Source organism: Vicugna pacos, chromosome 32 (genome assembly GCF_048564905.1).
Source record: "Vicugna pacos chromosome 32, VicPac4, whole genome shotgun sequence".
NCBI lineage: Eukaryota > Metazoa > Chordata > Mammalia > Artiodactyla > Camelidae > Vicugna > Vicugna pacos.
In genome coordinates, this window is record NC_133018.1 from 9,845,282 (window position 1) to 9,956,156 (window position 110,875).

Below are 110,875 nucleotides of genomic sequence, written 5' to 3' on the forward strand. Positions count from 1 at the left end.
AGTCCTTCAGCCCTTGGCTCCCTAACCCAGTGATAAGCTCCCCAGCTGGCTTTTCTGATCACTGCCAAAGAGGAAGTGAACCCCTGTTGCTCCCCCCAGGAGCTGGCCTTCTCCAGGGTCCACTGCCCCAGCCCACGGCGGATGCCCAGCTCCCACCAGCGCCCCCATCAAAGCACCCTGAACACATCTTCCTGGGTGTCACCCTTGTTCTAGAGGGTCAGGGGGAAGGAGGAGGCATTCCTACACTTCTCCCTGGCTCTGTCCCCATGACCCTGCTGCCTGTCCCGCCCCCTCTTGCCTTGCCCCAATCTCTCCTCTGAAGAAATGCCCTGAAGGATTTACTCAGCCATTATCCGTGCACCGAACATTTATTGAGGATCTATGCTGTTCCCGGCCCCGGCGCTGGGCGGGGGGAGATGTCCATGAAAGATAGATGCCATCCTGAAACGTGGCCATAGGGGAAGTCGAGGGAGGGCAGGATGGGGGTAACTCTGGCACCAGATGGAAGCTCTCCTCCCCAAAATGCCCCCTTCCTGGGGGGTGATCATGGCAACCAAAAGAGAATGGTGGTGGGGGTGGGGGCAGGGAACTCTGAGTCTTCCTGGGTTGGGGGAGGGGGAGGACAGGGGTGGGAGGCCATCGGAAGGAGGCCATCAGAGGGATTCCAGAACAGACAGGAGACAGAGAGGTGGAGGGGCATCTCCACTCTCCACTGGAGGTTCTGTTTGCCAGTCTCACTTGGATTCCTGGACTTCGGCTGCTCTCAGGCCTGTGGAGGGCGGCCAGGGTTCCTGTCCTAAAGATCCCCACCTCCAGGGGGATTGGGGTAGGAGGGGAACATGGAGCCCAGGCGGCTAAGGGAGGAAGCTGCGGAGGGTGAGGTCATCCCCCTCGCGGTCCTCCCCAGTCTCCGCCTTCAGGTCCTGGCTCTTGGCCTTGGACAGGCCCCCATTGGCCGTGGCAGTGGGCCCCTCGGCCCCCTCAGGCAGCAGGGACGAGATGCAGACCATCTCGGTAGGGGAGTAGTTGCGCACAGGGTATGTGTGGTTCTTGCGGGAGAGGCGGATGGCCAGCACCACGGTGCACACGAGGAAGATGGTGGCCACCAGGGCCAGGATGAGGATGGCCAGCAGGCACTGCTTCACTGGGTTGTGGTCCAGCAGGCCCTCTGTGGGACTGGGGCTCACAGTTGGTGCTCTGGACAGAGACTTTACGACTATGTGTTCTGTGGTCAGGGCCTCAGTGGAAGTGGATTCTGTGGACAGGGCCTCCGTGGACTGGGCCTCCGTGGCTGCAGGTTCTGTGGTCGGTGTCATCGTACTTGCCGGCCCCGTGGACAGAGCCTCGGTGGCTGCAGGTTCTGTGGTCAGTGTCATCGTACTTGCCGGCCCCGTGGACAGAGCCTCGGTGGCTGCAGGTTCTGTGGTCAGTGCCACTGTACTTGCCGGCCCCGTGGACAGAGCCTCGGTGGCTGCAGGTTCTGTGGTCGGTGCCACTGTACTTGCCAGCCCTGTGGTCAGAGCCTCAGTGGCTGCAGGTTCTGTGGTCGGTGTCATCGTACTTGCCGGCCCTGTGGTCAGAGCCTCAGTGGCTGCAGGTTCTGTGGTCAGGGCCACCGTACTTGCCAGCCCCGTGGACAGAGCCTCAGTGGCTGCAGGTTCTGTGGTCAGGGCCACCGTACTTGCCAGCCCCATGGACAGAGCCTCAGTGGCTGCAGGTTCTGTGGTTGGTGCCAATGTGCCTGCAGGCCCTGTGGACAGGGCCTGCACTGTGGCCAACTCTGTGGATGGCACTCCTTCTGTGGATGGACCCTCTGTGATGGGAGGGGTTACAGTGAGGGGTTCTGTGTGATGAGGGCCCAGTGTGATGAGAATTCCCTGCGTGGCCAGTTCTGTGCTCAGAATCCCAGTGGCTGCCCCACGTGCATACAGGACACCAGAGTCCCTTGTGGCCACCCCCAGAGTGGCAGACTCAGATGTTTCAGGCCCTGCAAAATCTCTCTGTCCTGATGTTCCCGTCACATTCAGAAGCTTGAGGCTCAGGGATGGGTCCTCAGTGCTGTTTTCAAGCATTCCTGGAATGTCTGTGCCATATGAATAATAGTCAGACTCGTCGTCGTCCCACGCGATCTGTGCGTGGGTGATTAGCTGGAGGCTGCGCCCAGGGCCCAGCGGGGTCAGCAGCAGGAGGAGTTGCAGAAACATGGCACCTGGAGGGGGACATGGACAGAGCGACATCAGGACGGCTGCACCCCTGCGCCTGCCAAGCACCCTCGACCGTGACCCTGGATGGCCACACTGGGAGCACATCTGGTCCAGGGTACCCTCCTGACCCAGTACGTGCCCAGTGCACAGTGGACCCTCAGCAAACAGCAGCTAATATTACTTATCAATATCACGGAATCCATCGGGGTGGGGGTGGGGCTTCAACTCCCTCTATATAGCGTGTAGAAACTATATTTGCCTCCTTATCCTTTCTGATTAAAACCTTTCATTTGTGGGCGAGACCATCTACTGGAATGTAGAAGGAAAATGTTAGATCGTCTCATTGTATTAACTTTCATGTCATTTCTTCTTAATTTCTACTGTTGTATATGTGTATAATATGCCATGAGAACAGTGGCACCTGTAGACAAGTCATAAACAGATGGATCTACATATATTATCCACCAGTGAGGTCCACGAGCAAGAGTTGGGAGGCTGCAGGGCCACAGGATAAAGCTGTTCATTGGGACCTTCGAGGCCTCTTAGAGCCGAGGCTGAGTCCTCCCTCCACGTCCCTCTGTTGCACTTTCCCCATCTTTGCTCCCACCCCACACAGCCCCAGCCTGTCCCCCAGATTCTCGGTTCTCTAATCCTTTCTTGGTTTTTCCGCTTGGTCCAGTTCCCTTTGGCTGGGTCCCTGCTTGCCCCATGGGGATGACAGCACCTATCTTGAGGCTCCTGTGAGGATAAAATGAGGTGATACCCTTAGCACTCTGCTCCCACCTCAAGCGCCAACAAAGAGCAGCGATGCTGGTTCTTTCAGCAAATCTATCCCGTAAGTCCTCAAGGGCCCAGAGCCATCAACCACACTATTTGGGGCCAGGAGAAAACTCAAATCTTTTCTGAACAGCCCTGCCCTCAGCAAGCTGACAGTCATCTCGTTTGCCTGTGGGTAGGGAGGGCCACTGTCCAGCCTCATATTACCTCTCAGCCTCCCAACCAGGAGGCCAGAAAGGGCAGTGCCTCTCCCTTTGCTGGTCCATTTCTTCTTGGCCTTGCGAACATTCGTGCCTTCTGGTTTTCTCTCTCTCTTTACACTCCACACCCCCCCGACCCCACCCTGGCACTGGCTGGTGTTTGTGGAATTCGAAACCTTGCATCTGAGAATCATGTGGTAGACAATGGCCGTGTTCTGAGGCAGGATTCGGGTATTCCTGGATTCCCAGGACATAGATCCCTTCGGTATGCAATTCCAGGCACAGTGTCTGGGGCAGAGCCTGGATAATCTCCTGTACCTTCCCTTGTATTTCATGTAATTAGGAGCAGAGGGCAGTTGCCCATCATCCCTTGACTGACTATAAATAACCCCCTCACAGACCCCTCAGCTTCCAAACTCAATCTAACCTTTCACATGTTAGCTAGAATTATGTTGGTTTCTGAAATGCCAGTCTGATCGTATCTAAAAACACTCTCTTAAACCAAACTTTTTATTTGCACCAGATCCATCCAGCTCTCACAGTTATTCTCATTTTACAGAGGAGGGATGAAGCTCAGAAAGGTGGAGCAACTTGCCCAAAGACACACAGCTGCTGAATGGCGGAGATGGGATTCAAAGCCAGTGAGGACTCAGGAAGGCTTTGCAGAGAGACCTGACCTAGCTGAGGGGGCAGAAGGAGGAAAGGCTTAGAAGAGAGCTTCACTTGCTGGGTTTGTGGCTGTGGTTGGGGAGAGCAAGGGCAGAGTAAGAGTAAGGAGGACCCAGAAGTCCACATCACCCAGAAAGTTCAGCCCCCTCTGCTATGTGGGGCACAGGGTGGAGAGCACAGATTGTGGGGGCTAACAAAAGGATGTTCAAGTCCCAGCTCTGTCCCTTACAAGTGGGATGACCTTGACCCAGATCTTTGCCTTTCAGAGCCTCTGTTTTCTCATCTGTAAAATGGGAACAACAAATAGCACCTATCTCATAGGGCTGTGGGGAGAATGTAACGAGATGATGGATTCAAAAGTTCCAGGCTCACAGTAGGTGCTTAATAAATGTGTCACACACACACGCACGCACACATACAAACACACTCTGTCTCTGAACCTGCCTTCGGAAGGCAGACCTGTGCACAGGGGATGGTGTTCCTACTTGGGGGAACCTTGGCCCCACTTTCCTAGGGGTGGTAAATTTAGGAAGAAGTCACCAGCTCAGGGAACTATTGCATAATTGTGAAAGGACTCACACCCGCCACCCCAGCTTGGGCAGTTCTCGGTTTTTGGAAGGCAGATCCCTCAGCCACTTTCTGGAAGTAGAGAGGGAGGAACAGAAACAGAAGACCCAGTGCACCAGTTCCTGGGTCTGGGAGGCATCTGGGCGAGTCAGGGGCTGGCTTTCTGCTGCTGGAAGGCTGGGAAGGTACTGTGGAGGGGGCCAGGTTGTGTTCCCCCAGGTGGGCCCTCCCCCTGCACCCATCCCCATGGTCCCCTGCACACAGAGGCAGCCTGGGGTGGAGGAGAGACCACTTAGCTGCTGCGTAACCCAAGCGGGTCCCTTCACCTTCTCTGAGCCTCAGTTTCCTCATCTGTGAAATGGGCCATACTGTCTCAAAGATGAGACCGGATGCAGATGCTGCAGGGAAGGTCCCTGAGCCTGGCATCCAGCAGGAGGCTGTGGACAGAGAAGAGGAGAGGGAGGTCTCTGACTCACCGAGAGACTACAGAGATGGTGAGCTCCCAACCTTCCCCATGGGCGGTTAGGAAAGCTGCAGGGACCTGTGTGAGAACAGAGACCTCCCTGCCTTTTTGGGAGATGATAACAGAGTCCACTGGAAAAGCCCAGATCTCCCTGCCTGGGCCTGTCTAGGGCGACCAGCTCAGCCTGGACAGCCAGTGTCAGCACAGGAAATCCTCATCCCCATCAGTCTCAGGCAATCCAGGTGCCTGGTGCCTGTGGTATCATGGGGCTTCGAGGGGAAGGGACCAGGGACCCAGCAGCCTCTAGCCAGGCTGCGGCTCGGCAGGCATCAGCCCACATGACAGGGCTCGTGGCTCCAAGGAGCCAGACAGGTAACAAGGAGCACAGCGGAGGGCGAGCGCTGGGTGGGGCAGGTAGATTACAACTTTAATGTCTGCTGCAAGAAACGTGTTGCACCGCAACGAATGATGCATTATAGAGCCCCTGCTGGGGGTGGATTGTTTCATTATCTCTCCATCGTAGGGGAAGGACTGCTTCGTCTCCACTCCAGCACTGGCTGGGACGGTTCCGTTATACTGATGAGGGAAGCAAGGCTCAGAGAGGTGAAGTCATCCTCCGGGCCCCGCCTTTCACCTCCTCCCTCCTCCAGGAAAAGAGTTACCACAGCAGTGGAGCGGGTGGGGCTGAGAAGGAGGGGCCTAACCGAGCAGGTTAGCATTTCCTGTCTGTCACCACAAACCCGGGCAGAGGTGTGAGCAGCCCGAGGCCACACCCCAGCTCCGCAGACGGTGCGGTGGCGGCTGCCCCCGGGATGCAGAGGAAGGATGCCCAGGGAAGATTCCACAAAGCTTGGGACCTCCCATTCGGAACCTGGAATCTCAGGAGTCCCATTGTGCAAGAGCTTAGAATCAGGATCCGAAAGACTGAGAATCTCAGGGTGGGGCTTGGACAGCCTCCAGAGAGGGGAAGGCTCCAAGTCGATGAGCAGATCCATCGGAGGCCCAGATGTCCTCCCAGATCCCAGTGCAGGTCTGAGTCCTGGTGGACTGGACATGGAACCGAGCAGGACCCTGTGCGGCCTTCCCCGGACAGACCTCTCCCCTGACACCCTCTGCTGTAGCTCCTCCCTCTCTGAAGTACGCAGATAACGGTAGCACATTTCCTGAGTTGCTTTCCAGATGCTAAAACCCCGACCAGATGCAAGAAAGATGGGCAATGTTAACCCCTGTGGCATTGCCCTGGGTAACTTACCATCAACCAATCAAAGAATTGTGCACAAGCTGATCACAGGCCCTGGGATGCCCCTGGCTCAACCAGCCGTTAAAAATGCTTTGCTGAAATTCACCAGGGAGTTCGGGCCTTTTGAGCACCAGCTGCCCCGGACTCCTCGTCCGGTGCCTGAAAATACAGGCCGCACTTTCCTCCACCACCACGCCGTGTCGGTAGACCGGCTTTACTGTGCACGGGCGAGGGGACCGAAAGAGACAGGCCCTGCCTCCCCAACTCAGGATCAAATCCAGTATCAAACCAGATCCAGTCCCAGCTCTGTCGCTTACCAGCTGGGTGACCTTGGGCAACTGAATACACCTCTCTGAGCCACCGGTTCCTGGCCTAGAACACAAGACCCTAGTAGTGCCCACCCTTCCTGGGGTTGTTGAGGGTTGAAGTGAGCTGGTCCAGGTTGCGTGTTCAGCACATAGGAAGCGCTCGGTAAAAGCCAGCTGTTGTCACTGTCATTCTGCACGTCCCTGAAAAATTGCCAACCCTGGGACAGCTTTGATACCCCTCTGGCCTTGTTGGTCAGAGAGAGCCGGGGCTGGGAGAAACCAAGCCCTGGGCACTACACACAGCCTGGGCCTCCCCTGGTTTGGGAATCACGTGTCTCAAGTGTAGACAACGTGCTGGGCACAGTTCTAAGAGCTACGCATGAGGTTCTAGCTCACTCGGGCCCCACAACCTCCTCGTATTAATCCCACGCGAAAGATGGAGAAACTGAAGCTCTCTTGGCACTGGGAGTTACACAGCCGGTAAGAGATGGAGCAGGAACCTGAACTTGGGTGGTCTGGCTCCAGCACCCACCTCACAGTCACAGCTCTCTATCACCAGTGAACAAGGCCAGGCCATTCTCTGGAGCCAGAGCAAACACTGCCTCCTCCAGGAAGCCTTCCCAGATTGCCCAGGCATGATTAGCTGCTCCAGTTGTTTAAACCTTTTTTTTTTTTAAGGTGTTTATGTTCTAAACATTCATTTCCTTCCATGAAGACTAAAAGGACAGAAACCACAGAGGTCTTGTGGCTCACGCAACACGTCCGGGGCTGAGCAGACAGTCAGGCACTTAGTGGGTGTCGTGATATTGGTCCACTGAGGCGCAGGCACTGTGGCTGTCCCATGGCCGCCACCAGACCACACGCTTTTGGAGGGCAGAGTCTCCACTGGATCCTCGGCCCCCACAGGCCTGCTATCCTGGGGGACTCATTATAGGCCTGTCTCAGGAGTGGACACACGAGCGAGGCAGGGCAGCCGGCACATGACCACACAGCACGCGCCGTCTGCAGGCTCCCGGCCTCACATTTGTCATCCTGTGCTTCCCAGCCTCTTCTCATCAGGTACCCCAGACCCATCAAGGAGCCTGTTCAGACTTTACTCTCCTATTTACCACCCGCCCCATGAAATTGTAACACTGCGGATAATCCGTGTTTAATGTTCTGTGACCCTTTTACACGGACACAAACCATAGTGACATCTAAGTTGTTTTGTTTTGTTTTGTTTTGTTTGCCTCTCCTTCTGAAAAATACCCAGCTCTCACTTATCCTACCTGACGTTGCTGGCCTGGTACAGAGGAGGTGAGGTGCTCTCACATACGCATTCATGGAGCCTCGTACCTGGTTTTAGTTTCACAACTGATGGTTTTCTGAGGATACCTGCATAGACAGACAGATGGACCAGCATACACGCGCGCGCGCGCGCACAGATGTACCCCGGCCATCCTGTAACAGAGAACAGGCCTGACTCTGTCCTGACTCTATGACTCGGCTCTGTCGTCTGGGCTCGGTCCTGCTGGCTCTGCACCTTTGTCAAAGAATGTCGCCTAGAGCCTGAAATACACACAATGCCCTTTCTCAAGGCTCTGCCTCCAGGCTAGACCTTTAAAGGTGCAACACTTCTCCATCCATAGAGACAGAAAATGGTGCAGGACAGAAAGTAACACTGGTCTTGTTGGAGGTTTATAGGAACGTGGTGACCAGACCAACGCAGACAGCTGAGAGAACAAAGGATTTGGCACCAAGAAGTTTGCAACGACCAGCCACACCCCCTCCCCTTTCAGTGTAAAACTCTGAGTTCTAACTCGGATAAGATGGGTCTTTGGGACAACAGTGGGCCATCTTCATAGTCTGCTGGCTCTCTGAATCAAGTCACTATTCCTTGCCGCAACACCTCATCTTTCCCTTGTCCTGAGGCGAGCAGTGTGACCTATAAAATCCTACTTCCTTCCAGCCAGAGGCCACCCCCGCCGTCTCCCTGCTCCAGCTCAGAAAGGCGACAGAGGGACCGAGGCCTGAGGTCTCTGTGGGTTCCACGAGGGTCCTGTGGCCAGATGGGACCACCGCAATCCAGGCCCGGCCACCTCCCAGCCGTGCCGCCAGGGGCAGCTGCTTCTCCCCTCTGAGTCTTGGTTTTCTCATCTGTAAAAAGGGGTTGCAGGGTTCCTGGATGATTCCCCAGCCTTCTGAAGGCTCAAGTTCCCAGGGGGCGCTCAGCCTGGCCCCCCCAGAGCCTTCTGCTGTTTCAGTCTCCCTGTCTGCCCTCCAAGCCTGGTGAAGGAGTGTCTGCCCTTAGGGTGTGGCCTGCCCGGGCCCAGGGAAACACCTTCTGAGAAAAGAGAATTTCAGGTGACAGGAGCCCGTCCTGGTCCTTGCCTATGGCGGTGCATGTGTGCATGCGTGCGTGTGGGTGTGTGTGTGGGTGTAGGTGTGAATAGTGGCACTGCTTTAGCCACTGGCCCCTCACCATTCTCCTTTACACCCCTAAAGCACCCCAGATACAACTTAATAAGAGTATCCTAATTACTATTAATATTATTTCCTCTTTTGCTAGCAATAGTATATTTTAATAATTTGCTATGGACAAGTGTCACTCTCCATCTCCTAAAAATGTGGGGAAAAAAGTAGCTTTGGAAATGACAGACTTCTGGATTCACAGCCTGAGCAAATCCCTTCACCTCTCTGGGCCTTGGTTTCCCACCCATGAAAGAAGGGAGTAGGGTGATTTTGAGGGAAACACTGCTGATTTCTCCAGTTTTTTAAATTCAGAGTAATCCCCGAGCCGGCAGCCGCTGGCCAGCCTGACAGGAAGGGCGGGATGGAAGCTGAAGGAAGCAGGATGCGGAAGAGGCAGTGGATAAGGCCACAAACTCCAGGCAGACCCCATCCCGAGAGCCCAGAGCCTTGGGGTGCCCTTTCTAGAAGCTGCAGCTCAGGTCCTGCCCAGGGGCTGCCCCCAGCCTGCCTTCGGCTGTCAGGCAGGCCCCCTGGTCCCTTGAGACTCCTCCACTCCGACCCAGCCACTCCCTTCGGTTTTGCAAGCTTGTACTCACCGTGTTCAGCAGAGCATGCGACAGCTGCCCCGCGGGCCCAGGAAAAGCACTCCTCTGCTTTAGCGACAGTGACCCAGCCTGGGCAGCACCCGTGCCCTGGGCTCAGACTGCATCAACCCCCAACTGCTGTGTGTCAAAGAAGGAAGCGAGAATGTGGTTACTCAGACAGGGCCACGTGATAGGCCACACCGCCTTGTTTGTGACAGCTTCGGGGACAACATTGATCAAGACTGGGTGGGTAGTGAGAGACAGAGTCCCGCAGAGCCTAAGGTCACTCTTGAGTTCCTATAACCACAAGAACACCTAGAACCACATGGATGCTCTCTGGGGAGGGGGGGTTGAGGGGCCCAAGCCTGGAAAGACCACAGCATTACTGCGCGGGGACAGAGAGTCGGGGTGAGAGGGGACCCCACCCTGGAAGGGATGGAGTGACCAGATGCGAAGGAGGAGGGTTCTTGATTCTTGGCCAAGAAGGAAGTGGCTGGGGGGTGGGATGGGGGTCACAAAACACAGACCTTCATGAGCTTTGCAAATCCAATGGAGCAACTCTTTTGTGATCCAAACAATTTCTCTAGGGTGCACAAGTGATCCTTTTCGCTGCCATCCAGAACCCTCTCTGCGGAGGCAGACTTCAAATTCCACGAGGGCGAGTCCTGCTTGTCTTATTTCTCCCTCCTAATCAGCTCATTTAGCCGACTCTGACCCCCCAGCTCTGAGATTCTAAGGCAGGTAATTCCTGTAGCTCCTCACCTGGTGGGGAAGCCAGCAAGTAAAGTAAACACATAAAAAGAACAATAGGATAGAGCCCGGGAGGGGCCCCTAACCCTGGGCCCTGGGTTGGGGAGGGAGCTGTCAGGAGACTCTGCCACGGGAAAGTGGTACTTCAGAAGAGCAGGGTGGGCAGGGCAGCAGGAAGACATCCCGGGGACAAGGCGAGAGGCCTGGCCGTGCACAGATTCTCCATGAATTCAAGGGGCATCTCCCAGGATCTGGCCTGTGGCTTTGCCCAAGGTGGGGCTCAGGACACAGGCAAATAGAGATTCACATCCTGCCGTGCACACAGGTTGTTTAAAACTGAAATCAGAGCCCCAGCGGGTGTTCACATGACAGCACCTGGAAGCTGCAGCTGGAAGGGGCCCCTAGCTCATCCAGTCTGTACACAAAGGGACACTGAAGCCCCCAGAGAGGAAGAGAGACTCAGAGCTTCCCACTCCTCCCCAGCAGGTGTGGGGATAGCCAGCCCTCAGGGCCAGTGGGGCGGGGAAGAGGGCCACTCCCCATCAGAATCATTCCAGATAAGTTGCTTCTAGCCTGGGGTCACAAGCACATTAAATGAAGGGCTGTCCCTCTGCTAGGATCTGTCCCGGTGAGCACCCTGGAACCCAGCTCACCCTGAACCAGAGCCCATCACCAGCCCACAGGTGTGAGGCTGACACAGGTGAAGATGCAGAGGACGAGGGTAGAGGGCTTGGCCAGGGGTTAGGGACCTGTGTGACCCTGGGGCACCTTCCCTGATCCAGGCCTTGGTCCTCTACCTGTAGAACAGGAAGTCTCCAAAGATGGAAGGTTCTCCAAAAACTGAGGAGGATGTTGGTGGTCAAGTCAGAGAGACACAGGGTGCCATCGCCCACCTGTCGGGGTGGGGAGGGGAGCAGCCCTGACTTTGCAGCAGGAAAGACCCAGTGAGAGTCCAGCTCAATTTACACCGAGGGCGACCTAGAATCCTGGCCTGCGTGGGACAGGCCTTCCTGGGATGCTGAACACTTCAGGACTAAAACTGGGTCAGCTCTGGGTAAACCGGCATGAGTTGGTCGCCCTCCAGTGGAGACCAGCCCCTTCCAGGTCATAGGGCCAGGCGAGCTGGTTATTTGTTCAATTCTGAATGGGGTTTTGGAGGCTGTGAGCCTCAACTGCAGCCCTGGGATAAGGGTACCGGCCAGGGGGGTTCGGAGCAAGCAGAAGCAGAGCCCCGCATCCCCCAGATGCCTCTTTTCCTCCCTGGCCCCGATGCAGCCACAAGCTGCTTCTCAGGAGACGGGTGCAGCCTGGGAAAAAGGTAATTCTGCCACAGACCCACCTCCGGCCCCGGCCCCTTATATCTCTGCCGGAGCAGTGCCCTGGGGGTGGGGGACAACTCACAAGACCAGGGACCTGATAAGTGACCTTTTACAACCTATGTGACCTTAGGCAAGTCACTTCTTCGGAGCCTCAGTTTCCCTGCCTGCAAAGCCTTGCGATACAAACACTTAACATCTCCTTGGGCTCTGCTAGGCGCCAGACCCCCACATCTATCAGCTCCTGGGCTCAGAGCAGCCTGTGTGGAGGGGAGGACGCTGGCGCTCAGGGAACTATATTCAAAATCTTGTAGTAGCTTGCGGTGAAAAAGAATAGGAAAACAAATACATGTTGTGTTCCTATATGACTGAAGCACTGTGCTGTACACCAGAAGTTGACACAACATTATAAACTGACTATACTTCAATAAAAATATATTTTTATAAAAAAAAGGAATAAAGACTCAAATCTCCAACATGGCCGGCAATGCCCTCACTCCCTCCTCTCCCTTTCCAGCCTCATCTCATTCTCATGCCCCCTGGTTTTCTGCTTCAGCTCCTTCTTATGTTTCCTCCCGATACAGGGCCTTTGGATGTGTGGTTCCGTCAGCCCCAGGGTAGCCCCTCCTCACTCTTCCGACCCAGTTCATATGCCACTTCCTCAGGAAAAGCCCGCCCTGACCACCCTGCCCCGTTCTGTGATCTCAGAACACTGTGCTCTTCTCCAACGCGCATGTGATTATCTGATAAAAGCCTAGTTCCCTGGAAGCTGCCGGAGAACACCACGTCTGTTTCGTTCACAGTGCCATCTCTTGGGCCAAGCACAAGCTGGCTCATAGGAATAAAAACTTCTAATGTTTATCAGGTGCTTCTTTGTGCCAGGCCACGTCCTAGGCTCTTGTTATATACGAATCTGTCTAATCAACACAGTTGCCCCAAGAGGTACGTACTATTCATATTCCCATTTTATAGATGAAAAAAATCAAGGCCCGGAGAAACTAAGTAACTTGCCTAAGGTCACACAGCTAGTAAGTGGCAGAGCGAGGGTTAAAACACAGGCTGTCTGATGACAGAGCTTGCATTCAACCACAGCATATATTTGTTGAATAAATGTAAGTTATCCCAGCTTCTCTTGGCTGGCCCTGTCTGCTCCGATTGGTCCCAGCGGATGCCATGCTCGCCACCACTCTCCAACTCCACGTGCGTGGCTGCGGTGTAGAGCGGGAGTTGCAATCAGCAAAGCCAAAGGTGTTCATTTCCTCCCTGTATCCGAGTCCAGTGGTGGGCTAGCCCAGAAACCAAACCCTATTTACGGGCCTTTTGGGGAAAATGTGGTCCTGGGTTTTCACTAAAGCCTGTTACAGCTGGGCAGCCCCATCTTAAAGTGAATGGCGAGGCTCCTTGGGCTCCAACGAAATAAAGGTTTGATATCCAGACCTCTTTGACCTGCTTGTGCACGGACACTCCTATGTGATCGTCTGTGAGCCGAATGCAGTCTCCTTTCCATCAGCGATGGAGGCAGTGCTAGCAGCCACCACGTGGTGGGGCTCACACAGCCGCACGGTGGGCACCGGGTCCCAGCCACCTCACCACTGCTTGTTAAGCTCTGCTGTGCGCGAAACCTATTTGGTTACGCTTGCTTCCTTAGTTGTTTCTGGGTGGGGAGTGGGGTGGGAACTGTTCTTATGAGGTGGGAAGTCCCATGAAAAAGACCAGCAGGACCCCAAGGCAGGGCCACTACTCTCTTGCCGGCACCATCCAGTTCCCTGGCGCAGTGGCATTATCTCACTTTTTAAACTCTGAAATGGCTTATTCTTCTAGGAAAGCGAAACTTACCCCTAAGATTCTATTGGTTCCCTGAGCTAACTCCTGATTGGTCCATTTGTAGTGCTTTATTTGCATGGAGCTCACTCCTGATTGGTCCATTTTGATCACTCCTGATTGGTCCATTTCTACAAAGCTTGTTCCTAATTAGTCACCTTTGTTTACCTTATTTGCATATGATGTTACAAAATGTTGCAAAGTCTAGACTGATATCCTGTAAAAGCCTGTGTAAACCTGCAGGCGGGGTCCAGAGCTTGGAGTGTTAACGCCTCTGGGCCGGCTGGCTTAATAAATAAACCTGAGTTCTCCAACCCTCCGAGTACTGCTTGGTCTCTTGCCTGGATCCAGGTTGCTGTCACAACTGAGCTGTAACACAATTTGCTGCAACACTTAGGACACTTACTACCAAAGAGACAAAGAGAGGAAGCATAAGGTGGCCAAAGCCAAGTTTTGACCTGGTATTTACCAGGCATAAGCTGGTCAGGTATTGAGGAAAATGATGAAAGAGAGGAAGAGAAGAAGGGAAGGGAAGGGGAGGGGAGGGGAGGGGAGGGATGCTTGTGAAATTCTGGAAATACGTGGATGGGCAAGGGCTATAGCTGACAGACGGAGCGTGGCTGAGACATGAGCATCTCTATAATCTGCTGGGGACTCACTGTGGCCCCTCCCCAACTAGGTGTCCACTTCCTGTGTGACCCTCTGCCCATTCCCCTGAAAATGGGAAAAACTGCAGGAAATTGGGGGTGACGCCTCCCTCCCAAAGTGTGACTGTTATGCCTCCTAGGAAGCTGGGGCTCAGGAAGGGCCCTGGTGGGTCTGAGCCCAGGTCTGTCAGACCGCAAAGCCTGTGGCTTCCTGTCTAACAAACAGGAGTCCAGCTGAGGGTGTAGCTGGTTCTACAAGGCAGTGGGGTTTTTAAATTTACCTGCCACAGGGCCTCTTCAAAAGAAAGCAAAGATCTCAGAAAACAGAGAATAGAGATAATCTAACAAAAGGACCAGCCCTGGAGAGGAGGAGGGGGGAACCACACACAAATGTCTGTCCTCCCCTTTCCCCTCCTCACCCCCCACATCCTCTCTGCTCCAGGAAGGCCTCACAGGCTGCCGCTTGCCGATTTGAGTATCTGGAGGGAAAATGACCACTGTGGGGCCCGCCAGACCCGGGACATCCTTCCCCTTCTCAAACAGGAACAGAACTTTGGGGAGTTCACATTCAGCCCCCAGTTCTAGGGTGGGAACCTACCAAGGGAGCCGTTCCTCTGGAGCCAACAAGGGCTCCTCCGGGCTGACTGGGTCAGCTTAGGCTGGACCACAATCTGGGCAGGAGCTGGTCCCAGACCTGGAAGGCCGGATGACAATCCAATCTAGAAAGGTGCTCCAGACTCCGTGATTTTCCCAAGGGGCGTAGCTGCTGAAGGAATCAGTGCCTCCGATGGGCCACTCCAAGCACCGGGCCTGGGCTTGGCCCTGAAGGTACACAGGTAGAGAATTCCGGACCTTGGACCGCAAGGGGCTCTGATAGCAGAGACAGAGCTGCACAAGGAAGGAGTCTTGGCTGCAGAGAAACTCAACTCAAACCGGCTTTGGTGGCTATCGGATTCCTGGGGAATCTTGTGGAATTAAAGTCGGAAATGCAGCTGGATCTCAGGCACAGCCTTAGGGAGCAGATGGCAACCCAGGGCTCTTTCTCCATCACTGTGCACCTGCCCTGCCTACTTGCTCCCTGCATCCCCAAATCCCAGGCCTTGTAAAGGGAAATTCAGATCTGATGCCACTGAAGGTGGTTCCAGGGGGCTCGTTGGCCCAGCCTGGGGTGGACTGTGGCCATGGGAAGGTCATAATCTTAAAGCAAAGCACTGTTGCAGATGATCCAGTAGGTACTCGCATCCCAGAAAATGGCTATATTTTCAGTTCACTCATTCGACAAATATTTATGAACACAATTATGCCAGACCCTAGGGATACCATAGCCAACTTCTGGTCCTGTTCTCATTCAATTTGGGGGAGACAGAAACTCAATGAGTTGGCAGATCTGGTGAAAATAGGTGTTGTGAGCCCTGCAGATATTTGGGGTCAGGGGTTCGGGGAGGATGGGTGGGCCAGAGGGAACAGCACATGTGAAAGCTCAGAGATATGGGGTCTTGTGACAAGGGGACGTCAGGAGAGGTCAGGAAGGTGATGGGGCCAGCCTTGACCTATAGTGAGGATCTTAGCTTTTATTCTTAGTGGGATGAAAAGCCATGGCGGGTTTTGAGCCTAAATACAGGGATCAACAAACTTTCTCTTAGAGGACCAGACTGTAACTATTCTAGGTTTTGTGGCCATGGGGTCTCACCTCTGACCACTCACCTCTGGAGGTGCAGAGCGAGAGCAGCTATGGATGCTGCTTAAATAAACGAGCATGGCTGTGTTCCAGGAAAATCTATGGACAGTAAAACTTGAATTTTATGTTATTTTCACTTGTCACTGTTCTTTGAGGGTTTTCTCCAACCATTTAAAAATGAAAACTCTTCTTAGCTTGGGGGTTGTACAGAAACTTCCAGAGGGTTGGATTCGGCCTGTGGGCCTTAGTTTGCCCACCCCTGCCTTAATACCTGAAAAGGTTACTCTGGCTGCTATGCTGAGAACAGATGAAAACAGAGGACAACAGGAAGCTTGGTTTGGAAGACGTGATAGTTAACTTTTACAGTCAACTTGACTGCACCATGGGGTACCTAGGTATTTGGCCAAGTATTATTCTGAATGTGTCTGTGAGGGTGTTTCTGGGTGAGATTAACATTTGAATTGGTGGACTGAGGAAAGCAGATTGCCCTCCCCCATGTGGGTGGGCCTCACCCAATCAGTTGAAGACCAGAGGAGTTAGTAATCTGGCTGCTTCTGAGCATTGGGTTTTTTTTGTTTTGTTTTTTTGGGGCTGCCTTTAGACTGAAACTGAAACACTGGTCCTCCTGGGTGTCCAGTTTGCTGACTGGGGATAATGGGACATGGCTTCCATAATTGTTACGAGCCTGTTCCTCACACTGACTCTCTCACTACATATGTGCACACATCTTATCAGTTCCGTTTTCCTGGAGAAGACAATACAGAAGCTCTGTCCACATCAGAGATGACGGAGGAATGAACTGGCAGGGTTACTGTGGCAGTATGAGAAGTAGCTGGAATACGGATGGATTTCAAAGCCGTGACTTGAGTGGCTGAGAGCCCGCTTATGGGAGAGGAATCAGGTGGGGGTGGGAGCAGCGACAAGTCAAGGGGGCGCCCACATGGGAGGCTGAAGAGCTGGACCCGAGAGGGGAACCACCTGTGTCTCCCTCAGAGATCTTGACAGATTCTGTTCTAGGAAACATCACTTTGGAAACAAAAAAGGGAAGAGGCGGGCAGAGGTGGAGGAACCAGCTACAAGACTGTTCAAACCATGGTCTGGTCGCTCTACAAGGAGGAGGGGCTTCTGGCAGGTGCCCAGGTGCTCACTTGGGAATCTCTACTTTGCAATCTTTTGTGACATTTTAATCCATTGCCCTAGTAGAAACTGGCCAGGGTGGTAAAAACTCACTGGTCATTCTGGGAACTGTAGCTGAGGGTGGCAGCTTGTTAACCATGAGGTGCTTTGTGTGATTTCTACAACCCAGATACCATCTTGGCACGGAAATGAACCTGCAACTTCCTGTTATCCCTGGGGCAACTTCCCAGTTCTCAGACCTCGCCCCAAAGCTTGGATTTTTGCTGCTGAAACCCTGAGGGGTGATTTCACAGCCCAGCACCTTTACTGGCTGGACCATTTGGTCATTTGCTCCACTGCAATTCCCCCCAGGTCCCTTAACATCTCACTGTGAAAATATGAATTCACCCAGCAAGCACCGAGATGAATGGAATGGGGGTGGGGGAAGGAGGTCACAGATGAGGGCTGAGCAGACCGCAGGGCTATGATGAAGGCGAGGGCTGCCCTGCCCCTCAGCCTCGGCAGCTCCCTTCACACTGGGATGACGTATCTGCATCACCTGGACCAGCTGGCTGTGAAGGTGGGGAAGTCATTTTATTTGTACTTGAAGCCTGGCGCACGCAGCACCTGACACCAGGCGGGCTCCTCACTCTTCCCGTTTCAGGCCCCGTGACTGCCCGTCTCTTTCGACCCAGAATTTTCCCTACACCCGCAACCATCTGTTGGGCCTCCGTCTGAATCATTTCTCCCCAGTGCAGCTCCAAACCCACCACGTCATCCTTTCCAAAAATACTCAGTCTTTCAGATCAGTGTGAGGAAGCCTCCATTAAAAAAAAATTTAAAAACCTCAGCACCTAGCGGTTTGGGTAACAGATCTGTCCACTTGCTTTTTAACTGCCTCCCAGCCTCCGGAGTTGAGCGCTTTAATGGATTAACTTCTGGTCCTCTGGCCCCGGCCCCCCAGGCAATGGGACTAAAACTGCTCTCCCGCCACAGGAGCTGGGTTCCTCACCCAAACGCTCCCCACCCCATTCATGAACTCAGGCTCCGAAAATCAGCTTTCTCACCCAGTTTCGTTTCTACGCAATAACATCAAACTACACTCCATCTCAGAGATCCCACCCGCCTCTCTCAACTCACCCTGCCCAACACTGCAACCCTTCTCCCAAACTTGGCAGCCACCTAACCCGTATCTTTGGATCTAGAGAAATTTCTTCGGCCACTTCTCATCCCGCCTTTTCCAGACACTTGCACCAAGCACACTATGACTAGCGTCTCCTAGCAAACTCCTTCTGTTTCCAAGTTGGTGTTACACCGCTTGCTGGTGGACTGAATTCCTGGGGGTAGGATGAGGAATGCTACCATCTGCGCCTCAAGACTCTCTGGGACTTAAAATTGGACACACCCCACCCAGGAGGTGATACCACCCACACTGAAATAGAGGCAGCAGCTGAGACTGAGGTTAAGCATATTAAAATGTACTATCCCGTATCACTTTTGGCTGAAAATATATTTCCCTGTTTCCATGGCCTTCATTTTTTGGACATACTGAATACGTAATTGGACTTTTACGTAGCCAACCTACCTATTCCCTTATGATTCATTCCATTGCTTTGGGATTTAAACTCTTTTCCCCAGTCTGAATTAGAGATAAAAAAGGGCTTATTTTTTTCTGCTAAATTTGAAAACTGAAGTTTCCTTTGACTACTGGCTCCATTAAGCACAAGCACTGGTGTCGCTGGGAGGCGCTAAGGAGCTCCTGTCTCCAGAGCTACTTAATGTCATCCCGCCACTTCCTTCCCCACCGCCGATTATGATGCCTGCTTTAATGCAGTATCAATTTATCACTCATCCATCAAGTTTAGTTAAGTTCTTCCTGGGAATAAAGACATTTACAGGAAGGTTAGACATTCAGAAAAATCCAATTAATTAAACATTACCCACGACTGCTACCTCCACATAGCAACATCTGTGGCCTTTATCTTACATGTAAATATACATTGTATAAGCATATATCCCTATTCTGGGGTGGCTGATAATTAACCAGCCCTGCTGGGCTAATTGTTAACCTTCTAATTCCCAAATATGCCTCCCACTAGCGTCCTTAGGCCAAAATTCCTGGAGGTGAAAATCCTGAGCTAAAAGGTAAGAATGTTGAAATCTTCTGATATACCTTGCCACCCTGCCCTCTGCAAGGGGAACCGGTTTGCATACACTCCCTTCTGTGGTGCAGGAAAGGACCTCTTTTTTAATTTAAAAAAGAAAAAGTGGAGGGATGGGTATAGCTCAGTGGTAGAGCATGTGCTTAGCATGCATGAGGTCCTGGGTTCAACTCCCAGTACCTCTGTTAAAAGAAAAACAACACAACAAACAAAATCAGCCAATGGATATGTACGGAAAATGTGCAACATGGCAGCAGCATGCGGATCACGTATGGGAGTGAACAGACCAAATAAATCACTTTTAACATTAAAAAAAGGAAAAAGGAAGACAGGGCCCTGCGCAGCTGCCCGTGTGCAGGAGGAAAAGGTGTGTGTCCCGATGCTGGCCTCAGGACACATGGAGGTGCTGACAGAAAGAAAAGGACCAGAGTTAACAGGGTCTTAAGAGGCAACAGACATTCTTTTGGACAAACACCACCAAGTCCAGCGAGGAAGTAGCCTTCCCTCTCCAGGGCCTGGCCGGCCGCTTGGGGCTAACACAGTGATCTCAGGTCTCCTGGCAAAGCAGCCAGGCGGCAGAGGTGAGAAAACCAGTCAGTCGAAAACACCCCAGGGCCACGCACCCGCCCCCTGACCTGCGGTGCTGAGGGGCTGCCCTGCACAGGGCATCTGCCAACTTCCACTTCCTGCAGACTCGGGCAGGCTGACTGTGAACCCAGCCGCCGGGCTGCTCAGACCCCAGCAACTTCAGGAGAGGGTATCTGAGGACGGGAAGCTCTGGGCTGACTACTTGTCATTACAAACACTTAGAGAAACCGAGTGGAGGGAAGTTCTCGGCTGTAATCTCTGAAATGTCATGGGACGAGGTTTCAGTGCAAAGAGGGAAGCTGAGAGAGGACCATGAAATTCAGATGACCCCAGAAACCTTCTGCTGGAATAAAAATTTCAGCCAAGCCAAGAGAACTGTGCTCCTACTGAAGAAAGAGATGCTTTCCAAGGCCCCAAGTCCCAGGCCATCAGCTCGTCATAGGAAACACGGTGGCCGCGCAGGGAGGACTCCGTGTGTGGCCGGGCTGAACTCTATGGAAGTCTTGTCCCTCCTTCAAAATGAGGGGAGGGACTCATCAAGACGAGGCCACCTGCCCCAGATCCATCCCTGGCGAAGACTGGAGGCAGGGCAGACCCCCCTCCCACGAGTGCCCCCGCCTCCGTACTTACTCCCGGGGGTCAGAGAGGCCGTACTGGGCCGAGGGGTGCCGCCCAGCCAGCCAAGGTGTGAAATAAACACAGACACTATTTTGTAATCAATGATTTTTTTTTTATCTTTGAAAAATGGAAGCAAGTGTTTTGACAGAACACGACGGCTGCTCTATAAGAGCCGATCTAGGAGTAATTCGCTGGTTCTCCTCCGGGATAGCACGGCTTAAAAAAAAAAAATACAAAACAGGAACGATAATCCACAGAGCGCCAACTCTGCGCCTGGCGGGGCACCCGTTCATTAAATAAGCCCTAAGCCCACACTAAGATCAGGGAAGCTCTCCCTTGACCACCCCTTGTCTCTGAACCACAATCCCTCTGGTGTTTTACCACCATCAACAACAATTTTGTTTACTTAATTAACTGGCTATCAGAACCTTAAAATATTTCTGAATCTTAAAAATGAAGGTCCTCAGCAGATTTACGTTGATAAAGAAATACATACACATTTGAATATAAATCACTGTAATTACTGTTTTCTTTACATCTCATTATCCACTTTAATATTTAAAACACACAGACACACACACACACACACAAAACCACACATTCAGACACCCTGAAACTGTGGAGATGGCAATCCCAGGATTGGTTAAGAACACGGTACCTTTTGTACGTGGACGTCACCCCCAGTGCACCCAGCCCACCCACCGTCACCACACTCAGCCTCATCCTGGCTCCCGCACACAGTCGCGCCCAGCCAGGCCCGACCCGTCCCCACACCAGCACAAGCGTGTGCAAGCGTCCCTGCCATGGTCCCAATGGCACGACATGATTCCCATCCTGTTAGACACTCAGCCCTTCCAAAGCAGAGGCTCCCTTAGCTCTGGTTTCTCGAGCATGCACTGTGAGGAAATGGATATGGAGAGAAGTTCTAGCTGACCCGGGAGTGGGACAGGCCGTCGGGGCTCAGTGTTGAGCCCCAGTCCAGGGAGCCACTGTGCTTGGACCCAGCACGGTGCAGCTGCGGGGCGAGTGGGTGGGTTTGTGTGGAGGCCACACAGGGACAAGCTGCACCACGAAAGCCACAGCAGACATCTGCCCTCCTGGTCCTGCCTCCTTCTCGACCCTTCTCCGCAGACTCAGCATTCAGTAGCACCCGCTGGCCTCGTTTAAGCAGAATGCAGCTAGAACTGAAAGGCAGGAGGAGGGAGGGACGGCCAGGGGGAGCCCTGAGAGATGGGGCTGCGCACTGAGGGGAGGGAAGGAAGGGCGGGAGCTCCAGCGGTGCAGGGGTGGGGGTAGGGGTGGGGGTAGGGGTGGGGTTCTGCCCCCAGCACAGCTCGGGGACAGTGCAGGTACAGCACGGGATACGCTGGAAAGCAGAGGGGCCAACGCTCCCCTCCAAGCCCTAGTCCGCAGCCCCCCAGTTACTCGGGGGCCAGGCAAGCTGCTGAAACGGACAAGAAGGCACACTCCAAGCACGGGTGGCTTCTTGTCCTGGGCACCCCTGTCAAGTATTGACCAAAACCTGAAACATGACCTTAAAGTGATGAATGCCATAGATTCTACGTGTGTAACAAAACCGCAGAGAAACACATGCTAGTTTAGGTTAGATTATAATCATCTGAAGCACAGGATAAACCAAGAGGCAAAATTCCATTCTGGTACAACCACCCAATTTCTAGAAAAGAGAAAGGAAACAATTCGATGTGAGCTTTTTTTGATCAGAAGACTCAACGAAAGGAGAGAGGTGGTGACACAAATCCACGTGATTTTTCAAGTCTTCCTTTTGCGCAGTCATTTCGATGACCAGGTTTGTGCTGCAAAGAAGCCCGCACGACATGGCGACTGCTCTGATTGTTCTCAGATGAATGTTTATACAAAATAATATCTTATCTTCATTTAGTTTATAAACATACACAGTGCTGTCCCTTTCAAATTAAGGAAAAAAAACTCCACGCACAAATACTGCAAAGTAGCAAAATACAAAGGGGAAAAAAAGCTACTTTTGGTTTTGGCAACGTTAAAAAAAAAAGAAATATAAAAAAGCAATGTGGCATTGGTCCCTGTTTGTTTGGGAAAAAAAAAGGTACTCGGGCAGGACACTGCATCAGGATCGACTGGTTTTCTAAAATTCAGAATATCTGGGATTTCCAAAGTAGCACTTTTGTCTTTTAAAGTTTCGATAAGTCACAGAACACTTAAAACATCAAAAAAGCTTTCTGGTAAAAAGCTCAGCTTTTAAATCACATTTTGTTTCTGCAAATTTGGGAGACGAATTGAGTCTTACTGGAATGTGGCCTATGGCTGGCAGCCAGCCTGAACGGCAGTGCCTCCCTCTCGCCCTCCCTGGGACCACACCGACCACCAGCCAGCGCCGTCCTGCTCCCCTGGGGCGGGGGCGCACCTTCAGGCTGCTATCTTCGCCATCTGTTGTTCTAACTTGGAAATGCGCTCGTCTTGATTGCAGATTGTGTCTTTTATGGATTTGATCTCTTTTAAAATCTCATCCAACTTGGCTTCATTTTGCTGAGGAAACAAACAAAGGGGAGGGGGGGGAAGAGGGTGACTAAAAAGCAGCAGAGCTCAGCCCAGGTACGAGGTGTGAGTTTGACTTTCGAGTCTGGAAGCGGCAACAGGTGGGGCCCTATACCAACACCACGTGTGCGGGCCCGCCCACCTGACACCGGAGCAGAGCGGCCGGGCACCAGGCGCCGCTTCTGGCCCCGCGCCTGTGCACTTGCCTGGACAGGGACGCCCGGGATACAATTGAGCTGCAGGAGAAGACTGGCTCCTGCAGGGCCGCCCAGCCCACAGCCCCATCACCTCCATCCGGAGTCACCTCTATGACCAGGGTGAGGGCTACAGCGTTCTTATCGGCTCCTAGAGAGGGTCCTTCTTGGGAGCCAAGTCCCTAGCCCTGTCTGCTCCTCTAAAGAGCCTGAGCTTCTCCCTCCAGGAGCTGATTCATCCACAAACGTCGCAGCCCCCAAGGTCATGGTGCCTCACACGGCTTCCACAGTCATGGCGAAAACACCAGCTCCTGAGGGCACAGTGCCTTTTCTTTCCACTCCCTCCTCATTCACAGACCCCTGGCCCCCAAACTCCACTCTACAGTCTGCCGATGCTCCTCCCCTGTCTTCCCTGTCTTGACCCCACTTTCCCAGCAGCTGCTCCCTCCTGTGGCCACACGGGTTTTCAATGTCAGCCCCTGGTCTCCTTCAAGCCACGGAAAGAATTCTTGCCAAGATGCCCAAGATCATCTCACCACCCCCGCCTCTTAACAGAGGTGCTGGGGATGGAACCCAGGACCTCGAGCACGCCATGTACACGCTCTACCACTGAACTGTACCTGCCCCAGATCATTTGTGCCGCCAGGTCCCACTCACTGCCAGCTCCTTATGCTGCTCGAACACTCAGCAACTTCTAAAGCTTCTCCTTCCCAAGGCCTCCTCTTCCCAGTACCTGGGACCCCATGCCCTCATGTTTCGTTTCTACCCAAATCAGAGATGGGTGTAAACAGTTTGGGGAAAGATAGTTAAAAAAAAAAAAAAACCCCAAGAGGCTCCTGTTCACTCTCGGAGAGGGTGACAGACTGACTTCTATCCTGGTCATCATAAAAAACAGAGCCAACGGGGCCAAAGTCATAAATGCTGCGTGACAGGGAGGCTTCCGTAAATAGTGCCTGTTACCACTGACTGAACCCTGTCTGTCCAGTTGGGACAGTGCTCGTAGACGCCTGGGCTGGAAGGCGCTTCCAAGAGGACCAGGCCCAGGGCACCCTGGGGTCCTGCGGCCCTTACCACGCCGGCCGCGTCTGCGGTTTTCTTGGGGGCAGTGATCAGGTCACACTTCTTGTTTGCCGTGGGCTTGCTGTCCAGAATGTTCTTCTTGACCACCTTGAGATCCCTGTTTTTGCCTGGAATATACCCGTGCTTCAAGGAGATGAGGATGGGGTCTGCGTTCCTCCCCTCGAACCACTCCTCGGCCTCCAGTGCTGCCTCGGGCCCCGCCGTGTCAGGGTACAGGTCATCTTGGAAAAGGTCAGACTGCACGAGACATTGTGGAGAAACCCTCAGGTAAGGAAGGAGAAAGCCTCAGGTTTTAACATCTTTTTTAAACATGGACGCCTAGAAAACCGGGCGCTTACCTTCCTGGGGACAGTCATGATAATAGGCTCACACTTTCTCTCATGGAGCTTGAAGAATCTTCAAGGGAGAAAAAAGGCAAAGTTGCATTAAGTGAAACAGGAGGTCAAGCAACAGGCTTGACGACGACCACTCCTGGGCGCACTGCGTTCCCCGGGGCCTCACCCCACGCACCCTGGACAGTGCGCAGAGCTCAGCGCTCCCACGTCACAGATGAGAAGACGAAAGCCCAGAGTAGCTACGCCAGGAAATGGCAGATGGGAGACAGGAACCAGGAGTGGAGGTCTCTGCGTTACAGTGACAGTCAAATTCCAGTTATCTGGGGGCAGATCAACTGTGGGGAGACGATGACCGACAAGGATGCGCTGGTGAGAAAATCACCAAGTCAACAGCCAGGAGACGACAGACACCCACGCATCAGCTCGCATCTGCGGCCCGGGGGCCAGGCCTTCTGCCAATCTGAGCTGGCTGAACATTTGTCAGTATAAAGAGGATTTTAAAAAGGAAACGAAAACAATGCTATGAATTAAATGTTGGCATCTAAGCAAACCACATCATGCATTAACACTCGAGAAAAAGTTGCAATTATCCAAAACATGGAAACACAAAGCACAAAACCCTGCAGTTGGCAGAGTGGTGGAGAGACTGGCCCACCAGGCCTGGGTGCGTGCCCACCTCACCCAGCCCGGGTTCCTCATCCACGGGTGGGTAAAACCAGCCTCCACCTCACAGCGTGGTCAGGAGCAGGAGACGTGGTCCCAGCCGCGTGGTCAGCGCAGTGCCCAACACGTGACGCGGCTACGGAAACACTGAGTTAACAGGGAGCGCCCTGAAGGCCTGCTTCCATTCGGTGCCCGCAGGGGGCTGGTTCACAGACACAGAGGCGCGTGGAGGCGCAAGTCCCTTGTATAATAAAGTGGCCCGGCATTTTAGACTCTAAATCACCTCTGGGTTACCTACAATGCCCAGGTATGACGTAAATGCCACGTGAACAGCGGCACATACCACGTAAGTAGTTTCCCATGAGCTGCAAATTCAAGTTCTGCTTTTTGGAACCTTCTGGAATTTTTATTTCTGAATTATTTTCAATCCCATGGAGGGATTGAAAGGGCCAACTTCAGTCTTTTAAACTTTTAGATGACAGTAGAACAAACGTGTTCCCAAATACTTAATGTTATTTTTAAGTTCAGGTTCCGTCTCTTCTGAACCACATTTTGATTAGCTTGATTTAAACCACAGTTTACAATCACCGGGGACAGCTTTCCTTCTTTATTTCAGCCATAGAGCTGACTGTATTTTTCAAGAAAAATCCCTGGAGTGATTAATATAAAAAAGGGCTCATAAAAATGTCTTATATACTTATTTTTAAAGATGTAAAGTGTCAATGATTTGCGTGACCAGCACAGCATATTTAGACAAATGTCCATATAAATGTAGTGTTGTAAGAATGTGTGGTGTGACTTTTATGCCTGACTACGTAATACTAAGTTATTCTGTTGTATAAAATGGCCAGCAGTCAGCAAATCTCACTGATTATCTTTTGCTGACTAGTACTGAGAAAAAAACCTGCTCCTTAGGAAGGTCACTGGCATTACACAACATAAATTTTTTAAAATTCCAGAGCAGTACGGAGAGGAAGAAGTTCTATAACCCGGCTTGGCGCCCTCAGTCAGGCTAACCTATCACCCACCACAGAGCTTTGCTCCTCTAGTTTTGGATCCGTGGGGTCCACAGCCCAGTTTGGAACCTGGCTGGTCCCTACACAGGGCAGGAAACCCATTCCTCATTTCCCTCCCAGGGCCAGGCTCACCCCTGGCTGCCTCCCTGGGGACACTGGCCACAGCTGCAGCCTGAAGACAAGAGATGAAGGTTTCACTACTTAAATCAGAGTGTGATACACCCCAGCTAAGCCACTTAAACTGCTGCATTTCAAGTTTATAATCTGAAGAACGGGGAGGGCGAAGTTGGATTGAATGGTTTTGAATGGTTCCTTCCTGCTCTAAAATTCCACATTTCTAAGAACAGGCAGGAAAGGAGAGAGGAATTCTACACCTCGACTGCGCGCTCACAGGGAGAGCCACGTGGGGAACTCGCGCGGGGACAGCAACCTGAACACTTTACACACCAACTCTTTACCTGGCGATCTCGCACTTGTTAACGTCAAGCCCCCTCTTGGGCATGTACCCCATCCCTCTCTGAGGCTCCTTGCTGCTGAAGGTGTTGAGGTAGTGGACGTATGGGGATTCATCCGTGATCTCAAAATAGCGAATGCTGCTGTCGCCCTACGAGAAGTCGGAGACAAGTTAGTGTTTAACGTGCATCGGAACACCCAGCTTGGGTGGGGGTCTCTCCCCTCTTGCATAAGCCCGGGACTGACTGGGACTCCATCACGTGACTGAGCTCTTCTTCCCCCAAGAGACTGGCTGAAAGCACACGACGATCTCTCTTCCTGGCGGAGCAAGTCCTCACTTAGGAAATGCGAGCACCCCCCCCTTTTTTAAACCATATTTTTTGTTTTTATTTTAATTCTATTTTATAAATATATTTTTATTGAAGTACAGTCAGTTACAACGTGTCTATCTCTGCTGCACAGCACCATATCCCAGTCATGCATGTACATACATATATTTGTTTTATTATTTTTTTCTATTAAAGGTTATTACAAGATATTGAACATAGTTCCCTGTGCTATACAGATGAAACTTTCTTTTAAATCTATTTTTATATACAATGGCTAACACATGTAAATCTCAAAGTCCTGAATTTATCCCCTCCCTCCCCCTTTCCCCAGTAACCATGATTGTTTACTAAGTCTGCAAGTCTGGTTCTGTTCTGTAGATGAGTTCATAATGTCGCTTTTCTTTTTAGTCTTTTTAGATACCACATATGAGCGATATCATATGGTATTTTTCTTTCTCACACCTTTTAAAAACAGCACCGTATGCCTCTTCCTGAAGGCCCTGATTTTACTACACTGGGTCTCAACAACCGAGTCAGAGTCAGGGCAGAAAGATTAGCACCCCTGCCCAACAACTGCTCCACAACTCAGCTTTAACCAACCAACCAACAAAACAAAAGCCCAGGAGGACCTAGAGGGCAATCGCTGATTTCAGCATCCCTTCACTGGCGCACAGCAGTGTTCACAGACCTGAGGACACTCACCCGGACTATCAGATGATAAGAAGTAAGATCTTTCTAATTAGGAAACATTAGTTTCAGCAAGTACCCTTTAACTCCAGACAGTAACGCCATCCCACTGCAATGTGTCCAGTTCTGTGATAATTTTGCTTAGAATGGTCAGAGTTTTTTTTGAAGACCTGCAGCATACACTAGTCCCTCTTGAGAATAAATAACCACCACACAGTTTCAGGACCCTAAACAACGAAGGGAGTCCTGCCCGGCAGAGGGGAGAGGTACGCGTGTAAGAAGAAGTGACAAGCAGCGAGGCGGGCCTCTGCCCGAACAGCCCTCTCCTTTCTCATCACTTCCATGTGTTCAGTGATGTAACCATCTAATCCAGCGAAGAGAAGCTAATCACACACTATTTGTATCTACATGCTCACAATAACCTTCCACCCAGTGCCTAACATCTGGGTAAGGATGCAGTCTGTGGCAGCTGTTAACATCTCAAGTGAAATAATGTTCAAGGAAACAGATAAGATCTCAGTTTCTCAGAAGCTGACCGATAAAAATGTCAGGCAGGCCTGCAGTTCGCTCCAGCAGCTTGAACAGAAGTGAAGCAGCCGCCGCTTCACCCAGCAAGGGACTAACAGGTTTGGGGAAGGGAACACATACGCACGACAGCTCCAGTGTTACTCATGCATTTATTTCAACCACAAACATTCTAAGGAAGATTGAGCCTACAAAAGAATCAGGAATACTGGAGTCACCACCTCCTAAAATGAAGGAATAGCACATAATAAAGCTACCACCCCTGCGGCCAGGCAGAGGTCATCAGGCAGGAGGAGGGTTTTCGGAGCTCAGTGCGGGGCCTTCCTATATTAACTGTCACCTTCTACACTTGGGTCTGACCACATGACCTCAAGGCCTGGGCCTGAGCAGTGGGCTCCAGGAAGGAGAACCTCTGGGGGGTCTCTGAGGCCCTCAAGAGCTCGGACCCACGAAGCACTGTTCTCTACACAACTGCCCACTGACTAAGTCTCTGAAGGATAAACTCTTCTTACAGGATTACATTTAATATCAAACAGCAAAATTACTGCTTACCTTCCCACATAAGTAAATGATACTGGTGTCGGGGTCATAGAAAGGCAGCAACACCCCATTGCTAGTGTCCATTTCATGAAGAGCAATTGGTTCCTCCATATTTTTCTGAAAAGGAAAAAAAATATATACATATACAAACACACACACATTTTTAAAAGATAAACTTTTTAAGAGCATACATTCTTTCTTTCCTAATTAAGTTAGCTACTTCCCTGAAATAATGAAAGTTTAGACAATGCACGTATAATGCCCATACATGTAATTGCCAATAGGAGCACTAAATGGAATCCAACTCCCTTGGAAACCGTGTTGGTCTGACATGATTACCGCACACATCAGCGTGCATCCACAACAAAGACGAGAAGCCCTTTTCCTCTGTGACTACTTGCTTTTTTTGAAGTACTTTTTTTTATTATTAAAAAATAAACTTATGGTCTTTACAAAGTTAAAAGGTACAAGGAAAAAAAACAGAAAAATCCTCCCATACCCCATAATCCCACAGCCCAGTGGGTGGCAGAAACAATGACCACTTCGGCCTATTTCCTTCCAACACACAGACGCACAGACTGGGGTCATGGCGTACCTGCAGCTCAGCACGTTTTTCCCACTTGTGCTGTTAGGAACACTTTCCCAAGCAGGACTTTTTTGACTTAGACATCAGATCATGTTCTTACAAAATATTTTAACTAAGTTTAGAACTTTATTTCCCAAGTATAAAACACTGGATTCTTCATGCATTCTTTCTAAAAAACACAGTCAACACAGACTCTTTGGGAGTCTCAAGAATGCATTTTTAAGATACAGTTAGCAGTTAGTCTCCAGTGAGGATGAGAATTTCACATCCAATTTAAGACAAGCGGGAGGTCAGCAACCGACAGGAAGAATCCTAGGATCCACTGACCAACCCAAAGCCCGGCTCAGCAGCGGGAGTGCGCAGGCCTGCAGGCTTGCACGGCGGGGGCGAGGCTGGGGACGGGCTGGGGAGGGCCGTACCGGATTCCAGAGGGCCAGCTGCCGCTCGCTCATGCGGCTGAAACCAGTGGTGAAGACGTTGCCGTCGGCCAGAAAGATGGCTCTCATGGGACGTGCTCCTTCATGCGCTCTCTCCTTCTCCTGGGGAGAGAGCAGACGGGCACCTCACACACATGCAGACTGAAGAAGGAAAAATGGGTGGGAGGGTGGGGGCTCAGACAGTGAACCCAACCACACCCCACATGCAATTCACATCAAAGGGGTGTGCTCACGTGCGTGTGTCCGTATTAACCACCTCCCCTTCCTGAAGGAGGACAAAACACAGTGACGCGAAGCCCTCTGGCCAAGTTCCCTCGGCGGGTTGCCAAGCAAGAGCGCCAGGATTAGACTGAAAAGCCTCGGTCCTTCCCCACACCCTGCTGCCAACCCAAGTCCATGCACCGCAAAATAAAACACACAAAAAGGCTCTGCCAAATGTCCGTTTCTCGAGAGGATAATAACCTGAAGGGTGGACCCACCCCGCAGCTTCTTGTCACTTCACAGGATACAAAGCGTAGCCTGGCACACCCCTTCCTTAACCTCGTCTGTTCAGTGGGACTGCACTAGCCCCGCCCTTGGAAGTTTCTAGAGGAGAAAGCATGCTGCATGAGGCCAGACAAGTCCCCAGCGCTCGGTAAGCACTAGCCACGACTGTAGCCCGACTCTTGAGAAGTAACACGGGCAAAGAGTCGTGTCTCAGAGAAGGACAATCACAGGGGCACAGAGTGGGCGGAAGTGAGGCATCTCTGGATCCAACACAGGCCATTTCAACCAGACTCAGGTGCCAAATGTTCACCTTTTGTCATTCTCCTGAGGCCTAGCTCAGGGGGCAGAGCTAGCACGCAGCACTACCCAGAGACCAGGCTGTGTCCTGTGAGGCCCTTTAACGACCGACTGGGGAACAGGGCAGGGAATCAACCTGCCAGCCTTTAGCCCTCAGCCAGCTGGCGGCAGACCGTGTGGGGAGCTGCTCTAGGCCCCCAAGTTCTTGAGGACTCTAGCATGCTGACAGAAACTTTGTTTCTTTGTGAAAAAGGGTCACCAGGAAGAGAGGGAAGGCGCAGGGGAAAGCTGGGAAAGGTGCAACTCTGCAGAGAAGGGGGGCTGGACGAGCCTTTTCTGATTCTCGGTCTGGCGCTGGCACACAGCAAGGGTCCGCCGACCAGGAGTGCAGCCTCCCCACCTGCCCTGAAAAGCAGGCGTTCTCGCTCACTGAAGCGCGCCCAACACCGGGGCTTTCGTCCGGAGAATACGTACAGCGACGATCTCTTGTTTCCGGGGATCAATCACTCTGACTTTCTTGTCCTTGGAAGCTGTGCAAATCAGGCTGCCGTTCCGGTTCCAGCTCACGTTGTAGATCATGTCCGAGTGCATGTCGTCCAGGTTTATAAGGGCTTCCCCCGTCCCCACGTTCCAGATGATGATGGCATTGTCACAACCTGAAAGCAAGCAAAACCACACCCCTGGGAGATGAGAAACACCTGAACAGCAGTACGTTTGTGAAAACCAAAAGTGCAGTGAGGCTAAATACACGTGTATTGAAACGAAGATGTGAACTGAACAAAGTCCTACTTACTGGGAGTTAAAAACTGCAGTGACCAAGAAAAAAAAAATTTGTATAAAAGAAAGATGTTCAAGGAAAAACACAGCTTAAGTTTGGGTTCACATGAAACAAACAAAAACACCAGCGACACAAAAAACAGAGAACTACAAGAAAATCGAATCCTTTTTTTTTTAAGACCTAACTGGGATGGTGGACCCTGAGTGATTATAAGTTTCCTTTTCTAGTAAAACAAGCATCAAAATTAATACAGCTCATTTCTTCCCCAGAGGATCTAAAAATAAAGGGTTTAAATAACTGTTTCAGATGCTCAAGAAAAAGGGTGGATAGGTTATTCCGATCACTGATGCTGTAAGACACGGTCATGGATGAACGCATGTAAATTACAGTAAGTGAAGGGAACCCAAGGGCTGGCCTAGCCACCTGCTCACAGCAGATCTTATCTTTAAAGGGGGAGAAAAATAGGCCAAGACTGGCCTGATTTGAGAAGCCCAAACTGTAATCAAGAAGGCACGTGAACTCAGAAACTGATCCCCGAAGAGGCCACAAGGTCGACCCAGCCACAGCCCCTCAGCTCGCCAACTCCACCCTCCCTTCCTGAGTTGGCCCCAAGTGCCGCCGGCCCCTTTCAAAACAGGCACCATTTGCTGCTTCTGGAACAGGAGATCAAGGATGAAGCAAAATAAGGGCTGGACCCTCCTGAAGGGGGATTCCTATCCATAAGCTAGTTGTGCAAGCACTTAGGAAAATTAGCCATTAACAGCCAGGACACCCAAGTGACCTAAGGGGCAGAGGGAGGAAATGGGTGAGAGAACTGCACAACAGTATGAAGAGCTGGGGCTGAGCTCTGGGATGGAGATGCGGCCCTTCCTCTGCCTCGTTCATCACAGGCAAGCAGGTAACTTTCAGCCACTGTGCATGGATCATACAGTCTTAAAAAAAAATGCACGGCGCTGCAATCAGGCATTCCCCTTTGCTTGTAAAAGGGAGACTGGGGCTCGGTCCGTGGCTGACGGCCAAGTCTGACCTCAAGGAGGCGCCACGCCAGCAGGGCGTCCCCATCACGGAATTCCACCCTTGGAACTGTTCTCTCGTCTCAGCAGACTGAGGGTCTGAGTAGAACACGGGAAGGGTTCCTAGTTATAGTCAACTGTGATTTAAAAAAAAGAATCCTACTTTTTTTTTTTTCCAGAAAAGTAGCCCTTGGTTTCAATAGGTACCGGGCATTAGATTTTCAGCTTAATGCCCTGTATCATAAATACCTTTCATTCCCAGTTAAAAACTGAACTGCTCCCTTCCTTTTTACTGGTGAGGAGAACGATCTGTAAAATTTTACCATTAACACTAGCACTGCTTTTTTTATAAGCCAATTTTATTACGGTATAGTTTGCACAGAATACAATGCTCCCATTTAAAGTATATACTCGTTAAGTTTTGACAAACGTGTATATTCATGTGAGCAACCATCACATTCAAGATCTAGAACATTTTCATCACCCCACAAAGCTCCCTCCTGTTCTCTGTATTGCTTATTCTATAAGAGAAGATAAATTCTCAAATTTTAGACAAAGAAAAAGATTTCGGTAAGATGACACTTGGAAACCACGAGTGGGAAACCAGTAGCAACACTAAGGTTAGGTCACAAGCATTCACTGCAGTGCTGTTTAACAGTGAAAAGTCAGAAACAACCTCAGTGTCCCAAAAGAGGGGACTAATTAAATAAACGGAGGTACCCAAACAATGGACTATTAATGGAGTCATTAAAAAGATCATAGGACATTTAATAGCACATGAAAAGGACCACAGTGTGCCATTAAGTGCAGAAAGCAGGTCATGGGTAAAGTGTCTAAACCCATCTTTGTGTGTAAAATCATTTCTGAGCACAGAAATACCTCCTGGAAAGAAGCAATGAAACGGTAATGATGACGCTCCCTCCGGGTGGTGGAATTATAAGTGATTCTTACTTTCTTGCTTTTGTTTATATATAGTCTCTGTAATATAAATGGACTATGTGTATAAGGAGACACATGAAAGTATTTTTCAAACGGATATTTGATTCACAGGATCACCCCAGAGCTGGCAGCAACACCAGAGCTGGAACCCAGGCTCCTGGCTCCCACTCGGGCTCCGTCTACCTCAGGGACAAGACCAGCTGTGGTCCGTGGAGGCCCTGGCGGGAACCACGAGCCTGCTGACCTTTCCGGCAAGCAAGTGTCTGTGCATTTTCCTAAGCAGGACGTCCACAGCTTCCACGGAACCACCCGAGTGGCCGCTACGCTCACACGGGCTGGGGGTTCCCAATCTCAGCGCCCACCACGGATCCCTAATGATCTGCTTCAAAGCAGTGAGTGCACAGTCACAGCGCGGTGGCTACTCCCTCCACAGAGGGCTGGGAAGGTGAGGGCGAGGGGAAAGGATGGGCCTGCTCGGCTCCTACCTGCGCTGAGAAGCACGTTGCGGGCCGTCGGGTGCCAGGCCACGATGCCAACTCTCTTTGAGTGGCCTTCTAAAATGACCACGGGCTCGGTCAGGGAAAGGGTGAGTCCATTCTCTGGGATCTGCCACACCTGTTGGGAAAGGAAGAAAGACGATCCAGATGAAAGAGATGGGCTTTCGTCACCACAGTCACCGTGGCCACCCAGTTTGGAGCCTTTGCTCTGCACAGATGGAACACACGATGCCTTGGGTAAAAGGCAGATGTGGTGAAACGCATACAGTTGTTTTTCAAACATAACAGGATATCAAAGTTCAGAATATCCATAAGGGCTACAAAATGTTACCTCTCTGCTTTTATTTAATATTAGTGGAGATTTCACTTTAAATTCCCTGTTAAGCTCAAAACTCTCCAGTTAGAAGCATGCAAAAAATTGAAAGGAAGATGCAAAACAATCGAAGCACCTGTGAAGAGAAGCGTTGGGATGAAGCCTGCAGCAAAGCCTGTTCGCCCACTAAAGGTTCTTGGGGTATGGTGCAGTTTTTCAAACATATTTTCTGTAATTTTACATTTGGGAAATGAAAAGATACCTAATAGTTTTGTAACAAGTACTATAGAAAACTTACGAAAGAGAAAAACTAATTGGACCTCATCAAAATTAAAATTTTTCATGTTTCAAAGGACACTATCAAGGAAGTGACAATCAACAACCCACAAATGAGAGAAAATAACATGGAAGTCATCTGTGTGATAAGGAACTTTTATCTAGAATATGTAAAGAACACTTACAACTCAACAATAAAAGGAAAAGAACCCAGTTTTTTAAATGGGCAAGGAATCTAAACAGATATTCCTTCAAGGAAGATATGTAAATGGTAAAAACGCACATAAAACGATGCTCAACATTATTCGTCATCAGGGAAATGCAAATCAAAACCACAATAAAACAGCACTTCACACCCACTAAAAGTTTGGAATCAAAGACATGTAAAGAATTCAGAGCCCTCACGCACTGCTGCTGGGAATGTAAAATGGTGCAGCCACCGTGGGAATCAGTTTGGAAGTTCCTCAAATGACCAAACACAGAGTCACCATATGACCCAGCAATTCCACTCGTAGGCGTCTACCCAAGAGAACCAAAAACATATGTCCACACAAAAACTTGTGCGCAAATTTTATAGCAGCAATATTCATAATAGCCGAAAGGTGGGAACCACCCAAATGTCCGGCAACCAATAAACGGATAAACAAAATGTGATACACAAAGGAGCATCTGACCACAGAAAGGAGTGAAGTACTGACACATGGACAGGATGGATGGAGCCTGAAGATGTAAGGTTAAGGAAAAGAAACCAGCGATGAAAGTCCACAGAGTGTAGGATTCCGTATGTATGAGATGTCCAGAAAGGAAAATACAGACACAGTAGATTGATGGTTCTTAGTGCTTGGTGGTGGGGAGGGGAATGACAGCTGAAGAATATGGGGTTCTTTTTTGAGGTAGTGAAAACACTCAAGATCACGAACTGTACACTTTAATGAGTCAAGTGTATGTGCATTTTATCTCAGCAAGGCTTTAAAACCAGAAATTAAGTAATATTTAAGTCTGTGAAAGGGCTAAAATTTAAAACAATTATCTCATTCTATATGAAGATTAAACAAGCACATTTTCTACCAAAAAAGATTTTATGAGACTAGTTCATAACAAATTTACAGCTGGCCAGTGAAAAAGTCATGCTCAACACTGGAACAAGTGAGAGATGGAATTTTCCTTTGTTGGGGACTTTTAAGGAGGAGACAAACAACTGCCTGTTTCGATCACTTAGTGGCAGGCAGGGATCTGGATCAGCGGGGTGGTTAAGGTTCAGCTCAGTTCTCTTGTCCTGCAAAAAATGAAACAAAAAGTCTGCCATTCTAAAATGGGGAACAGTCATGAATTAAGTGGTCAATTATAACCCTGTCTTTCAAGGGTCTTAGGTTAGGACATCACCTAATTCCCCCTGAATTTCATCACTCAGCACATTTTAAACAAGGCAGATGCAAACAAGCACGGAAGGCAGGAGGGAGCCCACCTGGCCGCTCCCTACCCCCCACCCAGACCACAGCCTCCACCCAACAGAGCAGACTCTGACCCGGGCCCCTCTTCTGGGACTCTGGGCACCTGTCACCCTTCATTATCGTGTTTGCTCCATCCTGCTATGCACTGTTTTTATTCAAGGGTTTATGATCAGTAAAACAGCTCGAAATTGAACCTGGCTCTCTGAATGTAAAGCAGGGCTGAAATTTGAACTGAAGTAACAGACAACAACTGCTGATTTGCTCAAAGCAGAGAAGTCAGCAGAGAAACAATTATGACATGGGATTTTGGTGACTCAACAGGAAATGCGTTTTGCAAGATGAATTCTGACCCACGCTTAGAACCAAAACAGTGGTAATACCAGCTGCCAGCTCCAGGTGGCACTGTGACCACAGGCTGCCGGGCCTCCTACCGGGATCCTAAAACCTTCAGTGCCTGACGGACCACAATTAAACAGTGCGCTTTCTATGTTCTAAATCCCCAATGAGGCGTGAAATGATGGAGGCTTTGGTCTTAGATCCAAGGGCAAAGCAGAGCTCACGACAGGACTTCAACTTTTCCTTCCTCTAGCTGCTCCCTCCACCTTTTCCTTGGATGGCGAGATCTTAACGATGGGGCAAAACGTTTATTGTGTAATTTTTAAAATAAGGAAACTCTGTCCCTTCTTTCTCTCACTTTCAGCAGATTCAATGGCTCCCTCAACGAGGCTTGCGCACTTCACCAGGCCCTCACCCACATCGCCGCCCTGCTCACTCAGTCGCGCAGCACTTCCCTTGCGGGGCCACTGTACCGCAGGCCGGTGCCGGGCGACGGGGAAGAGCGACAGCACAGGCCCCGCTCTGGAGCGGCGACGGTCTACAGAAAGCAGGGTCAGCTGTGAGACAGCAAAGACAAGCAGATGCCTGGAGCAGGAGCTCTGGAGCCAAACGGATCCTGGTTCAAATCCCGCCCGGGCCCCTCGCTGTAATGGACCGAGGCAAACAGCTCACATCACCGCACAGGGAAGCAGCAGTACTGTACTTCCCAGAGCTGCTGTGAGGGTTAAGCGAGTTGAGAAGGTCCCAGAACAGTGCGTTGCACAGTCAGTGCCCCCAAAACGCAGAGACAGTACAGTGCAGTGAAGAACGCGGCTCTGGCCCTAGAGCAGACTTCAACTCCTGATTCTGCCTGTATCAGCGGTACTGACTTCGGGGGCAGTCACTTAAGCTATCCAAGCTTTGACTTCCCTAGTCTATCAAATGGGAACAATAATGACCCTGCCCTCCCGCGGCTTGTTTTGAGACCAACATGGGAACAAGAATAGGGAGCACTTAGAGTAATGCCTGACATGAGGGAGGCTCTGGTAAGTGTCAGCAATGGTCACTACCTGTCCTCTTCACCAGGATGCCACACAGGCTACGTCACCAACGCAATGCTTGTATAAGCTGAGTGCCGAGTGAAAATTAAGTGTCACAAGGTTACCTTCTTGCTACCCAAGTTTGGTGGGTCCAGGAAGACCTCCCGAGGAGATGCCCTCTAAGGGTGAAGAGGAGTGAGGTGACAGGTGGAAGTGGGGAAGGAAGGAAGCGGAGAAGGAAGGAATTCAAGTATCGAGTTTCCAAATAAAAAGCACAGGTGCAGAGAGCCATTTTCTAAAGAGCAGATGCTCCAAAGAGGCTGGCTGAGGGGCTGACAGGGAAAAGGCCCCCGGGTGACAAAGATAACATGGATTTCCAGCAGGAGGAGACAGTGATGGGAAATGTCCGTGCAAGGAAATGAGAAGACAGCAGCGCTCACGCCTCTGCTGGGAAGCGGCTGGCGGGCTGTGCAGAGAGCCGACACGTCTGTCAGTCTTTCCCACGCCGTGCGGACACATCTCCGCAGGGCTCTCCGCTGCTCCGGCCACCTACCAGTCTGGACTGAAGAGGGCTTGCCTCCTGCAGGGCAGGGACAACAAAGGGCAGGAGTCTCATTCGGGACCCGCTCAGTTTTCTCGTGCATAACCTGGTACGCAGCCTGGGGTGGCAGATTGGATGCTGGCCTGGATGTCAGGAGACACGGGCTCCTGCCAGGGCTAGGACACTGACTGGCCACGTCAGCCTTAAGGAGGGACTTGACTTCTGGGAGCCTCAGTTTCCCTGATACTGGGGACAGCAGCGCTCTGCTTCCTCGGGGGTGACTGGAAAGGCCAAACGAGCTGAAACATTCTGCATGGCGAAGCGCTACCCGAACATGAAATATGGCAAACACGGAGACCTCTGACAGCACTGTCACTCACTCCTGGGCCCGTGTTTCCTGAGAGGTAAAACGAGACGGACTCCTGCCTCGCTGGGTTGCTGCTGCTGATGAAACGCAACCAGCAGGTACACGCTTCAGACAGTGGTTGGCAAAAAAAAAAGAAAAAAACAGATCTACTCTATGTTCATGATTATTTTTATTGCTGTAACTGTGCCCCACTGTGACCCCAACACAGATTTTTAAGTCTGAACATCAGGATTTTGTGGAATGAAATTAATTTGTCTTCCGTTAATTCAGCCCTATATTCACGTCCAGGACACGACACACGTGAAGGCTCTGGCTAGTGCCCGGGCCAGTCAGTGCGGGGGAGGTCGGCCCCGATCTCTAGGCTGGTCGGTTAGCTTTCTTCTGTTCCATGGCTGCGGCAAGTCCTCTAACACCAATCAGCTTTTTCAAAAACACACGCGGTGAGAGGAGAGAAGAGAAGGCGGCCAGCACGCTCTGCGGCGCCTGCCTGGGTGCCCGGCCCAGCGGGGACCTCCCGCTCTCCCCGCGGCTGTGGCTGTTTCCTTTCCTTTTCTTTTTTGAATAATACCGTGTATTCCTGACATGTTCTACGTGGACAACACATTACTGTGGTAATGTTTTCTTTTGTATTGAGAGAAAGGAAAAAAAAACACAATCAGTCCCAAGAGCTTCCAGATGAAAAAGGGAATCAATACGAGTGAAAACCCAACATGGTTCTGGAAAAAAACCATTTTAGTCACAAGTTCAAGAACTACTACATGACTGGCATCCTCTCCCCATGTGAAATTCTGAGTATGGAAAAAGAACAGCTCAAGAGAACTGTTCTAATAAAAACGTGGAGGAAATTAAGAAACGTGCGTTTCTCTCAAAGAGTAATTTTTAACTGCATTTGTTTGATGGTTTTATTTCCCAAACGCAGCGCAAATTTAAAGCAAACCCAAAGTGTTCCAGACACTGCTTCCCTATTTTAATCACCCATCATGAACTTGCTACTGGGCCAGGCACTAGAGTTACAGCTATAAAAAGGGCTATTCCTCCCAAAGGCCATATTTTTTAAATGCTAAGGAAACCAATTCCAACTAGAGAAAGAAGGAGGTGATGCTCTGAAGGGACAGGAAGAAGTGGAGATTCTACAGCAGCTGCAGAGCAGCACAACCCCTTCCAGAAGCCACTGATCCAACCACCCCAAAGGGTAGGAGGCAGAGTCGGGGCAGCCCTAAATGCACCATGATGCCGAGAACAACACTGGTCTTGAGAAGTCAGGACCTGGGAGCCGGGTTCCAATGTGCCCAGGTTACAATGACTGCTGGCAAATGGCCCAGAGGCAAACTGTACAGAAAGGAAATAACTGGAAGTCCTGCGGAATGACTGGTGACAGGAGCCCCGAGGAATGCACTCTCATCTCCAACTACACCACCTCCCTGTTTATTCCAAGGCAAAAACCGCACTAGGAAAATTCACAATAGAAGCAGAAGTGGGTAAAGGGGGTCTGATCTTGTTGATTTCCACAGGAGTGTAACACTGATTTGGGAGAGGGGAAAGTGTCTATTTAAACTTAACCATTTGGGACCAGTCAGAACATCTAGGTGAAGACAAATAAGAACGCTCTGCCTGCAAGATCTTTCCCTCTCCCAGACTCTGGAAGAACCAATTATGTAACCCCACTTGTCTGAATTGGCCTTTTTTTTTTTTTTTTTTTTTTGCATTTGTGTTTGGTTACTACCCTGCAGAGAAGGGACAGTGTTTAATCCACATCATTCTCTAAACTCACCTTGGCTGTTCTTTGCACCATTCAAAGCACTGTTATTTTCTTGGAGCTACAATTACAATTTTCCCAAGTGAAATACTCAACGGCTACAATGTCTTAAACTCTCTATGAGAAGATATTGTTAGAGAAAAGAACTCACAGTACCAAAAACCTGGAAAACCTAGGAGCAGAGAATAGTCTTGGGAAGAGGGTTTATATCATTGCTATCTGCTGGTATAAAAACATCACTTCAAAAAGTAATACACCAAAGGCAAACTATGCCATTACAATTTACTTTTAGGCTGCTTAAGGGAGCCACCTCTGAGAGACGGAGGGATGTACCACAAGGCTGGCCATCCTTCTCTAAATCTGCGGTCAACATGACATCACTGCCATGCAATCGATGCTCACAAGACTAACAAAGTACAGCTTAAATGCGGAAGACTTAATGGAATTATAGTAGAAATACGAAAGCAGTTTTTAAAATCGATTTAATCCTTTTACAGTTCATTGGGTAAACTGGTTGTATTGCATTTTTTTCTACTGGATTATTTGCTAAATGTATTCTTACTATTATGAATCCACGATAGTTATACATCAAAACTCACTGCAAAAAAAAAAAAACTCATTACACATTTATACCTTCCTTGATTCTCTCGATTGGCTTCATTATTGATTTATTTATTTACTTATTTGCTTATTTATTTTTAAACTGAGGCTGAGAGCATGTGAGCGACCTGCAGGTGCTCAGAACTCCAGTCCTGGGCTTCTCCCAGCGCCCTCCCTCTCTCAGAGCTGCACCTTGGTGCGCTCTCTGCACTTCCAGCTCAGGGGCTACTACCAAGAGCTTATGCTTAGGAAACTACACAGAACTTTTCTGTGCTTTTAAAAAAATAATAATAAATGGTGCCGTTTGAAACCATTCAATCTATCGGATGGTGTTCTTTCACCTTCAGGAGAACAAAGAGGAAAATGAGGTATTAAGAAGCAGATGGGGCAGTTAAAATTTCTTTTCAATTGCTGAGTTACTAACGTTTCTTGTCATTCCCCCAACAATGATAACAAATGACTGGAGGGCCATTAAGTGATTAAAATATCAGTGCCACACTTAAGAGCTTTAAAAAAAAAGTAGGAGGAAAATTGATCCCAAGGCATTATTTAATTTACAAAATGTTCACTCTGGCAACACCAGTAAAGGGGCGATGTTAAAGGATTCTGGGAAGACAGTGGTGTCAGTGGCAGCACAAGTCTGGGATCTTCCCAAGCCCCTTCATAAAAGCACAGAGCAGGCAGATAACAAAACAAAATCACAGGGACAATATTTATAGAAAACTAAGTGACAGCCCAAACGCAAGTGGGCGGAGGAGAACCACTGCCAGCCCCTGACCTGTGTGTTACTGGCTTCTGCGTGGAAAAAACCAGGGGGCAGCAATGGGGCGCCCCACAGGCCTGATAAGGGCAGGCCAAAATGAGCTCACGGTGGAACCCGGAGGGGCTCTGCCTCCTCCAACAGCACTTGAGAACAGGGACCTGAAATAAAAAGTCCTGAAGGGGCTGCAGCAATCCAGACCCCCGTGCTCTAGAAGCCAACCAGAGGACTCCCTTCTGAGACAGGCCCACATGGAGCGGAAATTCCCAGAAACGGAATCACATCTAAGCGGGGCAGAAATAGGATGGACAAAGGAATCAGAAAGGCCAAAGAAAAGCAGGTCAGGAAGTCTCGGGGAGGAAGCCACCGCGCTCTGAACACTACCTGACAACGACAGAAGAGGGAGCTCTGCCAGGTCAGAACCAAGCTGCCTTTCAAGAGCTCAGGAAAACGACCCACAAATAAAAATATGCGAGAGGGAAAAAGAAAATTAAGGTTCCAAAATTACTATGAGAAAAAAAGGATAAGAATAAGGTACAGAATAGCATCCCTACAGATAATACAATAGTGCTAAAAACAGCTCCAAAAAAAGATAAAAACTACCATACACATTCCAAAGCAAGAGAAAAGACATTATTAAGAAAACAATACAAGTCAGGAAACACTACAAATCAGAACCTGAAAAACTCAAAAGTAAGGTGCCATGAGCTCCAGTCTTGTCAAAGGGATAAAGTCTGAATCTAACCACACTCCGGGATCCTGCTGCCAACTTGCAGGGAATCCAGAGGCTGGGGATGCTGGGGGAGCTGGACCACTAGGGTGCAGGCAGCAAAATCTGCACTGCTGGAAGCTACAGGTCAAAGGTCAGGCTTTTCCTCAACAAGAAAATGGAAGGATGGAGGAAGAACCTGTAGATTAGGAGAGACGTAGAAGATATATCAAGTTTTTACAACTTGAAAGACTAAGCTACAGCATCTAGAGATACACACTTGTGTGTGTGTGTGTGTGTGTGTGTGTCTGTGTGTCTGTGTGTGTGTGATTAAAACCATAAAGAAACAGCAAGGAAGAATAACTGGTCCTTGCAGAGGGAAGGGGGCTTGTGACTGGGATGGGGCTCAGGGAAAGTCTGAGAAGGCTGGGAAAGTTCCATTTCTTGACCTGGGTGGTGGTTACAGAATGTTCACTTTGTAATAAATCCCTTAACTCAATTCACTGAACAGTTTGTTTAGTGAGTTTTTTTAAAAAGGGCAACACGACCAACAGTGCTGGAGATGGAGAAAGGGATCAAACCTGCTTCTTCAAGAGAGGTTAAGACTCTTAGTTCAAGATTTTGGCATCGGGTCTAAATACTGTTCCTTTCTTCTTGCAAAATGTGTCTGCAGCCATTAAAATGATCAAGCTAGCAAGGCATGTTAAACGGAACAATTCCTTTTAACAGCAGCATGTTTCTTTAATATGCGTTGGCTGCCAAAATCATGAGATCACAGGAGGAGTTATCCTCAGCCAAAAGTCCACGAGGAAAAATGGGTAAATGTTTAAATGGCACAGTTCAAGAATTAGTTTGTGTTTGTATAAAATAATTTTAATTAATAAAGCCTTCCAAACAATGTTTCTTAGTCTGGTTTGGTGCACAGGAAAGGAAGAGGGAAGGAAATGAAAGCAGCGCGGTTCACCTCCAAGCCATCCACCTGGCGTGGGAGACCGGCTGCCGGTCCTACCGGGGGCTACACCTTCCCTCACTCACCACAGCACTTGCTCCAGCTCCCCGGGCCGTGCTCACACCTAGCCTTTCCAACAGATGCTGGGCCAGGATTACAAACTGATCCAAACCCACAGTTACCTTTTCAGGCTGAGAAGAACATAATCGAGAACAAGAAGCTTTACAGTAACAAGGACCCCACACCCTGGTTTCGTACATAACCTCCTTTTGGAATCTAAACTAGGGAATGGAAAGAACTCACTTTAAAAACGTTTCAAGTTGGCTGTCTGTAGATCTACATAAAAAGGACCTTCTTATCCAAGGTCCACTAGACATCAGCTTGGAAATAAGCACTTTTGCAAAAACTCTCTGCTATCTCTCCGTATCTGTTTCATAACCCATTTACACGTATAATCTCTGGCCTCATATTTCACTGTAACATAGAATTCATGCTAGCGATTTTTTCTCTCCTTTTTGAGGGGGAGGGAGGTCATGTGGTCCAATGACTTTCACAGAATTCCTGGGAAGTCATTTTACTTTCCTGAAAATCCTCCCACCAAGAAGATGTGCCAACTGTTAACAAGGATGTGCGTGCACACACACTCACACAGAAGAAGAAAAAAGACATTAGGGTCTCACTTCTTGACAGAAGGGCTTGCAGATGGCTTACCTGTAGTTGAATTTTAGTGTACTAAATTCTTTCCTAAGCCAATGGACATTCAAAACTACCGACTGTCTGCATTTCGAGTCCCCCCCACACACACACACTCTGAAAGCAGCAGGTGAGCCCCAGTAGCTTACCATCACCGTGCAGTCCTCGGATCCGCTGGCGATGACCTGATCGTTATGTGGGCACCAGTCTATGTCCAGCACTGGTCCTGTGTGGCCGCATACTGTCGGGTAGGATTTGTCAATTCGACCAGTCTGAAAGGAGAGGGAGAGGGGGAGGGGGGAGGGAGAGGCGGAGAGGGGGGGGGGAGAGAGAGAGAGAGAGAGAGAGACCGTTATGTAACATCAGCACCACAGAGTTGGTTTGTTCTCTCAGACCCATTTCTCCTTCATCACTGCTACCCCAAACTCCCCACAATATACATATGATGATGTTCACATCAGTCAACATCAACCAGTAACAACTGCCAACCTGCCACTACCGAGGACCCTCCCCAGATGAAGGATCTAAATTTCCAGAACTACAAAGATTTTATCTTATCAACGGCATTAACAGACATAGCAAAAGAGAATACCAGAGTCTTTTAATCAAAATACAATTCTAAAGATACCCAAACTGTAGGTTATAGCTGTGTTTTTACCATTTAAAATGAATGCATTTTGGTATTACTCAAAATGTAAAATATAACCTTTTATATAATAGGCTAATACCCTTGAATACAGAGAAAAGACAAGTTACCTACAGAGAGAGTAATGAGACTCACTGCGAGCAGGCTTAAAGCAAGCTCAGAAACAAAGACATGGGAAAGCACCCGGGAAATGCTAAGAAAAACAATCAACTGTGTGTTCCATACCCAGATAAACTATCATGTAAGACAGAAAGAGTCAATCAGAGTTCAGAGGTTTCAGGGTCTTCTCTAGAAAAAGGCAGAAAAACTGACTAGTTTTAGACTTTATGTCTTGTAAGTATGTTAAAATTAAGGGTAAACACTGAAAGGAAAGAGAATATATAACTTCCAAAGTGTATAGAGTGGGAGGGAGTTACTGGAATTAAAAAAGCTCATTCAATCCAAGAGAAAGAGGAAATAAAAAGAAAAAAGCATGAAAACTAGAAGGCATAAAATAAGATGGTAGAAATAAAACCAACCATAAATCATGAATTGTGGTAAATATGAATGACTTAAACTCCCCAGCTAAAAGAGTGTCTCAAATCAGATTAAAACCAGCTACAAGACACATTTTAAAAAATAAGAAAACAAAAGACAACTAAAGGAGGGAGGGGATATATAAATATCTACCAGGTCACTCTACTAGAACAAACAGATTTTGAGGTGAGATGCATTATTAAAGATTACATTTCAACACTTAAAGAAGTGATTCAAGGGGAAGCCAAAGTCACCAGGAACTTTAACTCCTCTAACTACATAACAATGAAAGCGGAAACTGACAGAACTCTAAGGAGAAAATGACAAAACCATATCTTAAGAGATTTTAATAAAGATTTAAGAGATCAGACAAAAATCAGTATGAATAAAGACGACTTTAACAGAAGTAACACGCTTGATCTAGTGAATATAGACAAACTTGTAGCCAACATTTTAAAACACATTTCTTTCCCAAGCACACATTAAACATTTATTTTTTAAAATGGTCAATTAAGACACCTCAAAGCAAATCTCAAAAGCTACCAAGGAATCAATTTCCTGTAGAGCATGATCTGAGTACAACGCAATACAGTTAAAAATTAATACAAAAAAAAAACCCCAAAATATATCCAATGCATCTGAAAAAATTTTAATTTACTAAATTCACAGAGAAAATTATAATGGCCAATAGAAAAAAAGTTATTAACTGATCAGTAAATTCATGCCATAGCAAAACTTGTGGGATATATCTAAAAGAAATCTTAAAATTCCAGATGAAATAAGCAATCTCCTAGGAAAAAAATAAATGCATCAAAACTTTTTCAATAAATAGAAAGCCTAAAGAGACCAGTAACCATAAAATAACCAGTAGTGTAACTCCACGCATCACCCCCAGCCCCCCCGCAAATCAATCAATCACTAAATAACAGAAATAATAGGCCCAGGTGGTTTTATTGAGTTTTACCAAACATTCAAGTTAGAAATCAACCCAAACCAACATTCCCGGAGAACAGAGATGCTTCTGACCTCATTGCATAAGTAATGTACCACCCTGATATGAAAGATAGTATAAGGAAGAGAAACTGCAGCCCACGTGACTTATAAATATTGATGAAAATTCCACTCAAAAGAAGGAAAAATAAAAAGTAAACCAATGTTAGCAGTGTGGGCTGTTCTCAAAAGAGTAAAGTAGTGGGGAGGGAATAGCTCAGTAGCAGAGCATGTGCTTAGCATGCATAAGGTCCTGGGTTCAATCCCCAGCACCTCTATTAAAAAATAAATTAAGTTAATAAACCTAATTACCTTTCCCCATCTAACAAACAAAAAAACCCAAAAAACAGACAAACAAAAAAATAAAGTGAAAAGACAAGGTACAGACTGGGAAAAGTACATGTATGTGTATATGTGTGCATATGTATATTTAAAACATATACCTGACAAAATCAACAACTTGGCAGAACAATGGGCAAATGATATGAGCAGGGGATCCAGAGGGAAGGAAGCCTGAAAAGCCAACAGGTATATGCAAAGTACTCATTCTCACTGGTAACTGGGATAACCAGGAAACTGCAAATTGAAACAATTAGGTAACACTGGACACCTATTTAAATTGGCAACAATTTAGAAGCCCTAAATACAAGTGCTGGCAAAGATGCGGGGAGAGAGGAACTCATAAAAACTGCTCGCAGGAGAATATCCTGCTATGGTTTCTCTTGAGAGCAATGTGGAAACAACTGGAGCTGGAGATGCCCGCCCCTCGGCAATACCAGTTCTAGATGGTCTGCGTCAGAGAGACGCTCCCGTATTTTGCACAAGAAGGGTATTCACTGCAGCACTGTTGGGAACAGTGAAAAAAGCAGAACCAATTTAACTGTCTTTGGTTATAAACATCACTTACATAAAAGTTTAACCCACACAAAATAATAGGCTATGTTATAGGTATGCACACATGTAATAAAAGTACAAACACAGGATAACACGCCGGCTTTTAGGAAATGATTACTTCTGGGGAAGGAGAAAAGATGGAAAGGAAAACGGTATTCTAGCTACATCTGTTATGCTTCCCTGTTTTTCAAAAAGGGGAGATATGAAACAAACATGGCAAAATATTAACATCTGTTTAATCTTGTGGGTGAGTGAGTACATGATGACTGTCCTATTATTTTATTTGTTTGACTTGTTTCCTATTTTTAAAAAATAATTAAAGTATAATGAAGTTGAGAAACACACCAATATATTGTTATTAATTTTACATTAAAAAAAATCTTTGGAGAAGGGTATAGCTCAGGGTCAGACTGCGTGCTTCGTATGCATGGGTTCAATCCCCAGGACCTCCATTAAATAAATAAACAAATAAAATTTGAAAACAAGAAATAAATAAATAAACCTAATCCCACCCCCCCCCAAAAGACCTTACTCCCAAGGAAAAAATTTTTCCATCTGAATTGTTTTATTTTATCTCAAGGTCTTTTCATTCTTAGGTTCTCCCCCAGAGAACCCCATTTGGCATTCTCGATGGCAAAGTATATACAGTCACTGACCTCTGAACATCCAAAGACACCAAAAAAATTTTTTTTCCAATCTGGGCTAAGAAGAGCTTTTGCTCAGGTATAAAGAAATTTGAGGGGAATCTGAAAGTACATTAATACTAGATGTTCTTAATTATACTGAAAAGCTTACTAAATGATTTTCCTTTTTTAGGTTAAAATTACACAGCCCTGGCCAAAAATTAATAGCTATTCAGCAGTACTCTCAGCCAAGTAGGATGTTTGAGAATAGTAACAAGCATTTCTGCCATTCTCAATTCAGCCCAACTAGTCTATAGAATACAAGTACTAAGAGCCCAACATTTTCATGGGAACCTGAATGTCATTTAAAGGACAACTGCCATTTATTTCCCTCCTTTCTATCAAAAACAAATAATTAGTAACAAAAATAGCTAACGCTTTTAGAGTCCTTATGTTACATGCTAACAACTGTATGAAGATCTTTTATCTGCATTATCACAACTACCTTTATGACACAGCAACAATATTATCCCCTCCTCTAATTAAAGAAATAGGAACAGAGAAAGCCAAGAGGCAAACAAAAACAAACTAAAGAAGCAGATCTAAAACATTACTGACAATCCTAATAGATTTCTACAGGGAAAGAAAATTTCTACAATGCCATGGAAGCACTGCTGAAATTATTGGCAGCTGGTCATCAGAAACACAAAGTTCACCAAAAAAAAATGATACCCTGCAAACAGCTGCTTCCTCTAGTTTTAACATCATCATAAATCCTTACAGCAAATAAAACAGGGGAAGTAGCACCATATTGCAGACCAACAGAAAGGGAATCGACTAAACGCCTGATAGTGACAAAGGAACAAACAGAAGAAAGTGTGAGAAAAACTGCCGTTGTAAACGTGCACTGACGGTTTTTCATGCAGGGTGTTCACAACAATAGTCAACTACCAGCTGCCTTGATTACAAGGGTGTGTACCTCCAAATATGTTCCTACCCATAACAAAATCTAACCAAAAGCACAACAACATATTTCACCCAATCAGTATGCGTTTTTAACAGGGCGGATCTGGGCAATTATAAACGGCTGAGAGCTCAAGTCCATGGAAACTGAAGGAAACCATACGATAATGGCCTTATATGGTAAAGATGAGGGCGCATCACTTTTGAAAGTCATTTTGCGCTGGGATCTAATGAGAATGCATTTCTCATTCATAATCATGACACATCCTCATTTATCATCCAGTGAATAAACCAAGGAATCCATGTCTAATTCGCTCAAGTGTGAAGCACCATTCAGAAAGACAGCCACTGCGAGTCACGGTGACTACGCAGCTTACCTGCGTCTCTAAGCAGCAAACTTACGTGAATGCTGACACAGGAAGGAAGGCTGACGAGACCGAACACCAGCTTTTACGTATCTTCTTTAGAGTGATTTAAGAACTACCCATTGATTTCCCAAGGCTTAAATATAGAATAATTTCATTTACTAACAAATCAGTCCACTGTCGCGTTGAGGACGCATCCCCTCAGTTACTAGACTACTACTTTGCTAGCATGGAATTGGAAGTTCAGCTGAGAATAGTCAGTCAGACATTAGACTTCCTGCTTTAAATAATTATTTAAAGTTATTGATTACTTACTAGTTATCCCAATCACATGACATAGAAGAGCTTTAACTGTACCTCTCTAGCTAAAACTCCAAGTGATGGGAATTATCAGCAAGTCAACTCAAGTGATGAAATGGCCAACACCAAGGTCCCAAAGGCCCTGGCCCAGACTCCAGTCCTTACGCCCGTCGGACCGGAGTGAAACAGGGCAGGGCACCAGCTTCCTTACGCACTATTGTCTAAAAGTTCTGCTGGCCTGCCAGAGGCCCAGCAACATGGGTTCCAGGGAAGTTCCAGCCTCCAAAGTATGTGTACAGCTGGCACGTGGGAGAGGGAGGTGTGACGACACAGTTTCCATGTGGCAGGCCAAGCTGAGGCGACGGCCCTGACACATTCCAGCCAGCAACCGTCACGGTGGCAGAAAGCCACCTAGACACCAGCACTGTCATTTACTTTGGGTTTGGGGAGAGTCCTCAAAAATTTCAAAGCGGCCAAAAGACTTAGCAGAGCTCCTGCAGACTGATGCTGGAACTAAACTCAGAGTTAGGCAGTACTTTTCCTCCTAGAAGCTTTTGGAGTAAGGGGGTGTAATAAATAAATAAATAAATAAATAAATAAATAAATAAATAAATAAATAAAAATTTAAGCATCAGTAAATACATATTTTTGTATAACTGCTCTAAGAAGGAATGTTCATAATTTTAAATAAGTTTGCAAAAGCATTCCTCCTCAGGCATACAAAATTCAATGTGACTCTAACGAAATAATATTTCCAGTTTTAAGGGTATTTCTCACTAATTTCAATGGGAAACCACAACTGCTTCCACTTACATCTAATAGTGGATCTTATTTATTTGCCATATTGCTTTACAAAAAAGAATTCGTATTTAAGAAGTGAACTCATCTTACATGCTGAGAACAGTACTGCACAATCAAAGAAATTCTAAATATATACAGATAGACATGTATAGAAATCTCCTCACAAATGTTTCTATAAGGGAGTTTCACTCTGGGATGTATTTTTATTTTATTTGTTTGTTTTCACTGAAGTATAGTCAGTTATAATGTGTCCATTTCTGTGGTACAGTATAATGTCCCAGTCATTCATATATATATATACACACACACACACATACATACATACATATATATTTGTTTTCATATTCTTTTTCATTAAAGATTATTGTAAGATATTGAATACAGTTCCCTGTGCTATACAGAAGAAATTTGTTTTTCATCCATTTTTATATAGTAGTTAATATCTGCAAATCTCAAACTCCCAAATTTATCCTTACCACCCCTATTCCCCTGGTAACCATAACATTGTTTACTATGTCTGTGAGTGTGTTTCTGTTTTGTAGATGAGTTCATTAGTGTCTTCTTTTTCCTTTTTTAAGATTCCACATATAAGTGATATCATATGGTATTTTTCTTTCTCTTTCTGGCTTACTTCACTTAGAATGACATTCTCCAGGAGCATCCATGTTGCTGCAAATGGCATTATGTTGTCGGTTTTTATGGCTGAGTAGTATTCCATTGTATAAATATACCACATCTTCTTTATCCAGTCATCTTTCGATGGACATTTAGGTTGCTTCTTTGTCTTGGCTATTGTATATACTGCTGCTATGAACACAGGGGTACATGTATCTTTTTGAATTAGAGTTTGTTCCAGATATATGCTCAGGAGTGGGGTTGCTAGAACATATGGTAAGTCTATTTTTAGTTTTTTGAGGAATCTCAATACTGTGTTCCATAATGGCTGGACCAGACTACCTTCCCACCAGCAGTGTAGGAGGGTTCCCTTTTCTCCACACCCTCTCCAGCATTTACGGGATGTGTTTTTCAAGGAGCTCATGGTGTATTTGTGGGTGTACCCGCAGACATTTTCACACTCCCACACTCTCAAAATACGACGGTGGGATGCTTCCAATGTGACCTACACATTGTATAAAAGATCATCCGAATGGTTATTCTTAACGGAAGTCCGAGCCCTCACGCGATACTTGTTTGATCTACACATTAGCCCGCTCAGTATTAGGCTGAAGAGGCTACCAAACTGGTGCTGAGCAGGAACAGTCTAATGATTACCAGTGTCTTCCAAAAGTAAAATTTGGTTAAAGCCATGTTAACACTTACCTGGCAGGCTTTCTCCTCCCGACTAACATATGATTCCACAAAGTTCAAACTCCCAAGGTGTCAAAAAGTGACACCCATTCATTTCATCAGCCAAAATCATACATTTTCGTTTAAGATGCTCAAGGTATCCCACACACAATCTCTTTCTAGTGTACACTCTGGAGTTCAATCACATACTCGTAAACTGTTCCGGGAGCTGCGTTCTGCTGCCTAGGCCGTTTCCCTTAGCTAGTCCAGCACAGGCAGCTCCCAGAACTTTTCTCCAAACTTCTAATCTGTAGTCGTCTCATTATCTAGTCACCTTATAATCCACTATTATAACCTATGATTATTATCCAGAATGGCTACACCACCCTTAGATGTAAGGCCCAAACCGCCCCCACCCCATCCTGACTCAAGGAACAAAGATTTTCCAGACTGTTCATGCCTACTTTCTATTCAGACACATTTTCATTGTAGGAAAAAATGCTGATCAAAATCACCTTATGTGCCCAAAGCTCAACAACTTATCATACTGTCCCTACATTAAAAGATCTTTTCAAAGGCATGGATAATAATTTATTACTGGCCTGAAAATTCTTGAACTCTCAGCAAGAAGAATGGGTAAGTCAAACACGTGCTTGGAAGCAAAGGAAAAGTTTGCAGCCCAGGCATAAGGGCTCCATTCACATTGTGCAGAGTTCAAAGGAGCCCGAAAAGGATATCTATTGAAGTGGGTTTTCCTTTTTTCCCCCAACTTCCTTTTTCTTGGAACAGTATTATTTATGTGGATACATGTTCTGTTGAAATCTCTGAAGGCCCTGTTCCTCCATGGGGAGGAGCTATCGTGACTCCTGCAGCAGACCAGAAGACTGATGCACACAATACAGGACCTGTTGACAGGCCCGTCACTAACAGTGACAGCTCGTGACCCAAGAATAAAACATTCTGAGGAGGTTTTACTTTAAGGGAACCAGAAACGCCACCCTTGAGGGTAAGAGGAGGGGCCCTGGAACAGGACATACAGATTGAGTTACCTGGGCCTGTAAAGCAGGCTAGCAACCAAAGCTGCCAGGCAGAGGCAGTGTGGCTGTGCAGGGCCCTGAGCTGCCCGCGAGCGAAAGGGAACAGTCTTTATGGGCACAAGAGAAAATACCAAGCCAACCATTTCGGCATCACAGTTCCTCTCTAAAAGCTGGATTTAATATTGAATAGACCATTTAAAAAGTCCATTAAGAACTTGAAAAAAGCTACTATAAAACTATGAGTATTTTATTATCAGAAAGCAAAAAAGTGGAAGAGTTGGCATTCCCTTATTCAATCATGCCTAAATATGCAACAGCGAATGGAGAGGTTCTATTTCCTAACTTCCTGACTTAACAAAACGTTTACAAAGCAAAAACCTCATCATTGCAGACAAGTAATTCCACATGATCCCTCTGGTCTGAGAACAAACAAAAACTAGGAACCTAAGATGAGGTAGAACCTAGTCAAAATAAAATTCTGCTTGAAGGGAAAAGCTGGAAAGCAAAAGAACTATCGATGCAAATGCAAATACAGGAAATTAAAACAAAGCATTCAGTACCCAAATCAGAAAGGAGAGTGACTGGCAGCCTAGCCCCTTGCACTGAGGGTCATCTCCAGTGACACTGGAGACGCTGCCCATGGGACCCACCATGAATGACAGGGAGCTCCAAGGCTACCCCTTCCAATCTCAGCTCTGCACTGCTCTACCCACAGGCCTCAGAACCAAAACCCACCCTCCCTGCAGTGGGGATGAAAAACAGAAAAATATTACAAGTCTGTTTTTTGTTGTTGTGTTGTTAGGTTAATGCCTTGGGATGCATGGCTGAGGCAGCTCACACCTTGCAATGGCTATAAACAAGCAGGAGGACCAGTGCAGAGACCCAATTCAGTAGCCCGTATCACTTACCCAGGACTTAAAAGCTCAGCCAGAAAGGAAACCCAAGTCCCTGCTCCTCTGAGCAAGCCAACACGTGCTCTATCACTTGTCCTCCTGGCTCTGCCTTCCCTGGACTCAGCCCAGGCCCCACCCCTAACTAGTAAGGTACTCAACCTGGCGAGAGCAGAACGTTTACTACTTATGGTTATAAACAGGCTCCTGGACAAACTAGGGCAGCAGAAATTCGTCCACTGAAGCTTGAGTCTATTTTACAGTAACTAGTACTCAGAAACCTGCTCTTCGCCGCTTCCCCCACTTGGGGTGTCAACGTGTTTATACACAGAGGGCTTTTGCCAGCAGTACCTGCCTGTGTGCTCAGCTTGGACTCACGCTCCAGAAAACCAGGAAAGAGTTAAACGTTCTTTGCACTTGACTCAGTGGCTTCCCTTCAGCACACACTCCCAGACCCCACCATTCTCTGAGCCGCCGTGCAGCCAATCAAAGCAGAGGAAGGAAATTATCCTGGCCGGCTGACAGCCCCAGAGCTCTGATGGCCATATATGGTAAAAACCACTGTCAGAGCCCTGTCAGGCCTGCGGGCCGGCTGCTGTGGACACATCAGTGAACTGCAGCAGCGGGAGAGGCCGGCCAAGGAAACGCACAAAGGACAGGCTGCCTGCTCATCTCCAGGGGCGGGGGAGGGGAGGCGGGGGAGGGCGAGGGCGGGGGGGGGGGTGGGGGGAGCCGTCATCTGCCAGGGCACACTCTGAGTCACAGCCTCTCACTGTAATCAAAAATAGCCCCAGGGTACATTGTGAGGTTCCTTCTGCCGGGACTTTGTGCTCCATTGTTAACTAGGGGTGAGTGAGGAGGGTGACCCCCTCCCCAGCCCACCCCTAGTAAGACTGGGGAAAACAGTCTGGGGAGAAAATGAAAAGGCCCTTCTGTGGCACTTCATGTGGTAATGAGGCCGAGCAGTGCTCGTGGGGCTGGCAGCTCAGCTCGTGACATAATTTGGGAGTCATTGTTCTGCACCTGGTGCCCTCCCCTGCATCCTCCACCATCGCTCCCCTGCCTCCCAGCCTTTCACGGCCCATACAATGGACAGCAAAGGTGCCTGGGCAGCAGACAGCATCTATTTCAGGAGGGAGGGAATGGGCGTCCCAGGGCACTCCGGGACACTGGCACTGAATAAAAGCCGCTGCCCAGCACCCCAAAGTTACCCTGCGCTAAACATCCACATCTGTACCAAGGCTACTGGCCTTGACACCCTTGCCCAAAATGGGGCAGCACTATCTGTGGGAAGGGAAACCGCCTGTCAGCAGCGTACAGTAAGGGGGAGGCGCAGCCAATGCAGCTCCGGCAGGTGCTGGCAGTGCCTGGGGGTTGGAGAAAAGCACGGTCGGGAGGCTGCCATTCCTTCTGAACGAGCCCGCGAGAGAAGGCCCATCTGCAGAGCCAGCCACTCACAGGAGGCCCCAGCGTCGTGAGCCGCTGAGCCTCCATCCTTCTCGCTGTCTCCTCACAAGGCGCGGCGGGGACCAAGGACTTTCCGAACCTTAAAGACAATTCGCCAAGCTGCCAGAATCAGAGCCTGGACAAGCCAGTGTTTTTGTTATTAAGCCTTCTAATCCCAGAGAAAGAATGCGAAGGATTAAGTGTCAGTTAGACCACAGTTTCGATTAAAAAAACAAAAAACAAAAAACTTTTACACTCAGGGAAAAAATATTAATCAAAAATATACACATACAAATCAAATAAAGACTCAGAGGCCTAGGTTCTAATCCACGAAGGACCCCACAGCTCTGGGCGACCACTCAGTCCACTCCTGTGACTGGAGAACAAGGCTCCGACAGCAAACCCCCACCTGCAAAAACCGACACCGTTTATGAAGGGGACCCTCCAAGCACATTCTGATGTCACTGTGGAGTCTCATTTTTACGAATATGACACAAAGTGACTGCCTTTTCCTGACAATGAAACAGCAGAAAGGTTATGTGGATCCAGTTTTAACAATAATCCTAAAGAGCAGTGCTTATCCTGTTCTTCTCCATATAACGGTGAAGGAAAACACCAATTCTGCACTATTTACCTCTGGAGGTGAAGGAAAAAAAAGAGCCAAGAAGTATGTGTCTCTTCTACCAAAAAGCTGTCCTTCAGCTCCTCCTAGTCCCCGTCCAGCCACACATTTCGTTTCTCCAACACCAAATGAGCCCTTTCCAAGACCCAGAGGTCCAGGGGTCGGGAGGCGGCGTGGCTCCCACCACATCCTGCGCCCTCCTGGGAACAGAGCCCCTCTTCTAACCCATCAATTTAGTGAGCCGGCTGGGCTCCTCCTCTGCTTTTCACCCCTGGCTCCTACATGCCGGAGAAACCCAACTTCCTATAGAACCTTCTCCCCAGTGTCTTCCTTGACATGAGCCTCCGTTAGAACCCATCTCTCATCGCTGTGCCAGGACAGCTTAGCAGACAAAACTCCCTATTGAGGAGATCAAGGTCAACTGTTAGCAAAGCTTTTAAAGAGGAAGACCCCAAACACAGCTCCTGGCACAGAGCAGGCGCTCAAACGTCTTAAGATGTAAATGAATGGATAGGATTTTTTAAAGTACTGTTTTAGATTTCACTTCAGCAACAATTAGCCCTTTATATGTGCTCTGGTAATATTACTGATGATACTTCTCAAAAATAATCTTTACATGTAATAAATTCACTGTAAAATATTTTGAGTAAAGTACAGGTAATTAATCATAAAGAAGAAAATAAAAATCACTTTGGTCCCAACATCAACGTTAAGATTCCAGACTTTCCCTCAAAAATCAATAACATAATCTGAAGTTACATAGACGACCGTGACTCTAATCTTGTAACACATTTTTAGGTTGTATGACAGTATCACAGAACACAGGATAACCAAACCCTGCCGTACAACGTAACTTTCTCTTGCTACTATACTGAATCTTCGATTATTCACTTAAGATTTATTAAAGAATGTTATATATCTACATGTATTTATCTATTTATATAAAAAAAAATTTTTTTAAGGAGAGGGGAAAGGGTGCTTAAAAGAACCCAAAGGCCTTTTAGGTTACAATTTAGGTTAGAATCAGGTTTGAATTATTTATTTATGCATTGTGTGATCTAGCATTACAAATCAGGCACTATAATCTGAGAATACAGTGGACCCTAGAACAACACAGGTTTGAACTAAGTGCAAATTTCTTCCAATAAACAAGCAGTACAGGGTCGGAGGCTGGTTGAATCCAAGGACGCAGAACCACGGATACAGAGGACCAACTGTAAACTTACACATGGATTGTTGATTGCGTGGGGGTCTGCGCCCCTAACCCCTGTGTCTTTCAAAGGTCAACTGTACATGTTTTAGTTATCAACTGCTGCTTCATAAGTCACCCCACAACTTAGCTACCTAAAACAATAAACATTTCTTATCTCACTCAGTCTCTGTGGGTCAGAAGATCAAGAGCAGCTTATCTGGGTGGTTCTGGCAAGTCAGGGTGTCAGCCAGGACCGCAGGATTCCCCTTCAAGACAGCACACTCACGCGGTCGGTAAGTTCCTGCTAACTACTGGAGCATGGACCCCATGGACCTCTCCACAGAGCTGTCCTCACAACATGGAGGCTCCAAATAGAAACAAAGTGGAAGCCAATATGCTTTTATGACCAAGTCTCAGAAGCCACACTTCATCATTTCCTCCATATTAGTGGTTACACAGGTCAGCCCTAGTTAATGTGGGAGGGAACCACACAACGGCATGAATACAAGGAGGTGAGAACCACAGGAGGCTGTCTTGGAGGCTGCCACCCTAAGAGCAAGGCAAGATTTTGCAGAACCTTAATCAAGGGCTACCATACAAACAGCCATCCAGTTTGCACCCTCCATTCAAGTGAATGTCAAGAGATCAAAAGCATGTAATTCCAACCACTCTGCCTTGATCTGTTACACAGATAAGAAAATAACTATATCACAATGTGATCATGCAGCCTGTGCTACTGGAGGCATGAGACAAGCAGCTAAAGGGAATCCAAAGGATGACTTCCACTGTCTTAACGAATGAGAGGTAAAATCTAAGCTGGACACTGAACAGTAAGAAGCAGCACTTAGAATACTGACTGAAATGAATCAAGATTTCTTTCTCAATAAATATGACCAAAAAACACTCTCAACCTGAGTTCTGGCAGCTACTGTATGTGATGAATTAATTTCCCATGCATCTAGAAGGCATAACTATGTCCCCCTCCTTAAGAGAACTAAGAAGATATTCACTGACATGATTTTCTGTAGTGCTGAACGCTTTCACAAAACCCTAGTTGAGAAAGCAAAATGAGTTGAAAGGATAGTTCACAGACATAAATAAAGCAAGATCCCAAACATTCCCACACACAGTATCCAAAATCTAAGTGAGAAATATAATTGTGCATGAGAAGGCACTGCACAGCTACACCAAGAAGGAGAGGGGACAGTGACCCAAAAGGGTAGGAGAGACCTGGCCACACCTGCCCCGTCATGGCCCAGAGCACAGCTGCTCTCCATGGTAATTACCAGGAAGATGAAATTAGCCATCACTCCAGTACTCCCAAGTAAGAGCACTCAAGGGAGGAAGGGAGAAAGAGATTAAGGAAGACAGGGGCCCTCCAATTTCCACCCCAAGTGAGTGTTAAGAGCTCAAGTGCACAGAATTCTAACCAATCCCCTGAACCCTTGAACCCAGGGCCACTGTGATCTGAGGTTTCAGCACATCCAGGCAGGCACGCGCATGCGCCCACCCACAGATGCTGCCCTTGGTACGCGCCTCCGTGGTCCACAGCGGGGCTGGGAATGCTCAGCCCCACACCACGAGCATGGCTCCTGCACAGGTGACGCTTGTTCGTGCCTGCGTGGTGGAGGGCACGGGGGCTGAGACCTGCGTGCCCGTGACAAGGTACCTTGTTTGGTTGTAGGGGGAAACACTTACAGCCAAAACCACAAAGCCAATTTCTGCTAGGCAAGACTGCAATTATTCATCCTCCAAAAGACCAAAGAATAAGAAAATGTACTAAGCCACACCTTGAAAAGTCATGACAGAGCGGAGTGTCCTGGCTTGTGGGAGCGTTACAAAAGAACTCCTGAATCAGGTGTGCTAATCTCAGTCGCCCGACCTCGGGGCTCAGCACTTTCCCTATTCCTCTTCCAGTGACACCCCATTTTCTCTAACAGAACCTCCAAAACAGAACCCTCATAATCCATATGCTTAAATAAACATATACCCATCCCTAAGCCTACCTCTTGCTGTGTACGTGTTCTAATGCGTTTGTCTCTACTACTCTTTCCATTTTTAAGTCCTGGAAGACAGAGACCATGACTCTCCCAGAATCTAACCACAAGCCTCATGAGGTTGCAGTAAATCCTATTTACTGCTAGCGCTAACTAGCTTTGAAGAGAAATTCATGGAAGGCCATGTTTCAAATGGGAGCCTTGCAGAAAAAGTCACAATATATTTTAAAATCAATACACACATATGTACTATAGCACAGGGAAATATATTCAATATCTTGTAGTAACTTATGGTGAAAAAGAATATGAAAACAAATATATGTATGTTCCTATATGACTGAAACACTGTGCTGTACACCAAAAATTGACACAACATTGTAAACTGTATTTCAAAAAAAAACAAAAACACACATATTCAATATTAATACGTACAGAAAACCCCCAAAGCATCGCCAAAACCAACCTGGCTGACTAAAACCAGGAAAAGAAGGTGGGGCGGTGGGAGGGAACATTACCAGAAGTCTCTGAGATAGTTATTAAACACCATACCCATCTCCTAAAGTTCACGTTTAGAGAAATCCCGGACTGCTATCAACACACACAGACGCCGAAGACATACCTAGAGCATCACTTTCTGCAGTCTTCATTTCCAGCATCACTTCATGTTTTATGTGGGAATTTGGTTCTTTGCTTTTTAAAAAAATATTTTATTTATTAATTATTGTATTAATTATTTTATTTTGGTGGGGGGTAGTAATTAGGTTTATTTATTTTTAGAGGAGGTTCTGGGGATTGAACTCAGGACCCCATGCTTGCTAAGCATGCACTCTACCACTTGAGCTATCCCCTCCCTCGGTTCTTCTTTGCTTTTAAACAGAAGCAGCACCTCATTATAAAACAATTTCATAACTGCCAAGACACTGAAGTTGTAGGACCTCTTCTCCGGGGCAAAGTCCTGTATTAGGATTACTGGGTTCACTAGGTACTCAGGGCCCCTGACATATTTCTCAAGGCTGCACTTCTAACGGGGAGACGAAGTACCAGCAAGCTTCCGGGGATTAGGAGAGTGAGCACAGCGAAAACGAGACGCGGTGCCCCTGGAAGGCAGAGATGCTGGCACCCAGCAGACACTCAGCTCACAGACAATCAAACCAACCGATTCCATGTGAACCATCAACGAACAATGAAGACTTTGTGTTGTATAAACAGTGAGATAGCATCTGTAAAAACGTAAAACTTACGATCCTTATTCAAATATTCATTATTATACCAAAGTTATAAGGAAAGAGGTATCAAGAGGGCAGTCAGCCCTATAAAGCAGGAAGAAATGTAGGTTTCCTGACAACATGGAACACAGTTCTATTTTCCAGCAGCCTAGGTAGTCAAGGGACAGGGCCTTAGGAAGAAAAGAAAACAGGGGTGCATCCTGACACTCCAGGGTACCTAGCTAGGCGCTGCCACCACAGCGGATGCCACAGGAGCTCAGGAGACACAGAACTGTCTACAGGGGCCACAGACCACTTTGCTAGGCTCAGCCTTGGCGGAAACGCAGCCACAAGTAAAAAGGCATCTACTTCCCAAAGTTACGTGCTGGCACCAGGGAGGGGGAAAAGGGAACAACAGTGTTTCCTTTGCTGAGTTTTGGGTTGCACTAGAAATCATGCTGAAACTGAGAACCACAGGAGAGGCAAGGTACTTCTGAGATCACCTAGAATTGCCAAGGCAGAAAATCACTTTTATATGCAGCCCCTCATGTTACAGACGGAGAAACAGAAGAGCAGGACAGAGTGACACATTCAGGTCCCACCACAAGCCAGTGACCCAATCAGGACTGAATCCCCGGCTCCCAGACCTGTGTTCTTTCCTCGCCACCACACTAACCCTAAGAGCTCAACACACACACTTTAATACCCGAAAATCCCACAGAGTAAGGGTGAAACTGTCAATTATAAAAGTCAATAACCCCAAGTACTGACCTTATTTCCAATGGCTGCCACTGGGCTGATGTCACTGTCACCTCCTCCAACAAAAATTAACATTCAAGGAACAAAGCCACACAGAATGAATTATAAGCCTGGGAGAGACCCTGCAGGCTCCTCCGAAAACCAACACTTTGTTCAAACATGATAATTTCTAAAGCAACTTATCCTGTCCTAATTCCTACACAGCTAATTAAAGAACAAAACACCAAATCTACGTCTTAGCTGTAGGCCACTTAATGCAAGGGGAAACCAAAGCATAAGATCCAGTTAGCTCAGTGGTAGAGCACATGCTTAGCATGCACGAGGTCCTGGGTTCAATCCCCAGTACCTGCAGTAAAAGAAAAAAAAAGGATCCAATTAGCTTAGGAACTGCATACAGGTCTCCCTGAAATGGTATAAATGGAACTCTGTTTCCCTGGTTTCTAAAAGTAAAAAAGGACTCACAGGGCCTTTTGTGGATGTGGAGCCTTTGGAAGAGAACTGTCTGAAATCAGAAGATTAGCCATTCGGCAGTTTATTTTGGGTTTCTTAATTGGCTTGATCCATTTTTTTGAAGCAAAAAAATGCCTTAAATTTATCCCTCTTTAACTCCGAAAGAGATAATGGTGCTTCCGTGCCCGATCCTGGCTGACAAGCTGAGGCATCTTCTCAGCTGGCCACCATGAAACCCACCACTGTAAAGTCCAGTTTCCAGTGCTCCAAGCTCTTGCTGAACAAATCAACCAAAAAGTCGTGGAGACCAAATGCAACTGGCCTTAAATTCAAACCGCCCACTCCAAAACCAGGTATGTAGAGCTAGAACAGTGTAATGTGTTATTTGCCACTAAACAGCAATTTTCTCCAGAAAAATAAAAGTATCTGACTAGAAATTTTAATTTCAATGTAGTGAAAAGTTCCTCATTTAAAATATAATCAACAACTGTGCCATAGGCGGGTACATTTGGAAACACATATTAAGTTCATTACCCAAAGGCATCCACTTCCTATTTCTGTCGTGAGATGGTCCTATTGTGTAATATCACATCAGTTCAGCCACTGACGTACAAATCTGATGTTCAAAGAAAACAAGTCAGTCACGAGCATCTGAGAGAGTGAAAAGTTTAAGAGAACTGGAAGTTTTCACAAGGAAAAAACACCAAAATACAATGGGAAACAGTACCTTGACAGAAATCCACATTACTGTAACCACTTTGAGAATCACATGGTCCATTATGATGAGACATGCCTAACACGCACGGCGAGAACTCGGGAAGACCCACCGTTCTCAGCAGAGTGGAAACAGCTGTAACGTGACCCAACACTGCATCCTTGTCGGCACCGGGCCCTCATCACTTGGGCTCAGGACTCACTCAACTTATTTTCCTCCTAAACACTAACTAGAAAGTGACTCGTTCCAGTCTCTCTCTCGTCAGTGTTCCCTACCCCACCACCACTATTATTTGCAATTCTGGGCTTTCCTGTTAAAGCTACTGCAGGTTTTCATCTACCATTTTCAAGAACGGTCAGAAAAATCACAAATCTCTTATCTTCTCCCCCACACTGGAGAGGGTCTTTCTGGAAGGATCAAGTCAGGAGAAGGGAGAACTAGGAAGCCCACCAAGGCTGAAGGTCACACAGAAACACTTTCAGTAAAGATCCTTTTATTTCCATTGCTTAACACAGCTTAGATCCTAGGCTGAAACTTGCTACTGCCCAGACTTGAAATCTGCATTGTTTGGGGACATTCTCTTGAGCTCTCATCCCATTTACCATTCAAAAACAGACACAAAGAAAAACAAAAAGTCTCAGTCCTCATGACTTCACAGACAAAAGAGATCATCTTATAATCTTTTACATTTCCGCTCATTAAAAAATATAACTGTTTTTAAAAGTATGCTTTTTGGAAAAACATTTATGAAAAGTGGGTGACTACTAGCCAAATCATAAAATTCCTGAGCCTGCCCATGTGCACAGCATCATTAAAAGACTCTTTTTCATCCATAGAGGGCACGCCCAGAACAGAGTTCACCATTCTGTTTAATGATTCTCTGTCAGAAAGAGACGGATGCGGTTAGTAAAGCATGTGGAACTTAACTTCAATTACATCAGTCTAATGGTCCCAGCAATCACACAATTCTCGGTGAACTATCAATCTCCAAAATCAATTTATCATGGAACAAGCAGCGATTACCGGGGGGTGTTCCACAGGATGGAAAGTCAGATGACTCACCTTGTGTAAAGGGAGCACAAGGAACGCTCCTCCCCCGCTCGCTTCTATGATTATGGCAACAAATCTGGGGTTGACAGCGCAGAAGGAACTGTCCCAGGTCACTCGAGAAACCCGGATGTCGTCGTAACACTGGTCGTTTTTCACCGCTTGTCCAAATACATGCCGGAACTTGCTCTGTCGTACCACTCGCCTCATTGTGTCTGTGGATGAACAAAAATTATGTTGAACTCATGCACAGAGGGGAAAGTTTTACTTTTACAAACAAAACGCTCCAAGCAGAAGAAAGCAGAATGGTATGGCATCCTGTCTGCTCGCCTAAAAAATAGCCAAATGGCAAATCCGAATTTCCTTTAGCAGCACATACCCAGAGAAAGCTGCAAAACGTGTCAGAGAGGGAATGACAAAGAAATGAAAAATTCCTAATTTAAGATCCAGAAACAGTGCATCCGTTTTAATTTCAAAAGATAAAGGTAAAGAATGAAGGAAAAGTAGTCGGGTGGAAATGGAAAAATAATCCACTCTGACCCTCCCCTTTTATAGATAAGAAAACTCCAAAATGAAGTTATTTGCTGGATCTGAAGCTGAAGAAACCACCCCCTCCCCAAACATGACACAGTGGCTTTCTTCTCCGTCTGCCAAGGTAATTTTTCCGTTCTTGAGCATTTTCCCCAGACATCAGCACTCTGGTGTCTGAGAATGGTGCCTGCTCACGAGGGTTTCCACCAGACCAACTCTGTGCAGTGGAGAATTCAACACAAGCAAACCACCCTTGTCTTCGAGAGCCTTCCAACATGGGCAGGATGATCAGAGCAACTCGGAACCAAACCCCCAGAGCTGACTGCTACTAGGAGGCTCACTAAAGGGAGCCCATGGGTCAAAAGTCAGGTCTTGGAAAAGAGTAACAGAAATTTTAGACACTAAGAGCGAGGGGCTAGGGAAGCAGCTGTGCCAGTGAGCCGGGCCTGAGAAAGGCCTGGAGTGATCATGGCGCTAGCAGTGACACAGAGGAAAAGGAAAACTCAGGGAGGGGAACAAAACTGGGATGAGTTTTCATGTCAGAAGTGATCACTCACCACAGCCGCTTCCCAAGCAAACCAGAAGACCTAGAGGACAGGAAGTGACACCAAGCTAGTGGTTCCTGGGCTTTGTCAGGGGTCGTCCCTGACCCCAAACTCCACTAGGTTGCCCACCAGACATGCGCACTGACAGCGTCAGGCTTTAGGCTCAGCAGGCCCCACATGACTGCGGCTTCCCCGGCTGCACCGCGATGCGATTCTCCCGTCTGCTAACGCAGGACACACTGTTCATGCTAGTGAGGACAGAAGGCACCCAAAAACACAGGAGGAAACAGAACACGGTCAAACCTTCACAACTCAGCTGAAAATCAGTCCCCTGATCCCCAAGGATAGAAGAGAGCTTACACCTGTCCTATCAGGCCAAGCAGGTGACACGTGTCAGGCTGCTGCTAATTCCTTCCCTCGAACTCTCTTCTTTGTGGCTCTGGCCCACTGCTAAGTGCAGAAGGAGAGAAGTCAGTTTTGCCAGCACCTCCTCCTACCCTTGTGAGGCATGTGCAAAAGTGGCCTCTCTCCAAGCCTAGGGCATGTGGCTGCGCCGAGGCTACAAAGCCTCGGCGGGCAGGTGAGGACGTGTGTTCCTCAGCCCGCGGCTGCCGGCCCTCTCCAGCTGACCACCGGGACCAGACACAGAGGACTCGGGAGAGGAGATGGCAAACAATTCGCTTCCCCTTGGCCAAGTTCCCTCATCTGTGAAACAGCTGAACACAGCTCAAGCTGGAGGAGATGAGACAGCTTCCATGAGGTGATGAAAACCAAAAGAAAAGCACATCCACACAACAGCCAGCGCACCACCGGCTGGTCTCAGGATCCACCTCCCTACCCGGCCATCTGTACGAGTCAGCAGAGACTGGAATCCCCGCCATCACCTTCCAGCAAGCATTTCAGAAGTCAGTTAACACAGAAGAACGGAGAACTGCACCATCTGTCCAAGAGTTAATACCCTTCATACATGAAGTTCTTAAGAGTCCAAACATGAAAATCCCAATAGGAAATTACACTGAGGACATGAAGAGGTAATTTACAAAAGAAACAGAAATGGCACTGACCTCTACTCCTTCCTGAAGTCCTAATAAAATGACAGTAAAGGAATAAAAGCAGGTATAAACACCAAAGGACAAGAGAAAGGACACTGGAAAGGAGCCCACAAGAGAGCAAACGTGACAATGAAACCGCAGAAGATGGGAGGCTGTCGTGCACGTGTAACTGACTGACGTGGGGGTTCCTCCATTCAGCTGAGTCTCGGGAGGGGAGGCTCACAAAAGGACGCCAGGCCCACTGTAAAACCGCAGAGCACTCAGAAAGGAAGCTGTGTCTCCAAAGACAGGGATATGGGAGAAGGGCTGCAGAGAAAACTGTCTAAAAGCCTAATCAGGGGCAGCCAGACACCCAGCCCCGCCCCTCTAGTGCTGCACAATCTGAGGCCCGCCCCCCACTTGCCCCAGGAGGCCACGCAGCAGGCCCTGGACGGGACACCAGCACGGGTGAGCACAGGTACGAGCAGGTGCCACACTGACAACCTGGTTCTGTACGGTGGCGCCTCCAGCCCCTCGTTCCGGGGGCTCCCAGGACACTGGCTGCCAGGCCAAGACAGCACCTGCCCCACCCTGGGAGGGAGGTCAGCCCTCACGGCCCTCAGCCAGCCCCCCAGCGCACACAGGCACCATCAGGTCAGCCTTTTGTGTGTGTGCTCACTATTCAATGAGAATGGATATTTGAGGAAGTCTCTATCTTGAAAAATCAAGACTTTTTTTTTCCTCTTCACCCAAATAGACTAGAATACCATATAATCTCACCAATAATGTGAACATTAATATAAATAAGTACTTTTGCACGTCTTCATTGATAGCTATCACACAAATCTGCTGGCTGGCTCACACACTAAAATACCTTTCAAAGTCACTTCCCTGTTGTACGTAGTGACATATGCTAAACCTGCTTCCACCCTAACTACACGAAGTCAGTGATATACAGGTTCTTTTGCTACAACCACGGAGTACACTGTTAGCTACGGAGCAGAGAGAGAGAAAAGCCAGGGCTCGCAGTGCTGTGCTGACTGGGCCAGGCCATTCAAATTCAAGGCCAAACCTGATCTGGGCTCTGCTGTCCACACGTGGCACGGCTACTTCTCCACACAATAGAGAAAAGCAACTAAGAGTCACACAGCCTTGTGAGTGAGGAGCACAGTGTACCATTGACTTCTAGGCCATGGTTCACCAGGGCGAGTCACTGACTTCTTAAGTGTCAGGTTCTCTATCTGGAAATGGGTACAATACATATAAATTTGAAGAGATCACTAAACGAGGACCTGCTGATGGGACTGTAGCCAATCATTTTGTTAAAGTACCCTGGATGGTCAGAAACAACTAACTGCACAATAAATGCCAGCTGTTGTTAGCATCCTAGTACTTGACATAAGGTAATCCGGATTCAAATCCCAGCTCTGCCACTAACCTTCCTGAGCCTCAGTTTCCTCATCTATAAGATGAAGGTAATGATATCTATAATAAGAATTAAAGACATCACCTGACAAAGCCCAGGTCCAGATGCCCTCAATGCTGAAGTCTACCAAATATTTAAAAAATGAATATGAATTCTTAACAAATTCTTACAAAAAAGGGAATGTTTCCAAACAAATTTTATGAGACCAGTATTACTATGATACCAAGATCAAACAAACACAGCACAAGAAACCCAGACTAGTATCTTTTATGAATATAGATGCAAAAGTCCTCAACAAAATTCTGGCAGACCAAATTTAGCAACATATGAAGAGGATCATATATCATGACCAAGTGGGACTTACTCCACAATGCAAGGTTGGTTTGACATCGGCTGAAAACCAATTAATGTAACATACATCAATCAAACAAAAATCAAAAATCACACAACCATCTCACAGAAAAAGTATATGACGAAATCCAACACTCTTTCAGGATAAAAACACTTAACAAACTAGGAATAGAAAGCAACCTCTTCAAACTGATTTTTAAAGCAATATTCAGTGGTGAAAGATGCTTTCTCCCTGACACTGGGTATCAGACAAGGGTGTCTACTCTTGCCATTTCTATTCATCAATGTACTACCAATTCTAGCCAGGACAATCAGACAAAAAAAAGAAAAAGTATTTACACTGGAGAGGAAGAAGTAAAACTATCTCTGAACGCAGATGACTTGACTTACACATAGAAAATTCTAAGGAATTCACTAAAAATCTTTTAGCACTGATAAGCAAGTTGAACAGGGTTCCAGGATAAGAGACCAATATATAAGAATCAACTGTATTTCTGTACACTCATAACAAACTATCTGAAACTGACATTAAGAAGACAATTCCACTTACAATGGCATCAAAAAGAATAAAAAACTTAGGAACGAACCTAAGCAAGAAGGTGAAAGACATGTATACTAAAAACTTCAAAACATTGCTGAAAGAAATTAAAGAAGACACAATTAACACACTGATTGCTCATGGTGGATCGGTTGTTTCCTGCAGGGACCAAATTCACACTTCACTGCAATGTAATACACTAACAATATATGTGCTTATACTTAACCTGTTTGTTTTTCCAGTATAATTGGAATTGTTGAAAAATATTCTTTTCTTATTTTCAATTTTCAAACTCTTTACAGTTTTATTTCTTCTTGGGATGTCATTATTCTACATGGAATAAATTTGGAATAAATTCTGCATAACTGGATGAAGGAAAGCATCACCCATATCTGGGTGAGGAGACCCCTGAGGAAACACAATTGTCACCCAGATTTGGGTGATGTGGCGATCAATGTGTTAAACAGACATCCCATGTTCATGGATCAAAAAGCTTAAAATGAAGATGGCAATACTGCCCAAATTGAGGTCCAGAGTTAATGCAATTCCTATCAGAATCCCAGATAACTTTGTAGAAACTGACAAACTGATTCTAAAATTCATATGCAATTGCAAGGGACCCCAAAATAGGCAAAATAACCTTGAAAAAATAACAAATTAGGAAGATTCATACTCTTGGTTGCAAAACTTACTACAAGGCAATGGAAATCAAGAAAGTGAGGTGTCAGAACAAGGACAGACATATAAATCAATGGACTAGAACTGAAAGTCCAGATATAAATTCATACATCTTTAGTCAAGTGATTTTTGACAAGGGTACCAAAACTATTCAAGGGGAGGAAAAAAGAGTCTTTTCAACAAATGGTGCAGGGACCACAGGATAGCCACATACAAAAGAAGCTGTACCCGAACCTCACATCATATAAGATAATTAACTCAAAATGGATCAAAGACTAAAACTCTTAGAAGAAAACACAGAAGTAAATCTTCATGACTTTGGATCTGGCAAAGAATTCTTAGATATGACACCAAAAGCACAAGCAACAAAATGAAAAGTATATACATATATACATTGAACTTCATCAAAATTACAAACCCTTGTACAGATTCAAAAGTTACCAGCAAGAAAGTGAAAAGACAACCCACAGAATGGGACAAAATTTTTGCAAAACATGTATCTGGTTTCCTGTAACTCCTATAACTCCAAATTCCAAAGAACTCCTATCACTCAATAATAAAAAGACAAATAATCCAATTTAAAAATGAGCAAAGGACTTGAAAAGGTATCTTTCCAAAACAGATATACAAATGCCCAATAAGCACATGAAAACATGCTGGACATCTTTAGTCACTGGAGAAATGTAAATCCAAATCACAATGAAATACCCACTAGGATGGCTAGAATCAGGCCAGAGAATAACAAGTGTTGGCAAGGATGCAGAGAAATCAGAACCCTCATACACTGGTAGTGGGAATGTAAAATGGTGTAGCTGCTCTGGAACACAGTCTGGCAGTTCTGAAATGATTAAACATAGAGTTATGACATGACCCAGAAATTCCACAACTGGGAATATACCCAAAAGAACTGAAAACAGGTATTCAAACAAATACACGAATTTTCATAGTAGCAGCATATTCACAATAGCCAAAGGGTGAAACCAACCCATATGTTGGATATCTATTGGATGAATGGAAAAACAGAATGTGATATATCCACAAAGTGGAATATTATTTGTCAATAAAAAGGAATACTTACTAATATGTGCTACAACTTGGATGAACCTTGAAAATACTACGCTAAGTGAAAGAAGCAAATTACAAAAGTACATATTATGATTCCCATTCATATGAAAGTCTAGAATAGGCAAATCTATAGACACAAAGTAAATTAGTGGTTGCTTGTGAGGGGGTGGGGGTGCAGGGGGATAGGACATTACAGCTTAAGAGTATAGCTTTTCTCTTTGAAGTGATGAAAATATTCTCCAGTTGTGGTGACAGTTGCATGTATCTGTGAATATACTAAAAACCATTGAACTGTACACTTTAAGTAGGTGAGTTGTATGGCATATGAATTATATCTCAATAAAACTGCTTCTTTAACAAGTGCCTAGCATAGAATCTGAAGCACAGTAAGCACTGCTAATAAATTTATGCCAGCAATTATCATCTAAGAGCCCACTAATAGGTTTCCCCACCCAAAGGGAAGACTCAAATCAATTTCCTACTGATTATGAGCCAAAAGCATAATTTTCCGGTTTATGAACTAGTGTCAGTTATCAAGGAACCTTTACAAAGTCTTATGCTGTCCCACCTCAGCATGGTATGTACTAAACTTCAATTTCCAAAAAAACCCAAACAAACAAAAAAACTATCTCAAACAGAAAAATCTCCTCTCAAGAAAGATGCCTGCATTATCAAATGGTATCAGTGTTTCACCAATTTTTTTTAATGTTCAGTGATAAATTTCCAAATTGTCATTTCATCAAACTTAGTTCTTTTATTCAATATCTTCAACCAAATTACATGCCCCCCAAAACTAAAGCATTTTGTGAAGAAATTTAATGTTCAGTTATATTAAAAAAGAATAAATGAAGAAATCCTGAACTAATACACAGCCAGAAGTCCAAGGAAATACTACTTCAAACGTCTTGTCTGAGTTCAACCTTGGAAGAAGTGGTCTGCTCATTAGGTCTTTCAAGCACCAGTTCTTAAAACTGCATGGCCTTTTCTTTGCAATTATCACAGTAATAAAGGACCCTCGTGGTCATAGGAGGGAGACAATGTAGCGATAAATCATTTACTAGGCAAACCAAAGAAATATTTACAAATTTCAAAATAAACTTACATTAGATAGAAGAAAATGCAACGTGGTTTTTAATTTCCACAAAATGTTGGGAATTACAAACCTTATCCAAGGCCTTAAAATACGCAATTTATCATTCCATCCGTATTTCCAGTAAGACTGGGACTATTCTAGAATGGTTTTCATTGTAATAAAAGCTGATATATCTTTGAAAGACAACGTGAGAGCAGGTTGAGTGTAGACCCAATCATGAAACGCTCTCTGGGATTTGGTGAAACTTCTATTTTAGAAACATTGACACACGTGTCCTCTGCCCAAATTTCCAGGTGACACTGAAGGCCAAGCATAAGGATTAAGAGTTGAGTCTTGATTGTCCAGCAGCCATCATAGTAAATTTCTCTGAAGTTTCTTTTTTATAGTCAATATGCTGTAAATTATATCCCCGGGACTATTTATCTTGTAACTGGAAGCTTGTACTTTTTGACTCCTTCACCCATTTCACCCTCCCCCCAAGCCACCATCTCCGGCAACCACCAATCTGTGCTGTTTCCCGGAGTTTGGGCCTTGTTTTGCTTTGGTTTTGTTTTCTTTTTTGAAGATTCAACATGTAAGTGACAAATAGTGTTTGTCTTTCTCTGACTTAGCATAATGCCCTCAAGATCCATCCATGTTGTCACAAATGGCAGGATTTTCCTTTTTATGGCTAGATAATAGTCCACTGTACCACATTTTCTTATCCATTTATCTGCTGATGGACACATAGGTTGTTTCCACTATCTTGGCTACTATAAATAATACTGCAGTGAACATGGGGGGAGCAGATATCTTTACAAGATAGTGATTTAGGTTCATTTGGATAAATACTCACAAGAGGAATTTCTGGATCATATGGTAGTCCTATTTTTAATTTTTTAAGGAACATCCATACTATTTTCCATAGTGGTTGCACCAATGTACATTCTCATGTTAATTTCTAATTAGCATATAAAATATTCCTGCTTTTAGCTTCAAATAAAGAAAATCTAAAAGCTGACTACCAATACGCACAATATTCAACAGCTCATCTAAGGCATCAAAAAAAAAAAGATTAAAATTTTCTTTATAGGTAAACACCTTAACCAAGAACAAGCTATAAAAATAACATCTACCTCTATGGTTTAAGACTTATTTTATAAGCGTCACAGGAAAGTTTGGTAAACATCATTCACAGAATAAAACTTTCCTCTTACACTCAGTTGATAACTCTCAACCTGTAAGAGAGTGTAAAGGCATGCTTCTCGTGGTACTGGCTACTAAGTCATACGTAGAAAATGTATTTCACAGGCCATACAAGAAATGGGCACTAGGAGGAAAAAAATGTAGACAAGGCGGGTTGTTTCTAATACTGTAACAGCATCAAATAAAACACATTCAAAACACCTGAGTAAATGTTACTACATTTTCTCTATTCTACTTTCATCAATCTCATAAATAATGACCGCAATTTTGACATTTTCCTGTTTATTGAGAAGTTATCTGTTTAAAGATTCCAGCAGATGCACTTCTATGGTTCATATGAAAGGAAACACATCCTGCTCAGAACACATACAGGAAAACCCGTACGAGCAGCACAGTCCTGCTTGGCACATGTGCTGAGACCATTCCGAGGCGTCAGTCACCCAAGCGCTCAGCTGGCTGAGAACGCGCCCTCACCAGCAGCAACCGCAGGAAGACTCCAGAATGTCCCAACGGGGAAAGAACACGTTCCCTCTGAGTTGCTGTTTTTACAGCAGACACTTTCATTTCTGGATATGAGACGGCTGAGCTCTTCTAAATTTTCTTAAACAAAACCCACCAGTGACACTTTAATAAAAGTTCACCTGACCAATCATTGTCACTGTATCCAATTCCTTAACAAATTCTTCTATGAGACACTCAAGAAAATATATGCCTAATTCACCTACTTCAGTAGAAATTACTTTAAAAAGAAAGGAAAAAAGACCACATGCAACAGTGTGCTTTACCTAAAGCACAAGTGTGGCAGCAGACACACAACAGGCGTGGTCCACAGCAGCGGTGGCTGAGCGGTCTGCTCTCCACTGATGACACTGAGGTGTTGGAAATTCTTTTTTTTTTTAGCAAAACTGCTGACCACTTAAAACAGCTGACTGTAAGTATGGAACGGTCTTCAGGTTGGTTCAATTTATCATGACACCAAGAATGGGGAAAATAAAGGGGGAAAAGTCACACTGTTTTATAGCCTTCCAAACACTTTCACCCCATTACCCTCCCCAGGAATCAGGTAAAACGCCGAGAATCAGGCATACTATCTAAAAATGCATTTTGTTTCAATTCAAGAACCCATTATCAGTTTGGTTTCTAAACGTTTCTTGAAACGAAAACCAAGACCTACCAAGAGGCGTCCAGGCTGGGTCCTCACAGGAGCCCACAATGGGAAGGGCCATCAGATCCAGGCCTTTCATCTTCAGCCCAGAGACACTGTGTGACTCACCCAAAGATAAAGGACTTTGGAGAGAGAGATGATGACCTCGGACCACAAAGTACAGGGCAGTTAAACTTCTCACCCCATGAACTTTCATACTTTTCCAGAGATAAACTGCCCATCACACAGCCAATCTGCCTTCCCACGTCAGCCATGGATGCCTCCCAAAGCTCTTTCCAGGGCTGCTGCCTCCTCTTCTCACCCTTCCCCTGGCCTGTTGGTGCCATTTTTAAATATGCAGCTGCACTTGGCTCACACTTGATAAAATAAAGAAACGGGGAGGGGAGGGTATAGCTCAGTGGTAGAGTGCATGCCTAGCATGCACAAGGTCCTGGGTTCAATCCCCAGGACCTCCATTAAAAATAAACAAATAAATAAACCTGATTACTTCCCCCCACCTAATAAATAAATAAATAAATAAATAAATATAAAAATTGAAAAAAATTTTTAAAAATTACAGAAACGGGCTGTGAGCATTCAAATATCCTGAGACAAACAACAGAGCAAAGGAAACAAATCTTTGCCTCTAACTGGAAACCCTTGGGCTTCAGCCAGAGGACTGTGTGCTACACTGTCCAAGAGAAGAGACCGACAGGACACACGTAAGCAGCTGGAAACCTACAAATCAAGAACAATGTCTAAAAGGTGACATACAATGAACGGCAATATACTTTCTAAAGCTTTCTAAGAAAAGAACACCTGCTTTTACACTGTACAGTTTGGTACTCCTTTTAGGAACTTGCTACAAAGAGAGGTGGGTGACACTTAATGTCCCCATAAGCACTCACAGATGCTTTGTAGTGGACTGTGCGGCGAGGAAAATGTCTGGTAAAGATGCAGTCTGACAAGCAGTGAAACAAGCTCTGTACATAAACCAAATCACCACCACATACACTTTAAACACCTTACAATTGTGTCTGTCAGTTATACTCACCAAGGCTGCAATAAAAAAAAAATGAAATGAACATGACATGAACAGCAAAACAGCAACAAAGATCCTAAATACAAAACCCCCAAATCCTCAAATTAAGTCTCTCACACTTTTATAAAGAGAGACCCTTTACCAAGTAAAAGGTGCCCTGACAGGGCCTGTAACTCCCTTAAAGTAAATAAGAATGCCATGACATAAACTTCAGTTACTAAAACATGAGATTTTTAGGGGTCATCTCGAGCTCTTCAATGGCAAAATTCTTTTTATTATGTTATCAAAGTAAGAGCAGATTCTCCCCAAGATCAAGTGCAAGGATGACACGTTTACAGTCCCTTGTTGCTCCCAATTTTCTGCTTATCACCAGCACCTTTATAAACACACCCACTCGACCCACCCCTGGAGCTTTGAAAAAGCACTGCTGAAGAAACTACCGTGGCAGAGAGCAGCAGGCACCGCCTGCCCAGAGCTCACCGTGGAACCAAAAGTCACCCGAGCCGGCAGGCGGCTCCCTAAAGTGCCGCACGGGAGACACAGACGCTCAACTCCGCCTCGCTCTTCCAAGAGCCAAATTAATCCCAAGAGTTCTCATCCCAAATGCAGAACTTTTACAGACACGACTGACCCGGCAATCTCACTAAAAAATAAATGATGAATGTGTTTCAAAATACTCTTTCTATACTGATGGCCTACTTTTCTTATCAACAACTGGAGGAAAAGCACACAGTATATGACTGTTCAAACTCGCTAAGTCGGTTTCCACCACTTAGGCAGATGGAGTTTCTCTTGAAATAAAATTTTAATAATTCTCTGGCAATGCGCTGGGAAACGAAATTACTGGACGCCCAGATCTTTTCATGTCTTTTTAAAAGGCATTTTTAAGAAGACCCTCATAAGGCTAGACACAGGCAAAACAAGCCATCTCAAAAAACAAAGTAATCACCCTCAATGGAAAAATTTCAGTCTTTGCGTTTTAATACCCTATATCCTGGGCAAGCAGTGTTTAAATAAACATACTGCTGACGGTGTTTCAAGGGGAGGTAGAGTAGGAATACCTCTGGCTTGGATATAAGACACCAGCTTATCCTGACAGTCACCTAACCACTAAATCATTTTGGTCCTATGGTTGTTTGTTTCTTCATCTATAAAATGGGAAAACTAAAATCAATTATTTCTTGGGTCATATTATTAATTTAAATGATTATTAAATGTATTCATCTAAAGCCTACAAATCTGTACAAAAATGTTTCTTTCACCAGGATCCAGTCCACATCCCAAAAAGCACACACAATTCAAGACGCACACATGCTCAACTGTGAATGCTGAGTAGGTCTTTAATCCCATTCATTCATCGTTCATTTATTCAACAACTATTTATTGAGTTTTGACCATGCACCTGGCTTGATGCTAAGACACTGCAGATGCAACGGTGAGCTGGGAGATGCCCTGGCTCTCGTGGAGCTTACAGTCTCTCCAGGAGGAGACACCACAATCAGATATTCACACACGTGTTACTGTGCTGCAGGGACCAAGGCTGGGATGCAGAAGTACACAGGGGCAGGGAGTCAATAACCAGGGAGAAGAACCACCTCTTGGGAGCAGCTCCCAAGAGCCTTCTCTTTACAAGTATGGTGTCTGAAAAGGTGACCTCGGACCACAAAAACATGAGAGAAATATTTAAATTACTTATTGTGCCTTTTCAGATTAATAACTGGATCTGCAGCTTTAAAAATTAAGGTAGTGTGCTCAGAGAGCCAGACAGCCCAGAGTGTGAAGGTAAACATATTGAATATGCTATCTGAAAATGAAACAAACACTGTTTAAAATAAAACTCTCCCTATGTTTTCAGAATTTTCAGATATCCTGTAGACACAGGGAAGTATACAGGCACACAGAGCTCCAAGATGCTGCAGGGTCGGTTCCAGACCACTGCCGGAAAGTAAATAATCAAAATGAAGTGGCTCACACGAATTTTTTGGTTTCCCAGTGCATACAAAAGTTATGTTTACACTATATAGAAGTCTATTAAGTGTGCAACAGCATTATGCCTAAAAAAAGTATATATCTTATTTCAAAAAATATTTTATTGCTAAAAAGAAAAAGTCAACAACCATCTGAATTTCAGTGAGCCGTGCTCTTTTGCTGGTGGAGGGCCCCGCCTCGATGGCGGTGGCTGCTGACTGATCAGGGTGGTGGCTGCTGAAGGCTGGGGTGGCTGTGGCAATTTCTTTTTTTTTTTTTCTTCCCCCTCCCACCCTGTGGCAATTTCTTAAAATAAGACAACAACAAACTGCCATATAGATTGACTCTTCCTTTCATGAAAGATTTCTCTGTAGCACGCAGTGATAGCATTTTACCCACAGTGGAACTTCTTTTAAAATTGGAGTCGATCCTCTCAAGCCCTGGTGTGGCTTTATCCATGAAATTATGTGATAGTCTAAATCCTCTGTCGTCACTTCAACCATCTTCACAGCATCTTCACTAGTAGATTCCACCTCAAGAGACCACCTTCTTTGCTCACCCATAAGAAGCAGCTCCTCATCCGTTCAAGTTCTACCATGAGACGGCAGCTGTTCAGTCACACCTTCAGGCTCCAGCTCTAATTCTATCTCTTGCTATTTCCATCACATCTGCAGTCACTCCCTCCCCTAAAGTCATCCCTGACGGCTGGAATTAACTTCTTCCAAACTCCTGTTAAAAGTTAATATTCTGACCTCTTCCCATGAATCATGAGCGGTCTTAGTGGCATCTAGAATGGTGAATTCTGCCCAGAAGGTCTTTAACGGACTTTGCCCAGACCCGTCAGAGGAATCACCATCTAAGTCAGCTACCGCCTTACAGAATGGATTTCTTAAGTAATAAGACTTGAAGGTTGAAACTACTTGCTGCGGAAAGGATGTTGTGTTAGCAGGCATGAAAACACCATGAATGTCAGCGGACGCTGCCATCGGAGCTCTAAAGCGACCAGGTGCATTATCAACAAGTGGTGTTATTTTGAAAGGAATCTTTCCTCCTGAGCAGTAGGTCTCAACAGTGGGCTTTAAACGTTCAGTAAACCACATTGTAAACAGACGTGCTGTCATCCAGGCTCTGTGGGTCCATTTACAGAGCACAGGCAGAGTGAATTTAGCATAATTCTTAATGGCTCCAGGATCTTCAAAATGATAAGTGAGCACTGGCTTCAACTTTAAGTCACCAGCTGCATTAGTCCCCAACAAGAGAGTCAGCCTGTCCTTGGAGGCTTTGAAGCCAGGCATTGACTTCTATCAAAGCCCTAGATGGCATCTTCTTCCAACATCAGGCTGTTTCATCTACGCAGAAGATCTGTCCCCTAGTGCAGCGGCACCTTCCTGAGTGATGTGAGCTGGACCTTCTGGACGACTTGCTGCGGCCTCTACACCCACACTGGCTGTTCCACCTCGCACTTTCATGTTACGGAGACACCTCTGTTTTCCTTCAACCTCATAAACCAACCTCTGCTGGCTTCAAACTTTTCTTCTGCAGCTTCCTCACCTCTCTCAGCCTTCATGGAATGAGAGAGAGTTGGGCCTGGCTCTGGATCAGGCTCTGGCTTAAGGGAATGCTGGGGCTGGCCTGATCTTCTCTCCAGACCACTCCAAATTTCTCCATCTCAGCATTAAGGCTGCACTGCTTTCTTATCATCCGTGTGTTCACTGGAGGAGCACTTTTAACTTCCTTCAAGAACTTTCCCTTTGCCTTCACAAGTTGGCTAACTGGCCCAAGAAGCCTAGCTTTCAGCCTGTCTCAGTTTTCAACATGCCTTCCTCATTACGCTTAATCATTTCTAGCTTTTGATTTAAAATGAGATACATAAGACTCTTCCTTTCACTTGAACACTTAGAGAAGTCATTGCAGGGTTGTTAATTGGCCTAATTTCAATACTATTGTGTCCCAGGGAGGAGGGAGGCCCGAGGAGAGGGAGAGTGAGAGGGGAATGGCCTGACGGCGGAGCAGTCAGGAAACACATACTGGTTAAGTTCATCATCTTCTATGGGTGTGGGGAGCAGTCAGGAAACACATACTGTTTAATTAAGTTCATCATCTTCTATGGGTGTAGCTCGTGACGCCCCAAAACAACTGCAATGGTAACATCAAAGATCACTGATCACTGTACCAAATATAATGGAAAAGCTGGGAATATTGTGAGAATTACCAAAATATGACAGACAAGACATGAGCAAATTTTGGAAAAAAAGGCACTGACAGACCTGCTGGACTTGCAGGGTTGCCACAAACCTTCCATTCGTGAAAAAAACCAAACAAACCAACATCTGTGAAGCACAGTAAAATGAGGCACGCCGGTACCTCTTGAAATCTTACTGCCACTTCAGACAAATCATTCTGACCCTTTTTGGTAAAATTACAAACTATTTCCTTATCAATACACCTCTCTTCTAAAGGGAGGGGGGACAAAAAACAGAGTATCAATACCTACAACAGAGCACAAGAAAATGTAAGAATGTAACATCACTGGGGAGAATGGACTTACTACCAAATAAACACTTCACCTCCACTTGACACCTTCCAAAGGTCTCAGCTCTTTAGGAGGAAAATGCCACACCTCTTTTCACCAAAAAAAAATGAAAATACCTCTGGCAAAGTGGAGACAAAGCCCACTTTCACGAGGAAAACACTTGGACTAAGTATTTTGGGAGTGACTTCTCTATTCCTAGAAGCTTTTACCAACCTTAGCTGGTAAAACTGAAACCCTAACCACCCCCAATCCATTTTCCTTCCAAACTGCATGAAGATTTGAAAAAATCAATCCTGAATCCTTTATGTTAAATTAACTGGACTGCATAATAGCAACTAAAAGAGAAATTCCATGTCTCAAATGAAAGCAAGAAGAATTCTTTTTTAAGCATTCTGGGTAGAAGGCTAGCACAAAGATCAGGGGGCTTCCTACCCCTAACAGTACTCTTCTAAAACACTACATTTATAGCAAACAAACTACATTTACGGTTTGTAGTAATCTCTAAAAACCTCCAGAAATAACACAAAAACACAACTACAGAACAATTCTTTTTTTTTTTTGTGATCACATATTACTAATATATATATATAAACCAAAGCCTACTGATTTTCAAATTTTAATATTGCACAAATGAACTCTGAAATGATTCAACAGTTGAAATGGTGCCCAATTGGCCCTATCTTAACATACTCAGCTCTGGTCAATTTCTCAAGGCAAATGAATCCAAGCACAGTACATCCTTGGAGATCCAGGAACCACTAAAATGAGCTGAGACCTGCCCTGTGATTCCCCTGGGGCTGGGCCTGGAGCCCCTCAGGATCCACTATGTGTGCACACTTTACAGTCCACTAAAGGGTAAGAAACTCGAGCAGGGAGAAAGAGAGGAAAGGGAAACTCAGTTTTTTTCAGTGGCTGCCCTAACTTTAAGTCCTCATCTTCATACAAATGAGGGTTCTCAAATTTTTGACAGAAATTCTCAAATTGAAGGCATACTTCCATGAAGCTGTTACTTCATGGATTCTTTCTAAAGTCAAAGTTGCTAACCAGCCCACAAAGCAAAGCCCTAAGAACTCCACGCTACCAATATTTTCAATTTATTCAAGAAGTTAGTTAAGGAAATTTGCAATAAAGTACTGATATGTGATGTCACCCTGTTTTTCATCAGAATTCATGCTTTAAGCAACCAGAACTCCAAAATTTTGCTTTACAGATTCATGTTTCAATAAATGTGTGTATGCTAACACATTGATTTAAATGATAATGATGGTAGCTTATTGTAAGATAATTTAATAAGAAAATGTTTACAATCAGCAGTCCTACACCTGTAGGAAATTTCCTCTATTCCTTTCATCTTCTAGGAAAATAAAAAGTCTAACAATCACTATCATGAGTGTGTCATGTAAAACTGGAATTCAGTTATCCAGCTGACATCTATGGAGCATCTGCTGTGCGCCAGGCAGAGTGCTGGAAAACGAAGGCACAGAAAAGCTCAGACTGTCTCTGCCTTCAAGAAACGTGGAATATAGTGGCACTAGTAGTGTTCACGTTCACAATCTGGGAAAGGATCATTCCATACTTGCATTAATTTTAAAAATCTCTACTCATTTAACCCAAAATGTAACTAATATTAGCACAGAAATCCAACACCATTAGCAACACCCACGATTTCACTTTCATCTACCTTTATAACTCCACATCGAAACTACATTTACATCTTACTCAAATGCATCACGTAACGCATGTTCTGTTACGGTGACTGTCCACAACCTGGGCCATCTCTCCCACCCATTTCACACTCCTCTTCCCCAACTATACCTGCTCTGAGTCAGTCTGGTGCTATTTCATAATCCCCAGTCAGGGCCTCAACCCTGTGTACCACAGACGCTGACTCTCCAATGCCCTGGCCTCTCAACTCCCACGGAACTCAATCCCCACACAGAGAATCCAGCATCAAGAATTATATATTTGAGGGCTAGAGGAAGCTTATAACATATTTTTTTAAACTACTGCACATTTTTAAAGTAAAACAAAACGTCAAGCCTTGATAAATGAGGACCTACTGTGCAGTACAGGGAACTATATATTCAACATCTTGTAATAACCGATAATAGAAAAAAATCTGAAAAAGAATATATATGTACATAAGCATGTATAACTGAATCACTCTGCACACTTGAAACAACACTGTAAATCAACTATACTTCTTTTTTTTTAAATGAAGCCCACCATTAACACTTTGTGAGTAAGACTTTTTCTAACTGCACTGAAAAAAGCAAGTCCCTAATCCTTAAGACACTTAGCATCAAAAAGTTTGACTGAGACATTCTTGGAAACCAGATAATCCAAACCCTTCAAAGAGGCGGTAACAAAAAGGAAAGATAAATGATTTCCCCCTGTTCAAGGAAAGGAGCTTTTTGGTAAGAGTTTATAAGGGAACAGAAATACACATGGAGACCAGCACAGAGCTAGGGCATACAAGCTGCCCCAGCTTACACCCATCACCCTGCCCTGATTACTTCTCAAAGGTCACAGAAACCAAGTCACTGCTAAAACCTGGGGCCCTTTTAAGCCACGGTTCCCAAAAGAGACCATGAATATTTTCAAAACAGCCAAGCATGGAGAGGGTACAGCTCAGTAGCAGAGCCTGTGCTCAGTATGCACAAGGTCCTGGGTTCAATCCGCAGTAACTCTATTAAAAAACAAACAAATAAATAACCTAATACCACCCCCAAAAAAAATTTTAAAAAATGAAGAAAGAAAAGAAAACAGCCGAGCAGATTCACTGTTTCACAGATAACAGGAAGAACCTTTCTAAAGCAGCGAGGCTCCTTCCCCATTCCAGGTACCAGGGCTGGCCTCCTATCTTTCCTCTTCCCTCAACTTTCCCCCTGAAACCTTGTTACACTGACAGCATGCCAAAATTTCAGAGAGGTGATGCTTATCAATAAGGAACCGCCTTTGTACAATTATTAATACTGTGCGTCTGAAAGGGGTAAGACATGAGTGAAATAAGATGCTACAAATGAAGCCCACTGCCAGCCTAGCGCTGAACAGCAGCGGTGTAGCAGTAACCGTGGCTGTCCAGGAGCACGTTAGTAGAAACAAGTTTGAACCATCTGCTTGGTGACTACCATTTAAGGGAGATCAGCTTAACCAGGGGAGTGGAAGCTTCCAGTTAAGAGAGGAGGATGAACTTGGAAGGCTGCTGTGGCCAGAGGCTGCTTGGTGCCACGCAGCCTGCACAGACAGGCATCTGGGGCGGAGCACGGTTCCTTCTTTCTCACATGACTCCCAGCTCCCAAGATCCAGGACTTGGCTAGTATCATTAACAGTTTAAAAAGCTGTGCAGTGAATTAAACAGATTTCTTCAGTCTAGGCTGGGAACTTACCCACCACTGTAACACTAAATCTATACCCACAATGCCTTCTGAGTTCCAAGTAACTGAGATTTTGGAACACAAGCCAGTCCTGGGGTGGGGACTGAATGTACACATTGCCTCCAAAACAGAAGCTGCATCTGGGCTCTCAACCATTCACTTTTAGAGAACCATGTGACTCACAACTGTCCTTTGCAGGGAAGATGTATCATTTGTTCCACTTGACAATGTAATCCCAGCCTAGTGCCTGCAAGACATCTCCATACTGCGTAAGATCAGGGAAGTCTCAGGGTTAAAAAAAAAAAAAAAAAAAAGACTTCCAACTTCTCTTTTCCTCTGTGACACTGTAAAGCAACAGTGGTTCCTATCAGAGACAGCGCCTAAGGGACAGTTACTCTATTTCTAAAACAGACAACTTGCATCTTATTAAATCACCCAAAGAGCTGTGGCCAGCACTTGTTGGCTCTGGCCTCTTGCTTGCTTGCCAAGAAAAACTAGGATGACAATGTTAAGCTAAAGACACCACTAACCGCAAAATTAATTCACCATCTAGCTTGTAAAGTGACTAGTCTCCTAATAAATCCTTCTGCTTAAGGGAGATGATAGCTCAAGCTTACATGTGTTTCTCAGTAACTGCTCAGGCAGCATTTGAATTTTTATATTCATAAATCAGCCTCAATTCTTTAAGTTCCCAAGAATGAAAGGAATTAGAGCCTTTAACTAGAAAAGAATGCTTGACCATTATGAAAAGGAATTTAAGTATCTTTCATATGAAGTAAGCAAATAATGGCAAGTAAACATTTGTCCTTCAGTGGGGGAGCTTGTGAATTTTGCCAAGAAACCCGGCAATGTCAAGGATGGAAAATACACCCTCAAAGGCTTCACTCTCCCAACACTTCCTTTCCCACGTGTTTTCGGCCTCTCACAAAGCTGGAAAGCTACGGCTTTGTTCATCCAGAATGAAGATTTCTGCAGCTGTCAGAACACGGGGACACACCTCCAAGTGCACAATGAGAGAAAAGGGCTCTTACACCAAACTGCCATGTGCCCAGATTCCCAGTGGATCTTGGCTCCCCAGAGACAAAATGACCACACTGTGAAGTAACAGCCAACCCCTGCTAATCCTAGCGGTGTTCATTACGCCCATCTGTAGTTCCAGCACTGGACATGTGTCGCCCCTGTCAAAATTAGTGTTTTCACATACAGATGGCCTGACGCTGCTGACCTTTGCAATACTAATTGGCCTCCGAAACATCTGAGATAAATCCTTATGATGACTGCATACTAATGGTCAGCTTATAGGATCGAAGCAGAAAGGGATCAATAAAATACAAGGAACTTTACACTAAAACTAGGAAATCTAATCCACTGAAGACTTATCCAAGAGTCCGTGTATTTTCAAGTTTCCCAAAACTGCATAAAAAAAAAAAAAAAACCCTGAAAATCTGGACCCAGCTTCAGTTTAACATATGCACAATCTGAAGATGTGAGGTGGTGGGGGGAACACTGGTATTAACCACCAACTGCGATGATGAACTGAAAGGATAAACAGTGAGTAGGCTCTGCTGTAAATCTGGCGAAAGACCATGGTGGAAGCTTAGGAGGGAACCGCTGCATTGGGTCAAGGACTGAAAATCAGGGAAAGCACATCAGGCTCATACTGTCCAAAAACAAACAAACAAACAAAAAACCAAAACCCACACTACAGTATAAATCCACACCACCAACTTAAAAATGAATTCAACTACTACCCATGGAAGGAGGTGGGGGGCAGGGGAAGGCACAGTCAAGTTCCTGATTTGGGGCAAGTCCCTCAAGCGCTGTGACCACAGTCCCCTCGTCTGTAAGAGGAGGACTAAACCAGTCCGCTGGTTTATTTTCCGCTCCAGCTGTGATTCAAAGTCACAAGGAGCCGGAGCCCAGGCAGCTGGACCCACCAAGGGCCACAGCGGATCCTCACCCGCAGTCAGGACGGAGCACCTCTGGCACCGAGAACTAATCTCTCAGCTCCCAACATCATCTATTCTTAAAAAGGCGGGGATACTGGTGCTACAAGTGTGGTCCGTTATTAGTAAATTTTCAAAAAGAAATGTAGATAATTGCATGACCCAAGATCATGCATACTGTGAAATTACCACCCTCAGACATACAAAACACAAGCCTTCCTACTCCCATGTACAGTCCAGCTTCCCTGCTTCAGTCCGATCCTGTGCATTAACTGGATTTCTCTTTACTCTGGCAAACAAGAGGAACGATTTTTGTTATTTATGTAAGATACAAATGACAGGCCTAACCTAACTTCCCAGGAAACTACGAGGCTCTTTTTCCACCCAGACTATTATGCTTCGGCACAACGCTGCCACTCCCACCACACCCCATCCCAGGAGCCCCTCACACAGCAGCAGTTGCCTTCCAAACTCCCAAAAGATCAATCTTTTGCCATGGACTAAGCTGTTTCCCCTAAAATAGACAGACAGAAAGACAGAATATAAGCATAAGCCCTGAAGAAGAGAAGCTTGTCTGAACAGACATCTCCAGTTCATCTGGACAGCCTCATGTCTAACACCACCTTCCTATCCTAAAATTAGACCCTTTTTTCCTCTCTAATGATTCAACTTTGATTCAAACTCTAAATGGTGAGGTAGGAGTGGGCATCCACACAGTAACAGCTTAACATCAGAAATAAAATGTGTTAAACTTACTCTATTTGATTCTCCCCAGTTCCATTCATTAACAGGCATACATTTAAGAGTGAAGACAGAGGGGGAGGGAAATAGCTCAGTGGCAGAGTGCACGCTTGGCATGTTCAGGGTCCTGGGTTCCATTTAAAAAAAAAAAAAGAGTGACAACGGAGGGAACACAAATGTACTCAGTGTCCACTCAAACCCGAGCAAGATACCATGAGGATCTCCATGTTATACAAGAGGAAACTGAGGCTCAGGGAGGTGGCGTAATCGACAAAGCCACAGCTGTTAAAAAGGGAGCCAAGGGTGAAACCCAGCTCGGTCTGGCTCTAAAGGCCTGCACCCTTCACTGCCTCAGTCTCTCAAAAGACCAAACTCTTAGAGCAAGAAACTACATCAGGCACAGGCAGCTCTCACTGAGCCTAATGACACAAAGAAGAAACCTGAAATTCATTTTTCTTCTTAACTACCTTGCCACAATCCAACCACTTCAGTGAACACAAAAAAAGGAAGTACCCCAAATGGCCAACTGGTTTCTTCCAATTCTCAGACGATGCTAAGCGGAGTATTTACAAGTATTAATCAGATGCTTGGAGAGAAGCAAGAGCATGAACAAAAGAATGGGAAGGAAGGAAGCATGCACTCTTAACACCCGGTTTATACCCACCACCTCGAGTGCACAAGGGTAGTTCCAGCGATGACTGACTGAGCACCGTCAGGGCTGGCCCGATGCATTTGGTGTGGCTAAATCACACCAAACCAAATGTGTTCCCTGGCCATCTGCCCTGCTGAGAAGGCCATGCGCCAGTCATCACTGTTTATTAGGGGGGAAAGAACCTGGATGATAATGTTCTGCCCTTAGGAAAATGTTTCAAACTCACGGATTACATCTGAGCAATTTTTAAGGGCTGGACTTCGGTGTCAGAAAGAGAGAAAAATCACCCCTGTACTTCATGTTATTTTAACACAGGCAGCACAGGTGTAAAGACTAACCAGAGAAACCCACTGACCTCAGGATCTTTCTAGTTAACTTCAATAAACAAGCCTTCATTCAGCAAATATCCAGTAGGCTCTGTGAGCAAGAGAATCTCTGCCTGCCTTCCATGTGAATTTCCCTCTCACATTCTGCCTTCTATGGGAAGGTGCCTTTCGGGCAGTAAGCGCCAATTCAGACGCAGCTCCCTGCAGCAGAGAGGAGGGATGAATGCACGAGGGCAGGGGCAACGTGTGCCAGCGAGGATGAGGAAGGTTTCATGGAGGATCCCAAAGGACACGTGGGATTCACCAGGTGGAAAGAAAGCGGGGTAGGAAGCACATCACAAGAAGATCTGAAGACTGGAAGTTTCAGGCCGTGGCAAAGGATGAAAACATAGGAGGAGGAGCAGTGCAAGATGAGGGAGGCTGAAATCAGAGTCGTCCTGATCCACAACCACATTAAGAAGTCTGAACTTAAGCCACAGCCCATGAGGTGGGAGACCACCAGAGGATTCAAACAGAGAATAACTCGCTCCCTGATGAACCTTTTCTGATCTAGACCTAATTCAAATTCTTCCCTAATCCTTCCACATTTGGCTTTTAATTTATACAATCAAAATATTGATGACGATGTGAATTAAGGTCTAAATAATTTCTAACTCATCATCAATTCTGGCTCCGTTACACATAAACTGGACTTCACCGAAATTAAAACTTTTGTACTTCAAAGGATACCATCAGCAAAGTGAAAAGACAACTCACAGAGATGGAGGAAATTTTTGCAAATCATCTGAGAAGGCACTTGTATTCAGAATATATAAATAACTCACAACAGAAAGATAACCCAACTTAAAAATGAGTAAAGCATCTAAACAGAGATTTCTCCAAAGAAAACAGACAAATGTCCACTGATCACTTGAGAAGATGCTGGACATCACTGGCCATCAGGGAAATGCAAATCAAAACCACAATGAGATACCACTTCACACACACTAGGATGGATAGAATCAAAAAGTCAGAGAATAACAAGTGTTGGCAAGGATGTAGAGAAACTGAAACCTTTATACACTGCCGGTGGGACTGTAAAATGGTGCAGCTGCTTTGGAAAGTCTGGCAGTTCCTCTAACAGTTAAACACAGAGTAACCAATATGACCTAGCAATTCCCAAGGAAAACATATCCACACAAAAACTTGGACACAAATGTTCATAACAGCATTATTCATAATAGCCAAAAAGGAGAAACACCCAAATGCCCATCAGCTGACGAATGGATAAACAAAATGTGGTCTATTCATACAATGGAGTATTTTTTTCAACCATTAAAATAAGAATGAAGTACTAATACATGCTACAACATAGACAAACCTTGAAAACATTACGAGTAATGAAAGACAGACACAAAAGACCACATACTGTATGATACCATTGAAATGTCCAAAACTGGGAAATCAGCAGAGACAAAAAGTAGATTAGTGGTTGCCTAGGGCAGGGGCAGGAGAACTGGGGATGGAGGGATGGCTGTTAATAGGCATGGGGTTTCTTTTGCAGCTGATGAAAATGTTCTAAAATTGTGGTGATGACTGCTCAACTCTGTGAACATAATAAAAATCACTGAATTCTACACTTTAAATGAATGAATTGTACGGTATGTGAATTATATCTCAATAAAGTGGTTATAAAACAAAAAGATTCCATTATGTGCTACTGAAATACAAAATAAGCTCTCAAAAGGAGCACAGAATCTTGTTCACTCATTTTAAAGGATCTGAACTAGGGCAATGAAAACCCAGAGAGATTCTATTACTTAACATTCTAGGTACTAGGTCATAGTGAAATATTCATGAGGATTTCCACGTTTTAATAGAGAAAAGGCATCTTTCGTTTAAAAAGACATACTCACAAGTGTCAGAAAAGAGTTTTCATAACTCAGGAATAGGATAACACAGGGAAGTTATCAAAAGGAAAACATGGATTCATATCCTGCATATGAAAGTGACACCCAAATTTATTACTGTTCCACCTCTGAAAAAGAAGTCAAAGGCAAAACAGCCTAGTTAGTATCACGCTTCTAAAGCACTGTTTGTGACAAATCAAAGTATGAAGAAATCATCTGCCATCTTACAGAACTGAATTTGCATATCCCCAGTGACATAACTAAGAACTGATCATTTATCCTTTTGAACATCCCATTTCATAGGCCGTAAAGTGACTCTCCCTGTGGTCAGAGTGAACCTCAAAAGTGATAGATGTGTTAAACATAAAACTTGAATCAAAAAATATCCAAGAATCTTAAAAGTGCTATTTGTCATGGGTGAAGAGAGTAAGAAAGTACAAACCTCCAGTTATTAAATAAATATGTCATGGGAAGTAAGGAAAGCATGGTGACGATAATCAATAATCATATAGCGCACGTTTGAAAGTTGTCAAGAAGGGGGAGGGTATAGCTCAGTGGTAGAGTGCATGCTTAGCATGCACAAGGTCCTGGATTCAACGCCCAGTACCTCCATCAAAGAACTAAGTAAGTAAACCTAATTATCTCCCCCCTGCAAAAAAAAAAAAAAGTTGCCAAGAGACTAAATCTTAAAAGTTCTCACCTTAAAGAAAAAAATTGTAACTTTGTATGGTGACGGATGGTAACTAGATTGATTGTGGGGATCATTTCACAGTATATACAAATATCAAATTATTATGTTATGTACCTGAAACTAATATAATGTTACATGTCAATTATACCTCGATTCAAAAATAATACTAATAAAGTAGCACACACAGAAAGTCCTATTTGTCAATCCTGAATCTAATGCCAAATTATATATAAAGTAGTAGACATAACTGGTGATTAATACAATCTGCAGGCAAAGTAACAAATGATCATGAAAAATTCAATACTGTGTGCAGTAATAGCTTATTGGTATGTGTCTATTAGAATCCATCAGGCTTTAACGTACCTTCCACAAATAATCAAAAACAGACAAGGCATCTTCTGGGTTCATCAATCCTCAGTACACATGACTAAGACCCACAACAGAACACTGCACTAAGGCCTAAATTACAACACAATTCCCAGGTTTATTTCACTCTCCCCCACTATTTATTTATACAACCTCTCAGACGCAATAGGCTTCATATCCAAACATTTCGACTCTGAAATGTACCTCCCAAGCCAAAAAAAATTTAGTTTCCTTAGTTTTCTGATATATAAAGAATCAAGTCCAAAATAGACTTTTTCCCATTTCTTCAGTTTTATAGGAGCGAGTGAAGTAATAAACAGGTTTCTATTTGCCTTCACAACTGAACAGACGGTACAAAGCAACTGCTCATACTTAAATTATGTTTCTGTCTATTCTAGCAGGCCCTGGTGTCAGTAGAGTTCTGCCAGATAAAGACAATGAAACGCATTATTATATAGAGTGACGGAGAGCCCTGCAAGTCCTGTTTTAGAACGTAATCCCAGGCAGGAAGGCTGCGGTGAGAGGGCCTAATATTTTGTGATAACTATTTCCAAAAGTAAATACATTCGCCACCCAGGACCAGTTTACAAACACGCACGACGTTCAATTCTGTTTAAATTCTTACAGGAAAGAAAGGCCTTTGTATCTCGCTATCCTGGGGGAGACGAGCAACTTGCAATTTGCTCTCACACTGAATCCCACATTTGCAACATGTAGAGCAAGGACTTCAGACACCGCAAAACAAGGACAGCCTACATTAAGGCCAAATATAGGATGTGATTCTAAACCACGATGCAGTAAAGCCTACGTTTCCTTTTCCAGCGATCAAAACCCTTTGAACACTCCCAAAAAAGGACGGCAGGGCCAGCGCCTCCCTCCCAAGAGGAAGCCCCTTTCTTCTCGGCTCTCCCCGCAGCCTGCCACTTCCCTCAACACATTCAAATCTTTTGAGGGATGGAGAGCTGGTGTGTGCGCGCCTGTGTGGACAGGCGGGAGGGCTCGGTTCCTGCATTTCCACCCTCCATATCTGATCTCATCCTCAGTCATTTAGGCGCAGCGGAGCCCCACCTGCACCTCGCTCCTTTCGACTGCGTCCCTCGCCAGCTGCTCCGCTACTGGGGAGCGTATCTCTGATGAATCCCCCAGTTCACGCTGACGCTCCAGGCCCCCGACTCTGCAGCGTGCCGGCCTCGTTCTTCCTCTCCCAAACCCTCGACCCCCGCCCCGCCAGTCCCAGCCCTCCGCTCCCAATGCCGGGCTCATCCTCCTCCCAAGACACCCCCACCCATAGCCTCCAGCTCTAGCCCTGCCCCGCCCTTCCCGACCCCTAGCCCAGCTCTTTAGGGCCCAGAGCCGGCTTCGCACCCCAAAACAGGCAACCCCCAGGCCAGGCCGCCGCCCTCGCCACCCGCCCCCACCAAGCAGGGCCCAGCTCGCCCCAGACCCACGTGAGCCCGGCCCCTGACCACCCCCCACCCACTCGCTCCCCAGGGCAGCTCAAGCCCCTCCCCCAGGCCAGGCGCCCTCGGGCTCTGCTCCCTGAGCCTCTAGAAGCCCCTCCCCACCCCGGACCCCACCCAACCAGGCGGATCCCCGACCCCCGAAAACCTTCCCCGGGCAGCCCGCCCCCACTCGGCTCCTCACCCTGAAAGGAGGGCTCCGGCCCCTACAAGTCTCCCCTGGGCAGCCTCCTCCCACAGGGACCCGGGTTCACTCTCGCCAGGCCAAGCGGTTCGGTCCTCAACTCCCCTTTCCCACCGTATCCCAAGCCTCCGGCAGCAGCCCCGACCCCTGCACCCTGCACAGCGGCCAGGGCGGCCCCCCTCCCAGCTCAAGGATCCGCGCCCCGCGTGCCTGTGTCCCCTCCACCCGGCCCTACCCCACGCCCTGCCGGCTCCTGTCAGCAGGCGCCGGCACATGCGGAGAGGGCAAGTCCGTCCGCCCGCCCGGCTCGCTCCCCAGCGGCCCCGCCCGGCGCGCGCTGCTCACCAGGGCCGAGGTGCCTGAGGCGCCGCCGCCGCCGAAGTCCCCGCCGCAAAGCCCGGCGAACCTTCCAACCGCTACCGCCTCCCGCCTGGCACTGAGAGCCGCGCGGGGGAGGGGCGCGGACAGCCGCCGCCACCCCTGCCGCCGCACGCAGGCCCCGCCCCCGCGCCGCGCCGCGCCCAACCGGGGCCGCGGGGATGCGGCGCGCCCCGCCCACTTCCGGGAGGGGAAGCCCGCTTCCCACCCTGCGTTCCACGCCTCAATCTCCCTAGCGCCTCCTCTGGTCGCGCTGAGGGATGCAGGTGGACCTCGGGGAAAGGCGGTGCCCAAGCGCACGCACCGCCTACTAGTCATGTGAGAGGCCGGAGGGCCACGGCCCACAGGCGCCTCCGAGCCACACCCACTGCTCCTCCAAGCCGGGAGTGGCGTCCTTAGAGCTCCGCCCACTGACCTGCTTGGCTCTGCGGGGCCACATCCTCTGGCTTCTCAAAAATTCCCCCAGAGTCCCTTCAACCTGGAACATCAGTTCCTCTGAACCCCGCCCACAGCCCCATCCAAACCCTTCACCAGCCTCCCGGCTCCCTAAGCTCAGCTCCCCTCCCATTACTTCAGAACTGGCCCTTTGGCGTCACAAACCCTGCCCCAACTTCTAGAAGCCCCGCCTAGGGGGCCAGCAACCCTATTCGCTGCGTTGCCAGCCCCGCCCGGTGTCATCTAACCGCTTTAAAACTCCAAGCCCCGCCCAGAATTCTCGAATCCCCGCCTCTGGCTCCCGAAGCTCCGCCTCTGCTCCCTTTACACCCTCCCACTACCACTTCTGTGGACTCCGGAGGCTAAGATCCTCCTTCCACTATACATTGTCACCTTGCTAGCACAAGGTGGCGGCCCCTGGGCTGGGCCACACCCACATATCCCCCACCACTACGCAGGAGGGCTGTCTTGGCCCCATTTCGCAGATGACGAAAGGAAGGATACAGAGTCCTTCCCTTCCTTTTCCTGGCCAGAGACCCTCACTTAATAACTGGGCGGCCCAGTCCTAAAAGTCCAGGATTGAGTCTGTCTCTGCTGCTGTCGGACTGCATGTCCTGGGGCAGTTCCCTTCATCTCTCTAGACCTGAATTTCCTGATCTGTAGGGTGATGTTGTCCTCTTTATAGCTAGAGATTCTTTCTCAAATACCAAGCACTGAAATGCCAAGGTTTGGGAAACTGGGCCTGATGAACTGAATTACCAAAGCAGACTTGCTGATGGACTAGGGCTATTTACCTCCTAAAGCAAGGCATCTTTGCAATTCACAGCGGGAATTTTTCATTGTAAACATCAGCCTCAGAAATATGTGTTATGTAAATCAAGGTCCACCTGAACCAAAACAGCTATCACAGCAAATTTTACTCCTCTCAAACCTCCATTTCTTTATTAGAAAAATAGGGATATCAGCAGACCCACCTTGGGAAGGAGTCCATGAACTCGCGGTGAGTAATGCACTGAGCAGAGTGCCTGATTTGGCATAAGCTCTCAGCAAATGGTACCTACCTGTTGCTGCTACTGCTGTATCTCCATAGGATGGAGAGTTGAGTTTCACTTTGCTTTCTTTCGAGCAGCCACTGCTAAGAGGAGGGACTGAAGGCCCTTTTTGCAGCCAGACTTTGCCACTCACTTCATTTAAGTGAGATAAATGTGATGAGGGACCTAGGGCAGCGCCAGGAATTTGGTGATGTACAAAAAAATAATAATAATAATAATAAAGAAGATTGGCTATGATGATTCCTCTCTTTAATGAAATAAGGGCATTGACTGCAGTGAGTTCTGAGTGGTTTGGGGATAATTAAGGTTGACAAAGTGCTTTGAGATGGAGCCGGGAACCAAGCTGGTCTACTCTTGGGAAATAGATTACTGCTAACATTTTCCACTGCTTATCGATGCTAGGTGCTGGGTGCTCTAAGCGCAAAGTCTCCTGAAATCCCCTGGAGAATCCTATGGTCATAAAAACAATTCTTAATCCCTGTCTAGAAAAGTGAATAAAATGAGAAGTTAAATTACTTGCCCAGGACCATACAGCTTGAACCAGGAGGAGCTAATGATAAAACCCACATCCCTCTAACAGCAGACTCTACACTCTTAGCCAGCTAGTCATTACAGGAAACACTAAAATGTCTCTCTGGAAAAAATAAATAAATAAAAATAAATAAAATGTCTCTCTGGCAGCTTGACAGAATAGAAAAAAAAGACTTTGAATTCTGACAGACTTGGTTTTAAATTCAGGCTCCACTTCTTACCCATTGTGTGACCTTGGGCAAGTCACTTCCCCTCTCTGATCTCTACTCTTCTCCACTATACAATGCAGTTCATCTAAATGCTTACTTGAGAGAGTGGTTTTGAAGATTTAGGAGTTTAGATTCAATGAGTTAAGGAAGGGCAAAGCACCCAGCACTGTGTCTGGGATACAGTAGGTACTGAATGCATGTTTTATGGTTACTGGGGAGGGGGGGGAGTGGGAAGGGATAAATTGGGAATTTGACATTTGCAAATATTAACTAGTATATATAAAATAGATTTTAAAAAATTTCTTCTGTATAGAACAGGGAACTATATTCAATATCTTGTAGTAACCTATAATGAAAATACGAAAACGATTATGTATATGTATGACTGAAACATTATGCTGCACACCAAAACTGACACATTGTAACTAACTATACTTCAGTAAACAACAACAAGGAAAGAAAACATGTTGATTTCCATCTCTCAGTTCTTTAAATGGTAAAATTAGAAGAAAAGCTTCCGAGGACACCAATTCTACCCACCACCCTCCGGAGATGTCACCACCATACAGCAGCCATGGAATACACTGAGGAACACCCCAAGGCCTTTGCCTTCCAGTTTTACCCCTAGGGTGGGGGAGGTGATCCTTGCACAGAAAGCATCTGAAGCCAGAGCAATGCCACCTCACCAGCCCACCCCACACCTGCCCCAAATGTGGTCATCATCAGAGAGCTGCTACACACAGAAGCAGCCGGAAACTTGTACAGCTCCTTGCTGGGAGAAACCCCTCATCATCCCACTGCTGTTGAATCCACAGCAACCCCACCAAGAGCCCGAAGGAAACCTTGGTTCTGTCCAAGCTGGCCCTAAATGGAGAGATTCAGGTCCAGGTAAGACGCTGGATTTGAGAGTCTTTTCCTGCTCTCAAAAGCTGGTGATTTCTGAAGTAGCCTTAAAACTCAGATGTGAAATGAAGAGGAATTTAATGATCAGGAAAAGGAAGAGTGATTCCATATCCCACATAATATACAAGCCAGCTCATGAATGAATAAGAAAGCATCGTGGGACCTGCATTTGGAAGCTCCTGAGCAAATCATGTTTTAGCTTCTCTGAGTAGCAAATGGAGACCTTAGTCTTAGGTTGCCAAGGCAACACGGAAGCAGAGTGGATTAGCCCCGTGGAAGCCTTAACAAATGACAATATTAATTAAATGAGAGACAGGAAGTAATCTCAGATTCCTGGCGTAATCTCAGTAGGCAAGACCTCTGATGGAGAAACAGAAGAGGACAAAGCTCAAGGAATATTCAGATTCACCTGACACTGATTAATCTTGATTCTCACTGCTTTTGAGTGCTTCTTTCTGCAAAATAGGAACTCGAAAAGATTGGTTGGCTACAGACTGGACGCCTTTTTTTGTTTAATCAAATGTTTGATTTTGAGATAACTGTAGGTTCAGACGCAAAAATAAGAAATTATACAAAGAGTGCTTGTGTATCCTTGTCCAGTTTCCCCCAAAGGTAACAGCTTGCAAAACTGTAGTGCAATATCACACCCTGGATATTGGTATCTTGACACAGTCTAGACAGAACATTTCCATCACCACAAGGACTCCTCACATTGCCCTTTTATAGCCATACCCACTTCCCTCTTGCCCCCATCCCCTCCTAAACCTCAGGCAACTACTCATCTGTTCTCAATTTCTGTAATTTTGTCATTTCAAGAATGAAAAATGAAATCATATAGTGTGCAACCTTTGGGGATTGGCTTTTTTCACTCAGTGTAAATCTCTGGAGATGCATCCAGGTTGGTAAATGTTTGTTTCTTTCTTTTTTGTTGTTGTTATCTTTTCATTTTTCTTTTGTTCCTCATGATTGTTAAGTAGTATTCCATAGAGACAGCAGAGTTAGTTTAACCCTTCACTCACTGAAGGACATCTGGGTTGTTTCCAGTTTGGGGCAGTTTAGTATGAATAAAACATCTGTGAATGTTGTACACATTCATGTACAGGTTTTTGTGTGAACATAAGTCCTCATTTTTCTACGAAAAATGCCCAGGGATACAATTGCTCAATCATATGATACAGGCAGACCTCAGCGATATTGTGGGTTCAGTTCCAGACCACCATCACCACCACAACAAAGAAAATACCGCAATAAGATGAGTCACGTGAACTTTTGGGTTTCCCAGTGCATATAAAATTATGTTTACACTGTACTATAGTCTGTTAAATGTGCAATAATAGCATTATGTCTAAAAAACAATGTGCATACCTTAATTTAAAAATACTTTATTGCTAAAAAATGCTAAGCATATCTGAGCCTTCAACAACTAACAATCTTTTTGCAATAGTCACATCAAAGATCGCTGATCACAGATCACCATAACAAAGACAATGAAATGCTTGAAATACTGCAAGAATTACCAAAAAGTGACACAGAGACATGAAGTGAACAAATGCTATTGGAAGAATGTCACCAGAGACTTGCTCAATGCAAGGTTGCCACAAACCTTCAGTTTGTAAAAACTGCAATAAAGTGAAGCACAAGAAAATGAAGTATGGCTGTAGTTGTATGATGAGTATTTTAAACAACCGCCAAACTCTTCTCCAAAGTGACCACACAGCGTGTTTCATCCCCACCCACCAGCAATCTATAAGGGATCCAGTTTCTCCACATCTTCACCAGCATTTGGTGGTGTGCCTATTTTTAATTTTAGCCTTTCTGATAGGCATATAGTGATACATCACCGTGGTTTTAATTTGCATTTCCCTACTGGCTAAGGATGTTACAAATCTTTTCATGTGTATATTTGCGATCTGTATATCTCTTCATGTCTTCTGCCATTTTTTAATGACTGTTTTTTTATTGTCGTGTGTGTGTGTGTGTACACACACACACTACAAGCTAGTCCTTTGCTGAATATGTTTTTTGCAAATATTTTCTCCTAGTCTGTAGCTGTTATTTTTTTTAATCCTCTTAATAGAATCTTTCACACAAAAAAAATGTTTTCAATTTTGATGAAGTCCAATTTATCACTGTTTCCTTTTTAGGAAATCATAGTTTTGGTATTAGATCTAAGAAGTCTTTACATATAACCCAAAGATTTTCTCCTATGCTTTTACTAAAAGTTTTATAGTTTAACATTTCACATCTAAGTCTGGGATCCACGCTGAATTAATTTTTGTTTGAAGTTTGAGACTTTAGGTTGAGGTGCATTTATTTGTCTGCAATTGCTCCAGTATCATTTATTGAAAAGGCTCTCTTTTCTCCATTGAATTAATTTCATATTTTTGTCAAAAATTAGTTGGGTAGATTTATGTGGGTCTACTTCTGGGTTCTCTATCCCATTGCATTGATCTATATATCTACCTTCTGCCATTACCATGCACTTGCGATTACTATAGCTATATACAAAAATTTGGAATTGGGTAGAATGTTTCTTCCACTTTATTTTTCTTTTTAAAAGTCGTTTTAGCTGTTCTAGCTTCTTTGCCTTTCCACAAAGATTATTTTAAAATTTTGTGGAAAATTTTAAAATAATCTTATCTGTATCTGCAAAAAAATCTTCCTAGGATTTTGTAGGAACTGTGTTAAACCTGAATATCAGTTTGGGTGGAAATGCCAGCTTTATTATGCTGTTTTCCAATCCATGAACATCTTGTATCTGTTTAGATCTTCTCTGAAAGATTCTTTTTGATTTCCGTGCTATGTAGTTACAGTATACAAGTCCTGTACATGTTTTGTTAGATATACACCTAAGTAATTTTTTTAGCAATTGTAAATAGCATTATATTTTTAGATTTTGGTGTCCATGAATTCATTGCTAGTATGTTTGCTTGTTTGTCTGTTTATCTTGTATCCTGCAACTCTGCTGAACCTACTTATTAGTTCTAAGAGGTGTTTTACAGAGTCATTGGGATTTATGTGAACAATCAGGTCATCTGTAAATAAGGATCATTTTCTTTCTTTCTTTCTGATCTGTATTCCTTTTATTTCCTTTTCTTGCCTTATGGCACTGGCTAGAACCTCCAGCATTGTATTTATTAAGTAGTGAGAGCAAACATCCTCGCCTTGTTCCCCACCTAATGGTGGGGAAGCATCCAGTCTTTCATCATTAACGATAATGTGACAGATTTTTTTGTGGATGCCCCTGATCAGGTTGTGGACGTTCCCATTTATCCCTTTATTTTTCTATTTTTCCTTTATTTTTCTATTTATTTCCTATTTTTTAAGAATTTTTATCATGAATGCATGTTGTATATTGTTAAATACTTTTTTCTACATCAATGATATGATCGTATGAACATGGTGAATTATACTGATTGATTTTTTAATTCTGAGCCAGCTTTGCATCCTTGGCATAAAACCCTCGAGGTCATGACGTATAATTCTTTTTATATATTGAATTCTATTTGCTAATGCATCATTAAACATTTTTGCTTCTAAATTAATAGGGATAGTGGTCTGTAGTTTTCCCTTTTTTGTACTGTCTTTCTCCAGTTGTGATATCAAAGTAAGGAGTTGGGATGTGTTTTCTCCTCTTCTATTTTCTGGGATAGACTGTATGGATTGCTGTTAATTCTTTAAATGTTTAGTAGGCTTGTCCAGTGAAACCATCTAGAACTAGAGATTTCTTTCTAGGGAATTTCAAATTCAATTTCTTTAATAGTTAAATGGGTATTCATCTTTTCCATATTGAGTTTTAATAGTTTGTATTTTTTTAAGGATTGGTCCGTTTCACTTAAATTGACAAATATATGCATGTAGAGTTTTTTTGTAGAATTTTCTGATGTCTACGGAGTCTTTAGTGATAGCTCCTGTTTCATTCCTCATACGGTAATTTGTACCTTATTTTTTCTTTCCCTTTTTTTGTTAGTCAGTCTTAGAGATTTGTCAACTGTACTGACCTTTTCAATTAACTGCTCTTTGTTTCATTGATTTTCTCTATTGTTTTCCTGATTTCAGTTTCATTAATTTGTGTTCTTATCTTTATTATTTCCTTCTTTCTGTTTGTCTTGGGTTTATTTTGCTCTTCTTGTTCTAGGTTCTCAAAGTGGGAGCTTAGATTACTAATGTGAGACTTTTCTTCTTTTCTAATATACGCATTTTAGTGCTATAAATTTTCCTCTTGGCATGGCTTTAGCTTTGTGCCACAAATTTTGATGTTACATTGTCATTTTCATTCAGTGCAATGTATTTTTAAATTTCCCTTGCGATGTCCTCTTTGTTTTATGGTCCAAGAAATAGTCTACCTTGGCATATGTTCCGTGGGCAGTTGAAAAGAACGTGTATTCCATTGTTGTTCAGCGGAGTGTTCTGTAAATGATGCTCAGATCCTGTTGGTTGATGGCATCTTTGTTGATTTTCTGCCAAGTTGTTCTTCCAGTCGTCGAGTGAGGAATGTTGAAATCTTAAACTGTAATGATGGATTTGTCTGTTTCTCCTTTCAGTTCTATCAGTTTTTGCTTCACATATTCTGCAGCCCTGTTGTTCAGTGTATGTATGTTTAGGCTTGTTAGGTCTTCTTGGTGGGTTGCCCTTTTATCATTTTAGAATGTGTCTCTCTGGTAATTTTTTTTGCTCTGAAATCTACTTTATCTAATATTAACATAACCACTCCTCCATTTTTTTGCTTAATGTTTCCATGATACATCTTTTCCCCTCCCTTCTACTTTCAACTTGCTTATATCAGCATATTTGAAGTACTTCCTATAGATTGCATATACTTAGTTCATATTTTTTAATGCACTCTGCCAATCTCTTGTCTTTTAATTGGTGTATTTAGACCACTTACATTTAGGGTAATTATTGATATGTTCGAGCTTCAGTCTGACATTTTGTTTTGTGCTTGTTCTCTTTTTCCTTTTTCTGTTTTCTTTTTCCTGCTTTCTTGTGGGTTACTGGAACTTTTTATTTAGAGTTCCATTTTGATTTATCTGCAGTGTTTTTGACTGTATCTCTTTGCACAGCTCTTCTAGTGGTTGCTCTAAGTACTGCATTACAAATACAGACTAGATAAGCCTATCTATCTGTATCTATTGGCATCTATGGCTATTGTCACAGTCTACTGGTGTCATCATTTTACCAGTTCAAGAGAAGCTTATAAACAAAAATGTCCCTTTTGTTTACAATATAATTGTCTTAAAAGATTTCCTCTGTATACATTTAGAACCATATCAGACACTGTTACCATTTTTGCTTCAGGCATCAATCATTCCCATGTATCCTCTTCTGACAGCATAAGAATATATTGGCAGACAGGGGTGAAAGTCCTGACTCTCTATTATGCCTCCTCTGACCCCACCGTAGAGGACGGAGACAGGGGCTTGTCATTTCCGTCAGGTGGGGGTGGAAATCCAGACTCCTCCTATGGTCTCCACTGACACCAACAAGGGGAGGGTCTCATGACCACGTGATGGAGATGTAAGTCCCTGCTCCCTAACTCAGCCTTCTCTGACACCACCTATTGGTGTTCTGGGAGCATCCATGAGAAAAATGCAAGTCGCATGCTTGGCTTAGAGCCTGGCATGTGCTGGAGGCTGAGTCCATGCATGACAGCCATGCTGGATTGAGCTGATGGGAGAAGCCCTGATGTAATGACTGGCCCTGCCCCTCCCTGGCCCTGAGATCTTGAACAAGTCACGTTACCTCCCTGTGCTTCAGTTTCCTCAGCTCTCAGCAGGGAGAAATAATACTAACCTATGATTATGTTTGTCAGAGTTACCTGCCACACAGCTTTACTACAAACAAACACTATGATGGAGCTTGACCTTATTAAGCACTTACTGCTTACCAGGCCCAGTGTTACCAACTTGACAGGCACTAACTCAAGGAATCCTCACACTAAGCTGATGAAAAATAATACGGCTTTTTAAAATCCCCCTTTTACAGAGAAGGAAACAAACATTTGTTACATAGCAAGTGCTAACTGATACAAACTCAAAAGACCACAGAAGAGGTATTCTGCTTCGGCTCAGTAATTCCATTCTCAGAGATTTATCCTAAGGCAACAGTCCTGGTCACATGCAAAGATACAATCAATTCTCATTATTCACTGTAGCTATAGCGTATAAAGTCACCACGAACACTGAATTAACAAATACTGAATCATGGCTCCTAGAGGAAGCACAGGGTTAGGTTCCTGCAGGCCTGTGGTCACATTTTCATCAACCAATTAATATATAACCTGGTTTTGTGTGTGTTTCTGTTTAAAGACACTTTATTTAATATATACATTGATGACATATATATATATATATAAAAACATAAATATATATATTTGATTCATTAACACTGAATGCATAGCCAATAGCACTATAACTCATGTCTGAATGAAGCTAATCTAACACATACATTTTCTCCATACGGCCTTCCTGGGCTTAGGAACCCTAGACAGCACTTTATCACTATACCTGGGGGCCATGTGAAGTAGCAAAAGCATGCCAGAACACACAAATGCTAAAAATGTGGCACTCAACATACCATGAAAGGATACTTGTTCACAGTACGAGTTCAAATAAGAAGCTAGAGCATCGTCCTGTTCAACCCCAGCTGGCAATGTATGCACTGGGTGACTCAAATTTGTTACCGCTCTGTGCATAAGCACGCCCACAAATGACTACAAAGGGACTGCAAAAATGGCTCTGGAGGGTCACAAATAAATTTTAAAGATGAATTGAATTTGCAAATACGGTGTCCATGAAAAATGAGGATCCACTGTATATGTGGAAAGATGTTTAGCACACCCCCATTTGCTAGGGAAACAGACCCTAGATGGAAACAATGAGAGGAAATGGGTCAAAACATTCCATGGCAGGAACTGGACAGAATGCCCTGAATGAGGGATCTGATCAGAAAAACAGAGTGGAGTAGGCACTGGGGAGAATGCACAGCAGCCAAAAGTCACTTCCCGGAGCCCAGCCATGGCCGTCTCCTTTCTTGGGGTCTGTGGTCTCCAGTCTCCACATGTCCTGGTAACAGCTGGACAACATGAACCATGGCGTGTGGACACATCCTTTTCCCCTTGTGAAGCCTGACTATTCCCAGGCCACCGGGAGCCACAGGAGGTTTTTAAGCAGGAAAAAGAAAATAATTTTATAGAAGACTATTTGGTGCTTAACAATATGTAGAAATGTTCCGGATGTGCTGGGAGATGAAAAAGGCAGGTTGGAAAACAGCATGTCCCAGTTTTATAAAACACATGGGTACACACACACTGTAATTGAAATTATCTCTGAGTGACAGGATTCTAGTTATGGGTGAGTTTCCTTTTTACACTTCCTGTGCTGTATTTTCTACTTCTTTTGCAAAGGGCATGCAACAGTATAAAATTTGGGGGGGAAATTATCTTTTTGAAAGGGGGAGAAGGCATTCTATAAATTCAAAGTGTTCGATCCAGACCCCAGCACCTTTCACAAACTCAGCAGAACCACAGCTGGAAGAATGACCAGACAGACAACGCTCCTGTGAAGATTTTTCAAAATTTAAACATGGATCTTGGCACACAAAGTGCTCACTCATCCACATAAACCTCATTACTGAGGTAATAAACCTTGCAGCTCTGCCATCCACAGTAGCGCGGGCTGCAGCTGCCAAAGCTGAACTGGGCCCGCGCTGCCCTGGCAAATCAGATGCTCCAGCCTCACAGGGAAAGGGGAGCATCGTTCATGAGAAACAACAGTAAAGGCTTAGAACCAGGGGGGGCAATTTTGCTCCCCACCTCCCTGCAAGAAGACATCTGCCAATGTCTGGAGACATTTTTGGTTGTCACAACTAAGAAGGTGCTACTGGCATCTAGTGTGTAGACCACGGATGTTGCTTAATATCCTGCAAAACCCAGGCCAACCTCCATCCCATCCCACACCAAAAGAGGCTTAGGCCCCAGGAGTCAACTGAGAAACCCTGGCTCAGGTATAAGGAGTCTTCTTAAGTCTCAGTGGGTGAAGGGCTTCACAGGAAAGAGCTTATTTCATCCTCACAGCCATCCTAGGAGATATGGCCTATTACACGCCCATTTTACAAAAGCGGGAACTGAGGCTTTGTAGGGGGAAGGAACTTCAGATGACATAACCAGATCTTGCAGAATCAAGAATCACATCACAAGGGGAGAGTAGAGCTCAGAGTTCATGCTTAGCATGCATGAGGCCCTGGGTTCAATCCCCAGGACCTCCATTAAAAATAAACAAATTAACCTAATTATACCCCCCGTCAAAAAAAAAAGAATCACATGGCATTTCTGACTTTAGAACCTGCTGTCTCCTACCCCCTGCACACAAATTGCTGAGTTATTTTTGTTTGATTTTTATTGAAATATACATTTTTTTTGGTAGCGGGAGGTAATTATATTTATTTATTTTAATGGAGGTACTGGGAATTGAACCCAGAACCTCGTGCATGCTAGGCATGCGCCCTACCACTGAGCAATATCCTCCACCCCTTATTGAAGTATATTTGATTTACAATGTTGTGTTAGTTTCTGGTGTACAACATAGTGATTCAGTTATACATATATTTATATATACACGTATATATATTCTTTTTCATTATAGTTGATTACTACTATTTGGGATTTTTTTTTTTTAATTATGGAAACTTTCAGATAGAAACTAAAGAAATCACTCGCCCAGCCCCCATGCTCCCACTGTCCAGGGCCAGGGCCGCAGGTGGAACTTCAAGGACACCGCGCTCTCCTGCAGAATCAGGAACCCCCGAACGTGCCGACAGAAACCACACCAGACTGGGGACTTCAAGGCCACCAGAGTCCCTCAGTCAGGTGGTTTGGAGTTTGTTCACTTTCCCTTTTACAGGTTTTGATCGCAGCCTCCATCAGCGGCTGCCTTTTCCAGCAGACGAGTTGAGTGTCAGATCATCTGCTGTCTCCTCAAGGAAGTGCACCTCCTCTTCTGAGAGGCGAGAAAATGGCTTTTCCCAAAGGGAAACTGAGCTGGGAGAACGGATGCTCTGAAACACAGACGCTCCCGCCACCCAAATTGCTAGTAGCAGGAAGGAGCTATGTGTGACGTGGGCGTCTAAGTAGCTCTCCCTCCGCGTCTGCGGGATGCAAAAATTCTTCCGGGAATAGGTGGCCATAGCTTTTATTCAAACAAATGCTTTCTGGTTTCTACTTTGTGCCAGGCAGCAATAGTCCGCAGGATTCTTGCAGATGAGGCCAGACCTTCAAGGTGGGTTGGGAGAAACTGGGTTTGTAATCCAGATAGAGGCTTTTATGAGTCCCTAGTTATGTTTGAACTGAATGAACTTGCTCTTTAAGGTCCCAACTACATAAATGGATTGCAGGATGGTTTCTCCAAAATCCACACATAGCCCTGAAAATCCAAGGGAAAGAACTTGTTAAAGCATTTGTTACACTGTATTGCAATTATGTGCTTTCCTGATCATCTTTACTGGCAGAAACAGCTACCATATATGATAGGCTTCCTCTGTGCTGAGTATCCACATGCACACGTTGCCTTATTTAATCTGCACAACAACCCAGCAAGGTACAATGATTAGACCTATTCTACAGATGGAGAAACTGAGGCTTAGAGCAGAGCAAGTCTTTGATCCATAGCACACAATTGGGATTCATATATGAGTCTGTCTTCATTTCTCCAGTGAAGACACAGAGATGGCCAACGGGCACATGAAAAGATGCTCAATATCGCTAGTTATCAGAGAAATGCAAATCAAAACTACCATGAGGTATCACCTCACACTGGTCAGAATGGCCATCATCAAAAAGTCTACAAATGATAAATGCTGGAGAGGCTGTGGAGAAAAGGGAACCCTCCTGCCCTGTTGGTGGGAATGTGATTTAGCACAGCCACTATGGAAAATAGTATGGAGATTCCTTAAGAAACTAAAAATAGAGTTACCCTATGATCCAGCAATCCCACTCCTGAGCATATATCCAGAGAAAACTCTAATTTGAAAAGATAAATGCACCCCAATGTTCATATCAGCACTATATCCAATAGCCAAGACATGGAAGGAGCTTAAATGTCCACTGACAGATGACTGGATAAAGAAGATATGTTTTATATATATACAGTGGAATACTACTCAGCCATAAAAAAGAATCAAATAACACCATTTGAAGCAATATGGATGGACCTAGAGATTATCATAGTACATGAAATAAGCCAGAAAGAGAAAGAAAAATACCATATGATATCACTTACATGCAGAATCTAAAAAAAATGACACAAATGAACTTATTACAAAACAGAAACAAAAAGACACAAATGAACTTATTTTATAAAACAGAAACAGACTCACAGACATAGAAAATAAACTTACTGTTACGAGGCCAGGGGCAAAGGGATGAGAAGGGATAAACTGGGAGTTCAAAATTTGCAGATACTAACTACTGTATATAAAATAGGTAAACAACAAGTTTCTTCTGTACAGCACAGGGAACTATATTCAGTATCTTGTAGTAATCTACAATGAAAACAAATGTATGTATGTATATATATATAAGTAAACATTATGGTGTACACCAGAAACTGACACAAAATTGTAAACTGACTATATTAAAAAAAACCAAACAAAACCCAAAAAACAAAAAAACAGAAACAGACTCACAGACATGGAAAACAAACTTACGGTTACTAAAAGGGGAAGGTGGGGAGGGATAAATTAGGAGTTTGGATTATCAGGTACAAACTATTATATACAAAAGAGATAAACAACAAGGTCCTACTGTATAGCACAGGGAACTATATTCACTAGCTTATAATAACCTATAATGAAAAAGAAGATGAAAAATAATGTATATAAATGTTTAACAGAACACTATGTTGAACACGAGAAACTAACACACCATTAAAAATCAACTAAACTTCAATTTGAAAAAAATGAGTCTGCCTTATTTTGTGATGTGGGCTCATTCAAGGCACTGTGGGACCCTTCACTACTGACAGTAATAAAGTCAGCAGTTGTGAACACATGTCGTGCTCTGGTTTCAGTACTAATTATTTCATAGGCATAGCTCATTTAATCCTCAAACTATTGCAAATAGATGGACACTGTTATTATCTCCTCCTTTTAATAGAGGAAACTGATGTTCAGAGAGGTGCAGAAACTTGTCCAAGGTCACACAGCTTGTAGACAGGACAGCTGGGATCTGAACGCAGTACTAACTCCATCTATGGGCTTGTTACTCCATGTGCTGCCTCCATGAACAACTTCGAGCACCAAAACCATGATTTACAGTCCTTTGAATTTTCTCAACAGTGTCTGAAATGCTAAATAAATATTTACCGAACATATTAATAATTGAAGGAACAGAGCCCTTTGGTATTTCTCCAAGTGCCCATGCAGGTTCCCCAGGTCTGGGTGTCACGTAGGGGATCTTTTGAGCACATGAGCCAGAGAAATAGAAGATGACCTGTTCATGACAACCGTTACTCTGGTTGTACGGCCTCTGATAAAACATTCCTTTGAAAGCCAGATATTTTTGCTTACATTCCTTAAAAAGCTTTTGAGAATCCAGAGAAAGAAAGAAGCAATGAGTTGACAAAAGACTGGGCTTTTTCTGCTGCCCGGCTCGGACTACGAGCTGGTTTTGCTGGGCACAGAAACAAGCTGTGAACATCTCTCCCTGGAACGGCTCACGGCCACAAATCAAAAACCAATCTGCATGTGGGACCAGCGTGGAAAGGGCTGTTGGTCACATACGGGGCTTGCCAAATACACTCTGCATCCCCAGGGCTGATAGGAACTCCTATCAAGAGGTCATTTTAGACCATCAGGTCAGTTACATGTCAAAGGAAGCACTGACCATTTGGCAATATAAAAAGGAAAGAAAAAAAACGGCATTCTCCATCATGAATCTTAGGAATGCTCTGGTCTTTGGTTCAGGATGTTAGTTATCTACAGCGGTGAAACAAATCACCCAGAACGTATTGGCTTAAAACAGCAAAATCGTTTATCATCTCTTGTGGGCTGGGAATTTGGAAGCAGCCTCACCGCATGGTTTGGGCTCAGGGCTTCTCATGAGCCTGCAATGGGATGAAAGCGAGGCCTACAGTCTGCAGAAGGCTTGCCTGAGACACCGCTCCCATTCGCAAGTTGGTCCCCCTGTGTGATTGACAAGTTGCCTGTTGGTGGGAGGCTTCAGTTCCTCCTCAAGTCTGTTTGAGTGTGGCCGTTGGCGTCCCCAGATTGAGAGATACCAGAGACCAAGACAGAGGCTGCAATGCCTTTTATAATTCAACCCTGAAAGTCACACACTGTCACATCCGCCCAATCAGGGCCAGCCCTAATTCATTATAGAAGGTAATATAAATAAGGGTGTGAGTATTAGGAGGTGAGGATCGCTGGGGGCTCCCTTGGAGCCAGGCTACCATTTCTGCGAATCAGGGCTAAGAAAAGACAGCAGGTGCTACAAATGCTACAGGCACAAAGATGTTGTTAACAACAGTACGAAACTGGGAACCACCTGTGCATCCTTCTGTGTGAGATTGGCTGAGTCAACTCCAGCAGCACCACACAACGGAACGATTATATACACATGAAGATGCCCTGAGAAAAACTGGGAAGACAGTTTTTGAGCAAAGGTTACTTCTGGGGGCAGGCACGTGATTGAGTAGTATGGGTAGAAAATTGAGGTTCATGGTGCCCCAGTGTGAGATTGAATGAAGGAGGAAGGAAGCTGGCGCTTCTTTGATAAACCCATCCTACTGGGTTCTTTCTTCTCAACATCCCAGAAAACTGAAACTGAGCACTTTGGTTCCCAAGTGCCCGGGTGGCTGCGACATCCCCTTCACTGGCTATCTTTCCAAACAGAGGCTCAGCAGCCAGCTCGCAGTAGTAGACTGACTGCTCAGCTAAATGTCAGGGGTCAACTAAGTCTCTACACCTGCTCTGTCACCTACACTGATTAGGACACTGAGGGTCCTCCAGGACTCAGGGCAAGGAAGGGCCACAAGACACTCCTTCTCTTGTTAATTACAAACAGATGTCAATCCCCTGTCCCCTTCCCCTCCACCACTTCAGTGGAAAATGACCAGCCATTTTTCTTGACCCCCTCCACCCCAACACATTAATCATCCAGGGATTGCAAAGAAAACCAGACAGATTCTGGAAGAAATCTATGGCCCCACTGTCCTTTCCCTAAGGCTCCTGGATCTCAAAAAGCTTTTAGTGGATGCAAATACAGGTTTCTCCCAGTGTCCCTGCAGATCAAACCGAGTGCTGTCCCAGAGCCTGGGACAATGACATCCCTAAGGGAGAAGAGGCTGACAGGGTTGGAGAGTTGGATGACAGCTCTTCCTCCGCCTCAGTCTGCGAGCCAGGGGTGACAGGGAGAAAGAAGTCCTCCTGCTATAATCTGAACACAGATGAAGCAGCTTGGCAGTTGAGTACAGGTTTTGGCAACAAATAGACCCCGTTTTGATTTCCATCTCTGCCAAAGACGTGCTGTGTGACCTCAGGCAAGTCACTGTCTCTCTGTGCCTCTCTTTCCTCACCTTCAAAAGGGTAGCATAATAGGACCTACTTCTCATAGGGGTGGGCTGTGAGGTTTAATGAGATCACATTTAAACGCTTACCGAAGTGTAGGGCCCACAATGAGAAAATGGTGACCGGTGTCAGGTTTATACCACGGCAGTGCACAGGACACCATATTCGCCACGGGGTGACGACAGGACACGAGTGTAGTAAGTTTGGAAATAACCAGCAGTAAAAGAGCGGCAGCCCTTGCTCTTTCTGGCTAAAGTATCCCCTCTTGGGAATTGTGGTCCTTGTTTATCACTTTTGTGGTTCGTTTACCCCCAAAGGAGGAAGAGTGTCGGGGCCGCACCCTGTAGCCAGAACCAGAAGAAATGGATTGACTACCAGACCCTGCTGGTCTAGACGGGGCCTCTGTGTGGAATTAGGAGAAGGTGCCCAGGGTGACCGGTGCTCACCGTTTGGGGTCAGAGGGTTCTGCCTTCTTCCTGTCGCACCCTGGGACTAGCGGGTCCTCCCTGGGGGAATCAGAGGCTGAGAGGCTTCCCGGTGTCCCCTGCGGGACACACTGGGGGCCGCGCATCAGGTGCTCTGGGAGGCACAGGCAGCTCGCACGCCCCGCAGGTCTGCGCACGAAGGGCGGGGCCAGTCCCGGGAGTCCAGGGAAGGAGGCCGGGTGGGCGCCTGCGTGGGCCTGGGCGGAGCTGCGTGGGCCACACCCCATGGGTGGGGCGGCGGGGCAGCGCTCCGCCCCCACCTCCTCCCAACCCCCGCCCCGCCCCGCCCCCTGGGGCTGTGGCAGCCTTCTGGGCACCCATTTGCCCATTTGCCACCCTTGGGAGGCTTCTGGGACCCCGGCAGGAGGATGGTAAGGGTGACAGGGCTTCCTGCTCCCCATATTTTGGTAGCTTCTAACACCCCAACCCGCGACCCTGCTGATATGTCTCCCCACAAACTCTCTTCCCAGGGTGGGAAGGCGACTGAACTCCGCAAACCACAGAACTCGGTGTCCGTCGATTGTCCTCTGTTCTTTCCTTTCTTCAACAAACAGATCTGGGACTGGGGTCAAGGCCCTTCCTCCCACCACCGTGTGCTTTGAGTGAGTGACTGCGCCTCTCTAAGGCTCAGTCCTCATCTGTAAAATGGGGATGACAATAATAGTGCTTTCATAACTTTTTCTGGATTTAATGAGAAAACAAGTAGGGCCCTCAGCAAGGGAGGCTGTTACTGTTGATGCTGTCCTCCACCCTGCCCAGCTCACCCCCTCAGCCCAGGGGTACCCTGCCTGGTCTACCCAGAGACGCAGCCCTGCTGGTTATCTGGGGGTCGAGCAGGGAAAATGGCTAAGGCCAGAGCTGCAACCAGCAAGATATAGGCTCTGGGACCTTGGACAAGTCATTGGCCCTCTCTGGGCCTCAGTTTCCCCATCTGGGGGGAAGCAAAGGAGGCTCAGAGAGGTGGGGTGACGTGTCCACAGTCACACAGCTAGGAGCAGGGATGCTGGGCTTGAAGCCCCATTCTCCTGTCTGAGGAGCCTGGGCCCCTGGGAAAGCTGGGCTTCGGAGGGGCTTCTGCTCCCCCTCCAACACCCCCACCCACCTCCTTCCCAGCCTCCACTGAGACATGCTCCTTGGAGGAGCAGCTGCCACCCCGCCACCTCCGGGCTCAGCACAAAGGCAGTGGCAGGGCCAGTGCTCTGTCTCCACCTCTTCGGGAAGTGAGATGGAAAAACACAGGAGGGTCGGCCTGGGAGGGGAGGGCATCCAGGAGCTGACGCTGGCTCTCTGGGTCTGTAGCCCAACAGAACTGAGATGAGATTCAGTTCCTTCAGCCATCCAAGCACCTACTGTGTGCCCGGCACTGAGTGGGGTCTCAGGAGCGGGTGGCAGAAGTGGGAGCCGTCCCTGCCATCCTCATCACACTAGCCCCTGTATAGGGGGACTTACTATAGGAAACTTACTACGTCCCTTCAGTCTCACCACAGCTGAGCTGTGGGCGCTGTTATCATTCCCAAGACATATATCTGGAAAATGAGGTCCAGAGAAGGAGAGTGATTTGTCCGAGGTCACACAGCTGGTCTGTTTTGGAGCTGCAATTTGAACCCTTGCAGCCTGATTTCGGGCCCAAACTGTCTCTCTATAGTACTGTTTATTGAGCATCTCCTATGTGCAGTCATTGTAGGTCATCTCTAACCCTCCCCACAGAGGGAAACAGAGGCTCAGAGAGGTTAGGTAACTGCTCCAAAGTCACACAGCCAGAAAGTGGCAGAGGAATGATTCAAACTCAAGCCTGATTCTCCCAAACTTCTCCTGGCTGGAGAGGGAAAAAGAGATCAGCTCCATCATTCATTCATTTGTTTGTTTATACATTCAATAGATATTTACTGAGCACCTACAATGTCAGGTGCAGGCACAGGAAGGACCACAATTAACGTGCCCCAGGCCCTGCCCTCTGGGGTTCATGGTCTCGAGCATGCCCATGGGGTACCCAGACTGATGCCATCTCTTCCAGAATTGGTGCTGGAGGAGGTGCTGCCAAGGAGGGCTTCCTGGAATTGGCTCTGGAGTTGTGTCTACCACCTGGCCCAAAAGTCATCTAACTTCTGAGTCTCTTCCACTGGAAAATGGTGATAACAAAGCCCACCTTGTCCCATGTGGCTCAAGAAATGTCACCTGTTAGCACTAACATTATGGTCCCCACCATGCCCCCACTGCAGGGCAGAGGAAGTAGGCAGGGAAGGGAGAGGTGCAATGCCACCAAGGTCTAGGCCCTGAGAAGGGACAGTGTCAAGACCCTGGGAGCCTGGGGACACAGAGCAAACCAATGAAAAGAATCCCCAAAGGCAGGGAGTGGTTACAGGGAATCTAGGGCCAGGTCTGTGACCTCAGCTGGACCCCTGGGGTCTCCAGCTGGACTGAGGTCAGGGCTGGGGGCCTATGGTCTGAGGAGAGGAAAGGACCCTGGGAGATGTTCAAGAACTAAGAGAGGCAGCAAAGGGTGGGGCATTGTGGGGGGGGTGTGTGTAAGATTCTGGGCTTAAAGCTCTAGTGTCGGTGGGACCCGGGTTCACATCCGTCGGGCACTCATTATGTGACCTTTGCCAGGTGGTGTCAACTCTCAGCCTCTGTTTCCTCCTCTAGAAAATGTGTTTCTGATACCTGCACGGCCAGATGGAATCAGACCATTTTAACGATTGTTTTATTTAAACACGTGTACAGCACGTGCCGTGGGTCAGGCGCTGTTCCCCGCACTGCGTGCCTGTGTGTTTTTAATGAGAGGTACGCAGCACAGCGCTGGCTCTGATGCCACGAGTGCAGCTATTGTCACCCTGCTACATCATGTGATCGTGCTACAATGACGGTGGTGGTTTACTTTCTAATGGGGCGGAGCAGGGGGGTGGTGACAACACTAACGACCAGGAAAGCGAATTCCATTGCGGGAACCGGCTGGGGCGGAGAGCGGCTCTGGGAGCCCGGCTGTGAGCTAGACCAGGATGAGAATTCAGGACCGCCCAGTCCTGCCAGGGCTGTTCTCCAGGCCCTCCAGGACGAAAGTCAAGAATTGGGAACGCCTCCCTCTGGGAAATCTGTCCTGGAAGGCCAGCTTGCATGTGTGCGTGTGTGTGCCTGCATTTGGGTGTGCGTTCGTGCATGTGTGTCTGTGTGTGTGACTGTGTGTGTGGAGGGATGCCCAGCCTCTGGCCCCAGCGTCTGTTGTGGCAGATGTTTGGCTGTGCCATGGCAACGCCAGCACAGGACGTGCCTCTGGGTTGCAGCAGGGACAAGCCCACGCTCACAGGCCGCCCACACCGTTCCCCTCCCCAAAGACTTGTTGGGAAGAACCACTTAGGTCCAGGTCGGGGACAAATGGTGTTTGTACCAGGAGAAGGCAGAGCCAGTGTCCTCCGAGGGGTCAACGGCAGGGGAGGAGGGCGGGGGATGCATGTGCACATCCTGCCAAGCCCCTCCTCCAGGGAGCTTGCGTCCCTCTGCCCTCCCGAGGATGCTGCGGAAGCGGCGTGGGAAGAGGAGCTGCCCGTCAACAGGGCTGGTCTGTAGGCGACCGATCACTGTCTTTCCCACGATTACAGCGGCTACCCAGGGAGGGAGTACTTTGCACCAGGACCTGTGCTAAGTGTTTCACACAGCAAATAACATCTACACCCAGCAGATAACATCACTTTTTGCTTATGACACAGTGCTAACCTGTATAACAGCACTATGAGGTCACTCCTATTTCTCCGATGAGAAAAGGGAGGCACAGAGAGGTTAAGTCACTGCTCCGGGAGTCACAGAGTGGGTAAGTTAGGGCGCAAGACCCTGGGCTGTCTTGCTCCAAAGCGTGGTGACACCGCCAGGACTGGCTGCATAATTGGCAGGGCCCAGTGGGAAATGAAAAGGCCTGGCCCTCCTTAGAGAAGTAAAGACTGCGACAGCAGAGCATCAGACCGATCGCAGGGCGCTTTAAGGTGCAGAGTCCCGTGCAGCTGCCCGTGAAGCCAGCCCCCGCGGGCTCAGAGGCTGGGCACAGGCAGCCCAGAGATGCTCGCGGACCAGGATGGCGAGCCCCGCCTGCACCCCTGAGGTGCAGCGATCTGAGAGTAATCTCTGTTCCAGGGAGTCCCTGTTACCCCAACAGAGGGGAGAAGAGACACCACTTGCCCCAAATACTGTGCTGAATTCCCTAGAATCACAAGCCTGGGGAGCTTGGGGTGCAGATTTTCGTTCCATACAAAGTATCTTTTTATTAAATCTTTACATTTTCCTTTTTAGGTATAAAAGTAACAGTCCCGCTGCAGAGATTTTGGAATAGACGAAAGGAAAAAACATCCACCTCGATTCCCACTCACCTAACCTCATTGCCGTTGGCAGGTGCTGTGTTTCCTTCCTGACTTTCACAGATGGGCTTTCTGCCAGGCCCCCCAGGGGTGAACCAGATGGGCTCCTTTGTCCCCAGGGGCTGGCACGAGGCAGGAGCATCATGAATGGGGGAGGAT

At 46.2% G+C, this 110,875-nt stretch overlaps 2 protein-coding genes and 1 long non-coding RNA gene across 8 annotated transcripts; 1 reads left to right on the plus strand and 2 right to left on the minus strand.

Moving 5' to 3' along the window:
* Positions 1–349: 349 nt before the first annotated feature.
* Positions 350–9,601, minus strand: SELPLG (selectin P ligand). 2 transcript variants are annotated; one of them, XM_006204896.4, is made up of 2 exons: positions 9,476–9,601; positions 350–2,209 (listed from the first exon to the last, which is right to left on the minus strand). In XM_006204896.4, exon 2 carries the CDS (start codon positions 2,202–2,204, stop codon positions 855–857), a length of 1,350 nt encoding a protein of 449 aa, XP_006204958.1. In that variant the 5' UTR covers positions 2,205–2,209; positions 9,476–9,601; the 3' UTR covers positions 350–854. The 2 variants fall into 2 exon arrangements, with proteins under 2 accessions (XP_006204958.1, XP_072809192.1); XM_072953091.1 differs by lacking the exon at positions 9,476–9,601 and adding an exon at positions 7,697–7,822.
* A 12,152-nt stretch (positions 9,602–21,753) lies between these two features.
* On the minus strand, positions 21,754–89,771 carry CORO1C (coronin 1C). Of its 5 annotated transcripts, XM_072952838.1 has the most exons (12): positions 89,169–89,327; positions 62,077–62,276; positions 43,466–43,588; positions 33,535–33,664; positions 30,794–30,975; positions 29,519–29,638; positions 28,526–28,630; positions 26,438–26,583; positions 24,304–24,361; positions 23,957–24,202; positions 22,561–22,682; positions 21,754–21,834 (listed from the first exon to the last, which is right to left on the minus strand). In XM_072952838.1, the coding sequence occupies exons 2-11, from the start codon at positions 62,269–62,271 to the stop codon at positions 22,563–22,565; spliced, it is 1,425 nt and encodes a 474-aa protein (XP_072808939.1). In that variant the 5' UTR covers positions 62,272–62,276; positions 89,169–89,327; the 3' UTR covers positions 21,754–21,834; positions 22,561–22,562. The 5 variants fall into 5 exon arrangements, with proteins under 5 accessions (XP_072808939.1, XP_031548519.1, XP_072808938.1 ...); XM_031692659.2 differs by lacking the exon at positions 89,169–89,327 and adding an exon at positions 89,617–89,771 and having other exon boundaries at positions 21,754–22,682; XM_072952837.1 differs by having other exon boundaries at positions 21,754–22,682.
* Positions 89,772–89,921: 150 nt separating this feature from the next.
* On the plus strand, positions 89,922–93,980 carry LOC140690819 (uncharacterized). The gene is made up of 2 exons (XR_012066147.1): positions 89,922–90,636; positions 93,776–93,980. It is a non-coding gene; the product is annotated as an uncharacterized lncRNA (long non-coding RNA).
* Positions 93,981–110,875: the final 16,895 nt, after the last annotated feature.

Coding starts and splice junctions, on each gene's coding strand:
- CORO1C (XM_031692659.2), bottom strand. CDS start 62,271: ATGAGGCGAGTGGTACGACAGAGCAAGTTCCGGCATGTATTTGGACAA. Junction 28,631..29,518: donor AGCTGGCCCTCTGGAATCCG/GTACGGCCCTCC, acceptor TTTCCTTTTCAG/AAAAATATGGAGGAACCAAT. Junction 22,683..23,956: donor CCGCAGACGCGGCCGGCGTG/GTAAGGGCCGCA, acceptor TTGTTTCCTCAG/CAAAATGAAGCCAAGTTGGA.
- SELPLG (XM_072953091.1), bottom strand. CDS start 7,751: ATGAATGCGTATGTGAGAGCACCTCACCTCCTCTGTACCAGGCCAGCA. Junction 2,210..7,696: donor TACCAGGCCAGCAACGTCAG/GTAGGATAAGTG, acceptor GTCCCCCTCCAG/GTGCCATGTTTCTGCAACTC.